This window comes from Dipodomys spectabilis, unplaced genomic scaffold (genome assembly GCF_019054845.1).
Source record: "Dipodomys spectabilis isolate Male_0828 unplaced genomic scaffold, ASM1905484v1 ptg000054l, whole genome shotgun sequence".
Taxonomy (NCBI): domain Eukaryota; kingdom Metazoa; phylum Chordata; class Mammalia; order Rodentia; family Heteromyidae; genus Dipodomys; species Dipodomys spectabilis.
The window spans coordinates 16,717,252-16,854,560 of record NW_024870731.1 but is presented as its reverse complement, the minus strand read 5'-3'; the positions used below and the strand labels follow the sequence as shown (position 1 = coordinate 16,854,560).

Below are 137,309 nucleotides of genomic sequence, written 5' to 3'. Positions count from 1 at the left end.
AAAATTATTGAAGACCAGCAGCTGGTCTCCTGTGGCTCACGCCCATAATCATAGCTACTCAGGAGGCTGAGATCTGAGGATCACGGTTCAAAGCGAGCCGGAAAATCCATGAGACTCTTATCTCCAATAAACCACTAGGAAACCGGAAGTGGCGCTGTAGCTCAAGTGGTAGAGCGCTCGCCTTGAGCTGAAAAGCTGAGGGACAGCGCCCAGGCCCAGAGTTCAAGCCCCACGACCGACCCCCCCAAAAAAATTATTGAAGACCATAAAGTGCTGCTTCTGTAGGCTCTATCATTTCCTACCTATTAGAAACAAAAACAGGAATGTTGAAGACACATGCACAAACATGTTTTAACAAGAGTGATGTCATTAAAGGTCAACGGTTTTGACAGATTGTTCTGCCACATGAAATAGCAGCTGCTATCATAACATTTGTGACTTTATTGTATCTTCTTTGCCCTTTACATTATGGGGCAGAGACATTATGCAAAACATGGAACTAAAATTAGTTACTGCAGATTCCTTTAGTGTACAAAATTTTTTCATAGGGGCCGCTGATGAGAAGTTTGCTCATGTAATATCATGGAAAAATGATCAGCCTGTGTGGGTTGATCAGTGGTCCCTAACTCAAGAGAAGATACAGGCTGTAAAACAATTGGTAAATGAGCAATTACAGAAAGGATATTTAGAGGAATCCAATGGCCCTTGGAATACTCCAGTTTTTGTAATTAAAAAGAAATCTGGGAAATGGAGGTTGTTACAAGACCTCAGAGCCATTAATAACACCATACATGACATGGGGGCTCTTCAGCCAGGACTTCCATCTCCTGTGGCTATTCCTAAAGGCTATTATATAATAGTCATTGATTTGCAGGATTGCTTTTTTTACAATAAAATTGGATCTAACGATTCTCAAAGATCTGCATTTAGTGTGCCCTCATGTAATTTGAAAAGGTCCTGGCAGAGATATCAGTGGAAGGTCTTGCCACAAGGCATGAAAAATTCTCCTACAATGTGTAAAAATTTTGTGGATAAAGCTTTACAAAAAACTCATTTTATGGACGATATTTTAATAGCTGCTGAAAGTAAACATTTAACAGAACAATTTTTTTTTTTGGTTCCGGTCGTGGGGCCTGAACTCTGGGGCTGGGCCCTGTCCCTTAGCTCTTCAGCTCAAGGCTAGCGCTCTACCACTTGAGCCACAGTGCCACTTCTGGCTTTTTTCTTTTTGCTTATATGGTGCTGAGGAATCGAACCCAGGGCCTCATGCATGGAAGGCAAGCACTCTACCACTGAGCCACCTTCCCAGCCCCTTAACAGAACAAATTTTAAAACATATTATTGAACAATTAACCAACTTTGGTTCACTTATTGCTCCAGATAAAATTCAACATAATAAACTTTTAAATTATTTAGGAAAAATAATACATGATGATTACATCATGTCACAAAAAATGAATATTAGGCTAGATAAAATAAAAACATTAAATGATTTTCAAAAATTACTAGGAAATATAAATTGGGTTAGACCCTACTTAAAAATTACCACAGGAGAATTACACCCGTTGTTTGAAGCCCTAAAAGGGGATTCTAATCCTAAATCTAAGAGACAATTGACTCCAATAATGTTAGAAAAAATTTCATTGGTGGAAGAAAAGTTTCCACAAGCAAAAGTGGTCCAATTGGACTATAACAAAGAATGGGATTTTGTAATATTAAAGACATCTTATACTCCTACTGGATGTTTGTGGCAAGATGGAGTTCTGGAATGGCTTCACTTGCCTCACACTCAAACAAGGATGGTAGCTTCTTATGTATATTTGTGCAGTCAACTCATTGTCAAGGCAAGGAGTAGGTCCCGAGAGTTATTTGGGAAAGAAATGCATAATATAATTATACCTTATAATAAACAACAATTAAAAATATTATTACAGAATGATCAAGCCTCAGAAGGAATACACCATCAAGTTGTTGTATTATTGGCTACAAGGAAGCCACACACAGCCACAACCAGATTTAAGAGTAAAGAATATAGATCTCCTTTTTCATGAAAGGAAGGTCAAGGCCGTATTTTTAATACCATGTGAGACAGAATATATTGCTGATGCTATGGTTGTTTGGGGACAGTGTTAAAGACTCATGCACATCTGCAGTCCACCCTAATTTGAGGACCACATTGTGGTGTTAAAGCTTTAGAGGATGTACTTCTCAAAGTGAACATTTTCACTTCCTTCACCTGGCAGCCTTGCCTAAGCATTACTATAAGGAGAAAGAAAGGAAGGAGAGCCAGGTAAGAAATGGGTGCTCAAAAAAGCCTCTACTTCGTACTTTATACAGTGATTCTACTCTTTTTTGCTTGTTTCCAGTGTTAGACATGAAACCAGTAAAGCACTCAGCCATTCATCTGATCTATAACCTCGTCTCTCCCTCCCTCTCTCCCTCCCTCCCTCCCTCTCTCCCTCCCTCCCTCCCTCTCTCTTTCTTTCTTTTCTTTCTTTCCTTTTCTTTTTTTCTTTTCTTTCTTTCTCTCTCTTTCCTTTCTTTCTTTTCCTTTCTTTCTTTCTTTCTTTCTTTCCTTCCTTCCTTCCTTCCTTCATTTCTTTCTTTCTTTCTTTCTTTCTTTCTTTCTTTCTTTCTTTCTTTCTTTCTTTCTTTCTTTCTTTCTTTCTTTCTTTCTTTCATGCTGGGGATTGAACTGAGACCTTCAGCATGCTAACAGTACCAGTACCAGTACCAGTGAGGTACCTCCCCAGCTCTTGTTTTGTGTTTTGTTTTTGTTTTGAGATGGCTTCTTCCTATGCAGTTCATACTGGCCCGGAATTCAAGATCCTTCTGCTTTGGCCTCCTGAGTGCTGTGACTGTAGACATGAACCACTATACCAGGCTTTTATTCTGTTTTGTAGTTTATTTATTTATTTGTACAGCTGAAGGTCAGTAAAATGGCATCTCAGATACAAACTCAATCTTTTTTTTTCTATTCTAAGTCTTTCACTGTCCATTTTCAGTAATATCTCTCCCTTTTTTTTTTGGTCAGTCGTGGGGTTTGAACTCTGGCCTGGGCTCTCAGTGTCCCTCAGCTCTTCAACTCAAGGCTAGTGATTTACCACTTGAGCCACAGCACCACTTCCAGCTTTTTCTGCTTATGTGGTGCTGAGGAATCAAACCAAGGGCCTTATGCATGCAAGGCAAGCACTCTACCACTGAGCCACCTTCCCAGCCCTCTCAGTAATATCTTATGCTTTGGAATAGGACTGCTCATTCAGAGATGACTTGAAAAGGAAAAGGGGTTATGTCCACATGTAATTAGTGCATAAAAATCCAAGACACAGTCAAAACCATAGCACTAGATGTCCCATTAAATAGAGTAAAAAATATAACAGGGCTAGGAATGTGGCTTAGTGGTAAAGTACTTAGCTAGCTGAGGTTTAAAGATCGTGGTTCCAAGCCAGTCTCACCAGACAGATCTGATAGACCCTTCAGTCAATCATAAAAAAAAACAAAAAACAAACAAACAAAGAAACAGTAATGCAGGTATGGCTCAAGTGGTAGGGAACTAGCCTAGAACAGAAAAAGCCAGACAAGAATTAAGGTTGCAGGTGGAATTAAGGTTGTTAATCAAGTGATGTTAAAGAGGTCCATGTAATCTCACAACTCCTCCAAATTCGGAAGAGGGAGGAAAAGGTCAATGTCAGCAGAAACCAGCCTGAGAAAGGCAGAATCAGCTGTTGCAGGCCTTGAAACAGAAGGAGACCAGGAGCCTAGGAGTTCCAGCTCCTCTAAGATACTATAAAAGTTAGCTGGGTACCAGTGGCTAACACCTGCAATCCTAGCTATTTAGAAGGCTGAGAACTGAGGATCACAGTTTAAAGCCAGCCCAGGCAGGGAAGTCCATGAGACACTTATCCCCAATAAACTAACAAAATGTTGGAAGTAGGGCTCAAATGGTAGAGCTCTAGCCTTGAGCACAAAAGCCCAGGGACATCACCTATGTCCTGAGGTCAAGTCCAGCACCAGCACACACACACACAAAAAAATAAGTAAAAAGTAAATGAATAAATAAATAAACCTAAAATCTCAAGAAGGCACACAACCATGTCCATGCCATGATTTTAACTCAGTAAGACTCCATTCAGACATTTAACCACCTACATTTAGCTAATGTTGGTTATAGCAGCAATAGAGAATGTATAGAGACACAACAAAGTCACACAAATAAACTAGAGAAGAAGCAAAGCTCACAGCTCAGTTTATAGAAAACATTAAGCAGAAGAGAATTCCAACCTGAGTACTGACTTCACATAGGCCATTGTTGTTTGTTTACTACATTAAAAACAAATCCAAGGCTCACCCCTAAAATCCTAGCTACAGAAGGCTGAATCTGAGGATCAGGGTTCAATCACCCCAGGCAGGAAAGTCTGTTGGACTCCAATTAACCTCCAGAAAACAGGAAGTAGAGCTGAGGTTCAAAATGATAGATCCCTAACCTTGAGCAAAAATTGCTGAAGGACAGGACCAAGGCTCTTAGTTGAAGCCCCAGGACTGAAAAAAACAACAAAAACAAAAACCTAGAGAACTAAGAAATCTTTAAGGTCACCATCAAGATACCAAGGAAAAGGAGGGGGGGGGGGAGTAGAATGGCAGGGGACGGGGGGGGGGGGGGGGGGGGGGGGGGGGCGGGGGGGAAGAGATCCTGTTAAGCCATACCCACAGCTTTACCTTGTCATCCTGTTAGAATTTAAAAATATTTTACTGCATGGATCCTTTCTACACATTTTTAGGGAAAACAATCTACTAGATAATAATAAGTCTGTGATTTTATCTAAAAATTATTTTCTTTTTGTACAAGAGAGCTAAAAGAATAGATGCTTTTGATTAGAGGAGGGGGCGCTTTTTCTAAAGATGGACAATAGGCCCAGCTGTGAACAATCACCGTTGTAGTTTCCGTTAATTCTGGCAGAATCTGTCTGTGTAGGTCAACCTGATTCCTTTCTTTTGCTTTATAAATTGAGCTAAAATAGTTCCTGCTGACCTAGGAGTGCTGGCTGCATGCCCAGAAGTGCCACCCCTGCAGGCACTGTATAATGAGACAATCCAAAGGGCTGAGCTCAGCATAAATACAAGTTCAAGCTGGGACTTCCATTTTTGACACATTTGCAGTATGAAAGCAAAATCGCCAAGGGAACTGCAATAGATATTATTCAAAAGAACTGAAAAATCACTTTAATCATTCAAAGATACAAGGCACATACATCAGGACAACCTGTCCCAACTTGCCTGAAATATAAGCCTCGTAAACGCATGACAATACATACTGATACAATTCAGTTGTTTGGCTTTGGTTTATTGCCATGATTTCTTTGAGGATGAAGAAAGGTAAGATGTCCAGGTTTTCTTTGCAAGGAAAAAAACCCCAAAGTTTCTACATATAAGGGATGAAAGAATGGGCAAGTGATAAACCTAACCCCATTTCTTTCAGACAAGTATGAAGTCTAAGTCATTACCATGTCATTCTTTGTGTCATTATTTTTGTGCAGGTAATGGGGCTTGAACTCAGGGCCCGAATACTGTTGTCCCTTAGCTTTTTCACTCAAGGTTAGAGTGCTCCCACTTGAGCTTCAGCTCTATTTCCAGCTTCTTGCTAGTTAATTAGAGATAAGTGTCAGACTTTCTTGCCTGCGCTAGCTTTGAACCAAGATCTTCAGAGTATCTAGGATTACAGACATGAGCCACAGGTGCCCAGCTCATGTCATTCTTGGATTTCTAATTTTTGAGATTTCTAATTTTTGCAATTTCTCTTAAGCGTCTATAAGCTTTACATAATAAGCTTTATATAATATTTAGATTAAAGTACATGTATTTGGGTTCTGGAGTTATATTTCAGTGGTGTAGCATGTGCTTGGCATGTCTGAGATTTTTGATTCATGCCTCATAAGTAAATAATGTAAATTTTATTTATTTATCTATTGGCAGTGCTTGGGCTCAAAGCCAGGGCCTCATGCGTGCTAAATAAATGCTCTGCCACTGAATTGCAACTCTTGAAAATACTCAAGTTATCAAAACTTAAAACTTTTATGCTCATAGAAATATTTGTTATAAAAAAAAAGAAATATTTGTTATACAATTTGTAAACAATGTAAATAAGCCCCACCCCTTTTTGTCTGTCATGGGGCTTGAATTTTGGGCCTGGGTGCTGTCCCTCAGATCTTCAGCTCAAGGCAAGTGCTCTACACACCACAGCCACAGCACCACCTCCGGTTTTCTGGTGGTTTATTAAAGAGTCTCACAGACTTTCCTGCCAGGGCTGGCTTTGAACCATGATCCTGATTTCAGCCTCCTGAGTAGCTAGGAGTACAGGTGTGAGCCACTGGTGCCCGGTTAAATAAGCTCTTTTGTAATATTGTTTAACAAAAACATTATTTGAGTAAAGTTAAATACATGCTATTTTGGAGTTTCTTTTTTTCAGATTAATGGGGTGGGTAGTGTGGAATCAAAAAATGAAGAGTTAAAGAGAGGACAAAAAATCCTAAAGTAAATGGTAACTGAACAGTAAATGTGTAAGGCTGCCTTTGTGTAGACACATTTTAAAAATTCATAAGCATTCAAACTTAAAAATGAGGGCTGGGAAGGTTGCTCGGTGGTACAGTACTTATCTCGCATGCATGAGGCCCTGGGTTTGATTCCTCAGCACTACATAAACAGAAAAGGCCGGAAGTGGCTCTGTGGCTCAAGTGGTAGAGTGCTAACCTTGAGCTGAAGAGCTGAGGGACAGCAACCCAGGCCCAGAGTTTCGGCCCCATGACCAGCAAATAAATAAATAAATAAAATAAAAATGAATCTATCTTTCAGAAATATATATATATATATATGGGCTGGGAAGGTGGCTCAGTGGTAGAGTGCTTGCCTTGCATGCATGAGGCCCTAGGTTCGATTCCTCAGCACCACATAAGCAGAAAAAGCCAGAAGTGGCACTGTGGCTCAAGTGGTAGAGTGCTAGCCTTGAGCTGAAGAGCTGAGGGACAGCGCCCAGGCCCAGAGCTCAGGCCCCATGACTGGCAGAAACAAAAACAAAAACAGAAATATATATATATATATATATATATATATATATATATATATATATATATATATATATATATATATATTAATGCTATGTTTGGCTTGTCATTGGACTAAAGTTCTCTAACAGCTTATGGGTGAATTCCCCTAAAAATCTAACAACAACAAAACAGGTCAGAAGCAAGTGCCAGTAGCTCACGCCTGTAATCCTAGCTGCTCAGGAGGCTGAGATCTGAGGACCATGGTTCAAAGCCAGTCTGGGCAGGAAAGTCCACGAGACTCTTTTTTTTTTTTTTTTGTCTGTCATGGGGCTTGAACTCTAGGCTTGGGCACTGTCCCTGAGCTCTTCAGCTCAAAGTGAGAGCTCTACCACTTGAGCCACAGAGCCACTTCCGGCTTTCTGGTGGTTTATTGGAGATAAGAGTCTCACGGACTTTTCTGCCCAAGCTGACTTTGAACCATGATCCTCAGATCTCAACCTCCTGAGTAGCTAGGATTACAGGCGTGAGCCGTGGGCACCCGGCTCCATGAGACTCTAATCTCCAGTTATCCACCAGAAAATCAGAAGAGCTGCTGTGGCTCAAGCAGTAGCGTGCTTGCCTTGAGCTGAAAAGCAAAGGGATAGCACCCAAGCCCAGAGTTCAAGCCAATGACAAAAAAAAAAGGTCACAGATCCCTTTTAGAAAGGATTAATGACACTCTTTGGTGAAAAGTAGTATTTCTCAATCTTTTTCTTTTCATTATTATGTACCTAAGAAAAAATAAAATACAATTAAAAATCTCCCTATAATTACAGAATAAGAATTTGTCAGATGATATCAAATTTTGGAGGTTACAAATCGCTGCAATATCTGATGCTTTCTGCTCTTTCCCATGGACTGAATTTGTGTATTCCCCTCCCCCAAATGCATATATTAAAACCCTCACTCCCTCAAGATTGGGATTGGGGCATTTGGAGATTAATTTGTGCTGGAGGATGGAAGTCTCATCAATAGAATTCCTGCTCTTCTAGAAAGAGACATAGCCGGGCACCAGTGGCTATGCCTGTAATCCTAGCAACTCAGGAGGCTAAGATCTAGGATCATAATTCAAAGCCAGCTCGGGCAAGAAAGTCCATAAGACTCATCCACAACTAATCACAGAAAAAGCCCAGAGATATAACTGTGGCTTGCTTAAGTGGTAGAGCATTAACATTGAGCAAAAGGAAACAGAAGTCACTGGCAAACAACTTCTCATTTGCAACAACTGAAAATATCTCCAAACATTGTCAAATGCCCATAAGAGGTAACCATAGGCATAGGATGATTGAGGAGAAACTGGCCACAGTGAGAAGAGTTCTGGGGAAGTAGCTGGGGAGTAACTTCTACATGTGTGATTAAATGAAGAGACAGATAGCAAAACAATAAAGATTTCCTTTTCTTGTGTGTGTGTGTGTGTGTGTGTGTGTGTGTGTGTGTGTGTGTGTGTGTGTGTGTACAGGGCTTGAACTGAAGGCCTGAGCACTATTCTTAGCTTTTTTTGCTCAAGACTGGTGCTCTACAACTTGAACCACAACTCCACTTTCAGCTTTTTGGTAGTTAATTGGACATAAGGGTCTCATACCAACTTTCCTCTCTGTGCTGACTTCAAACCTTGATCCTCAGATCTCAGCCCCCTGAGTATATAGGATTATAGCGCCCAACTGAAATTTCTTTGTTCAGTGCCCAGCTGAAATTTCTTTGTTGAGTCCCTCTTATTGGGCTTCATTTCCTAGACAAATTCACACCTGTGACAGTTGTTTAAAAGCCCTTGAACACTCTGCTGTGTCTACAATCCCTTATTTCTGACTGCTGTGTGGTTATGTAGAATCCGGAACTCTAAGACACACTCCTTCTAACCATTTACAGTCTTTGGAGTAACATAATTTATAGAGGTTCTTACCTATATTTTCCTAAAAAATAAACCCAGAAAGGTAAAAATCTCTGGGCAGCTCTTAATGACCAATTAAAATAATCAGATTCCCAGGAAAAGACTTGACAGAACACCTTGTCTCTACTCAGTTCCTATTAGAAAGAATAAAGGGGATGTGGGAAGTTTTGGGGGTTAAGGAACTGATTTTTCTGTGCTAGTACTGTAACTTTAAATCAGGGCCTGGACACTATCCCTTAGCTTTTTCACTAAAGGCTGGTACTCTACCTCTTGATCCACAGCTCCACTTCCAGCTTTTTGGCAATTAACTGTTAGAGATAAGAATCCAATGGATTTCCCTATTTGGGCTGGTTTCAAACCATCATCCTCAGATCTTGACTTCCTGACTGATTATTTAGGATTACAGGCATGAGCTACCAGCTGCAAGCTCAATTTAGAGTTCCTAAATTCACTAGTTGGTTGAGAGTCAAAGAGATGAATTTGGGTCTCAAGACCCTCTGCTACTTCCTGACACTCATCTTTCTTTTCCCTCCATCTCTGCCCTCTTCCTCCCTTGTTCCCTCTCTCCTCCCCTTTTCTTCCTTCCCTTCCTTTGCTCTTTTTCTCATTCCCTTCCCTTCCTTGGGGGGCGGGGGGAGGGAGACTTAGAGAAAATGAGGGCTGGGTAATCTGAGCCAGGAATTCAGAGAACACACTGCATTTGAGCATAGATTCATTCAAAGCACATAGGCACTGCTTGCTTTCTTCAATTAATTTACTTTATTGTTATTATAGAGGTGATGTACAGACAGATTACAATTGGCACTGCTTTCTTAGCTTTAAGTGTCACACTCTTACACTAAGCTGTTAAAAAGAAGCTCTCTCCCTCTGACCTTGACTGCTTGCCAAATGATTAGTACATTCTGGGAACAGGGTTATCTTTAAGACACTTATCCTGGGAACAAAATATTGGTTAAAATGACTCCTCTGGGGTGACATTGATCAAGAGGCATTGTATTCATAAACTGCTTTGTTGAATGGCAACTCCTTTGTACAACCACTTAAAGAAAATAAAAATATATTTTAAAAGTGAATCCTTTGATCTTGTAAAGTGTTTGTAAGAGAAGAAAAAATATATATCTTAAGGAAGGATACTGCCTTAAAAAGAGATTGTATTAAAAGGAGATTTCATTTAAGGGTTACTCATAGAAAATGCATATCTATGTCATAAGGACATTTGTAATGAGTTAAGCAGATGGGAGATCTCTGGACCAATTGATAATGTGCAAACAGTGTAACAAGCATGATGAACTGTAGCAGGAGTCAGAACAAAGAGAAACACTCATCTTAGGGCAACTTGTCAAACCCCAGCCCACCTTAGTTCCCTGACGTTACAACAGATGTGACCAAGCCCATATCTGGGTATGGACTGACCTTCCCTTTGTTTTACTTTACTGACTTTTTTTTGGGTCTATACCTCAATATGTCCTAAAGTCCTTCTCCCTGCCACCCCGCAGTACTCAAGATCCTGATGGAGCTTCACAGTTTCTATTTTTATTGAGTCTATCATTAGACAAAACAGATAGGAAATCTAAGTGTATTACACTGGAAACTTCTGGACATGGAAGTGGCTAGGAAAATAATAAACAAGAAAACAGAGAGAATGTCAGAGGAGATGTTGTAGAATACAATAAAGCAGGGAAAGAGGGTTGAGAAAAGGCCACTGGTGTACATCATGCCCATGAGGGAGTGAGATTATAAAGAAAGAGCCTGAGAGGGTCTCACTGAAAAGGTGATATTGGGCCAGCACCCATGGCTCATGCCTGTAATCCTAGCTACTCAGGAGGCTAAGATCTGAAGGTTGTTGGGCCAAGAGTCACGGCCCAACCTGGGAAGAAAAGTCTATGAGACTCTTATTTGTAATTAACCACTAAAAAGCTAGAAGTGTCTCAAGTGATATAGTCCAGCCTTGAGTTAAATACTAAGGGACACTGCTCAGGCCCTGAATTCAAGCCCTGCTACCAGCACACAAAAAAAAAAAAGTGATGTGGGAGCAAAGGCCTGAGGGAGGGAGAAGAAGGGAGACTCCTCTGTATTTGGGAGCATGGCAGATGGAACAGTCATAGTGTCCTTGGAAAGATCATGAAGCTGGGGGCTGGGAAGGTGGCTCAGTGGTAGAGTGCTTGCCTTGCATGCCTGAGGCCCTGGGTTCGATTCCTCAGCACCACATAAGAAAAAAGAAAAAAGCCAGAAGTGGTGCTGTGGCTCAAGTGGTAGAGTGCTAGCCTTGAGCTGAAGAGCTGAGGGACAGCGCCTAGGCCCAGAGTTCAGGCCCTACGACCGGACCCCAAAAAAAAAATCATGAAGCTGTAGCAGGCTTGATCAGAGTAGAGGGAGAGGAGAGAGAGAGGAGAGGAGAGAGAGAGAGAGAGGAGAGAGACAGACAGAGAGAGAGAGAGAGAGAGAGAGCAGATATACAGAAGCCAGGAGAAATGCAGTAGTAATGAGGTCAGCCCCAAAATCTCTAAATGAGTAACCTGCAGGGGAGTGATGGCTCTATCTCAGGTATATTTGGCAACTCTCTCTCTCATTCTCAACTCTCTATCTCTATTTATCATCTGTCTATTTATTTTTGTGTGCTGGTACCAGGTCCTTATGGGTTTCTTATTTGTTTGTTTTTTTCACCCACTGGGCCTGAACTCTGGGCCTGGGCACTGCCCCTGAGCTCCTTTTGCTCAAGGCTAGTGCTCTACCACTTAAGCCACAGCTCCACTTCTGGCTTTTTCTGTGATTTAATTGGAGATAAGAGTCTCACAGGGCTGGGAAGTTGGCTCAGTGGTAGAGCGCTTGCCTTGCATGCCTGAGGCCCTGAGTTCGATTCCTCAGCACCACATAAGCAAAAAGAAAAAAAGCCGGAAGTGGCGCTGTGGTTCAAGTGGTAGAGTGCTAGCCTTGAGCTGAAGAGCTGAGGGACAGCGCGCAGGCCCAGAGTTCAGGCCCCACGACCGGACCCCCCCCCCAAAAAAAAAGAGTCTCACAGACTTTCCTGCCTGGCCTGGCTTTGAACCACGACCCTCAGATCTCAGCCTCCTAAAGTAGCTAAGATTATAGGCATGAGCTCCCAGCTCCCAGTGGCCTTAATTTTGATTCTGACAATGATGAGGACAGTGTCACTTAGTGGGGAATTGTCCTGTGTTTGGCATGGCTTCCAACTGTCTTGCCAGATATTTATAGAGAAGAAAATATTTTTTTATTATTGGAGCTTCAAATTTAAGCCCATTGCACATATAAACACAACATACTTGTTGCACAGTTATATTACAGACTGTCTTTTCTAAGAATGTAACTGCCAGAGATTGAAAGAAGGTATTTGTTTTGCTTGTAAAATTTTTTCAAAATACTTCAGAAATAAGTCATGGTTGGAAATATTGCTTAGGGCATTGACTTGCTGGCTGAGCACAGCTGGCTGAGACTGAAATCATGGTGATTCTGCAGATAGGTATAAATAAAATACTCTGTCCTCTGACTTCGAGCTGACCTCTGATATAATTGCTTCCAGAAATGCACATGTTGAAATACATAATATATTTTATTAGAGATTTTTTTTCTTTTTTTTTTTTCTTGTCATAGGGCTTGAACTCGGGGCCTGGGCACTGTCTCTGAGCTCTTTTACTCAGGAATGCTAGCGCTTCCCTGCCCAGGCTGGTTTTGAAACGTAATGCTCAGACCTCAGTCTCCTGAATGGTTAGGATTACGACCATGAGTCACTAGTACTTGGCCTACAGATTTCTTTTTTCTTTAGGTTACACTTTGAACAGTCTGGTTTTTCTGAAATTATGCTATAGATCATTTGTCTATAAATTTTGTTTCAAAATAGCAAAGAGGACATTTTCCAATACTATTATAAAAAGGGGAAGTTGGGACCTTTGACCCCGCTCCCAAATAAGGTTGAGAGTAGCAATGTAGGAGATTTCTAGGTCTCTTGCCTTTTTAAAGTCACTAGAGGGTTTTAAGCAAAAGGGTGATATGATCTGCTACTTCCAGAAATCTTGCTGCTTTGTGAACAGATCTTATGGAACCTGTCCCAAAGTGCAGAGGGCTTGTCAGACCTTCCCTGCTCTCCTGTGACTGGTGACTCACTGGTACCCTGTGTTTTATCCTTCTAGTCACCAAAGGTGGTAGAGTTCACTGAGCCTGGGTCTCTTTGGTTCCCGGATGCTCTTCTGCAACCAGCAAGTACTGACCAAGGTGAGCAACCCTGAATGCTACCTTGTTCCTAAGATCTGGGTTCTGTAATTCTTGTTAGCTCTCGTATGCTTTTCATTAGTCTTGATATATATGATACACACATATGTAAACACATATGTAAACACACACACATATATATACACATCTATACACTACACATACAGACTCATAGGGACAGAAACACTCATATGTACATAGATATAGCTAATATACACATGTGTAAATACACATACAAACAAATACACTGACATATGTCCACACATGCACATATATACACATAGAGACATACGTACAAGTGTACATATAAATTCATACATAAACACACATATACACATGTCTGAGTACCCACATAATTTGATGCTTTTATAGTTGTTTTCCAAGGGTTGGTTCTTTACCTATTTGACTACTCACTCTACCATTATGAAGATCAGATCTTTCCTATACTTTTTTTTTTTGCCAGTCCTGGGACTTGAACTCAGGGCCTGGGCACTGTCCCTGAGCTTCTTTTGTTCAAGGTTAGCACTCTGCCTCTTGAGCCACAGAGCCACTTCTGGCTTTTTCTGTTTACGTGATGCTGAGGAATCCAACCCAGGGCTTCATGCATGCTAGGCAAGCACTCTACTACTAAGCTACATTCCCAGCCCCTCCTATACGTTTTCCTAAGTATAGAAAAAAAAAAGCCAGGCACTGTGGTTCATGCCTATGATTGATCCTAGCTACTCAGGAGGCTGAGACCAGAGGCCCGTGGTTAGAAGCCAGTCTGGACATGAAAGTCTGTGAGACTTATCTCCAATTAACCACCAAAAGGCTGGTCCTGAGGCTTGAACTCAAGGTTTGGGCACTGTCCCAGAAATTTTTTGCTCAGAGCTAGCACACTACTACTACTCTACTACAGTTTCACTTCTGGCTCTTCGGTGGTTAATTGGAGATAAGAGACTCATGGACTTTGCTTGGGGCTGGTTTCAAACCATGGTACTCAGATCTCAACCTCCTGAGAGGATTACATGCATAAACTCCCAGCACTAGGCTCAAATGATTTTTCTTTGTGTTTTTCCAAGTTTCAGTACTGGTGTTTGAAGTCAAGGCTTTCCCTGGGCACTGTTCCTGAGCTTTATCACTCAGGGTTAGTTCTCTACCACTTTGAGCCACGGCTCTACTTCGGGTATTCTGGTGATTAATTGGAGATACGAGTTACATGAACTTTCCTGCCAGGCTGCCTTTGAACCATTTCCTCACATCTCAGCCTCTTGAGTAGCTAGGATTACAGGTGTGAACCACTGCACCCCACCAGGGCCTTGTTATTGTCAGGCAAGTGCTTCTCTATTTAAGGCATGCTTGCAGCCTTTTTGCTGTAATTGTTTTCTAGGCAAAGTCTCATATATTTGGCTTGAACTGGCTTAAAACCTCAATCCTTCCCAATTTCTGCCTCCAAAGTGTCTGGGACAAGCCACTGTGCCTGACACCAGAGCAGTCTTACTTATTTGTGAACAACTCTCACATAAGCGCATTTAAAAACAAATAATTTTATGGGCAATCTATGACATGGCTTTAATTTTAATTTTTCATTTTAAGCATTTCCCTTAGTGTTATGACAAATTTTGAACAACTTACTATTTCTTGAAATGCTCTCCATATTTAGCTAGCTAGTAAAGCAAGCATATGTTTATTACTCATTCAAAATTAAAACTGATTTAGAGCAAGCTTGAAAAGAACAATTTCATATTAAGAGAGTTGAGAAAACTTTCATGGAACATCTATGGCCTAGAAATTACAGTACTTATTTGATTGTGAGAAAAATCATAACAGATAATTGAACAACTAGGCCTCCACTGGAGGCACAAACCTATTTTGAAATGCTACATTTACATATTTACCTAAAAGTGATTGAGCTTTAAGAGCAGATCCAGAACAAGCAAAATCATTCACTGGCTTTATTATATTTGAAATAGTGGCCAAAGGAAGTATAGATAATGGCAATGCTTTTAGAAGAGACACCTGGGTGGAGAGAGGAAAATGCAGTAACCAAGTTCTTTGGAGACATGTTATTTAGATCTGTAACTGCTTCTCTGTGGTCCTGCTCAGTTCCTGCGTGCTTTTGTTCCTAATGGCCTGTTTGACACTTCCACCCTCACCCCCATAGGACAGCCTTGAGCCACCAGAGCACTTTGCCTGCACCTAGACAGGCCTAGGGAATATGCAATGTCCTGGGGCAGGTTTGCCCATGGGTGAATGACTCCTAAGATGATACATGAGCCCACAGTTTTCTTGCCACATCAGAAGCACAATTTCCACCCCAGTTTCCCTGGAGGCTGAGGTTGAACAACTCTGGGTAAGACTTGGATGGAGATTGTACTCTGTCTTGGCTTCTCTTCCCTGTCCCCAAGCCTTGATGGTTCCCCAGACTTTGGTGACAAACCACTATCAGAAAATCCTTGAGGGACTGGGAAGGTGGCTCAGTGGTAGAGTGCTTGCCTTGCATGCCTGAGGCCCTGGGTTCGATTCCTCAGCACCACATAAGAAAAAAGAAAAAAGCCGGAAGTGGCGCTGTGGCTCAAGCGGTAGAGTGCTAGCCTTGAGCTGAACAGCTTAGGGACAGCGCCCAGGCCAGAGTTCAAGCCCCACGACCGGACCCCCCCCCCCCAAAAAAAAGAGCTGAGGGACAGCGACCAGGCCCAGAGTTCAGGCCCCATGACCGGACCCCCAACCCCCCCCCCCAAAAAAGAAAATTCTTGAAGGGCTGGGAAGGTGGCCCAGGCCCAGAGTTCAGGCCCCATGACTGGACCCTCCCAAAAAAAAGAAAAGAAAAGAAAAAAAAAAGCAAAGAAAGAAAGAAAGAAAGAAGGAAAATCCTTGACTTGCAGTCTTCTTCTACATCTAGCATTTCTCACTTTACCACTTTCCTAGGGGAAAATATTAGTATTAATACCCTACTCCAGATCATGTTCAAGATGCCATAGGCTTTATTTGTTCATTCAGGTCAAATATAACAAAGCATCAGAATCAAACACATTTTATGCATTTAGAAACTATCAGTTCACTAATTAGGAGTAGGAGGTTAATAACCATTTTATTTCAGTAATATATAAACAGATAGCTTAGATCTATTCCTGGACAATTTGGAAGCATTGATTGTCAAGCAGTTGCTTGGGGAAGTCCAGGGTTACAGGAAAATGAACTGGTTTTTGTTGATTGGTTGGTTGGGTTTTAAGCAGGGTCTTGCTATGTAGTGGAGGCTAGCCTGGAACCTGTGATCCTCCTGAATTTGCCTCCTGAGTGCTGGAATTATAGAGGTGTACCATCACCTGAGCTCAGAAATTGGCTAAGTGAAATTTCATTTATTATATCAAAGAAATGTTTCTTTCTAAAAAAAAAATTCTGATCTGGACATCCAGTATTGAGCATATTAAAACCCTAATTTGTTTTACCCATTATAGGAATAACACATCTGCAAGTCTTACTTTTCTCGTAAAACTAGATGATCTAACAGGATATATACCTAGTTCTTTCTTGTTATCCTCTAGATTTGACTAGGATTCTACTTATCCTCTTCAAATTATCTCTCCTAGTCACTTAGCTGCACTAGAATATAAGGATGATTGTGGTGGTGGTAATGGTGACCAATGCCAGCCCAATTGGTCAGAAAAGTCTTGACTGTCCCAGCCCACTTAGAGACCAGCCACTTTTACAGATCTTGTAGTGAAAGATTTATTTTAGTTTCTTTTTTTTTGGGGGGGGGGTCCAGTCGTGGGGCCCGAACTCTGGCCTGGGCGCTGTTCCTCAGGTCCCTCAGCTCTTCAGCTCAAGGCTAGCGCTCTACCACTTGTGAGCCACATTGCCACTTCCGGCTTTTTTTTCCTGCTTATATGGTGCTGAGGAATCAAACTCAGGGCCTCATGCATGCAAGGCAAGCGCTCTACCACTGAGCCACCTTCCCAGCCCATTTATTTTAGTTTCTAACACCTGGTGAGATTTATGATGTATATTTAGTGGAAGAGTATTATTTTGAAATGATAGTAACGCTATTGCTCAAAATGTTAAAAAAAAAAAATCCATAACAAAAACTTCAGAAGGGCTGGGAATGTGGCTTAGTGGTAGAGTGCTTGCCTAACATGTATGAAGCCCTGGGTTCAATTCATCAGTATCACATACACAGAAAAAGCCGGAAGTGGTGCTGTGGCTCAAGTGGCAGAGTGGTATCCTTGAGCAAAAAGAAGCTCAGGGACAATGCTCAGGACCTGAATTCAAGATCCAGAACTGGGGAAAAACAAACAAACAAACAAACAAAAAACCCTACTTATATTAAAACAATGACATTCTACTTTGCATAAGGGTTTATATTAGGAAAACTGTTCAGTAGCAGGTGGTGGTTTGCGTCTTTGGGACTGGCATTTTTTTTTTTTTTTGGTTGGTCATGGGTGCTGAACTCAGGGTCTTAGCGCTGTCTCAGCTCTTCAGCTCAAGGCTAGCGCCCTACCACTTGAGCCACAGGGCCACCACTTCCGGCTTTTTTTTTTTTCCTGCTTATGTGGTGCTGAAGAATTGAATCCAGGGCCTCATGCATGTGAGGCAAGCGCTCCACCACTGAGCCAACTTCCCAGCCCAGGTCTTGGTCTTTCTAGGTGTTTTTGTTTTTTCCAGTCCTAAGGCTTGAACTCAGGGCCTGGGCACTGTCCCTGAGCTTCTTTTGCGTGAGGCTGGTGCTTTACCACTTGAGCCACAGTTGCCACTTCCAGCCTTTTCTTTCTTTTTTTTTTTTTGGGTCCGGTCGTGGGGCCTGAACTTGGAGCCTGGGCGCTGTCCCTCAGCTCTTCAGCTCAAGGCTAGCACTCTACCACTTGAGCCACAGCGCCACTTCCGGCTTTTTTCTTTTTGCTTATGTGGTGCTGAGGAATCGAACCCAAGGCCTCTGGCTTGCAAGGCAAGCACTCTACCACTGAGCCACCTTCCCAGCCCTTCCAGCCTTTTCTGTTTATGTGGTACTGAGGAATCAAACCCAGGGCTTCATGCATGCTAGGCAAGCACTCTACCACTAAGCCACATTCACAGCCCTCCCCTAGGTTTTGTTACTGATTTTACTTAGGGTGATAGGAGGTAGACACCAATTCTCTTCTCATAGACTGACTAGAAGAGGGGAGAAGAGCTGGAGTTTGGCTTAGTGGTACAGCTCTTAACTAACACACGAGGTCCTGGGTTTGATTCCTAGCAGGGCAAAAATAAAAAAAAAAAAAATTGAGAAAAAAATTGATTGAGAATTGAAGAGAAAAATCTACTAAGCAGCCATTGTACAAAATAATATACAAAAACTGAGCACTAACAAGCTGGGATGGTAGGATGTTCCTGTAATTCCAGCATTCAGGGGGCTGACACAGGAAGATCTGAAGTTGGAGACCTTGCCTTACAAAGAAAAAGGAAAAGCCTTAGGCCTTAATGAATTAATGAGGATTGCTATATTAAAAGGTGGTGGGGCATTAAAAATGTTTTCATTAAAACTGGTGAGTGCTGGATTTTCGGTCAGTAATTGAGTCCAATATACCCTACCCAGAATCCAACTGGGGACAATGCAGTGATGTTCAATGGAGATAAAACATTTTCCAAATTCTGCTATCCAAGAAATGAAACTTTCTAGCAGTCAATAACCTCTAGAAACTCTTAACAAACTCTTTAGAAAGTGTAGTTATTAGATAACTTATGATTACATTACTCAATCCATTATTCTGAAGTAGCACTGTCAAGTAATGAACCTCTCTCTGAATACCTCCCTGAATTCACAAGCAAGTAAATTGAGATGTTTTTAGGTGTCCAGTTAAAAGATTTAGCCAGGGTGGGCACCCATGGCTTACTCATATAACCCTACCTACTTAGGAGGCTGAGATCCGAGAACTGTGGTTCAAAGCCAGCCTGAGCAGTAAAGTGAGACTCTTACCACCAGAAAATGGGAATGGGGGTGGGGGGGTGGGTGAAGGAAATTGGAGCTGTGGCTGAGTGGTATCAAAAAAAAGCTCAGGGATAGTGCCCAGGCCTTGAGTTCAAGCCACAGGATAAACATTAAAAATTTTTTTTCTGTCAGGCACTGGTGGCTTACTCCTATAAATCCTAGCTACTGGAGGCTGACCTGAGGATCTTTATTTGAAGACGGCCTGGGAAGGAAAGTCCATGAGAGGAGATTCATCCCCAATTAATATGCAAAAAGTAAAAATATAGTGTGGCTCAAGTGGTAGAGCAAAAGCTGAGTTCAAGGCCTAGTACCCACACAAAAAAATACAGGCTGGGGAGACACTCACTTTGAATGACAGGACACAAGTCTACTGGACCTTGGTTTCCAAAACAGTGCCTGGTAAGTTCCTTTAGTTGCTATGGAGATAAAGATGTAGGCAGAGCTGGGCACTGGTGGCTCAAGCCTGTAATCCTAGATACTCAGGAGGGTGAGGGTCATGGGTTCAAATCCAGCCAAAGGAAACTTGCTTTTTTGGGTCCGGTCATGGGGCCTGAACTCTGGGCCTGGGCGCTGTCCCTCAGCTCTTCAGCTCAAAGCTAGCACTCTACCACTTGAGCCACAGCGCCACTTCCGGCTTTTTTCTTTTTGATTATGTGGAGCTGAGGAATTGAACCCAGGGCCTCAGGCATGCAAGGCACGCGTTCTACCACTGAGCCACCTTCCCAGCCCAGGAAACTTGCTTTTGTTTATTCGTATCTCTCATAAAAAAAATCCAGAAGTCACAGTTCAAATGGTTTAGAGTGCCAGCCTTGAGCAAAACAATCTCCAAACAGCAGGTTCTGAGTTTAAGCTCCAGAACTGGCAAAAATAAAAACTGTAGTCAGCAAGCCTTTTTTTGGCCAATGCTTTCCTCTTAGGGAGGAAACATCTGAATAGTTGAACAAAACCGTCAAGTTTCTAATTCTTGTCCTAACAAAAGAACAAAGGGAATCCTGAGTAGTTAATTTTCCCTAATTTTTCTTTTTTTTTGCTGGTTTCGTCTTAAAGCACATTTAGGACTAGATGACAAAAGATAACAAGGTCCACTTGTTCAGTACACATTTATTCCTTTAGTTGAACAACCTCTATACACAGTTAGGTCTCAAAGGAGCCTGCTATGAATATCTTCTGGAAAATCAGTAGGCCCTTTTAAAACCCCAGAGGAAAATCAGTTCAGAGAAGACAGCAATTTGACTTGGAAATTGAACTACCCATTACTGACAAGAAACCCAAAATTTCTAATAAAGGAAAATTCTTCCTGCACTTATTCCATATCAAAACCCATTGGGAAACAGCACAGTCTACTAGAAGACATGACACAAGCAAAAATACAATGTGGTGGCGTTTAATGGATGACCTAATTTTGTGGAATGCCCAATTTTGAGGGTAATTTGAACAAGAGAGAAACACACAAAGCTAGATTGGAAACTACATATAGTTTCCTTAGTAGCCTTAATGGTATAGATCTGAGTTGTTCCATGAGTTTGACTACATCAAGCATAGCCTAAGCCCCTCCTCCCACTGTCAAACTATTATAGGAATTTTAAATGTAGATCAGAATTTCATTGTAAGCTCACACTCAAAAATGTCAGTACTGGCTTACCAACCTCATCCCCCATTTACTGCTAATCTTACAAATTTTTAAGGTAAATAATTCCTATCCACTTCTTATTCAGATTCTATCAGCTTCAAAATACCAGTATCATCATTTTAGATGACCGTATTAACAACCTCTCATGAATTTCTGATAATAGGTACTCAGGCAATTTTATTCAGATTAAGCTGTATTTTCTTAAAGGAAGCATGTAACAGGTTGATCTAATTTTGAAAATGGCATTTGGAAAGCTTTCAGATGCAGCAATTGCATCACTTAAAAAAAAAAACATGGGCTGGCTTTAGTGCTTTACTACATGATCAAAGCTGGCTAGTATGTTCACACTACTAATTTCAGAGCAAAATCCAATCTTGTTTGTGCTTGTCATCTCCAAAAACCAACACCTTGCCAAGCCAGCTGCAGGTTCCAGAACATGCACTAAACAAATCTACAGGGCTAGCCTCAGTGCTCCTCCTTTCGAGAATTTCACACCTATTTTACCACACAGCATGTTTTAAATACTGACATAATTCCCTAGTAAGACAAAGCAAAGACAGAGTAAGTTTATCTTAGTAGAAACAACACACCATCACTTTAGATTTCAAACATTATTGCACTTCCATAATTTGACAAAGCAGTCATGAAATAATCTGCAGACTAGTTCTAACAGACAAATAACACCTTTAAGCAGACATGACTGTCCTAAATTGTTTATTAGGTATGAATTGTACAAACATTACTTTTATTATTAGCGGTAACGGTGGAGCTGGAGAGTATTGCGCCTTCTCCATGCTGCTCGGCGAGAACCGCCGATAGTGTGGTGGAACTTGTGGCCCTTTCCAAGGCCACGACTCTTGCGGCCTGCAGAGGTCAGCCCACGCATTTCTCTGTGCTTGTGGACTGGTTTGGTGATCCACTGGGTGTCAGGATTTCTTCTGATGGCCTTATGGAATGGATCAATGAGTATAACCTCAAAGAATTTGTATGTAGAATCTTCACCAACCCAGTAAGAATTCAGGACTCTCAGAGCCCCACAGTGACGCCCAGCCCGCTCCTGGAATAGGAAAAAAGACCCAAGATCAGCCTCCTTCCTGGCTTACACCGGTAAATCTTGTTAACCATGTATCTTTCCTAGGTAAGAGATTTAAGCTATTAACTTAATTTAAAAAAAATGCAAAGCACTCTACCCTCTAAACTGTATTCCCAGCCTCAACACTTTCAATCACAACAGAAGCCAACAAAACTTTCTGCCCATGTCTTAAGATAAAAAAAACCTCCAAATAAAGGAGCACATTGGCAAAGTAAATAAACCATGTGAAGACAACTTTACTGCCCTTTGAAAGCTTAGGCCCCTCTCAAGTTTATTAATCACAAAATACCTTTTCCATGTATCATATACAAACTCAGATTAGAACACTAATGATTTTGATAGCAACTACAATGTCTAGATAAATGTCACCCCCCCACAAACCCATCACACACACTAGGTACAGACAAGGTGCTCAGTCTTTGTTAACTACCATTAATAGGTAGTTACAACAGTCAGTCAAAACCATTTACCTCAGCAACAGACTGAAGGCTGCGAGCAAACTTGAGCTGGTTAACACCATGATGGACAGGCTTGCCATAAGTTGCACCCTTAGGAACCGGGCGTTTGCGGCCACCACGGCGCACACGAATCCTGTATATGACATAACCTATACATTTAAAAAACAGGGAGACTCATTGTTACACTGGAAGGAACTTTTGTGTTAGCCTAGGCTCAAACCTGAGACGTGCTGTTGGCATTTCTGACAGTAGTGTATGTGTAACTTACTAATTACAGGAACTGTTCTACCAAAGCACTAAGAGATGACAACGGAGCAGAACATCCCAGCATCCGTAGAGAAACCACACACCTTGCTTGGCCTTGTATCCCAGGCGGCGTGCCTTATCTGGCCGGGTGGGGCGGGGCGCCCGGTGCAGCGCGGAGAGCTGGCGGTACTGCCAGCAGCGGACTCTCAGAAGAAAGCGCATCACATCCGACTGCTTCTTCCTCCATAGCTCCTGGATGTACTTGTAGGCACCCATCTTGGCTTACCTTGGAGATAAAGGCGGGTATTCAATTATAGCAATGGCAGGAGTTAAAAAACATGGGAATCGCCCGCGGCCTGCGCCCGTCCATCTTGGTTGTTTTTCCACCATCCACAAGGAAACCGCAGGGAGTGAAAATGGCTCTGCACCAACTGCAGGCGACAGTGAACCCAACACCCACCTCGGAACCCTGGAAAGCCGCGTCGTCACCTCTGCTACCCCGGCGCAGGGCAGCCCCGGGAAGCGCTCGGCTGGCGTGCGGACGGGTGATCGGAGCTGGATTTGGGCACCGAGGGGACGGGTGGCGGCGGGCGGCGGCGTGTCACCGAGATGTCGCCGCCATAGGAAAAGGTGCTGATGCTGCCGCCGCCGCGGGCAATCAGCTCTCCAGGAAAAGGCACCGACCCCACCCAACCAGGCGGCCTCACTTTGGGTCACTTCAGGCCAAACCTCCCACCCCTCAGCCCAGGCCTGCTTCAGGCTCGGGGCCCAGCACCAGTTCCCGCCGCCATCACGTCTTTCCCCGACCCCAGGGCGATGCCTCGCCACACTGTCGCCGCTCCTCATCCTCACTAGACTCCCGCCGCAGGGGATGCGGGAAGAGCTATCAGAACACAGGGTCTTCAGGCACGGATGGCTGAGAAGAAGGGAGATTAACGATGGATAGATTAGCGAGAAAAAACCCCTGCCTACCTGATGGCTGCCGCCAGACGGAAAGGAAGAGACCTTTCTCCCACAATTCCTTTTGGGCCCCTCCTCTTCTTTCCGGTGGAACGATGCGGTTTCCCAAAGCCTCATGGGACTTGTAGTTCCCGCAGCGAGTCTGGTGGGCGGAGCTAAGCCAGGATTGGGCGCAGCCTCCGGTTGTCCCACCCCGTCCTGCGCTGCAGGACTGAGCTTGAGCGTCCCGGGCGCGCAGAGGGCGGTGAGCGGTGGTGGTGATGCCTTCAACCCTGCTAGTGATTCCCGGCTAACTTGGCTGTCGCCCTCACTCCGCTGCCGGGCGGAGGCGAGTGGGAGGAGGGATCTGGAACTGGGGACTGCGGAGCTCGGTGGAGCCGCCGTTTTGTAGGTTGCGGAAGCGATAGGTTTGTTTCTGGACCCGCGGGCTCCTCCGGCGGAACTGGCCGCCTCTGCCTCCCCCAGGACGGGCGCCCACGTCCCGGCCCCCGGGAAGGCGTTCGCGGGGAGGGCGCCGCGCGAGGGGGGGGGTGCGTGAGAGGAGGAGGGGAGCCCCGTCCGGGGGTGGGGGGCTGAGCCTTCCAAAGGGGCGCAGGACCGCTGGGTGCCGGCTGCTGGGCCTCTGTCCTCCCCGGGCTTTTCCTGCAGGTGCACGCGATGTGCCAGCGTCAGAACTGCAGGTGATGGATCTGCCAGGACGAAGGTATTGGGAAGAAAGGCGGAGGAAAATGCTGGCATTGGGCATTACCTTGTTTAACTCAGAAATCGTCTGCTGGCGTGTTTCTCTTTTTCATGTCTGATATGTTGGTATCTCTATATAATACATAGCCGTGAGGTTTTAATTCCCTTCCAATTTCTACTCTTAGGTATTACCAAGGCTTGAAAATCATTTTTACATTGGAAATCAGTGCATTTCCATCTTTCCTCTTTTAAGTTTTTATTTATTAAAAAAACACACAGGTTTTCCACTTTAAGAGTCCTCACCTGCTCTTTGAATCAACAAATATTTATAACATGCCTAATACGCCCCAGACACTGACCCATAACGATTTAGGAGTGCAGCAGCGAACAAGGCAGAAATTCTAGCCTTCTTGGAAGCAAACCTTAAACAGTAAGTAGGTAATGTTTGTGTTAAGCGATAAATGCTAAGAACAACAAAGATGGGTTGAAGGGGAAGGGATTGTTGGGGGGGGGTGAAGTTCTCATCATCAACATTAGCCTGAAATGACCGCCCTTGACTTCAGCAGCGCTACCTCCCGCCTCTGCTGCTGAGCCTGGGTAGGCAGAAACAGACCTCGGGCTCTGTGGGGGCTTTTCCAGGACCGAAGGGGGTTGGAGGGTGCTGCTTCCCAATTCACTGCCATCCTGGTTACCCTTTGAGCACGCCTGATGGAAGTTGCAGTTTTGGATGGAATGTTCTGGGTTAGTTTCCATAAGGAGGTAACATGTAAGAGTAGACTTCAGGCCCTGGAATGTAGTGCAGTTCTAGAGCTTGTGCTTAGCAGCTAGGAGGCTAGAAGGTTTGCTCCTCAGGAGCAAACAAACAACAACAACAAAAGCCCTCAAACCTCTCGACTGGCAACTGGGGAGCTGATCTGGCAGAGGGAAAAGAGAAACAACAGGAAGCAGAGAGACTAATCAACCATAAGAGAAAGAAGGGATGGATGAATGGCCTCAAAGAGGAGAGGGACTTTAGATTTCAAACTGCCTGACACTGGAAACCTGGATGACTCTGAGCACCTGCCTTATGTTTTACAAGGCTATATATCTGCTTTGAGGCTAAATGGAGAAAAGGTGGAAGCCAGCTGTATTGATTTCCTATTGTCACTAACAAATCGTAGCAAGTTTCCTGGCATCACACAGCACACATTATTGACTTGTAGTCTGTAGATCAGAAATTTCACTAAGTTAAAATCAAGATCTTCATGTATTGACACCTGCAAAAACCCCTTGTGTGGTAAAATAGATTCCTCACAGTTTAATGGGATTAGTATAGGGACATCTTTGAACAATAGATGCAGCCACTTGAGTTGTGCCAGAGAGGGTCAATCAGTGCACATAGATGCATTTCAAAGGTTTATTGGTGGATTGGATATGGGGTGTAAGAGAAATGAATTGAGGGTGATTGACTACCAAGTGTGATAAAGGGGGGGATGACTCAGCAATGTGAATAATCATTGCTGACATAGTTTTCTTGGTTTTATGTCTCAGCAGTTTACCAGAAGTTGTATTTGTTTCTAATTGGTTCCAAGATTTCCTAAGGATAGGAAGCATTTCTGATTTTGTCCCTTAGTTTGTTCCTAATGCCTAGTAAATGTTTATTAAATGAATAAAAGACTAGAATTACATTTTACAATGTGAAATAGTTGCAAAAACCCATGGTTTACATACACAAAATATGTCTATATGGGGTGAAAAAGTGTTAAGTACCACATGTAGTACATTATTATGTAATGTAACACAGCATTACATAATATCTATGCAGATAGACACACATTGTAGAAGTTCTACCCACATGATGTTTATTTTTATTTTTTATTTTTAACTTTCCATGTGGCAACCCTGATGTTTGAAAGCAAGACTTGGATCTTGCTACTCGGGTGCTCCACCATGTCCCCAGCCCTTTTTGCTTTAATTTTGTTACAGATACGGTGTTTTGGTTTTTCACCTAGGCCAACCAACAGCATTAATCATCAGTCCTCCTGATCTCTGCCTCTGTAGCTGGGATTGCAAGCAGGTCCCTGATGCTATTTCTTTATATAAGGTTTATAACATCTTCCCCTGATGTTAACAGGGTTTCAGTATTTTTCTGGTTGCATAAAAATTTGTGTTTTGCTTATAAAAATAGAATAAGGGCTGGGAATGTGGCTTAGTGGTAGAGTGCTTGCCTAGCATGCGTGAAGCCCTGGGTTTGGTTCCTCAGTACCACATAAATAGAAAAAGCTCGAAGTGGTGCTGTGGTTCAAGGTTCAAGTGGTAGAGCTCTATCCTTGAGTAAAAGAAGCTCAGGGACAGTACCCAGGTCCTGAGTTCAAGGACTGGCCAAAACAAACACCCCCCCCCCCAACAACAACAACAAAAAAGGAGTCAGTCCCTAATGCAGAAGAAATGGCTCTTCAAAGAGGTTGAATAAGCTTAATGTTTTCCATAGAAGTGAACCAAACTGGGTGTGTATTCTTCAGCAACATTTTGATAAGCCTGGGAAGCAAAGCAGATAGCATTTAAGACTGCATTGGATTTTGCCTATGAAACATGTTTTTTTTTTTTGTTTTATTTTGGTTGGTTGTGGGGCTTGAACTCTGGGCCTGAGAGCTGTCCCTCAGCTCTTCAGCCCAAGGCTAGTGCTCTACCACTTGAGCCACAGCACCACTTCTGTTTTTTTGGAGATAAGAGTCTCACAGACTTTCCTTCTCGGGCTGGCTTTGAATGTAGTCGTCAGATCTCAGCCTCCTGAGTAGCTAGGATTATAGGCGTGAGCCATCGGGGCCTGGCGCTCGCGCGCGCGCGCGCGTGTGTGTGTGTGTGTGTGTGTGTGTGTGTGTGTTGTGGGGCCTGAACTCTGGGTGCTGTTCCTCAGCACTTCAGCTCAAGGCTAGCAGTGTGTGTGTGTGTGTGTGTGTGTGTGTGTGTGTGTGTGTATGTGTGTGTGTGTGTGTGTGTGTGTGTGTGTGTGTGTGTTGTGGGGCCTGAACTCTGGGCGCTGTTCCTCAGCACTTCAGCTCAAGGCTAGCAGTGTGTGTGTGTGTGTGTGTGTGTGTGTGTGTGTGTGTGTGTGTGTGTGTGTGTGTGTGTGTGTGTGTGTGTGTGTGTGTGTGTGTGTGTGTGTGTGGGGCCTGAACTCTGGGCGCTGTTCCTCAGCACTTCAGCTCAAGGCTAGCAGTGTGTGTGTGTGTGTGTGTGTGTGTGTGTGTGTGTGTGTGTTGTGGGGCCTGAACTCTGGGCGCTGTTCCTCAGCACTTCAGCTCAAGGCTAGCAGTGTGTGTGTGTGTGTGTGTGTGTGTATGTGTTGTGGGGCCTGAACTCTGGGCGCTGTTCCTCAGCACTTCAGCTCAAGGCTAGCATTCTACCATTTGAGCCACAGTACCACTTCCAGCCTTTTCTGCTTATGTGGTTCTGAGGAATCGAACCCAGGGCCTCATGCATGTTAGGCAAGCATTCTACCACTAAGCAACCTTCCCAGCCCTAACAAATAGCTTTAATAAATGATTTTCAGATTATCCTCAGTGTTTATGCATGTTCTGGATAAGCAGTTTTCACTATCAGAGCATCAGTGTTGCAAGAAACCTAAGTTATGTCATTATCTACTCTGAAGTCTTTCCAAATTCTTGAAACTAGATTCAGTAATGAAGTATAGCCACTCCAGAATCTGTTCATGTGATTCATTGCCAGTATTTGGAAGAAAATGATTGTACATTCATTGTGATTATGAAATATAACCATGCTGTGAAATATGTTCTAGAACTAAATATTTAGTAGTTTTGTGTGCAAATTTGAGTATATCTAAGCCTAAGAACCACTTAGGTATAATGTGTATTATAATATTCAGGGTATAACTTTAGATACATTTATTCCCATATAGGCAAATATATGTAATTTTTTTGTGGGTGGGGGGCCTTGAACTCTGGGCCTGGGCACTGTCCTTGAGTTCCTTTATGCTCATGGCTAGTGTTCTACCACTTGAGCCACAATGCCACTTCTAGTTTTTCTGTGATTAATCGGAGATAAGAGTCTCCTGGACTTTCCTGCTTGGGCTGGCTTTGAACCACAATCCTCAGATCTCAGCCTCTTGAATAGTGAGCTAGGATTATAGGCATGAGCCACTGGTGCCTGTCCCAACTCCTATTTCTGTAGTTGTTCTTACTGCAAGGAGTAATATGAACTGTCCCTGTAGCCAGGGTGACTTGATGGTGTTCAACTGAAGCTAAGAAGAGAGCTGGGAGAAAGGAGGTAGTAGAAAATGGCAAAAATCAGTGAGGACATTGGAAGCTATTTATCTATTTATTTTTGTCCAAGACTAGGACTTGAACTTAGTATCTGATGATTGCACTTTTTGGCTGGTGCTTTACTGCCTGAGCCATGCCTCCAACCCCATTGGAATGTTTTATTGGGCTATTTTATTGTAGTTAATGAATGAGCCTTTTTTTTCTTCTGCTTTGACACTTTTCCTTTTGAAAACCAAACACTTTGAGGAAAGTTGAAGAAAGCATCACTGAATTTTATTCTTCCTTGGATTATTTGGGAAGCTTAGGGAGATGACTCCCTTTTTTTAGTTTGAAGTGTCTCGAGAGTCATCCTGTATTACCTATTCTTCCTGAAAAAGAGCAACGACTAAGAGCTCATAGGACTACCAAATCCAGTCTTTCATTCCCTTGGGAAAAGACTGATGGAGGTGTTAATAGCATTAATGTTTCTTTTAAACAATCAGATCCAACTCTGATCGATGCTAATGACTCACACCTGTAATCCTAGCTGCTCAGGGTGCTTAGATCCATCTCAGGATCCAGATTTAAAACCAGCCTGGTTAGGAAATCCTGTGATTCTTTTCTCCAATTAGTAAAATGCCAGAACTGTGGAAGTGTATGTAGCTCAAGTGGAAGAGCACTAGTCTTGAGTGAAAAAGCTAAGCTTTGACTTCAAGTACCAGTACTGCCTCCCCCCCCCCAAAAAAAATCAGGTTTATCCTCTACTCCCAAAGTCTTAAAAATCTTACCTTAATGCCTCCTCAAGGTTTTACTTAAGAGAATGATAACAAGAGGTGAGTTTGTATGCGCATATGGAAATTGTCACAACATTCACCTCTTACAATTAACGTATACTAATACAATTTTTTTTTACTTAAATGTTTATTCCCTCCCCCCCCCCCCCCCCGGAAATATTGCTGAGTAGGCAGTTTCTTTCATGTTAGTTAAGATTTAATTAGGTTCCTGCCCCCCCACCCCCCCTCCCTTGCTGGTTCTGAGGCTTGAATTTAGGGCCTCTCATTGTTATGTGGCTTTTTCCACTCAAGGCTGATGCTCTACTGTTTTGAGCCACAACTCCACTTTTCATTAATTTGAAATAAAAGTCTCATGGACTTTTCTGAATGGGCTAGCTTTGAACTGCAGTCCTCAGATCTCAGCCTCCTGAGTAGCTAGAATTACAGACATGAGCAACCAGCACCTTGCCCTTTTAGGTTCTTATAGACTCAATCATTAAACTCTTCTTACCAAGGATATATTTTTTTTAATGGTCAGGTGAACATATCTATGTGCTTTTAAATCTAGATAATCTCTGAAGATATACAAACTCTTAATCCTAAAGGTGTGAATGGGGAACTGTCAATGGGGTTTGGAAAGACATAGCATATTTGAGGAGTTTTTTGGTTTTGGTTTTGTTTTTGGCTAGTCCCAGGGTTTGAACTGTGGGCTTAGGCATTGTCCCTGAGCTTCTTTTGTTCAAGGCTAGCACTCTACCACTTGAGCCACAGTGCCACTTCTGGCTATTTCTGTGTATGTGGTACTGAGGAATTGAACCCAGGGCTTCATGCATGTGAGGCAAGTACTCTACCACTAAGCCACATTCCCAGTCCGTGTTGTTTTTATGTAATATTTAAACATTGATTAAATTTCATCTTTTTTTAAAAAAAGGCTGTTTTGGCAGTGTAGAATTTGAGTCTTTTATTCTGTTCACAGTGATATTTGAGAGAAGATGGGAAAGGGCTGCAAGGTTGTGGTTTGTGGATTGTTATCTGTGGGGAAAACAGCGATTTTGGAGCAGCTCCTTTATGGAAATCACACCATTGGTAAGGTTATTTTTGAGTTTCTCTCTAACTCTGGTTTTGTTGGTCATGAGATGAAGTCAAGCAGGGTGATTGTTCAAAAATGAGGTGTAGGGGCTGGGAAGGTGGCTCAGTGGTAGAGCGCTTGCCTTGCATGCCTGAGGCCCTGGGTTCGATTCCTCAGCACCACATAAGCAAAAAGAAAAAAGCCGGAAGTGGCACTGTGGCTCAGGTGGTAGAGCGCTAGCCTTGAGCTGAAGAGCTGAGGGACAGCACCCAGGCTCCAAGTTCAGGCCCCACGACTGGACCCCCCCCAAAAAAAATGAGGTGTAAGAGAGAAGATAAGAACAAGGAAACATTTCTTTGTAAGTTCTTGTAAGTTTGTATTAATAGAATAACCTTTAATTTCTTTAAGGCCTACTTAAAGGATGCCACAGATTCATCAAGTTCATGAGTAATTTTCCTTTCCAAATATGCAAACTTAGGATGATCAAAGCAAAATTTCTCATTATGAAATCTATATGTCATCATTCCTTTTAACTTAATATTTATGGAAGTTTTAATACTTGTGGACATTTCTTATGTGTGTGTGCGTGAGCACGCGCACATGTGTAAGCACTGGGGCTTGAACTCAGGGCTCCTCAGTCCTGCTCATTTTAGTTTTCTGCTTACAGCTGGTGCTCTACCACTTGAGCCATATCTCCAGTTTTTTTGTTGTTGTTGTTAGTCATAGGGCTTGAACTAAGGGCTTGGGTGCTGTCTTTGAGCTCTTTTGCTCAGGGCTATCGCACTCTACTACTTGAACCACGGCTCCACTTACAGTTTTCTGGTGGTTAATGGGAGATAAGAGTCTCATGGACTTTGCTTGCCCAGGCTGTCTCCTGAACTGCAGTCCTCAGATCTCAGTCTCCTAAGTAGCTAGGAATAGGTGTGAGCCATCAGTGCCCTATAGGTTATCAGGACAGTTCACTGTTTAGAATTATAACCAAAGTTTTCAAAAAAGTATAATGTCACATGTATGATATATATTATATATACTATTTACAATATATTATACGCATGTTATATATTATATAGTTTTATATAATATATTGCATATTTATGTATATATTATAAATGTGTAATACAGTATATAGTATATACATATTATATAATTATGTATAACATCTGTTTTTTGAGTGTGATGTTAATCCATTGAATTTTACTTCTGTATGTACCTCATTTAAAACATAATTCTTTTTTTGTATGATTGAGCCTCAGACCCTGTGCAGGATATGTAGTCAATTGCTCTACTACTTGAACCATGCTCCTAGGTCTTAATATGAAATTTAAATATAAAACTGTTTATGGGAGTGATATCATGCCTCTGCTGTATTCATTAAAAATTAAGCGTATTTTCCTCTTATTTCTTGATCAGTGAAGGATTGTTGAATATTTGCTCTGATTCTTTTCTGTGATCTCAGTACTTGGAAGTTGAGGCAGGAAGATTAAGGTTCAAGGGCAGTCTTGGCTGCAATAGCAAGACTGCCTCAAAAAAAAAAAAAATGAACTCCCACTCCCCCAGAAAGGTTCTTTTCACTCAAGGGATTTACAGACCTGTTGGAGACAAACCCTGCACAAATGGAACAAATAGGTAAAATGCATTTTTTAAAAAGATCTTAGGCAAGAAGGGAACTGAAATTGGCATGTTATGAGATCATTCACTCATCAGATATTATGAAGAGCTTCCTATGTATACCTATCTGTCCTCAAAACTACAAAGGTAGAAACCCATCTGAGCTCTCAAGGTATTTACACTCCCGTTGGAGATAGATATGGAAAGATTAAACGATAAAACACGACATTACCTGGACAGAGCCCAGAAGGGACTGAAAGAGAAGCGGGTAATCATTAGCAGCGTCTTCCAAGGGTAAGCAGAGTTTTCCGGGTGCTTGCTGTACTGTAGCAGTAGCTCAGGTGAAGACAGCGGGCCCGGGGCACTGGAAGGAGGCTGCGCTGGAGCGGTGTTTAACTTGTACAGTGACAATTTGTGTTAACTTTCTCACTTTTTTGTGGTTGTTCAAGAACTCTGCAGACTGCCCAGTGGATTGCAATGAAGGGAGGAAGCAAAATGGAGGGAAGAGAACTATGAGTAGTTTGAGAGGGACTTTCACAGGAAATTGACGAAATTGCCTGGTGGGTACTTGGGATTGAAGGCTTAAAGCTCCAGCGTGGACAGGACATGTGCAGGGTCTCTTAAACAGATCCTGGGGTTTTACAGAAGACAGCAGAATTCATATTCTGGCTTGATGGCAAAACAAAGGAGGCTATTTTATTATTGAAGCAACTTTTTTTTGTTTTTTTTTGCGTCCAGTTGTGGGGCCTGAACTCTGGGCCTGGGCGCTGTCCCTCAGCTCTTCAGCTCAAGGCTAGCACTCTACCACTTGAGCCACAGCACCACTTGCGGCTTTTTTTCTTTTTGCTTATGTTGTGCTGGGGAATCGAACCCAGGGCCTCATGCATGCAAGGTAAGCGCTCTACCACTGAGCCACCTTCCCAGACCCTGAAGCAACTTTTTTTTTTTTTGTCAATTGTGGGGCTTGAATTTGGGTTGGGCCTGGGCACTGTCCCAGAGCTCTCAAGGCTAGTGCTCTAACACTTTGAGCCCAGAGCACCACTTGTGGTTTTCTGGTAGTTAATTGGCAATAAGAGTCTCATGGACTTGCTTCCCCAGGCTGGCGTGGAACCGAGATCCTCAGATCTCTGCTTTCTGAGTAGCCAGGATTACACGAGATTACAAACTAGGATTACAAGCCACCAGCGCTCAGTTTGAAGCTACTTTTAATATCAGCCTTTTAACTGTTCAATATAGTATTGAGTCCTTTGATTCTTGAACTTGTAAAAAAAAATAATTCTCACTGCTTTTTGTTTTATAGTTTTTTTTTCTTCAAATGAACCAAGGGCTAAGTGCTGAGTGCTCTACCACTTATCTACATCCCTAACCCCAGAAGAAAAATTTTTAGAAAGCACTTTGTGAATTTCCTATAAACAAACATCTTTCATTTCCAAGTAGAAATAGGGCTGACTGTATATATGATAGATAGGAAAGCTAGAGAGCTAGTGTCTAAAGGACAAGTGGGTAGTGCGCTATTTGCTGGTTTATCTGAAAGGAGTAAATTGTTCTTAAATCTGAGGAATGGAAGATTGTGAGACAATGGAGGATGTATACATGGCTTCTGTGGAGACTGATCGGGGCGTAAAGGAGCAGTTGCACCTCTATGACACCAGAGGACTGCAGGATGGGGTGGAGCTTCCAAAGCATTACTTTTCACTCGCTGATGGCTTTGTCCTCGTGTACAGCGTGAATAACCTTGAATCCTTTCAAAGAGTAGAGCTTCTGAAGAAAGAAATCGATAAGTTCAAGGACAAAAAAGAGGTAAGTGGTTAAGTTCAACATACCGTGTGAATTAGAACACTGTAATGTGGGCTGTGGTGGTTTACACACTTAAAAACTTGTAAATTGTATTCTCAATTCCTGCAATGTTGTCTTAGCCCAGTGTGTACAGGACCTACCAAGTTCTCTCAGGACCAGAACTGACTTTCTAACTTTTCTTGTTGGATTTGATTTCATTTTATGTTGTTTGAGGCCACTATTATTTTTATAATCTCCTTGATAAACAAGATTCTGGTCTTCAGCCTCACCAAAGAAAACCAGAAAGCAAACTAGCAAGTAATTAAGGGCTTCTGTTTAATAGACCACCTATGAATGCTTTGCCATGGTCTGTAATGGCTTCTATGACTTAGCTAGTGCCTGTCTTTTTCATCTTGTTTTATCACTGGGCCCCTCTCTCACTTAATGGGTGTTTTCTGTTTGTTTGCTTGTTTTTTCTGCAAAGAATTTTGTCCTGTAAGGCCCATCTGGAATTCTTTGCTTCAAGGGTTACGTGTCTGATTTGCTACCTATGTAGCCATAAAGGGCAGTGGCTAACAATCTGGTATTTTTAATTGGATTGTGAAGTTTTCTTTATTTTTGTATTAAACATCTAGAGATTATTATAGACTTTATTCACAACCTTTTAATCTTCTCATCTACTTGGCTTATTTTTGGCAGTACTGGGGATTGAACTCAGGGTTTCATCCTTGCTATGGCAGGTGTTCTATTACTTGAGTCATGTCTCTAGACTTTTATTTTTCAGGTAAGGTCTTGTGTTTTTGCCCAGGTCAGCCTTGAACCATGATTCTCCTACATATGCTTCCAGTATAGCTGGGATTACAAGTACGTGCCACCATGTCTGTCTAGTGGTTCATTTCATTTAGAGGCTAGGCTTTACTGTGTGGTCCAGGCTGGTCTGAAATTCTGAGCCCATCATTTTCCTGCCTTAAGCTTTTAAGACGCTGGGACCACAGGTGTAAACCACCACACTTTCAAATCTCTTTTTTTTTTTTTTTGGTGCCAGACCTGGGGCTTAACTGAGGACCTGGGCACTGTCCTTCAGCTTCTGTGCTCAAGGCTAGCATTCTACTACTTGAGCCTTGCTCTACTTCCACCTTTTTGGTAGGTAATTGGAGATAAGAGTCAAACTTCCCTGCTTGGGCTGGCATTGAACTGTGATCCTGAGAGCTCAGCCTCGTGAGAAGCTAGGATGAGAGGTATGAGCCATTGGTGTCCAGCTCATGTCATTTTCAGAAATAAAAGAGATCCTTTACACGTTTTCTCCCCAGTGCCACCATCTTATAGTATATATCTTATAGTATATTATAATCAGGATATTTTCAAGGACACAGTCAAGATACAGAACTTTCCAAGATCCTTCATGTTAACTTTTTATAGCCACCCATTTCCCTCCTATCCCCTTCCTTCCTTAATCCCCAGAAATACTAGTCTGCTGCTTCAAGAGTATTTTATCAGCTGACTATGGCAGTTTACACCTGTAATCTCAGCACCTGAGAGGCCAAGATTGGAGGATCTTGAATTTAAGGCCAGCCTGTGTAACACAGGTCTAAAAAAAGGAGTCGTACAGTATTTTCATTCAGCCTAATTCTCAGGAGAGTCACTGAAATTATTGCACGTACCAGTAGTTTACTCCTATTTTGCTGCTGAGTGGTGCTGGTCCTCCAAGATAATGTATGTCCAAACTAACCACTGGCCTGTTGAAGCACATTTGAGTCATCAAACACTTATACTTTTTGAATAGATTATTAACAAGGTCTAAACTTAAAATGATTAAAATGACAAGGAATGAAAGCTGTCCAGTTTTGTGTTTGCCACTTTAAACATAGATGTATGTGTGTATACATATACATAGATAGATATTATCTATATGATTTTTTTTTGGTTGGTTGGTTGTAGGGCTTGAACTCAGGGCCTGGGCACTGTCCCTCAGCTCTTCAGCTCAAGGTAAGGGCTCTGCCACTTGAGCCACTGCACCACTTCCCATTTTCTGGTGGTTAACTAGAGATAAGAGTCTTTCCTGCCCAGGCTGGCTTTGAACCATGATCATCAGATCTCAGCCTCCTGAGTAGTTAGGATTACAGGTGTGAGCCCTTGGCACCTGGCTATGCTTTTTAATTTTTTTTTTTAGGCAGGTTCTCATGAATCTTAAGCTGGCCTCAAGCTTATTATGATCCTCCTGTCTCAGACTCCTCAATGTTGGGATTATGGGTATATTACATACCTGGCTACTGTAATTATTTTCTTGAAAATGATTCCTTTGTCCCCCAAATTGAAATAGTTTAGCAAAAGCTTATGTACTTGGTATATTGTCTTGGCTTTCTCAGATTTTGTCAGTTACCTTATCTGCTGTAAGATCAAGATAGTGATACCTTTCCCCAGTGGTTACTGTAGCGATTTAAGAAGCCTATTTAGCTGGCACTGGTGATTTCAGCCTTTAATTAACAGCTACTTAGAAGGCTGAGATCTAAGTGCTTATAAAGCAACTACTGTGTGCTAGGCATAGTTGTTGATGCAGAGGATGCCACAGGGAACTATCAGCCCCAGTTCCCACAGTTTTTTTTTTTTTTTTGGATGGGGGTAGGAATTGCCTGTTTATTTAGTCTTGACAAAAGTGGTTTTATGGAAACTCTGCAGAGGCACCTTCTTCGACAAGTTTGGCCCTATGTTCCTGTTGAGACTGTATCATATGAAAATCTGGGTACACCCTCCTCCCCGCCCCAGGCTTCCACACTTGTGCCTGTTGGGTTCAGGTCACCTCAGGTGTTGGGCTGAGTAGTAAGCATACCAAATAGGAATGGATGCTTGACTTGTTCTTCATGTATTTCCTGTTGGCCTGTAATTCAACAGTAGATATTTATTAAAGATCAGCAATGACACAGAACTTAAGATTCTAGGGATACAGAACTCAGCTCTAAATTGTCTTACTTTATTTTGGTTATCTTTTTTTTTTTTGTCTGTGTGAGGCTTGAACTCTGGGCCTGGGCACTGTCCCTTAGCTCTTCAGCTCAAGGCTAGTGCTCTACCACTTGAGCTAGAGCGCCACTTCTGCCTTTTTCTGCTTATGTGGTGCTGAGGAATCAAATCCAGGGCTTCATGCATGCAAGGCAAGCATTCTACCACTGAGCCACCTTCCCAGCTGTCTTACTTTATTTTGAATCATTGCATTGCAAATCTCCCAAATATCCAGCATAGCCAAACTGCCATCACTAGCTTAAACTGCTATCCTAGACATCAGTTTCCAAGTCTGTCTTCCATTTGTGCTTGAGTGACTTTCCCTGTTAACTTAAACCTTAATAGTTAGCAACTGGCAGTTCACTAGGGAAAAGGAGTGAGGTGAAACCTTCCTACCATCCCAGTCACACCTGAAGATCCTACTAACGAAGCAGGTAGTTATATGGAAATGTTCCTTCCTCAACTGTTTGGCCTGGACACCTATGCTGGCAGAGTGTAATCTTTCAACCTGTTTTCTTCCAGGTAGCCATTGTTGTATTAGGAAACAAACTCGACCTTTCTGAGCAGAGGCAAGTGGATGCTGAAGTGGCACAACAGTGGGCAAGAAGCGAGAAAGTGAGACTGTGGGAGGTGACTGTGACAGACCGGAAAACTCTGATTGAGCCGTTCACTTTATTAGCCAGTAAGCTCTCCCAGCCCCAGAGCAAGACCAGCTTCCCTTTGCCTGGGAGAAAAAACAAAGGCAACTCCAGCTCTGAGAACTAAAAGTCAGACTCCACAACGGCATGTGAACAGTGATCCCCAGTAAGTGCATAAACATGGTACATAAGATGAATTCATAAAATAGGTCCTTCATGCCTACCTTTGGTCCTTAGGGAACCCTACAGAACCCTAATAATGCACTGTAGGTTGTAATTAAACTATTGGTATGTTTATTTCTATTGCCTGATATAAAATATATTCTCATTCTTGTTCAAAGCCTTTTATTACTGATGTTGCACTTGTCAAAATAGTAAAATAAGTTTGGAAAGCACCCAAGTAGCACCTACGTAAGCCCCAACCTGTCCAGAAGTTACACTAACTGTATGTAGCTGTATGCATGTAAGCCATGCAATATTTAGGATTTTAAAACTTGACAGTATACTTATATTGGAGCAATGACACTACAAACTTCGGATAAGCTAGTTTCTTACCTTGTGGATATTTTGTTATACAAAAGTCGTTTTAGTTTTGCTCCAATCATATTTAATGACTTGAAGGTAGTAGTTGTCTAGTCACATGCAGTAAAATATACCAGAAAAATACCGGGCTACCCAGGGTAAGGGTTTGTATTCAGGCTCTCACTTGGCATCTTGCTCAAAGCTAAGAGTTCTTCCACTTGAACCACACCTCTACTTCGGTTTTTGTTTTTGCCAGTTAATTAGAGATCAGAGTCTAAAAGACTTTTCCATTTGAGCTGTGATCCTCACACCTCAGCCTACCAAATAGCTAGGATTACAGGCATGAGCCACCGTTGCAGAGCTTGTACTGTGGTTTTATGATTTTGGCAAGATGTGAGCAGTGGGGTTAATTATATTTAGCAGTTTGACAGCTTTACAACTTATTTAAGAAGCAGTAGCCAGGCATGGTGATCTAAATGTATGACTTGAGTACCTAAGAGGCCAAGGCAAGAGGATCTGCAGTTCAAGATCAGCCTTTGCTATGTGAAACCCAATTAAAAAAAAATAAAGTAGGAAGTGTTTGGTTACAGCTGTGAATCAGTGAGTTAACTAGTAAACTTCAAGGTAAAAAAAACTGGAAAAAAAAAGCCATTATCAAAGCGTATTGACATCAAGTCAATTGTAACATCTTAAATGGATTTTTTGTGTGTGGGGGGGTTTGAACTTAGGGCCTGGTATTTGCTAGGCAGGCACTCTACTGCTAGAAGGCACAGCCTTAACTGGAGTACTTGGATGATTAGTTGAGTTCAAACCAAGAATTGCTACATATAAAAGATAATACAGGGCTGGGAAAGTGGCTCAGTGGTAGAGTGTTTGCCTCACATGCATGAGGCCCTGGGTTTGATTCCTCAGCACCATGTAAACAGAAAAAGCTGGAAGTGGTGCTGTTGCTCAAGTGGTAGAGCGCTCACCTTGAACTGAAGAGCTCAGGGACAGTACCCAGGCCCAAAGTTCAAGCCCCACAACCGACCAAAAAAAAATACAATTGCTGATACTGTTTTAACTCTTTTGTATTTCTCATCACAAGTACATTTTTAGGCCAAAATGTTACCAGATATTGTCATTCATTTATTTTTTCCTACATATTTTACCCCTGCAGTTTGCTTTTTTCCCCACTATGTTAATACCCATATATTACCAGGTTCTTTAAAATACTATAATGAATGTATGTACACTCGGGTGAGTTTTTCTGAAGAAAATGGACAGAAGAACTGCCCTAAGGTGGTTCTCCAACTTACCTGTGGGAACTTACTTCTTAAGTGCTTCTACCACAGCATCTGCAAATTAGAAAATCCTTTTAAGAAGATGCAGGAAGGTGATTAGACCACAGGGGTGTCCTCTCATTAATTGGATTAGTGTCCCAAGAGGGCTGTTTTGCCTTCTCCACCATGTAAAGACAGCCAGGGAGCTGGAAGCATGTTACTATAGTAGAGAATCTGCCTTGCAAGCAGGAAGACCTCAGTTCTCCATACTGCTAAACACACTGGTAGAGCCAGGCACGGATGGCTCACACCTGTAATTCTAGTTACTCAGGAAGCTGAGATCTGAGGATCATAGTTCAAAGCCAGCCTAGGCAGGAAAGTCCATGAGACTATTATCTCCAGTTAACCACCAGAAAAGTGGAAGTGGCACTATGGCTCAAGTGGTAGAGTGTTCGCCTTGAGATGAAGAGCTCAGGGACAGACCCCAGGCCCAGCATTCAAGTCCTATAACCAACACAAACCACACACTGAACTTTTCTGCCCCCCACATTAGAAGTAATACATTTGTAATTTAAAAGAAAGTAAAGACCACAGGAGTTTGTCTTTGAAACCCAGAAAAGGCTACATGGGTCTAAACCATCTAAGACATCTCCAGTTCTTGAATAGGTAAAGATACCTACTCATTAATTAAAACAGCAAGCTGTAAGGAACAGGCAGAAGAAAACAAGTGAACAACAGCAGAATCAAGTTTTTTTTTAATGTTGTTTATTAGCACAGTAACAAATGCAGACGTAAGAAGTCTACAACATAGAACCAATCCACTGAGCGACTCCTATTCCACGCCTTACAGTTAACAGCTTAAGGTATTTCACTACAGGATTTCCAAGTTGATTTAAACCTCTAAAGTAGATTTGCATATAAAATAAAATACATTAACTATTCATTTCCTACATGGTGTCTTATAGCCATGTATCCATTATATATATATAATATATATATAATGAGATGACAGTCTCTAAAAACTCTGTTAAATATCAATGTTCCCTTCCAAGAAGGGAAAGCAGATTTTACATAAATGGCTGTGTATAACCTGTACAAAATTATGTTGTTTTAAAATTAAGACTACAAGCAATTGAGCCCAAATATCTAAATGTACATTCTTTTCTGTACTGTGTATCAGCTAATATTGCGGAACTAGTGACAGTTTTTAAAAGTTGCTATTACCAATTTTTCCCACTGTAGCAAGATACCTTAAGTTACAACAAAATCTTAGGAAATAAGACTGAATAATATCTGTTATAGAAATATCCTACTCTTTACCAACTCCCACCCTCCCCCATCCCTTCAAAATCATAAGCAGCTCTCTTCTGTGACAGACAAATAATGTAGGAACTGTGAAAACCCAGTTTATGTAGCGTATCTCTTGGTCCATTGTCTGGCCATTCTGTCATGTTCTGCTCTGTTGGTCATATACTGAGTGGCAATACTTCCTACCAAAGGGTCGGCTGCAAGAAAAAAATGTAGATTACTTTGGAGAAAGGAAAAGAACATTTTAAAACTACAGCAAACTGGACTGCTTAAGTAGAAATGTACAATAAAGCAACTGTGATTAAACCAATCTTTGCAACTGAAATGTCACATGAAGTGTAGCAAGGGGGTGGTAAGATTATCCTAGCAAAACAGGAAGTGCATGTGGCTTGCTTCTTTTACTCTAATGTTTCTCCTAACTGTTTAGGCCAAGTTGGGTATGGCCTGGAATGGTCAAGGTGGGCACTCCACTAACATGTACTCTGTTCACATGGAACATGGGAAATGTTAACAAGTACTCAGCTGCTGCAATGGAACATTATTTTCTTCTACAAAAACTAATTTATAAAGTAAAAATCTGGGCCCACAGTTGGTGTTTCTCTGAAAGTACAATCTCAAACATTGTGGTTTGGGGAAGAAAAATAAATTTTTTTTACTGAGTCAAAAACAATCACAATTCAGTACTAAGTATTTAGTAAAAGAAAAATATGTACAAAATTGAGCACATCGGCCAACAGATATGGAGCAAGTGCTCTGTGAGCCCACAGGCACCCAGAAGGGAAATACTACAACAAGGAGAAGGATCTAACGTAAAAAACTCAAGTAAACAGCCGCAGCTAAGTTTTCAGTTCAAAATATGTGTTCCCTACCATGTAAGGGTAGAGTTGCTACATTTTTCACCTACTAGATTGAACTTCTCAAAAATGTAAAAAACTGGTAGAAAAATAAAACAAGAATAATCAATCTTACCGGGATTACAGTCTGTAAGAAGTGAGCAGATAGAAAGAAGGACTTTAGAAATGGTTAGTGCTGGACTCCAGTTATCTTTGAGTATGTCCAAGCAAATAACTCCTTGACTGTTAATATTACAGTGATAGATTCTTGTCCGAAATGTAACCTACAAGAATAAGGCAATGTCAACACTATTCAAACAACAAACTTCCTACTAAATTTTCCACTGAGTGATTCTGATAGAAAACAATCTCCCAGGTAGTTTAAGGTAGTCTGACAAGACTGGTAAGATAGAGGTTAGAGGGTATTCCCTGATACCACTTCTCAGGGATTGTCATTCTCATTTTCAAGTACTATCCACTGACAGAAGCAAAGGAAGTTCCATACTTAAAGTCATTTTTAGCAATTTTAATACCTTTAAAAATAGTAACATTTCCAAGTTTCAATAGTTGTTTGCTGACCTCTTGTGTTAGCTGGTAGTAATGCACTGTTTCAAAGTAAGTAAGCTTCAGAATCAAATACTGAGAACCTTAAATCATCCTACTCATTAAAAAATATAGCAAACTCTAGGCACTGGTGGCTTGTGCCTGAAATTCTAGCTACTTGGGTAGTTGAGATTCGGAATACTGAGGTTCAAGGCTAGCCTAGGCCAAAAACTCCTGAGATTCCATTTCAGCCAATAATTGGGCAAAGGTGACATGTGCCTATCATCCCAGCTACAGGGGAGGCTGAGATGGGAGAGCACATTGGTACTAGACAAGGCTGGGGGGGGGGGGGGGGGTAATTCTCAAGATGCCACTGCAACAGAAAAGGATATAGGCCTGCCATCAGCGCTATAGTGGGAAGCATAAACAGGTCTAAGAACAGATCCTACTAAAAATAGCAAAAGCAGGGGCTGGGAAGGTGGCTCAGTGGTAGAGCGCTTGCCTTGCATGCATGAGGCCCTGGGTTCGATTCCCCAGCACCACATAAGCAAAAAGAAAAAAGCCGGAAGTGGCGCTGTGGCTCAAGTGGTAGAGTGCTAGCCTTGAGCTGAAGAGCTGAGGGACAGCGCCCAGGCCCAGAGTTCAGGCCCCACGACCGGACCCAAAAAAAAAGCAAAAGAGAGATCAAGTGGTAGAGTACCTGCCTAACAGCAGGAGGCCACAAGATTCAAACCTCCTCAGTGTTGCCTCTCCCAAAAGCAAATGATTTTATATACTGTACAAAATTAAGAGATGTCTTTTCGACCACACATTAGGTCCAGACATTACGTCTACGCGAATGACAGACTTACCAAGATGGGAGTTGTCCATGGGCGAGGAGTCAGTAATAGACATGTCAATACAAGTGGCAGGACCTACTTTGACTCCCACATTTTAATTTGTGAAACATACTAGAATACACCAAAGTCCACAAATCCCCTGTAACTTTACCTTTTTGTTAAAAAAAAAGAGATATGTGTGTGTGGGGGTGTAATTCTTATGCCATGATGGTACCCACGCCTCTCAGGCTACTGGTGGGTGGTAAGAGGTGGTGGTCTGGGTGCTCCCTGTCTATCCTAGTGATGGAAGGAATGGAACGTAAGAAAAAAGATAACAGCAAGGAGATTCTGATGATCTAGTGTTTTAGTACATAGATATTTGAGCTGTTAAAAAGCTTTTTTTTCCAGCAGGATGAAAATAATGGATTAATTCTCATCTGCTAACAAGGTTACTTCTAAGTAGTACAATTTTAAGCATTCACTCCTAGAGATGGTCTTTGTCAATGAGGCAAAAGCAAGCCAAGGACCCAGCTTGGAATGCTCCTATAGATGAATACCTAACACAGGAGTTAAGAAGTTTTAAAAACTTCCATAGGTATTTGTAAGCTTGAGCATAAGCGGCTTCCTCACCTTTGGAGGCTTGAAGGGGTACTCTGGTGTGAAAGTGATGTCCAGGAAGAAGACACCGCCTTCATACACAGACCCGGGAGGCCCTAAAATGGTCGACCTCCACTCATAGATGTTGTCGCCTTTGGGACCAGCACTGTAAAACAAAGCAATAGGTAAGTCAGTCATGGCACTTTTTAGAAAAGGGAATATCACCTCTTTCCATCCCCTTCTTGATGCTGAAGTGAACAAAACCCACCAGCCTTCAGATGATGAAAAGAATGTTAAATTCATTGTAAACTCTTCAACTCTCAAACCTCTCCTTGATGCATAAAAAAATGCAATAATTAAAAAAAATATCTTAGCACACAGAAGCTACATTAGCGGCAAATTACAGTCCCCTCTCTCCCCCAAATAGCTACATCACTTGTGATCATTTTAAGTACCCAAATGTTCCATTCGGAACTACAGACTAGCTCTTCCTCATCCTCCCTACTACTGGGGATTGAACCAGCATGGTAGCAAGGTTCCCCAGGGTCTTCCTCGCACGTTATCTCCACAATCTTACCTAAACACAGTCTAACAGACTGATACAGCATGTTGCATTATAAACTGAAGGGTGGGAGCAGGGCAGTGGTGCAAGTTATTATTATTACTCTTACCCTAGGTTTTTTAGGTATCCAGGGAGTAGTAATTTCCTCTATTGAGACTATAAGATAGGCCTAAGAAGAGTTAATATTTAATCAAGTGGTCAAATACATGCCACTGTTAAGAAACACACACAAGTTTTTTTGTTCTTATGGAGCTTGAACTGGGGGTCTGGGTGCTGTCCCTGAGTTCTTTAGTTCAAGACTAGCTTGCTATACCACTTTGAGCTACAACTCCACTTCTGGTTTTCTGGTGGTTAATTAGAGGTATGGACTTTCCTTCCTGGGTTGGCCTTGAACCAGCATCCTCAGATCTCAGCCTCCTGAGTAGCTATGGTTACAGGTGTGAGCTACCAGCGCCCTACCACACACAATTGTAAATTAGGCAAAATAATTAAGCCACTATCCCAGTGACTTTGGTCACATACTCAGAGTATGTGAATCTATGATTAGATTCTTGTATGGTAAACCTTTATTCAGCAATAATGAAGTACATGGCTCAAGTGGTAGAGCCTCTACTTTGCGTGAAAAAGCCCAGTGAGAGCATGAGCCCCTCAGTTTGTACCCCAGTACTGATACACACAAAAGGCATTCTATAATCCTAGCTACTTGGGAGGCTGAGATCTAAGGATCATGGTTCAAAGCCAGCCTGGACAGGAAAGTGCATAAAACTCTATCTCCAATTAAGCTGGAACTCTCAGAGATGGCACCCAAGCCTTGAGTTCAAGCCTTTGACCTGCATGCACACACACACAGGGTATTCTAATTTGGATGCTACAAGATTATGAGGGGAATCAGGATGCTTTCCTGTACCATCTGATCAGCCATCTTACCTCCCTCCGTTTTGGCAACCTGTTGCTGCACAGATGTGATGTGCAAAAGACTGAGTGCAGAAGCAGATATGCAAGCCCAGCTGTTTTCTATTAAGCCAGACAGTAAAGCAATTTGCAAGTACATAAAACAGTGCTACTCTTTGAAGTTTTTTTTTTATTTAGAAAGTAGCTACTTTCATTAAAATGATATTTATATTAATGTTTTTATTTTAAAATCACCGCTATTTAATGCTTAATCTTAAGCATTTACTTAAAATACAGTAAAAATCCAATTGTTAACCATATAATCAAAAGCTCCGATTTGAAATAGTGTATCCAGTGGAAGAGCTGATCAAGATGCACTGTACACATAAACTGACAGGCCAAATTGAAACCCCTTTGTATAACTACTTTGAAATAATAAAAGTAAAGGGGGAAAATTTGGACACTGGTGATTATTCCTGGAATCCTAGCTATTCAGGAGGCTGAGCTCTGAGGATCAATAGCTCAGGCAATTATCTAAAAAGCTGGAATAAGAGGTATTTGTTAGGCAGCAATAAATAACTGCTCCACCCTGGGAGTGTAGACTCAATCATAATTTGATACACAGATTATCCCTTAACCAAAAATGTCTGGAACCAGAAATGTTTTGGATTTCAGATTTGGGGGGATTTGGGAATATTTGCATATACCTAATGAACTATCTTGAGGACAGAACCAAGTCTAAACACAAGTTACTTAGGTTTCCTATATACCTTCTACACATAGCCTGAATTTTTAATGCTCCTGCCTTTGACAGCAGTTTCACATGAGTTCAGGTGTGGGATTTCCACTTAAGGTGTCATCTCTGTGAATAAAACTCAAATTTTTAGATTAGAGACACTCAACCTACCACCTACCACATCTTGGGTGAAAATGTAAAATACATGTAGATTACGTTTGTATTTGTTCCCACTCCCAATTAAACTCTTGTAAACCACCATTGACTATGAATGGTTTGATACCCTGTAGCCCTTGTCACATCAGATGAAACTGGGAGGCTGAGGGAGATTGCACAAACCTGCATCCTAGCTACCTAGGAGGTGGAGATTGGGAGATTGTGGCCCAAGACCAGCCAGAGCATCTAAGTTCTCGAGACCCCCTTCTCAGCCAATGACTGGGGTTGGTGATGTGTGCATGCTAACCAGGCTATGAGGGAAGTACATGGCTGGGTACAGTGGCTTGTGCCTGTCATCCTCAGTGACCTGGGAAGCACAAATTGGAATGTTGCGGCTCAGGCTGATCTGGGCATAAAGCAAGGTCCTACTTTGCAAATAACCAATGTGGAAAAGCGCTGGAGGCATGGCTCAGGAGAAAAAAGTACTTGCCTAGAAAGGGCAAGGCCTAGCCAGGCACCGGTGGCTCACGCCTGTAATCCTAGCTACTCAGGAGGCTGAGATCTGAGGATCACAGTTCAAAGCCAGCCCGGGCAGGAAAGTCCTTAAGAATGTTATCTCCAATAAACCACCCAGAAAACCAGAAGTGGTCTGTGGCTCAAGTGGTAGAGTACTAGACTTGACCTGAAAAGCTGAGGGACAGCACCCAGGCCCAGAGTTCAAGCCCCATCACTGACCAAAAAAAAAGTAAAAGGTCCCACTCTCCAGTTTACTCCCCAGTACTTGAAAAAGAAACGAAGCCAGATATGGGACCTGTGATAAAAGCTTCTACTGATATTTAATTTGAACACTGGGAAATATCTAGCATGAATGGACACGATCTCACTGTCTTGCCTTCCCCCTTCCTCTTAGCTTAGATGTTCTTTCTTTTCTTAACCTCTTTCTAATACACTCTCAGACAGGAGCAGAGATAACTTGGCAGAGATGCAAACCTTGCCAGAGTGTAAATCAAAGGGCTCAAGGTTACTCCAGCAGCAGGATGCAAATCTACTTTCAAAAGGCAAGTGACCAGACTGCCCAACCAGGAGGCCTTTCTACCAAAAGGGGGAGCTCTTCCTCTCCTTTCAAATGCAGAAATTCCTACTGTCAAAAGCTACTCACCTAAAAAAGACATTTCCACAAAAGTGAAGCTAAAAATCAGTTATCCAAATACAAGCAAAATTAAATTGGAATTCAATTCTCCATATGTTTGTTCTGATCTCATAACTGCATGTCTAAATACCATTCCAAGAATATAAAGCAGACAGAAAAACACCAAACTTTGGTAGTAGAAATATATATAATTTTCTAAGTTTTTTTTCCATAAACTTCGACTTCCTCCAATCTTTCCCATAAACAGACCCAAGAAGTTCAGCAATGTGTTTGTGTAAAGTCATAAAGCTTGCAAGTCAGTTCTGGCCAAGCCAATTCTGGTCTTCAGCCTATTCCTTCCACTATACCCACAAGGCTTATAAAGAAAAGCTTGTGATGTGCTAAAAGATGTTTATTTGTTTTGTATTTCTGGCTTCAGAGTTTCACTAGAAACCCTAGGCCAGGTTGGTCTCTCACTCACAATCCTGTCTCAGCCTCCTGAGCACTGGCATTAAAGCTGTTTACCACCATGCCTGGCTTTAAAACTTCTGAAACAAAAAATTGACTTTTATTTGTAGAAATGAGTAAGTTGAAAACCACACACATAGTACTATGGTACTTAGTGGAGATTTCAGTAAAAACATGACAAGGCCCAAATCTTCCAAATCCCTGCCTTAATAAAAGACAAAGACTGCTTTGTGGAAAACAAGCATCAGTTCAATTCAACTAACTGATATGGCCCTAAACTGCAAAGAAACAACTTGGTCTCCTCTAGAGCTAATAGGCAGGTAACAGAACCTGGCAACCACTTTTCCTAGCTCAGAGGTTAGGTTGTCCCCAGATGTACTTCAGGAACTTGGATCCATTCTACTCTATTCTAGGTTGCAGTGGCACTGCAACCGGCAGTCATTGGACCTTGGGCCAATGATAGTGAGGACTCACTATCACCCCCTGCTGGGTGCTGGGTGACGGGCAGGCTGCTGCACTCTGCTCCTTCCCTCTCCACTCCTCTGTAGGACTCACAGAGCTGGCTACTCATGCACTTGTGGAGTCACCAGTTTGTCTCTGGACCCAGGACTGTCTGCGATTGTACAGGGCTGAAGGACGGGATGAGTGAAGCTGGGCCCAGTATACAAAATGTGGAGATGAGCTGGGAAGGGAGTCACCAACTCTAGCTTTAAGTGACTCTCCACTCTGCTGTGTGCACCCACACAACACACCCTTCTAGCTGAGCAACAGAGCACACACTTCACAAAGCTAGGCCCAGAGCAGCTGCTGAGAGGAACCCTGACACAGGACATTCCATCACTGGCCTTGTACTGGGGCCGGCAAGCCAGCACAAGATTTTCAACTGACTTGTAAATCAACCCTGAGCAGGCATCTGCACTCCATGTTGGCATCATGTGCTTCCAAAAATGACACTAGGAGTTATTTAATATTTAATACCAAAGGATTGCAAAGCAGTATCCTCAAATAGAGATGGCTCCTAACAAAAATGTTATCTTCTAAGCATATCCAAATTACCTACAAAACATACTTTCAAAGAACTAATTTCTAAGGTATGTGCTATGGAAAAAGCCAAAAGGCAAGTCGTAAAGTTCTGAAAGGAGGGGCTAGCATGTAGCTCAACAGTAAAGCACTTGCCTAGCAAGTGCAATACCCTGGGGTTGATCCCTACTACAAAAAAAAGGCAATAATAATAATAATAATAAAACAAGAAGCAGTTGCTCCAAGCCTAAGGTAATCCGTGACTGCAAAACACAAACACTAAAGGATCAAAAATGAGGCAAGTGGAGATATTTTAACCTTGTGTTTCTTTCCTTCTGACCAAGATTGAGCCACATATTCCACATAACCCTCCAGGCTCAGGAATCTGTGGTAGCTCTAAATGTTGGCAGTATGGCAGGAAAAGGTTTGGCCAAGTATTTATAAGAAGCCCTCTGTGACAGGCAGAATTCTGAGGGGCTGCTCTATTGCATCTCAAATGTGGGCAAAGCGGTGACACTCCCTAAACCAGGTGGTCTCAGATCTACCTTAGACTCAGACTTTACTGACTTTTGCTAGCTTTGCAGAAGCAAGCCGCTATGACAAGCTGCCCACAGAAAGGCTAGAGAACCACCATGAGGCTGCCAGGGGCCCAGAGCAATAGACAATGAATTCAGCCAACAGTGTGAGCTTGGAAGACTTCCCACGGAGGACACAGGCCAGCCCTGACCGCAAGTTTGAGAGACCTTAAGCAGAGGACACAGCTAAACTCTGCTGGGTTTCTTGACACTCGTTAACTGTGCCCACTGTTTTGAACTGATAAATTTGCACTATTGTTAAGCAGCAATAAAAATCTTGCTAGCGTGTGCTTCATTTTCTGGAGAAGGTTAAATAGAGGGTCTCTGCACCAGGTCATTATCTGGATGCCAGCAGAAATGGTGTGCTAAATATGAGCCCTTTGCAAGCTGGAAAGTAAGATCCCCCCCCCCCCTCCCTGCTGCCTTCCTCCACTGAGCTCCCAGAAAACAGTCTGACCCTCACTCTCCAGGAAGCCTCTTGGGGAATCTGAGCGGCCCAGAAAAAAGGTCTTGATAAACTGACATTAAAATTTCCTGAATTAAGTAAAAGATAAACCAAGTACAAATAATTGTTAGGTTCCTAACATGCAAAACAAACTAGAAAATGGCCAGCAACGAAAGCCATAAATTATAAAGAAAAGTAAACTTCAGAATAGATTTATCATTAATAGCCAAAGATAGAAAACAAAAACTAAATTGATGAAACAAGAATAGGCCAAAACAAGCCGGGCGCCGGTTGCCGGTTGCCGGTTGCCCTGTAATCCTAGCTACTCAGGAGGCTGAGATCTGAGGATTGCAGTTCAAAGCCAGCCCCGGCAGGAAAGTCAGTGAGACCCTTATCTCCAATAAACCACTCAGAAAACGGGAAGTGGCACTGTGGCTCAAGTGGTAGAGTGCTAGCCTTAAGGTGAAGAGCTGAGGGACAGTGTCCAGGCCCAGAGTTCAAGTCCCATAACTGGGGGAGAAGGAGGAAGTGTTGGGGGGGTGGGGTGGAGGGGAAGGGGGGGGGGAGGGAGGAAGCATAGGCCAAAACAAGATTCAGAGAAAAAAATGTAGCTTTTGGAAATTAAAAATGAAGACAAAAAAAAAATCTCAGTAAAGTTGATGAAAGAAAGATGGAAAAGAAAAAAAAAGCCCACAAAAATTAAAGGACTATCAGAAGGTCCAAAATGTGAATAAGTGATTCACAAAGAGGTAATAAAAGATAATAAAACCTGAGAAAATTTCCAGATTGAAAGGGCACAGATCTGGGCACTGGTGGCTCACACTTATAATCCTAGCTACTCAAAAGGCTAAGAGTTGAGAGGATCAGAGTTTGAAGCCAGCCCAGTAAGGAAAATCTGTGAGACTCTAATCTCTAATTAGCTACAAACAAAAACAAAAACAGAAAGGGAGTTGTGGCTCAGTGGAAGAGCACTAACTAGCCTGGAGCACAAGAGCTCAGGAACTGTGCCCAGGCCCTGAGTCCAAACCCCAGGACTGGCACATACAGAAAGAGCACAAAACCAGAGGAAAATAGCTCAGTAAAAGGGACATGCAGTTTCCAGTGTCAAAGAATAACCGATGGGATAATGTACATGGGCCCAGAAGCAGCTGGGTTTGGATTTCAGCACAGCAGCAGGATAAGATAGCTCTGCAGCAATGTCTTCAAAACGATTTCCAGCACAAATTCTATACCCAGACAGACCATCAATCAAGTTGAAGTAGAGAATAGAAATCTTTTCAGACATCTGAGGTATCTAAAAATTCATCTCCCAAGAATCCTTTCTCTGGAAGCTAATGGAGGATGTATTCTATAAAAACAAGGGTGTAAGCAAGAAAAAGATAAAGGAAACAAAAAATTCAATGGATATTAGTAAAAATCAAACCCCCAAAAGACAGTGGTAGGGAGCCCAGCAAAACAGCCGTATACACACTTAGCAGGGAGCTGTCCAAACTGGAGCAGGTCACAAAGCTCCAGGAGAGACTACTTCAAAACACATAAAATTCTCATAAAACCCGGTGCTTCTGGGGTTTAACTAGTGACAAGTAGGTAGAAAAAATGATGGGTGGAGTCTGAAGCCAAAAGGAAAATGGAAAAAAAAAAACATAATCAACTTCATTGAAAAAAACTTACACAGAGAAGGAAAGTAATGAGTAATGTTGTATTGAGTAATGTTCATACTGTATAAACAGTGAATGTGGTGTGAAACAGAACAGGACCATGTAGTAGGGTTGATGGGGAAGCACATAATTCATCACCCACTATTGTGAATCCAGCATTATTAACAGAACCAAAACCTCCAAGTGATGAGTAAGTCCAATACCTAAACGCATGGGGGAAATGCAAACTAACCAGCTCAAAAAGTACAAGTAATAGCCACTAAACAGCCAGAGCACGCAAGGCTGCTGGAACAACTTTCTGTAATATGTCATTGAACTATGTTAGTACATTATTTTAATACAAATGAAAAGGAGAAAAAAAAAGGAGATCTCTTACAATCTCTAATCATGTGATAGACATAGTTCTTTTTGCTTGTTGGAGCGTCTCTATGATGTGAAGTGGTGTACATTTTAGCTAGCAATTTTTCCAAATGACCATTCAGAAGTTCCCAGAGGTGGAGCATGGAATCTTAGCAATGTAGTTACAGTGTTCAATGCACACTGTACTGTGTATAATATAATGCAAACTAAAGAGTATAAAAAAGGAATAACAATGTTTGACTAGAAATGTACTCATTACTTACTCATGTAACTGTAACCCTCCTGTACAGCATCTTTATAATAAAATAAAATTTAAAAAGGAATAGCCAGGTATGATGGCACATGTCTATAATCTTAGCTACTCAGAAGGCAGATAACAATTTGAATTTGAGGACAGTTAGGGAGTCTCGGCATCAACAATACAACCAAAAGGGCTAAGGATGTGGCTCAAATTTGTAAGGCTAGCTTAGAACATACAAGGCCCTGGGTACTGGGTTCAATTCTCCAGTACCACTAGGTATCTATACATATAAAAAGAACAGGTAGGGTAGGGAAATTTATTCTAAGGAGAACTGGGAAGGTTTGCAAGTCTAGGGGCCTAAGCTATGCTAAGATTGGAGCGTAACAGATGGGTAAAATGGAGATAGAGCAGACATGAACTGGAAAGATTCAACAAGGACTGATCACACATGGCTTTCAATGCCTATGGAGCGATTTAGGTTATAATAGAGTTTCATTGCTAAGAGCATAGTCACTATGGGAAGAAATGAAAACCCTCAATTATGGAACACCAACCTACTCAGAAGTCTAAGAACCAAAAAGAGTGCCTAGTTACTTAAGAGGCTGGAAGGTCCAGGTCTGGACTACAGTAGTGCAGAAAGAACAGGAGTCTGGGAAAACCAAATACTTCCTGTAACAATCCTAAAGGATTTAACTTGTATACCACAGATCCTGTATGCACATTAAGAAATACACAAATGAGAGAACTTCATGTAGTCTAACAGAAAAGAACCCAAATTGTGTCATGTGGGGTTGTCCAATCCCCAGCAGTCTTGTTAATCACACAAAACAGGCATCATTTCAAGCATACTTAAGAAGCAATTAATTAAGACAGCATCTGGGACAAACTGGGTTACAGAGCAAGACCTGTCTGTAAAAACCAAACAACAACCACCAAAACAAGCCCGGCTTCATGATGCACCTTTATAATTTCAGTACTTAGGAGGCTTTATAATTTCAGTACTTTGACGCCAGACTGGGCTACATAGAGAGACATTGTCTCAAAACATGTAAACTAAACTGAACCAAACCAAAAAAAAAAAGACATTATTTGAAGCTGGGTGTGGTGGCCTATACCTCGTAACTTCCGTGCTTGGGTGATATAGGGGTTTGAGGTAGAAAGATGATAAGTTTCACTCCAACCTGGACAACATAGCAAATTCCCCTGACTGGCTAGTTGGGGGTAGGGGCATTATCTGCTAATAAAAAGTGACTTCCTGTATATAACCTTGTCTAGTTAGTAAGTATATGATTAGTTATATGTTCATTTGCTACCATATGCAGCAGTTTCAAAATTACATAAATGGACCAGGTATGGTGGTGCATACCTAGAATTCCACCTACTCAGGAACCTCAGGAAGACCTCTAGGCCAGCCTGGGTAAAAGTTACTGAGATCTCATTTCAACAAACAAGCTAAGTGTGGTGGTTTGTTCATGCCTATAATCCCAGCTGTATGGGAGATCTTAGGTAGAAGGATCACAGTCAAGACCCTGAAAAATAGCTTAAACAAACCAACACACAAAAAGGCCTGTGTGTGTGTCTCAGCATTTGTCTAGCAAGCACAGGCCAAGTTCAAACTCTAGTACTTCCCTGAATAAAAGCACTAGACTTATAGCTCACAATAAAGTTATATATACTTGAAGAAAACACATTTGAGTAAAACAAATGCTTTTACAGTCAGTTCATCTGGCACTCTGGTCGCAAGTTGGCCTGTTCCTTGAAGATGCACAGCTGACAAGTGTGAAGCTTACAAATGCACAGTCAACACCAATAGGCACAAAGATAAACACGATGTAAACTCATAGGCTGGCCACTAAAATGCAGTGCATCGCTCACTACTAACTATACTCCTCTCAGAATTAAGTTTGCCAAAGAAATTGGAGATCTTGTCCCTGGTGGTACTGGCTAATGGGTATTTCCACTGGCAATGAGTACTACACAAAGAAGGCATCCTCGCCTGAGACACTGCTAAGAAGATAAAATTAGTAGACTCCAGTTTGGCTAAACACCAAAGTTAGAGAGCAGCAGCCAGCAGTACTGGAGGTGCAGCAGCTGTGGTACTAGGCCCCAGCCTGTGGAAACCTGATCAGGGGACAGAATGTTCATCTTCAGCCAGCCAAGGTGAGAGCACCCTGGCAAAGGCAGGCACCTCTGTACTTCAGGCTGCTGGGGAAAGGACTTCTCCATGCCCAGGCCCTGCCCTGCGCAGCCACCTCACAGGCACTAAAGGGAAATTCTGTGGCTCTTAAGTTAGGACCGTTAGGCCTGTCTCAGTTAGGGTATGAGATGCACTAATAACACTGCAGACCTACTGTTTGTTCAGTACTATGGAGGGCATAAAAGAAGTCTGCCTCCTAGGTGGGCAGACTGAGGCCTTTAAAAACCAGGAAGTACATTAGATAAAGCAAAGCCACAGCAGCTTATTTAAAATATGATTTTGGAAAGAGCATTTCCTCCCATTTTGCATGGAAGAAACAAGCTCACAGTGTTTAAGTACTTAACCTCAGTTTAAGGTCACACAGCTACTAACTGGCATGTATGTATGTGTGTGTGTGCATGTACATGTATGTGTGAGTGCACACATGCATGTGTATCTTTCTAAAGCCTATACTTTGTACACCATGACTTCTCTTCTGTTGCTCAAGTGGGAGAAGTTTCACTTGGCCAATTTGCTTTTGGCAAGAAGCTTGGGGTCATGGCGTTCAAGTCAGAGGAGGCACAGGGAATTTTACAGACAAGAGACACATATAGCAAGGGGAATTTCCAAGCCTCTCCCTTCCCTTAAGCAAGCAAGCAAAAATTGAAGAAATGAAGGGCAGCAGTAGGCATACCACTACCTGGGAAAAGATGAAAATGAGGCCAAGAACTGATCATTTCTTCTAGACACCAACCAGGTTTCCTGGGTAGCACAGAAGCTCTACCTTGAGCCAGGTAGCATTAGGATGGAACTAACACAAGTGCTGGTGGCCAGGATTTTGGTGAGGTAACCAGGAAGAATGGACGAGGAACAGTTTCACCTACATTCAGCACCAATGGCAAATAGTTATAAAAGCTAATACCTACTCTCCTAAAACATCCAGTAAGAGGAGCTCTGAAAATAATGATCAAAATAGAAGGTAAAGTGCTAGTGAATGGGTCAAAGAAAGGCTTAGCAACATTTCAAATGGCTGCCCCATCCCCTGCACACACAGCCCACCAAGTGGCACACCAGTTTTCAACCAGAAGAAACGCTCTCTGACACTTGTAGAGAGAGGGAAGGAAAAGTATATAGAACAAGTTTCCCAAAAAGAACAGCCCCAGTGCTGTAGGCCAGTGAGTGGTTCCAACAAAGAGAAAAGGATTAAAGCATTACATTTTTCCATAAAATTTAACTGATAAAATATAAAGGTGGGGCGCTGGTGGCTCACGCCTGTAATCTAGCTACTCAGGAGGCTGAGATCTGAAGATTGCGCTTCAAAGCCGGCCTGGGCAGGAAAGTCTGTGAGACTCTTAACTCTAATTAATCACCAGAAAACCGGAAGTGGTGCTGTGGCTCAAGTGGTAGAGTGCTCGCCTTGAGCTAAAGAACTGAGGGACAGTGCCCAGGCCCAGAATTCAAGCCCTACGACCGACCAAAAAAAAAAAGTTTTCTTTTGTTATGAGGCACATACCTCTATAAAGTACCAATGTGGTAAATCACCCACGATCTGTGCAAGACAAACAAAGCTGGCAGTTCTTATCAGCCTGCCATGTGGAAATGTAGACTTCAGAGGTGACACCATATGCAGCCTTGAGTGGTGTCTGCCACAGAGAAAGGGCCTGTGGCTTGAGTGGCCTAGAATCTCTCAACAATGTCTTCAGTGTGCAGAGCTGAGACAAGGCCCCTACTACTCTCTCCTACCCAGACTAGCTCCCAAGAGAAGCCCACACTGCACGTTTTCATCTGTGTCTAAAGTTCACAGACAGGAAGCAGAGCGCCACCCCTCTCAGAGTTGCCCAGAGCTTCCTAACCACAAGCAAGTCCTGTCTCCCTTACAGGGTGAATGCATGCCCCAGGACAAGTCTCTCACAATCTGCAGGGGAAGTGAAACCTCTGGTGCCAAATTATTTCCTAAAGAAATTCAGTGTAACTTGCCTTGGCAGGCACATCACATCTCTATTCTGATAGGCAACCCTGAAGTGCTGCTTATGAGAACTTACTGTGATGGCACTCAGTCAAATTTTGTCTACACACACCACTTCTATCTTTACTCAGAAGTGTGTGCTCTTCTCTCCAATAAACGTGATATTTACCAAAATTCTTACTTTATCAAGGGAACACTTGGTTACAAGTTTCCCCTTGAGGGGAATGGAAAAAAGAAGAACCCCAACATAAACACCTCCATCCTCCTCCCTTTGGGCTACTGGCCTATTTTCCTCTTGCCCTTCATGCCAACTTTCTGGGGGTACCACTCCATGGGATCAATTCTATTTCACCTCCATGTTCTGTAGTGAATGAGTCTCCTAAAGCTCATCTGTAACCTCACCTCAGAATTAAATGGCAATTCCCACTTTGCATAACCTGGAACTTTCCTCACACTATGACATTAATTTCCAGGGTTGTCCCCTGGCTTGAACTGTGGCCCCACCTCCCTTTCTGCAGCCTTTCCCTACTCAACAAATCCAATGGGAGCTTCCACCAAGAGGAATGTGGGGAGAAGTATTGGAGGAAGAGACCTTACCAGGCATTCAGGCAAAGAGAAAAGGAGAAGAAGGCAAAGTTAGGACTGGATACAGATTAGTTGGAAACAGCTGGTTGGTTTAACCTTGCTGGGCCTTGACCACACATTAGGAAATAATGCCATACTAAGACACAGTAAATGCTTTCCAAACCAAATTCTACTGCTGTAAATGCCTGGCTTCAAGAGAGTTTCAGACTTTTCCTGCCCAGGCTGGCTTTGAAGCGAGATCCTCAGATCTCAGCCTCCTGAGTAGCTAGATTACAGGGATGAACTACCGGCACGATGCCTTCCCTTCCCTTTTAAAACTTTAAAAGTGTATTTCATTGGTATAACTAACCACACTGAGCACTTGAAAGTCAGAGCAGTGTGCAAATTCTAATTCAGCCCTACATCTGTTTCTTCATCTGGAAAGCACAGCTAGTGATAGCCCTCAGACTATTTCACTCAACGGAACCTGTAAGGACCTAAAGAGAGAACTACATAAACTGCCTCTAACTTATGCATACCATATTTTTGTTTTTTGTTGTTTTAGTTAGTGTTTTGCTCAGCAGCTCAGGCTGGGTCAGGAACTTGTGATCCTCCTGATACAGTTACAGATATACACTGCCATGTCCTACTCCACAAAATTCATTTTAAAACTACTGCTAAATCTGCCATAGAAATAACAACTGCTCAACTGAGTATCATTAGCTGAGTATCAATAACTGTCACAAAAATGTAAAGCTACATTTTCACTTTCTAATATTCAATAGTTAATTTTTTCAGGCTAAAGGTAAAAAAAATTCATATCATTAATGAAAGTATGATGAGATGAAACAATACCCAAAATAATTTAATTATTTCAATGAAGTACTAATTTAATACAACTAAAAATGTAAGAATTAGTATGAATGGTAGATGGTTTCCATTAGCCAGGATAAGAAGGAAAGATACTTCCAAGATCCACATTATCTATGTTTTTTGTTTTTGTTTTTGAGTTAGTCACAGGGCTTGAATTCAGGGCTTGGGGGCTGTCCTTAAGCTCTTTTTTGCTTAAGGCTAGCGCTCTACCACTTGAGCCACAGCACCACTTCTGGTTTTCTGGTATTTAATTGGAGATAAAGAGTCTCATGAGCTTTCCTATCAGTGCTGGCTTTGAGCTGAGATCCTCCAATCTCAGCCTCCTGAGTAGCTAGGATTACAGGTGTGAACCACCATGCCCAGTGCTATAAGCACACTAACTTCACCACTATATAACAAATTCTGTTAGCCAGGCACTGGTGGATCATACCTGTAATCCTAGCTACTCAGGAGCCTGAGATCTGAGGATTGTGGTTCAAAGCCAGCCTAGGCAGGAAAGTCTACAAGACTTATCTCCAATTAACCACCAGAAAACCGGAAGTGGCACTGTGGCCCAAGTGGCAGAGCACTCACCTTGAGCTGAAGAGCTCAGGGACAGTGCCTAGCCGCCCCCCCCAAAAAAAATTCTGTTATACACCTGAGGTAATTTAAAGTGTGAAACTTTAAGTTGAAATAGTTCTCATTTTAGTTTCAAAGTTTTTTAAAGTCATTAAAGTAATAAAAATTACACTTGAAAATCCTCTTTTCAAAACCATCTGCCTTCTTAGAAGCAAAGCCTTGATATGTATTTCACTCTCCATAAAATACTAACAAGAAGTTGGCCAACATTACATGATGTATACAATTAACCTCTCTGTACATCTTTATAATAACAATTAAAATTAAAAAAAAAAAAAGAAGTTGGCTAAATGAATACTCTACTCACTGAAGGCAGACAGATGTTTAAGTCTCATTAAGCCTATAACTTAAATTTAGTCTTCCACAAAAGGAGTATCATGATCCTGGTATTTAACAGAATCTTTGAGCTTTTGTTCAAGCCATAAGGAACTAAATCTTCCAACACATGCACGTTACTATTCCTTTACTGTCTATCAATTAATAGAGTGGAATTTGAAACTCCTATATATCAACCCTTTATTTGACATTTATTTGACCAGCACAGATACTTAACAAGAAAAGCCTTAGCCCAAAAAGGAACTGGGTAGCACAGTAATTTAAAAGTCATGGAAGGCTTCAGGACTCAAAAAGGAGAAAGTCATGAAAGGTTCCTCACCAACCTTTCTTTTTGGGGGGTAGGAGGGACATACTAAAGTTTAAACTCAGGGCCTTTGAGTTCGTGTGTGTGTGTGTGTGTGTGTGTGTGTGTGTGTTGGGGGGTAGGAGGGACATACTAAAGTTTAAACTCAGGGCCTTTGAGTTCGTGTGTGTGTGTGTGTGTGTGTGTGTGTGTGTGTGTGTGTGTGTATAGGTGTGTGGTTCTAGGGTTTGATCTCAAAGCCTTACATCTAGTTAGGCAGGTACTCTATCTACCACTTGAACCATTCCTTATTTGAGATAAGGTCTTACTTTCAGCCTAGGATTTCAGTTACTATTTTGGGGGGTAGGAGGGATATACTAAGGTTTAAACTCAGGGCCTTTGAGTTCGTGTGTGGTGTATGTGTGTGTGTGTATGTGTGTGTGTGTATGTGTGTGTGTGTATAGGTGTGTGGTTCTAGGGTTTGAACTCAAAGCCTTACATCTAGTTAGGCAGGTACTCTATCTACCACTTGAACCATTCCTTATTTGAGATAAGGTCTTACTTTCTGCCTAGGATTTCAGTTACTATGGAGATGGCAGGTACTTGCCCCCAGATCCAGCTTCTTCAGTTGACTTTCTGTCTCGGCTAGCCTGGAACCTTCTGTTCCCAGCCCACAAAGCAAAGAGGACACATAGGCACAGGCTACCACTATTCAGCAGACTTCATTTCTGAGGCTTTCACACAAGATGATTTGGAAAAGGAGATAGCAGAAACGTAGGAATCATGCCCTCAAGTAACTGCTACCTTAGGAAAAGGTTCAGCCCTCAAAAACAGCATCCAATTCTTCTGCCATGGCTCTAGTCAGTTCCTATTAGGTCAAAGACCCTGCCCTGTACCAATCCAGTGTAGGTAGGATGAATTAACTCAGGTAGGATTAAGTTATGTACGCTTCTTGGGTATTTGGGGGGAGTGGGGCACAGGGAAGAGAAGATACCTTTGATACCTTTGAACCACATAGATGGAAAGGATTACTGTAAACATTGGTTCCAATAACACATTAGGTAGAAAATAATACATGACCACTACAGATGGTCAAAACTATGCATGTAAGGTTACAGGCTTACATGTCATTGTTTTCATCAATACAAGAAACAAGTTGGCCACAAGTGCCTCTTCTCTCTACCAACTCTACTACATGCCTTTAAACTTAAAATTTCAATTGTGAATAGCATTACCTTTAAGAATACTATAAAACTTGTGAGAATAACAGGAGGAAAAATTTTTTATAATCCTTGGGATGCAAAGATCTCTTAGGTCACAAAAAGCATGAGCCAGCTGGGTGCTGGTGGCTCACTGCCTGTAATCCTAGCTATTCAGAAGGCTGAGATATGTGGTTCAAAGCCAGCCCAGGCAGGAAAGTATGAAATTTCTCCAATTAACCACCAGAAATGAATGTTCTGTCTCAAAGAACACAACAAACATGTCCATCCTAACTACTTCTGTTCAATAGTATATGGAAATTCCAGGAGGGCAATTAGGCAGGACAAAGAAATAAAACCATCCAGATTGCAAAAGAGTAAAACCATCCGTCAACTGTCACGCCTGTTATCTTAGCTACATAGGAGGATAAGATAGGAAGATTGTGGTTCAAAGCCAGCCTGCGCAGGAAAGTGGATGTAACGCTTATCTCAAATTAACCACCAAAAAAACCCGGAAATGGAGCTGTATCTCATCACTAGCCTAAAGTGAAAATGGTAAGGGACAGTGCCCAGGTCCTAAGTTCAAACCCTATTACCAGCACAAATCAACCAACTATCAAAAACCCAAACTGGAAGTGTGGTTCCTGGGGTAGAGCATCAGCTGAATTCAATGTCTGAATTAGCAAAAAGAAAAACAACAAAACAAAACAAAAACCATATGAATACTCATGAGTTTCACTATTCATTAAGTCCCTTAAGCTTATAACTCCTCATTATGGCTCCCTCCATTTGGACCTTCAAGCTTTTACTACCCTCACATTTTTAGATGTCCTCCCTTTGGACCTTCTGTTTAAAACCCAGTCTCTCTACAGTCTTTAAAATTTTCTTGGATTACAGCAAACCACTTTAATTTGTCCTTTGTTTGATCTGCTGAGGCAGTTATTAACTGAATCTTACTATACAGTTTAATTTCATTGTCATATGAATTTCTTCTGAAGGTAGTGACCATTGTCTTCTATGGTCTTAATGATTAGGACATATTTGAGGAAAAAGAAAATGATGGAAACTAACAATAAAAGTGCTTGATTAGCATAATATTTAATTTACATTACCTTAAAATGGCAACCTTGGAAGCCAAGCTTTGGACTTTTTTTTTGTTTCCCCCAGTTCTGGAGCTTGAACTCAGAACCTGGGCACTGTCCCTGAGCCTCTTTGTGCTCAAGGCTAGTGCTCTACCACTTTGAGCCACAGAGCCACTTCTGGCTTTTTCTGCTTATGTGGTGCTGAGGAATCGAACCTAGGGCCTCATGCATGCAAGGCAAGCACTCTACCACTGAGCCACCTCCCCAGCCCTATTTTATTTTTTAATTTTATTTTACTGTAAAGGTTATGTACCAGAAGGTATAGTTACATAGAGTAAGGTAATAAGTGCATTTCTGTGACTAAAAATACAGGTTGTGGCTCAAGTTGGTAGAGTGCTTGGCTAGCAAGCACAAGGTCCCAAATTCAAATCCTAGTACTTCTAAAAAACCGGATAGGGGTTAAATATCTCTTATCCAAAATGCTTGGAACCAACTTTGAATTTTAGAATATTTGCACAGACATGAGCTATCGTTTTGCTTCATATGCACACAAAGCCTGAAGCTGGTTTCACATCATATTTTAATGCACCAGTGTTTCAACTAGGATGAGTGACATGGGACTAGGTGAGGTCCGTTCCACCTGTTGTATCCTGTTTTCACTCTAACAGTTGAGACACTGAAGTGTTTGGATTCTCAAATTCTAAGGCTTCGTGTGAATTAGTGGAGAAAGTCTAAGCTAGCTTCAGTTTAAAAAACAAGCTAAGGAAGTGCATAACAAAGTACTGTGTTCACAAAAATGGAAGGGGGCTGGGAGTGTGGGTCAGTGGTGACGCATTTCACCCTGGGGGTGGGGGGAGAATGAAACATTTAAAATGGAGTTGAGACCCCTTCGCAGTCCTGCTTTGGGGTGCTATATTCCTATGGGCTTGCATACCTAAAGCTACTCATACAGGATGGCTAGGAAGCCTTTGCATCTGGAAATGAGAGAATATACTCAGGGCCTGGGCATGGTCCCTGAACTTTTGTGCTCAAGGCTAACCATTGTACCACTTGAGCCACAGCTCCATTTCCAGCTTTTTGCCGGTTAACTGGTGATACAAGTCTCACAGACTTTTCTGCCCAGACTGGCTTCAAATCACAAGCCTCAGATCTCAGACTCCTGAGTAGCTAGGGTGACAAAGCATGAGCCTCTAGTGCCCAGCTCCTACTTTTTCCATATGTAATTTTGTAATGTGTCAGCTGTGAGTGTCATTAACTCCAAAATAAAAATTGTACACAAATGTAATACAGAGACTGAAAAGTATACACCATATTTTCATATACCATATTTTAATATGACTACTAGAGTGTTTCTACTCTTGAATGTTCAACTTCATTTCAGTTATAGTTATCTTAATAACATTTACCATTTTCTCTTTGAAATTGAATCACTGTGTTCTACTGACATAATAATCAATGAGTATATTTTTTAACCTAGGAAAGTTATTTCATTTTTATTTCTCATTTCTAACAATTCCACCTTAAATGGCAAACTCTCTATGACTTTAAAACACAGCTTAAACATTCCAGTATCCGATCCACTATCTTTTTTTCTTTTCTTTTCTTTTTTTTTTTTTTGGGGGGGGGGGGGGGTCCAGTCGTGGGGCCTGAACTCTGGGTCCTGTCCTTCAGCTCTTCAGCTCAAGGCTAGTGCTCTACCACTTGAGCCACAGCGCCACTTCTGGCTTTTTTTCTTTTTGCTTATGTGGTGCTGGGGAATCGAACCCAGGGCCTCATGCATGCAAGGCAAGCACTCTACCACTGAGCCACCTTCCCAGCCCCACTATTTTTTTTTCTAAAAAACATCTTGTATGTACTTTTGCAGGGCCTCACATCTGCCAGGTAAAGCACTTGACCAGTGAGCTATACCTCTAGCCTCTCTGCTACCTATTTTATGTATGTTTAAGAAACAATTTAAAAAGAAAAAAAAAATTAAGACAGGTACCAGTGGCTCAACCTGTAATCCTGGCTACTTAAGAGGCTGATGTCTGAGGATCACATTTGAAGCCAGCCTGGGCTGGATAGTCCACGAGACTCTGATCTCCAACTGAATACCAAAAAAGCTTAAAGTAGAGCAGTTGCTCAAGTGGCAGGGCCCTAGCCTTGATAAAAAAAAAAAAGCTCAGGGACAGTGCCTAGGCTCTAAGTTCAAGCCCAGGACCAGCATACACAAAACACCTTACAATCCCAGTGTCTCAGAATATAGAAACAGGAGGATCTGAGTTCAAGGCCAGTCAGGAAAAACTGGACAACACTCTGTCTCAAAAACAAACTATAGGAGTAGGTACACGGTTTGAGTGGTCGAAAGCTTACCTAGCAAGCATGAGGCCCTGAGTTCAAATCCTAATGCCACCAGAAAAAAAAAATGCAATCAAAAGGGCTGAGTGGTTGGGCACTGGTGGCTCATGCTTGTTAATACTAGCTACTCACAAAGCTGAGATTTAAGGATTACAGTCCAAAGCCAAACCAAGCAGGAAAGTCCAGGAGACTCTTATCTCCAATTAACCAGCAGAACATTGGAAGTGGTGCTGTGGCTCAAAGTGGTAAAGCACTAGACACCCCTGACCCCCCAAAAAAGGGCTGGGTGTGTGGCTCAAGTGGCCTGCCTGACAATAGCAAGGTTCTAGATTCAATTTCCAGTATTACCAAGAAAAAAATATAATGACTACATGGTAACAACTTTTTAAAATAAAAAAGCAATTAAAAAGCCTTAAAAAATGCTTCATATATATTACTTCTCAATTCATTTGATAATACATAACCTATGAGTGCTTCTAAAATGATTCCACATTCGTGGTTCACGTCTACAATCCCAACACCTGGGAGGCTGAGGCAGAAGGACTGAGAGTTGGAAGCCAGTATGCACTACATAGGGAGATCCTATCTCTAAAATAACAAAACAGGGCCTAGGAAGGTGGCTCTGTGGTAGAGTGCTTGCCTTGCATGCATGAGGCCCGGGGTTTGATTTCTCAGACCACATAAGCAGAAAAAAAAAGCCAGAAGTGGTGCTGTGGCTCAAGTGGTAGAGCGCTAGCCTTGAGCTGAAGAGCTGAGGGACAGCGCCCAGGCCCAGAGTTCAGGCTCCATGACAGACAAAAAAAAAAAAAGCATTTGTGATGTGTTTGTGACTCTAAGTATCAATATCCCAAAATGCTGTGTAATTTGTAAAATTTATGTAATCACTTAATCTCAAAAATTATTTTAAAACAGAACACATGCACAGTTTAAGATTAATAATAAAATGGACACAATTAGATGTTACTTTAAATCTGCATTAATAGATTTAGATATTAATTTAATAATTCCTTTCTGGCTACTGAGAACTACTTTCTTTTTTTGGAGGGGAGGAGGTCTGGTCGTGGGGCCTTAACTCTGGGCCTTTAGGCGCTGTCCCTCCGCTCTTCAGCTCAAGGCTAGTGCTCTACCACTTGAGCCACAGTGCCACTTCCGGCTTTTTTTCTTTTTGCTTATGTGGTGCTGAGGAATCGAACCCAGGGCCTCATGCATGCAAGGCAAGTGCTCTACCACTGAGCCACCTTCCCAGCCCCTGAGAACTACTTTCTCTCAAAGTAATGGAAATTCTCATCATTATGACACAGAATTTTGCTCCCAGAATACAAGGAACAACAGTTAATTATTCCAATAAGCTAAAGACTGGTTTTCAAACTACCGTTGGCTCAAGATCACTGTGAAGCAGATGATGAAGTGACTCACACGAGGTAAACTACAATGGCACCACCTGTTTCTGGTTGGTCTGCTAGTTACAAGCTTTCTTTTTTTCTTTTTTTTGGGTCCGGTCATGGGGCCCGAACTCTGGGCCTGGGCGCTGTCCCTTAGCTCTTCAACTCAAGGCTAGCGCTCTACCACTTGAGCCACAGCGCCACTTCTGGCTTTTTTTTTCTGCTTATGTGGTGCTGAGGAATCGAATCCAGGGCCTCAGGCATGCAAGGCAAGCGCTCTACCATTGAGCCACCTTCCCAGCTCCTTCTATTTTTTTTTTGTTTTGGTGCTGGTACTGGGGATTGAACTCAGGGTCTGAACGTTGTACCCTAGTTTTTTCACTCCAGGCTGGTGCTCTACCACTTGAGCCACAGCTCTACTTCCAGCATTTTGCTCATTAACTGAAGGTAAGTCTCACAGACTTTCCTGCCTCGGCTGGCTTTAAACAACAATCCTCAGATGTTGGCTTCCTAAGTAGCAAGGATCACAGGTATGAGACACCGGCACCTGGCTTCTATATCTTTTGAATGACAGGAGGGAACATCCTAAGAAATACCTTTTGTGACACAAGAAAATAAACTTATATTGAATTGTAAAACTGAAATATCAGTGTCCATAAGGTCTTATTGGAGTTGGGCGCTAGTGGCTCACGCCTATAATCCTAGCTACTCAGGAGGCTGAGATCTGATGATTGCAGCTCAAAGCCAGCCTGGGCAGGAAAGTCTCTGTGAAACTCTCATCTCCAATTAACCACCAGAAAGCCAGAAGTGGCGCTGTGGCTCAAGTGGTAGAGAGCTTGCCTTGAGCTGTGATCAGGCCGAGTTCAAGCCCCACGACTGACCCACCCCAACCCCAAAAAGTCTTATTGGATTGCTAACATAGTCTTTCATTTGTGTATTATGTATTATAAATGTGATTGCTTATGTGCTATCAGTAGAGTCAAATAGTTTAACAGAGATCACAAGGCCTGTAAAGTCTAACATATTTACCATTTAGGTGTATACTAAGTTGGTTGGTCCTTACTCTATAGCGTTCCCGCCCCCGCAACGCAGATCCCTTCTATCCTATGTACTAAAGGAGCAGGAGACAACCAACCCAAGTGACTCTGAAATGGGCAACACATTCAAATAAGATAGTTCACACCTGTAATCCTAGCTACTCAGGAGACTGAGACAGAGGATCGCAGCTGGGGCAGGAAAGTCCATGAGAATCTTATCCCCAATTAACCACCAAAAAAGCAGCACTGTCTCTCTAGCCTTGAGCAAAAGACCCCAGGACCAGCATAAACAAAACAAAACACTGATCTAGACTCTGTTCTTCCAGATGCTCAGAAAAGGCAGTACTTGACCCACGGAGGCTCCTAATTGCACTGCTGAGTGAAGTAGGAGTAACAGTCAACAGAGGCTTTCAGTCTTCTGCAAAGACGGTAAGTGCTCAGCAGTTGACTCCTTTCTAAGTGTATGAGTACTGCTACACATTTTAGATCCTAAGGTAGTTAGTAAAAAGGAGGAAATATTCCACATATTAAGCAGGAATATTTCATGTGATGAAATTAATTTCATTTACCTTAAAATTAGTACGTCCTTATAAGGTGAGTGCTGGTGGCTCACATCTGCAATCCTAGCTATTCAAGAGGCTGAGATGTGAAGATCACAGTTCAAAGCCAGCCTGGGCAGGAAAGTCATGAGATTTTTATCTCCAATTAATCACCAGAAAACCGGAAGTGGTGGTGCTGTGGCTCAAGTGGTAGAGTGCTTGACTTGAGCTGAAGAGCTCAGGGACAGAGCGCAGGCTGAGTTCAAGCCCCATGACCAACAAAAAAAGAAAAAAAAAGTCCCTTATAGCCAGGCAGGCTGCTGTGGCTCACGCTTATAATCTGAGCTCCTCAGAGGCTGAGATCCAAGTATTAATGTTTGAAAACTGCCCTGGTATACAAATCCACAAGACTCTAATCTCCATTAACCAGCAAAAAATTGGAACTAGAAGTATGACTCAATTGGCAGAGCACTAAGCCGTGCGTGAGTAAAAATGCTAAGAGTGTGAGTCCTAAAATTCCATCAAGTATCAACACCAATAAAACAAATAAATTAATTTTTAAAAAATTTAAAAAGCTCTTCTAGCCTGTGGTCACGTTTTCTTTACAGTTTTACTTTTCATCTACCCAGTCTACTTTTGTATATGTTATAAGGCAGTGATTCAGTTTTGTCTCTACAGCATGTCAGTTTCCCCTACACCATTGACTAAACATACCTAACCTTTTCCAGTACTTTTCTAGTGTCACCAAAACCATACATTAAAATCTTGTGAAATACTTGTGACAATCCGAACACTCCAGCTAGTGTGGTGGTTCTGTTTATCTTACCACCAGGGTAATAAAACCACTGTGGTTAGTACTGGAGGAGTACCCTACCACCACTGATGTATTCTGTTTCTAAGACTGACCCAGCTATTGCTAGATATAGTCTCCGTAAGTTTAGAGTGAAACTGGCAAAAATTAGAAAGTCAAGACATCAAAGAAAGATGGGATTTCTCATAACCAGTTTCTGTGGACATAAGATGAGAAAAGCCTCTGGAGAATTATTTATCACAGGACAATTCAGCAAGTTCTATGATCTGCAATTCGGCTCACTGTTCACAGAGATCCCACAAAAGGATATGTACCAGAATGTTCACTAGCTCTGCCAGTATTGAGAACAGAGAGCAAGTAAGATTTTGAAGAGAATGGTTATATGCCCATGTGGCCGCTCAAAGCAATGAAATGCACCTTTTCCACAGCAGCAAGAAAAGACTAAAAACACTGTGCTTATTAAAATGTGGAAAATAGAATGAGATCATACCACTCATATGAGTTTAAAACATTCTGCAAGAACAAAGACAACATATTGAAATGCATTAGAATGGATGTTGTAAAATGAGAACCGAAGCTGCCAGTGGCACAATCCTGTCTTTCTAGCTACTAAGGAAGCTGAGATCTGAGAATTGTAGTTTGAAGCCAGCTCAGGCAGTAAAGTTTGACTCTGCATCTCTAATTCACTAGCAAAATGCCAGACTAGAGGCATGGCTCAAATAAGAGCACTAGCCATTAGTAGCAAACAAACTGAGCAAAAGCACAAAGCTCTGAGTTCAAGCCTTAGTACCAATGCATGTGCGCGCATGTGGGCGCACGTACTCGCTCGCGCGCACACACACGCACACATACACACCACATACAGAGAATAAAACAGATCCAAAAGCATAGCAAATCAAAGAAAGACAATATATGAGATTTCATCAAACTAAAAAGTTTCCACCTGACAGAAACAGCTTATAGAATGGGAGAAGGTTTTTCCCAACTACAATGTGTAATCAGACAATTCTAATCCAGAATATACAGAAAACTTTAAAAAAGCAAATCCTTCAAATCTGCAAAAAACGAACAACCCAATTAATAAATGGACTAATGAGCTCAAAAGATTGTTGTAAGAAGTGAAAATGGCCAATAAGACCCATGAAAAGCTCAACATCTCCCGCCATAAAGGAAATGAAACTCAAAAGAACAGTGATATACCACCTTCCCTACTTAGAATGGCTATTATCAAGAAATTAAATGGCTATTATCAAAAAAGTAAACAATAACAGATGTTGGTGAGGATATGGCCAAAAGAGAATCTTAATACATGTTGGTGGAAATGTAAACTTCAATGATTTTGCAGGCTCCTCAAAAAATTAAACACAGCTGGGCACTGGTGGCTCACACTTGTAATCCCAGCTACTCAGGAGGCTGAGATTTGAGGATCGAAGTTCAAAGCCAGCCCAGGCAGGAAAGTCCCTGTGAGATTCTTATCTCCAATTAACCACCAGAAAGCCGGAAGTGGCTCTGTGGCTCCAGTGGTAGAGTGCTTGCCTTGAGCTAAAAAGCTCAAGGACAGTGCTCAGGCCCAGAGTTCAAGCCCCTCAACTGACAAAACAACAACAAAAACAAAAAGAACACAGAATTAACTTATGAGCCAGCAGCAATTCTGCTCCTAGGCATTTATCCAAAGGATTACAACCAGGATACAGTAAAGCCACCAGCACAACCATGTTTACTAATAGCCAAAGTATGGAATCAGCCCAGATGCCCCTCTATGGATGAATGGTTCAAGAAAATATGGTATATATACACAATGGAATTTTACTCATCCACTAGAAAGAAAGAAAGACCTGGAAAAAATTATGCTAAGTGAAGCAATCTGGCCTAGAGAGAAAAAAGATGCATGTTTTCCTGTATATGTGAAAGCTAGATTTAGCTTATAAACTTATAAATAAATATGTTGGGTGCTATGCAATACATACAAGCATATTAACTCAAATATGGTAGATTCAAGGGAGAACTGACATAGTATATTTCCTTAGAAAGGCAAAGTTCAGCAAAATGAGGGTAGGGCCAATGGAAAAAAAGTAGACCAATGACAAAAAGAGGGAGAGAATTTAGTCAAGAATCCAACGTATATCCTACAAAATTAAGAAGATTGAGGATGGGCTTGGCACTGGTGGTTCATGCCTGAAATACTAACTACTAAGAAGGCTGAGATCTAAGGATCATGATTTGAAGTTAGCTCAGGGAAGGTAAGTCCATGAGATAATTATCTTTAATCACTCAAAGCCAAGAGTGGACCTTTGGCTCAAGGTAGGACACTAGCCTTGAGCAAAAAAATGTCAGGGACAGGGCCTAGGCCCTGAGTTCAAGCCTCATGACAGTGAAGGGAAGGGGAGGGGAGGAGAGGGGAGGGAATAGGGAGAGGAAGGGAAGAGAAGGGGGAGAGGAAGGGAAGGGGAAAAGGAAGGGAAGGGAAGGGGGAGAGGAAGGGAAGGGGAAAAGGAAGGGAAGGGAAGGGGGAAGAGGAGGGGCAGAGGAAGGGAAGGGGGAGAGGGAGGGAAGGGGGAGAGGGAGGGGCAGAGGAAGGGAAGGGAAGGGGGAGGGGAAGGGAAGGGGGAGAGGGAGGGGCAGAGGAAGGGAAGGGAAGGGGGAAAAGAAGGGAAGGGAAGAAGAGGGAAGGGGAGGGGAGGGGAAGGGAAGGGGGAAAGGGAGGGATGGAGAGAGAGAGGGAGGGATGAAGGAAGGAAGGTAGGTGGGGGGTAGGGGATGGGTGAAGAATATTAAAAGGGGTGACATTGATCAAGATATGTTGTATTCATAAACTTTGTCAAATGGCAATTTCTTTGTACGATCAATTGAAGATGAAAAAGGTAGGAATGTAAGAAAAGCAATCAGTTTTACACCTTGGATAGACCATTTCTATCTCTAAAGACACACACATATATTAAGACATTCACATATATATGAACACACACAGAAATGAATGAAAAAAATATCAGTACTTGAAAAAGGAACAAAGGAAAAATATTCAGTTGAAAGAATGATAAAGTTTTACATATGGTTTAATTTCCACTGTCTGAAAATCTGAGTCCAGAGGGCACTGTAACAAATGACAGGAAGTAGATTTGAGAGTTAATTGTCCTAACTGCCAGAGTTATTTAAAAAAAAAAAAAGAAGAAGCAAATCCCAATTCCCAATTACCTGATACTTAAAAGAAACTCATTATCAATTATTTTTGGAGTTATGTATCAGCTATTACTTATTAGTTACTACTTATTACTTATTAGATACTCAGTATGGACTGCTAGCTGCTTTGTAAGGACTTTGAAGTGCTGAAGTACACGACACATGTAGAAAGGGAAATTTTCAACACTATGATCAAAGTTTCTGATTTTCAATTCTCTGTATTACCTAAGTCAGCCTTTTTAAGAGAAAAACACCAAATTGTAATACCCAGGCACCTCTTTATATGGATATAAAATAATATACATACTGAAAACTCCAAAGATAAGGATCTTGTGTTTAGATAAGTCTGTATTCTTTACCTCATACACGGTGTATACACGTGCACGTCTGGGGGAAGGCAGGGAGAGGACACACATTGGTGGAAAATGGGTGAAAATCTGCAGCAGTGGGGCCCACTGGCTGCACTGGACACTGATGCAAGTGAACCAAGCAACTTGTGGGCAGAGATGGAAGGGAGAGAATGAGAGAGAATGAGGGAACATGATACTAAGCAAAAGGAAAGCAATGTACTTGTTACCTGATCTATGTAAAAGTAATCCCACTGGATATCACCTCTAAAATAATAAAGTAATTTTTTTAAAGTGCCGCAAAAGACTGAAGATGATAAAATAAAAAATGCTCTAACTCCTCAAAGAGACGATTCTTACTCAGATTACATAAACTACCCCTCTAAAAAAATAGAAAACAAAAGCGAAAACCTAGACCAACTAACTGAACAACTGCTGTGTCCAATGCTTCAAAAACCTAGTCATTTTTAACATGCCACATCATAAATCCTTTGAATTTGCAGTTGAAATCAGCCAATGGCTAAAAACAAAATATATAGCAACTTGGACTTGGACAAATAGCGCAGTCAACATTCCCAAGCCTAGGCCCACTGCTCTTCAGAAGAAAGCAACCATAGTTCAAAGTAAACAAATCGCTATCTTCCAGGTCCTAATGGAAATCCTGGCATGCTTAGAATTTTGAAAATGTCTGTTGTATGGGTGGCAGGTTTGGAGCATGCTGACCCCAGTTCCAAACAGACACTGGCTTAGACTCTCTATTTTTAAATTTTGGCTCCCAAACGTTCTAGCTATGTAATCATGGGCAAATCACTTAAGTTCCTGCTTCAATTTCCTATATGTATAACCTTAGGAACTGCTTTTAAGACCACGATAGCGCCGGTGCTGGTGGCTCACGCCTGTAACCCTAGCTACTCAGGAGGCTGAGATCTGAGGATCATGGTTCAAAGCCAGCTGGGGCAGGAAAGTCCGTGAGACTGTTATCTCAAATTAACCACCAGAAAACCGGAAGTGGCACTGTGACTCAAGCGGTAGAGCACTTGCCTTGAGCTGAAGAGCTGAGGGACAGTGCCCAAGCCCAGAGTTCAAGCCCCATGATCAATACAAAGAAAAAAGGAAGGAAGGAAGGAAGGAAGGAAGGAAGGAAGGAAGGAAGGAAGGAAGGAAGGAAGGAAGGAAGGAAGGAAGGAAGGAAGGAAGAAAGGACCAAGATAATTAGTATATACTGAGTGCTTTTCATGAGCCAGATATTGCACCAAGTGTTTTATGTGTATTTTTAAACCCCAAAAATCCTGTAAGATAGAATTATTACTCCTTTTTTACAGATTAGAAAACTGAGATGTTACTTCCAAAATTACATTACCCATTACATGGGGACCTAGGATTTTAAATCAGTACTACTGTAATCACTATGCTACACAAGTAACTCCTTTAGACTTCTCAAATTGCCTGCCTGTCTTTTTGTACTAGACTGAACTATGAAGCAGTAAGAACTTTATCATTTTCGTTTTGTGCAATCCCAGCATCAATCCATGAAAGTTGCAGAATGAACAGATTCTGGGCATGATCCTGCCATGTCACTTTCTTTCACGTGCCCCTGAGGACTTACTTAACCACACCAGTCCTCAGAAAGTCACATCTCTTTCCTAGATCTGAGTGAAAGATCTGTAGAATGAAGAACTGAACTAGATCTAAGTTCTCTTCCAGATCTAAATTTTCCAAAAAAGAAAAAAAAAAAGCTGGTGCTGTTCTTCTGACGGTCAAAAGTTACCTAATTGAAGCACTTTGCTGTTTTCTAGAGGAACCATTTCAAGGTCTTATTTATTTAAAATTCCTCCTCTACAATAAGATCTCCAACAGGACCTGAATCTAGTCTCTCTTGTTTTTATGTTTCCAAACACAGCACATAGTATGTGGAAGGTTATCTGACATCCAATGAGTGAACACAGGCAAAAGCTTGTGAATTGAGAAACGACTTTTGTATTACACCTCTCTCCCCCAACAAGGTATTCCCTTAGCTTCATGGATGGGATGGCTAATTTTACTAGCTGGATATTCATTTTGGATATTCCTAGTTAGAAAAACTTGGATTGAAACATTTGTTCACAAGCCTCTGGAGAGTGCTTTAACTTCTTACTCTTCCAATGAATTCGATCTGTATCCTAAACAGTCTTCGTTCCAAACATCCCACTTAACCAAGAAAGTAATGAGGAGGAGGAGTGCTACATGGCAGAGTGCCATACACGTGCGCAAGGCCCTGGGTTCAGTCCCCTCAAGCGCCAGTCCTAGACCTTGAACTCTGGGCCTAGGCCCTGTCCCTGAGCTTTTTGTCTAGCTTCCTACCACTTGAACTACAGTTTTACTTCCTGCTTTTGGGTGCTTACCTGGATATAAGAGTCTTAGGGACTTTCCTGCCCAGGCTGGTTTTGAACCATGATTCTCAGATCACAGACTCTTGAGTAGGTGGGATTATAGGCATTAGCCACTGATGCCCAGGCCCAAAATATTACCAGCAGTAGAAGCTGAAATTTTTCTAAAATATTTGTCTTGTCTATGCTATAACTAGATTGTAAAAGCAGCAGCTGAAGTTATTAGAAAATAGTTTAAACCTCAAAGGAAACAGATGCTAACCTTCCCTCTCCCCTTTTCCTAATGCCTTTTAAGTATAAAGCTATTATGTTTGCAAATTAGCCTTTTACTTCGAGAATTATTTTGTGTGGATTATCCACAGAACACACAGATACTTAATACCTCTAAAATCACCAGTTCTTCAAATAATAATCTACAAACAGTTACATTTATCTTTACTCTGAGGTCTCCCTGTCTCTCTCCAACTCCCTTCTCCTTTCTCTCTTTCTTGGGTTTTTGAGACAGGGTATTGTTGTTATATAGCTGAGCATGGCCTCAAACTAATGATCCTCCTTGCCTCCTCCTGCTAAGTACTAGAATTACAGATCTGCTCTGCTATATACAGATCTGTGCTTTTCCTCCTGGTTGAAAAAAAGGTAGAGATGTTTCCTAAAACTGAATGACCATTTTTTTTTTTTTTTATTTTGAGTCCTGTCGTGGCCCTGGACTCTGAGCCTGGGCGCTGCCCCTCAGCTCTTCAGCTCAAGGCTAGCGCTCTACCACTTGAGCCGCATCACCACTTCCAGGTTGTTTTTTGTTTATGGGTGCTGAGGAATTGAACCCAGGGCCTCAAGCATGCAAGGCAAGCGCTTTACCACTGAGCCACCTTCCCAGCCCTGAATGACCATTTTGTTTTAAATAATCAGTTTAATAAGAGGCACACTATATGTAAAATATACATTATTTCCTTGGATTTGTATCTGGCTTCAGTTTTGTTTTAATGCTGATGGCTAAAGTTCTCCTGAAGAGATGATTTCAATGGGGTGCGGTCCTAGTATCCTGTAGTGGTTTTTTTTAAGCCAGTACTGGGGCTTGATCACAAGACCTTGTATTCTTTTTTTTTGGTCAGTCCTGGGGCTTTAATTCTGGACTTGGGTGCTGTCCCTGCGCTCTTCAACTCAAGGCCAGCACTCCACCGCTTCAGCTACCACGCCACTTCCGGTTTTCTAGTGGTTTACTGGAGAGTCTCACAGACTTTCCTGCCTGGGCTGGCTTTGAACTGTGATCCTCAGATCTCAGCCTTCTGAGTAGCTAGGATTACAGGTGTGAGCCACCAGTGCCCGGCCTGGACCTTGTGTTCTTACTTAATTTTGTTTGTTTGTTTTGGGGTCCAGTCGTGGGGCCTGAACTCTGGGCCTGGACGCTGTCCCTCAGCTCTTCAGCTCAAGGCTAGCGCTCTACCACTTGAGCCACAGCGCCACTTCTGGACCTTGTGTTCTCGCTTGGCTTTTTTTCTGGCTCAAGGCTTGGTGCTCTACCACTTGAGCCACACCCCCCACCTCAGGCATTTTGCTAATCTGTCTGCCCAGGCTGGCTTCAAATGTTGATTCTTAGAGACGTCACAGCCTCTGAGTAGCTAGATTACAAGAGAGCCACCAGTATTTGGCACCATCTATATTTATTCTTTTTAAATTTTAGGTACCAGTATTGGGGCTTGTATTTAGGACCTGGACACTGTCCCTTAGCTTTTTCACTCAAGGCTGTCATTCTACTATGTGAGCCATACGGCTCTTCTGGCATTCTACTGGTTATTATGTCCAGGCTGGCTGTGAACCATGAGCCTCTGGAGTAGCTAGGATTACAGGTGTGAGCCACCAATGCTGGCTGATATCTATATCTGCTATCTGTAAGCTGGATGCCAGTGGCTCAGACCTATAATTCTAGCTACTTAGGAGGCTGGGATCTGAGGATCATAGTTTGAAACCAGCCTAAGCATGAAAATCTATGAGACTCTAATCTCCAATTAACCTCCAAAACACCAGAAGTAGAGCTGTGGTTCAAGTTGGAACAGTGCTCAGGCCCTGAGTTCAAGCCCCAGGAGCAGCACACTCACATGAACGCACGCACGCACACAGGCACACACACACAGGCTGTATGTAACTGAGATAAGGAGAACCTCTGCACTAAACACAGAATACTTAATGCTAGATTGCTTCAAGTCAATGATCAATTTTATTCAGCATGTAAAACGTAGAAATGTTAAAATATTCTACAAGTGTATATTTGATGGAGGACAGTATTGGGGTTTAAACTTAAGGGCTTCTGCTAGGTAGGCAGGTACTCTACCACTCGAGCCCTATCTATAGTTCTTTGGCTTTCATAGAAGATCACACTTTTTGCCCAGGTAGCCTAGATCACAACCCTCTTATTTGCATTTTTCTGCATAGCTAGGATGACAGACTTATATTACCACATCCAGATTTTTATTGGTTGAGACAGAGGGTCTCAGTAACTGTTCACTGGCTTAACCTTTGGGCCTCCTGATCAGTGCCTCCTGATTAGATAGGATTACAACCATGTGTAGCCAGTTTTTAACTTTACTATGTTCTTTTTCTGAAATGCCAGTTTTGGCAGTGATTTCTTACACTGATTGTTTTGCATTCTAGGGAATACTACTAAGTCATAAGGAATAAAATTCGGTATAAATTTTTCTTTTTTCTTTTCTTCTTCTTTTTTTTTTTTGTGTGTGCTAGTCCTAGAGCTTGAACTCAGGAGCTGGGTGCTGTCCTTGAGCTTTTTTGCTCAAGGCTAGTGCTCTACCACTTGAGCGACAGCTCGGCTTTTAGCTTTTTGGTAATTAATTGAAGATAAGAGTCTCATGGATCTTCCTGTCTGGGATGGCTTCAAACCAAGACTCTCAGATCTCAGCCTCCTGAGTACCTATGATCACAGGCATGAGCTACTGGTAACTGGTTTAAATTTCTTTTTTCTTTTTTTGGTCCAGGCGTGGGGCCTGAACTCTGGGCCTGGGCACTGTCCCTCAGCTCTTCAGCTCAAGGCTAGCACTCTAGAACGTGAGCCACAGCACCACTTCCAGCTTTTTTTTCTTTTTGCTTATGTGGTGCTGAGGAATCAAACCCAGGGCCTCATGCATGCAAGGCAAGCGCATTACCACTGAGCCACCTTCCCAGCCCCTAAATTTATTTATAATAATACATTCTATGAATTAAGGGAAAGGAAAGAGGATTATTCATTTCTTTTTATGTTCTTTTTTTTGCGTCTTTTTTTAAGGTTTACAAAAGATGGGTATAAATCACACAAGTACCTACACCTGCCAATAGTTAACCCCCCACAAATCCTGAACTTTTGAAGTATGTCCTCCTCGTACAATACAAAGTTTGAAAAGAAATAGGAACATTTCCCGGTTTTTCTGCCTGAAAACTAGGATAAAGCATACTGGCTAGCACCTAAAAAGTTATGGACATTGTATTTAGAGAGCATCCAGGTAATATTTAAAAAATTCTAAGTCATTTCTATATTCGAAGCCAATAGAACAAAGTGTGACCCACAGGATTTAGCTATTACTGTTTTTATTCTATTATTACCACTACAAGGAAAGCTAGTACTTTGAGATACCAACTTACTGATGCTTCAATGTGACTACACATCTGGCCCTCATGACACATATAGAGCAATGGTTAAAGCTACTCTTCCCAGTGCAGTTTTACACCTAGGGGAGTGGAGAAGAGTAATACAGTAAGAAAGAGCAGCTGGGTTCTCCAACTATGGCAATCTTCCTTTATAAGAAGGTTCCTCTCAGCCCAAACGCAACATGCCCTAGGGCTATGTGTAGTAGACACTGTTCTTCCTTTCTGGGCTGTTGATTTTCTACAAGTAGGGACTTCTACATGCTTTTAGATTCAACAGATAACATCAGCATACAACTACACACACACACAAACACACACACACACACACACACACACACACCTCTCTCTATATATAGATATTTAGAAAGATATCTATCAATCCTGAGTATTATAATCTTCAAAATTCTCCACTGCTTGTGATTTTTACTTTTATGTAAATAGGAGTAGGAAGAGATTAAGTGAACCCTAATCGGTAACAGAACTGAGACTTCCTCTACTCATCCTATGGATTTGTCAGAGGACATCAGATGACTTCATGAAGACTCAATAAACCTGACCACCATCCTGAAAGGGCCCTTCCTTAACTAGGAGTAAGCATGGCCAGTGTTTCAGGGTGTGGCAAGCCAGATAATAGCAAGAGTGGGAGAGGACAGGAAACACGAAGCAGGCCTACAGGCTGACAGCGCTAGGGCCTTTACAGAAGTTCTGACTGAACAGCAAACCACAGGACCATTCTTCTAGTTACCCAGGCCCAACAGCCAATCCATCTACGTTTATTTGTTCACACCTCTCCGAAGCCTTTCAACTTCGCTTGTTACTGCTTCTCTTTCAGATATCTCTTATTTGTACCAAGTAGCACATTAAGTGTATGGATAAAAGCAATGAAACCCCATTTTCTAGCCCTCTCTGACTCCTTTACCTTCTCAGTCCTTTGCTTCATTTTCTCTCCCACTCCCGAATTTGTAAGCCTACAATGTTAGTGTCAGCATTCTCCATTTTCCTTTTGTAATGGTACTAGAATTTGAACTCAGGGTCTTGTGCGAGGTGTGAGCTAGTGTCCGACCTGCTTTCCCCTCATTTCTCCTCAAGGAATGAGTACATGAGGGAAGGACTACTCCTCCAGTTTCTACCACCCCTACTCCATTACTGGTCAGAGTTCCTGGAGGGCTATTATTTACCCCTGAATTTGACAACGTCTCCTACCACTACTCCATCAGTGATAGATTTTTTTCTCTTCTTCCTCAGCTGTGCTGGGACAGGAGCAACACCTTAAATCACTAGAGGGTGAGATATATCTAAGGAAGCACTACAATCACAAACAGGAATTATGATTTAGTGTCTTATTTATTAGCTATTATGTCCATCTTATTTGAAAACATCTGTAACACCGTTTATACATATATATATACATACATATGTACATATATACATATACACACACATACAAACATACTCAGAGACAGAGAGACATATAAATGCTCAGCTTGTAATTATGTGAGTCCAGTTAGAAATGTTCAAGTCTTTTTTTTTGATGATAGTTATTACTGTTTTACTGCAAACATAGCTCATCTCTATGTATGCATCAATTACAATGCCTTTATCATCAGCTGCTTCAGCTAGCATAGGTAAAAAGCCAAGAATGAACCATTTTCTCACATGTAAGAACTAATACACAGGGCTGGGAAGTTGGCTCAGTGGTACAATGGATGAGATCCTGCATTTGATTCCTCAGCACCACGTAAGCAGAAAAAGCCCAAAGTGGTGCTATGGCTCAAGTGGTAGGGTGTTAGCCTTGAGATGAAGAGGGGCAGCGCCCAGGCCCAGAATTTAGACCCCACGACCGACAGACCCCATGACCGACCAAAAAAAAAAAAGGAACTAATACACAACATTAATCACTGGGTATATTTTCTTAAAATTAAACCTACAAGCTGGGCACATCAGTTATGTGTCTCTAATCTCAAAACTTGGGCACAGCCAATCAAATAAACAAAAACATTTATTACCTGAAATTTCATATCCACTCCTAAGCTAGGCACCAGTGGCTCAAGCCTATAATCCTTGCTACACAGGAGGCTAAGATCTAAGGATCACAGTTCAACAAAGCCAGACTGGGCAAGAAAGTCTGTGAAACTTTTTTTTTTTTGGGTCCGGTCCTAGGGCCTGAACTCAGGGCCTGGGCGCTGTCCCTCAGCTCTTCAGCTCAAGGCTAGCGCGCTACCACTTGAGCCATAGTGCCACTTCCAGCTTTTTTCTTTTTGCTTATGTGGTGCTGAGGAATCGAACCCAGGGCCTCAGGCAGGCAAGGCAAGTGCTCTACCACTGAGCCACCTTCCCAGCCCAGTCTGTGAACTTTTATCTCCAATAAACTACTTAGAAAAAGCATAAGTGACACTCTGGCTCAAGTGGTAGAGTGCTAGCCTTGAGCACAGAGAGGCTCAGGGGCAGCACCCAGGCCTTTAGTTCAAGTCCCAGGACCAGCAACAAAACAAATACTACACCAATCTATTTCTTAAGCCTTTTCATCTGGACATAGACCTCCCCTGTAATTCTAATGATTGTTAACTGAATACTATGGAAAAATTACTACTCCAAAAACCATCTATCAAATTAAGGAAGTCATTAAGCATTCTCTCTATAGTCATTACCATGTAGGTGTGCGGCTTCCTAATGTACAAATAAACCCTCTGGATCTGAGGAACCAAGTAGGGACTGGTAGGCATTCTGGTGGGCTGTCCCCAGGACTGCTGAGGTTCCCTGACTGCTTCCAAGCTGCCCAGCTCTGCCTGTTTCTCCACCTGCCATCTTATTTGCTATCACTGCTCTGCCGAGGTAGAAGGCCAAGCTCTTGGTGCTTTCTACTGCCAGGACTCAGGCTGGAGCCCAAGCAAGCTGACTTGAAATGGTTTTTGTTATATCTCCATTACAAAGCACTCACATTTTCATCCGTTGTGTTTAGCAGTACTATCCTTCCTTTCACAGGTGGAGACACAAGTTTTTGCTAAGTTTTATAGAAAATATGACAACTGATATATGAAGAAATGTCAGTGAAATTTTTAAGGCAAAAAAGTACTTACAGCTGGGTGGCTCACACCTGTAATCTTAGCTACTCAGGAGGCTAACACCTAAGGATCACAGGTTCTAGCCAGGCAGGAAAGTCCTTGAGACTCTAATCTCCAATTAACTACCAAAAAGCCAGAAGTAGAGGTATGGCTCAAATGGTAGAGCACTAGACTTGAGGGAAACAAACCACACAAAAAACAAAAACAAAATTGAAAGCTCAGGAACAGCATCCAGGCCCTGAGTTCAAGCCCCAGTACTGGCACACATACACAAAAAAGTATTTAGAAAATCTGATGCCAGTGGCTCCTGCCTGTAATCCTACTTAGGAGGCTGATCTAAAGATTACCGTTAGGGTTCAAAGCCAGCCTAGGCAGAAAAGTCTCTTATCTATACTAAGTTAACAAAAAAGCCAGAAGTGGAGCTGTGACTCAAGTGGTTGAGCATTAGCCTTGAGCAAAAGCAGCTCAGGGGCAGTGCCCAGGCAGGACAGGGCGGGGGTGGGGGGTGGGGTGTCCAGGTATTGGTGGCTCACACCTAGCTACTAAACTATGCAGGGAGCTGGGAGCTCAGGGACAGTGGCCAGGCCCTGAGTTCAAGAACCACAACTAAATAAACAAACAAACAAACTACTCAGGAGGCTGGTATCTGAGGACTGAGGTTTGAAGCCAGCCCAGCAGACAACACTGAGAGACTTTTTTTTTCAGTCAGTCATGGGGCTTGAACTGTGGGTCTGGGCGCTGTCCCTCAGCTCTTCAGCTCAAGATGAGCCCTCTACCACTTGAGCCACAGTGCCACTTCTCAGAGAGACTTTTATCTCCAATTAGTTAAGCAAAGCTTGACATCTTGAGTCCAAACTTCAGTACTGGTTGTGGCACGTGCATGCATGCACACACACATCTACATACAAACATGTATCTCCATGATCTCTGTTTTCATAAATTGGAGATTTGTAGTATTCAACTACAGGCCAACCTGGTTGGTGTATCACTCCTCTGTTTAAAGCTCTCTGTTTGTAGCTTCCTACTGAACTCAAAGTAAAACCTGACCCATGCCTCTCACCTGCCATTCACTCTATGTCCAGCCACATTGGCCTTTCCTGTTCAGCATCTTCCTAGTTTACTTGTCATTTCGCTTAAGATGCCCTTTGCATAGTTGTGTCTTTTTCAACCAGTATCAGCCATCTTCCAAAACGTGGCGCCCACTAATGCCTCAGCTTGCCCAGTCACATGCTGTGTCATTACTCCCCATTTAATCTCTCAGTGCCATTATCTGAAATTACTTTTGCACACATGCCTTTCCTTGCATATGAATGAACACTCCATGAGAGCATGACACCACCTTTCCTACTATTGTATTTTTAGTACACTTCACACAATAGTAAATGCCAAATAAAAATGCTGGAGTTAATGAGTATGGTGAGGATCCACTGCTCACAGCTGTACCTTGAATCAAAGGGCCACAAGACAAAAGTGAGCCAGGACAGTAGAGGGACCAAAGCAGTGGCAGCGATGGCAGTGATTGGCATTGCTCAGCCTGGGACTCTGCAGCAGGCAGAGAAATACAGGTGGGGCAGGTAAGAGGAAGCCCTTCCCACCCCAGCTGAGTCACCAGTAACTACGCCAGGCTTCAGTGTACTTGCAAAACTAGTAATAAGACTTAACTGGAATAAACAAAAATCTGTTGTTAGTACAGATGATTCTCATGATGCAAACAATATGTATTTGGTATGCTACATATTTTTTTAAACTCACTCAAAGGAGAAAACTACTAATTCTACTGGGCTTGGTATGCATTTGTACCAAGTTTAGGCCCTTCAGAATTCATAAAGAAGGTATGGTGTCACACTCCTGTAATCCCAGCACTGAGGAGGCTTAAGCAAGAGGATCTTGAGTTTGAGGTTAGCCTGGGATATAGACCAAGACCAGAGGAGAGAGGAGAGGAAGGAGGGAGAGAGAGTTTAGGATGTGAGGGAAGGGGAGGGAAGAAGGGGGTAGGCAAGTTTTTTTTTTTTTTAACAGAGCAAGAAAGGAAGGAAGCACACCAGGCTTAGAGAAAGTCAGAATTTTACAAGTAAACTGACAAAACATATCAACCAGAGAGAAAGATGCAAATTAAGCCTGCACTAATGTTAGTAAACACATTGAGACTGAACTCTGTATATTACACAGCAAGATGGCATTTCTTTTTATGCATTTTGATCAAATGATGCTGAGTAAACATGATCATCCTCAAACCTAGTACTCCTTCATGGGGATTTGAAGGGAAACAGAGCTTCAGAACTCAAAGATCTCAGAGGGCTAACTACTAGGTGGGAAGTTCAAATCTTTGGAAAGTGGTGAAAACCACAGAACATAGAAAGCTTTTCAGTTAAAACACATCAGCTGGAGGCAGAAGGGATAAGACTACTGCGACTTTTCTTGGTACTAAGTCACTGCTATATTAAGAAACCTGATCCAGTAGAATGAATGCACAACAGGGAAACCAATTCAATTTCAGCTCCAAGAACTTCTACATATATCTTCAACAGGTGACTTATTTTTGGATTGGTCCCTATCAACGGACATTGTTTACTTTGGATGAGAGACCATCTCAGGATACTAAGCTACAAAGAAATATCCTCGGGGGGGGGAGGGGGGTGTCTACCAGTGTTTCTGAAGAGTGAAGTTATGCAACCAGAGGATTTTCACCCAGAAGCTATGAAGAAAAAAGATCAAGGCCCAAACAGTACCCATAAGCTAATAATAAGGAGTCTAAGTTACTAACTTCACTGTCAGTCTGTTTCTACAATACTACAATCACTGAGCATGCATTTATTTTGAAAGTTACTGTGGTTAAAGCTATATTTTATGGCTGGGCGCCAGAGGCACATACATGCCTGTCATCCTAGCTACTCAGGAGGCTGAGATCAGAGAGTCGTGGTTCAAAGCCAGCCCAGGCAGGAAAGTCTGTGAGACTCTTATCTCTAATAAACCACTCAGAAAACTGGAAGGGGCGCTGTAGCTCAACTGGTAGAGCACTTGTCTTGAGCTGAAGAGTTGGGGGACCACGCCTAGACCTAGAGCTCAAGGCCCACGACTGAAAAAAAAAAAAAAAAGCTTTATTTTATGTTTATAAGAAATCCTCCTGGTGGGGCTGGGAAAGTGGCTCAGTGGTAGAGCGCTTGCCTTGCATGCCTGAGGCCCTGGGTTCGATTCCTCAGCACCACATAAGCAAAAAGAAAAAAGCCGGAAGTGGCGCTGTGGCTCAAGTGGTAGAGCGCTAGCATTGAGCTGAAGAGCTGAGGGACAGCGCCCAGGCCCAGAGTTCAGGCCCCACAACTGGACCCCCCCCCCAAAAAAAAAAGAAATCCTCCTGGGGCTGGGAAGGTGGCTCAGTGGTAGAGTGCTTGCCTTGCATGCCTGAGGCCCTGGGTTCGATTCCTCAGCACCACATAAGCAAAAAGAAAAAAGCTGGAAGTGGCGCTGTGGCTCAAGTGGTAGAGCGCTCGCCTTGAGCTGAAGAGCTGAGGGACAGAGCCCAGGCCTAGAGTTCAGGCCCCATGACTGGACCAAAAAAAAAAAAAATCCTCCTGAGGTGTACAATAAAAAACAAATGCTTTCTTTTAGGGTTTTATGTGTAACAATTCAATCATCTTCTTTTATTTAGACTAAATGTGCTAGGAAATAAATTTTGATAATGATGAGTCCAGTGATTACTACTAACAGAGGATCAAAGGTTGTGAGTGGTAGGAGGAGAAAGTTAACCTACCTGCACAGCAAAATTCCTAGGTAGCCAAAACACTTGTGGTTCCCTCTGTTATCTCTGGCTTTCCTCTGGCAGCATCTAATGCTTTTGCAACCCAAATTACTGCTCTTTGAACTAGAATGACTCCTAAGCCTAAAAATTTCTAAATTCAACCCTCTACTATTCAAATTAAGCCGAGCCATAAGCACCTGGAGTAACCTGAAATGACCAGTAGATGACTAGAAAGATGATGCTTATAAGGTATTTTAAAGAGTTCTAATGTAAAGCAGTCTTAAAAAGGATGAAAAAAATAAATATGATGAGTAACTTCTATTGTGTTCAAAGTAAACATATGGGTATATGAGTCAGTTGTAAAGCACTTCCCTAACATGCAAGAAAGAGACTGGGTTCCATCCCTAACAATGAAAAGCAAGCATACAGTCTCACTCATTCTAATGCACTCTTGAGTTTAAGCAAATACACAAGGTTGATGTAAACCAAAGCATAAAACAATTTTAAGAATGAAACTGGGAGACAGTGAAGAATGGCTGGCATGGTTCCAAAAGAAATGTACTCATTACCTGACTTACGAAACTGTAACTCCTCTGTATATCACTTTTATAATAATAAAAATAATGACAGCAGCAAGTGGATGATTTTCCAATTTACATACTTCCCAGTATTTTCAAACTTTGTCCTGGCAAAAGGAATTCATCAAGATGTAATATATAAATCCAGTACTATTTATTTACAATAGCATACTACAATGTTATAAAATCACACACAAAAAAATTGAGAATTCACTAAAAATGACATACCTTCCCTCCCTGAAAAATAATATATACAATATTAAGAAAGTCTGTCCTGAAAAAGAAAAGAGAGATGGTAACCAATCTCTTCTGGATAAATTTATCTCCTCTCTTTCAATCTTTCTCTCTCTTTTTTTTAATCATGTTATCTTAATTGGGTCTAGCTGTCATGTGAAATCATTGAACTTAAAGTTGTACTCAATGGTCATTAACATTTGAGGCTTGATGGCTGATCATTCTACCTCCAAACACTTTCTCCTCCCTGCTTTCTTACACCACGTATTCATTTTCCTTCTGTCTCATTGATGGGTTCCCCTAACATAAACTTAAATGCTAGCGTCCACACTCCATCCTGGGCCTCTTCTCACTAAACCTTTGCTTTCTAGGTGCACTTACCACTGAGCTATACCCCTCAGTTAATACCTTCCTTGAGCACACACTACACAAGGCTTCTACTTCTCTGTAAACTATTATCATCTAACCAATAGCAAAACCGCAACAGGTCCAGGTATTCTAACCTCATCTCCACTGCCAGCACCTAAAGCCTTACTACCAACAAGAAAATACTCTCCCCCCACCACTAGTGCCTTCCTCACAGCTATTTTCCTTACAACAGGAAGGGTGAGAAAAGCCTTTAAAATCACTGAGTCACCACTAGCTTAGCTCTTCACTTCTACCTAAATGGCTTACTGTTGACTGTTGTTAGAATTTCTGTACAGTGGTTTACATGTCACTTCTACCTAAATGGCTTACTGTTGACTGTTGTTAGAATGTCTGTACAGTGGGCTGGGAAGGTGGCTCAGTGGTAGAGCGCTTGCCTTGCATGCCTGAGGCCCTGGGTTTGATTCCTCAGCACCACATAAGAAAAAAGCCGGAAGTGGCGCTGTGGCTCAAGTGGTAGAGCGCTAGCCTTGAGCTGAAGAGCTGAGAGACAGCGCCCAGGCCCAGAGTTCAGGCCCCACAACCGGACCCAAAAAAAAAGAATGTCTGTACAGTGGTTTACATGATCCATGTCACCCAGTTCCCCACCTCCCTCCATCTACTAATTATTCACCATCACCATACTCCATTATTTTCTTGCCAACTAGCCATCAAAACTTGTACTGCTCCTTTTATCTGCTGTCTGTACTGCCTACTATCACTCAAGTTTCACAAGACAGAGGCTAGCTTTGTTGCCCTCACCTATAGGGTACCTCATTCACAGCACACAATACTATTTCAAATGACTAGGATCTGATTTACTCATGCTGCTGTTACTATGCACAACACTGCTTCCTGATCATCATTCCGATTTTTCTCCAGGTAAGATCATCCTTCCTCAGCTACAATTACTGTTTGAAAATGTGCTTCACTGACTTCTCTGTAGAATTTACTAGGGGGACCCATCCCACATCAATTTGCCATCAATTAAAATAAATACAAATGCCTCAGGTCCTGACAGTGCATATAATGACCATCATTTCAATGCTAGCAGAAACTCTTTGACACCTCTTCATTGATTATTACTATTTTAAAACTTAGAACTGACATAGGTCAATCTGAACAAGTCCAGATGTGACACCTCTGGCAAATCTCTGGATGTTATGAAGAGCTAAATAATACCAGCTCCTTTTCTTTGCCCTGCTATTTCATTGTCACATTCAGGTCAGCATGTTCTTTGACAAGCAGACAGAATTCAGTTGTTAACGACTCTATTAAAAAAAGTATTAGTGAATAGTATGCTGCTTCAGTAGCAAAACCTGGTAACAGCTCTATAGTCTCCATATGAACCTGTGTAGTGATAAAAGCAATCCACCACCTGCATACATGCTTCAAGAAAAGACCAATTAGTATGGGCAGTTCTGGATTATGGTCCTCAAAGACTTTAATGAGCTTTCAGTCCATGGAACAGGTTGCCAGAGGACCTGTAGCATAGTTTGACCCCTGATACTAGGTCTTGTGCTCCTCTTGAAAGCATGGCTAAGAATGGGCCTATGAAAACTTGTCCCATTTCACTGGTGACAAGGAATGTGTCAGATATCTCAAGCAGGTGCCAACATTTCTAATACAACCAACTATTTGGAATAGCTTCAGGATTTGAGAAAGCATCTTTGGAAGCCCAATCACTAAATACATTTAGTACCCTTAGAACCAGGCCCACTTGTTGGCACATGGTAACTTCATAAAGCCTTAACCTGTGAGGCAGAGCTATAACTTCTTTGCTATCTCATTTCAGGTTAGCCTTTGGCACTGCTCACATCTTCTGTATTACTCTGACTCCAGCTTCTGTGTAATTCCCGGAGGGTCCAGATTGCCAAACTGTTTGGGTGCCAATTCAGAAAGACTGTCAGCCATGTTCCCAGGCATTTCCCAATTATATTCTGAAGAGGGTAATGAAGAGGTTTCATTAAACCATCACACCTAAATTACATTTTCATATATGTGTTTTAATTTGACAAATCTGTATTGCTTATCCTTTCTTGGGCATTACAGGAATGAAAAGATATTAATCCCTGTTTTTATGGAGCTTAGTCTACTGAGAGAGTATAAACGGGAGACAGATGCTGCTTCTTTGAATTCTACGGAATGAACTAGTGTTTCTCAAGCACCAAAAAATATTTCTAAGTCAGATGTAGTGGTGCATACCTGTAATCCCAGTATTTGGGAGGCTGAAGGATTTTCGTTTCTGACCAGACTCTGGCTACATAAGTTCAAGACCAGTCTGGGCTACACAGCAAATTGTCTCAATATCCTGCCCAAGACAACTTCTGATCTTGCAGAAAACTATCACTCCATCAAAACTTCAGGCTACCAGCCTTTCTAAATACTATGGTGGAAGTGGTGCTGTGGCTGAAAGTGGTGGAGTGCTAACCCTGAGTGGAAAAAGCTCAGGGACAGTGCCCTGGCCCCGAGTTCAAGCCCATGGTCGAAAAAAAAAAAAACAAGACTGCACTTGGGGCCTCAGTTTCACCTGCTCCACAACTGTGTTTAAAAACACTACATCTGGGTGACATTGTCCAAAAGGAAATGCACTCAATATATGACTTATGAAATGGCAACCCCTCTGTACATCACCTTTACATTTTTCATTTTTTATTTTATTTATTTATTTTGGGTCCAGTCGTGGAGCCTGAACTCTGGGCCTGGGCGCTGTCCCTCAGCTCTTCAGCTCAAGGCTAGTGCTCTACCACCTGAGCCACAGCGCCACTTCTGGCTTTTTTCTTTTTGCTTATGTGGTGCTGAGGAATCGAACCCAGGGCCTCAGGCATGCAAGGCAAGCGCTCTACCACTGAGCCACTTTCCCAGCCCACCTTTACATTTTTTAAAGAAAAATAATACCGCTATATCTCTCCCTCCCTTGCTTTTTCATCCTCTTCCTCTGTTCACTTTTCCTCTAGTGTACAGGCTTATTCCTCTGTTTTCACACTGTAGCCTTCTAAGAAATTTCCTTAATTTCCCTGCTAGTGCTTTTACAAGCTGTGCTTACTCAATTTCTACTTCTTTTTCTGTGTCCCTTTCCCTTACCCATTGTTCATTTGTGACAGCTCTCAATTCTTCTTCCTCCTTTTCCTCTTATTGTCGTTTTGGAGACAAGGTTTCACTGAGTAGAGCTTTGTGAGTGCTGAGGCTGTCAGGTGGACTACCATACACAATTCCCTTGGGCAATCTCAAGCATTTTATATCACAAACACTTGCAAATCTAACATGGACTTCCATGGCCAATCCCAGGCCCAACCCTGCTCAGATTCAATGCCTACAAACACATGGAAGCATAATGATGCCTACAGCCACAGCCACAGGGTCCTACAAAATAAGCACATAAACAAAGCAACACCAATGGCGAAATGTTAAGTTGAAGAAACAAGGGTAAGGAGTGCTCACTGTTTCAAACTAAAAAGCTGGGAAAACATAGAGAGCCAGACAAAAATCTGAATTCTGAGTAACATTACATCACTACATGAGAGGTTGATTCATAAAGGTATCCATTAAGTAAAATCAGTCCCCTTGCCTTTTAGGGAATTTAGGGTTGACTTAATTTGTCTAATCTTACTTAAAAGCAGGCAGATGTGAGAGTTCACTGATTTGGTGAATAATGAACTCAATACAGGATCAAACTGCAAGTATTTGCTGAGGGCCTACCCAAGTGGCAGCAACATACTAAGCACTGCATATGGTCAACGAAGCACATGCTCCTGGGGGAAAGGATCCCTGCCTCCCCCATGCATGTTCATTTTCCTGAAGCACCCACTTCTCCGATGGCAGCTTACCTTCCCCCAAACCCAGAAGAACCTCTGGTCCCTTCCCAAGCTCTCCTCACTAATTCAGCAGCCAAGTGCCCTGGGTCTACTGCCTCTGCTCCCTTCTCTCCCACTTGCATGAGGACTACCTGCATACTGCAGCCATCTCCAAGCTTTCCACTTTCTACCCAGCTCTGCTCAATCCTTACTTAGACTCGATCCAGGGATGCAGTCCTGGGTGAACGAACTTTAGCTTAAGCTCAAAAAAGTTTCAGTGATTCTCCGGTGTCCACAGAATGAAAGTAGCCTGAGATAGGAATACCACGTTTTATCTCTTACTGTCATCCTTATTATATTCTCCCATTTGTTTCTTCCTGGTCAGCCAAAGGTTTATTGATTGTCCAACTGTCAGCCCTATGTTCTGTCTTTGCTGACCTGGTTTCCTCTACTTAACTTCTCGCCTCCTCTGTGGAGCCTGATTAACTAAGTGCTCCCACACGACCCTTCATACCCAGGTCAAAGTAATCTCTCAACCTTTCTGTCACTCACATTTGTTATTTTCCGAAAATACTGGTATTTCCAAGTATAATCCCATTACTCAAAAGACTGAGGCAGGAGGATCACAAGTATAAGGCCACACTGAGCTACAAAGCATGACCTATCTCAAAAAAGCTCTTATGGCTCATGCCTGTAATCTCTGCTACTCAAGAAGCTCAGATCTGAGGATCACAGTTCAAAGCCAGGAGGGCAGGAAAATGCACGAGAGTCTTATCACCAATTAACTACCAGAAAACTGAAAGAAGGCTATGGCTCAAGTGGTAGAGCGCTTGCCTTAAGCTGAAAAACTCAGAGACAGTGCCCAGGCCCAGAGTTCAAGCCCCATGGTTGGCAAAAAACAACAACAACAACAACCACCAAACCCTGAGAAGTTTACTCTTATTACAAATGCATCCACTAAATAAAATCTGAAGTTTAAATTATTTACTTGGGCAAAATATGCCAACTGTGATAAACATACAATTCTACACACATTTATGTCTAGTTATATAGCTGGAACTAGTCAGCTCAGCAAAGCTTGAGCTGTGGCCCATAGTTCACCAGCTATAATTTGACAATTCATGATAGAAGAAGCTTTAGGAAATCAGTACAGCAGTTAAGATGGTATTATTTTCCAAAAGAAGAAAGCCAAATGGTAGAAAAAAAGCCCAACTAAATATATAGAGTTGCAAGACTATTTCATTCATTCATATGTATATACACAGAGATAATATATACATATACCTAAAAGTTCAGATACTAAACATTTTTTTTTTACTTATATAGCAATATAAAGTAATATAAAAATATCTGAGCCAGGTGATGCAGACTCATGGCTATAATCCTACCTGTTTAGGAAGCAGCTAAGAAAAGGAGGATCAAGGTTCAAGACCACTATGGGCAGGAAAGTTCAAGAGATCCCTTCTTAACCCACAGCTGGATGCAACAGCACAGGACTGTCATCTTCAGTTCCAAGGAAAGCTGAGATCTAGGAGATCTCAGCCAACCTAAGCAAGAAAGTCCTCAAGACTCCATTCAACAGAGGGAAGATGGATGTGGGGGCATGCACCTGTCATCTCAGCTACAGTAAGGAAATCAAAGATAGGAGGATTGGGGTCCAGGCATGTGTCCAGGCAGAAAGTGAACTCCCATTTCAAAATTTACCAGTGCAAAAATGGCTGGAGGTATGGCTCAGTGATAACAGCACCTGCCTCGCAAGCTTGAATCCCTGAGTTTGAACTCCAGTACATCAAAATAAAACAAAACATAAACATAAACAAACAAAAAACAACCTGACAATACTTTTGTCCTGGTCATTAAGTATAATCTGCATACATTTGACCTAACAAAAATCTACTCAATATAATACAACCTGATGAATAATGTAAGTTTTGAAGTTCAATAACTTCAAATTTAAGTACTTTTTGTCATTTGTTAACATTAGTGAACACAAGCAATGTATCATCCTTCAAGAGCAGTAATTCTGCTAGGCACTGGTGGCTCACACCTGTAATCCTAGCTACTCAGGAGGCTGAGAACTGAGGATCATGGTTCAAAGCCAGGCCAGGCAGGAAAGTCCATGAGACTCTTATCTCCAATTAACTACCAGAAAACTGGAAGTGGTGCTATGGCTCAAGTGGTAGACCACTAGCTTTGAGCTGAAGACCTCAGGGACAGCTTCCAGGCCCAGAGTTTAAGCCTCACAACCAACAACAACAACAAGTAGTAATTCTCCTGATTTACAATAACTGAGTACTAGAAAGATACTATGTGCCACAGGCTATGTTTTAAGTAATGTGCTTAAATTTAAAACTATACAATGAATACTGATTGGCTATCAGCAATCACTGGATAGAAGGAACAGTGTTCACTAACTGAAGAAAGTTCTGGGAACAGTAAAAAAACATATTCTAAGATACACTGAGTAGAAAACCAATTCTTTTGTCTCATTCAAAATATAATAATATTAGCAGGGCACTGGCTGTTCACATCTGTAATCCTAGCTACTCAGGAGGCTGAGATATGAGAATCACAGTTCAAAGCCAGCCCAGACAGGAAAGTCCCTGACACTCTTATCGCCAATTAACCATGAGAAAACTGGAAGTGGTGCTGTGGCTGAAGTGGTAGAGCGCTTGCCTTGAGCTGAAAGCTGAGGGACAGTGCCCATACCCAGAGTTCAAGCCTCACGAATGACAAAATAGCAATAGTAATAGTAATAATAATAATAATAATACTGGTGGGATTACAATTTCAACAGGAACCAAACTTCTGAGTTCTCATGTTGAGGCTAACTTATGAAAAACTTTTTGAAAACACAAGGACTTAAATATATCATTTAATTCACATATTTTAATTGAGGCTAACGTCAGAAAGTATGACTAAGGAAAATTATCCTTTTCCATCTCCAACAATAAAGTACATTAACATGTTAAATAGTTAAATCCTGTAAGTGTACTAGCAGAAAACATAAAACCAAGTTCAAGTAAGAGAGCTAAATATCAGGACACCAAGATAACACAAGTAAGGTACTCAAAAGTAGAAAATTTAGTTTATATTACTGAAAAGACCCCTATGGACAGAAAATAGAGCAGTCATTATTTATGAAGAACAATGCCACATATATTCTCTTACAAAATAAATATGCCTGATATCTGCTCTGAAATCACAGTTTCCCGAAACCGTTAAGTATGAGGGGGAATGGGGGGGGGGTCTTCCCACCACCAACCACCCAAGAGCCATCCAATGGAAACTTCCCAGACCACAGGTATTGGTTTCACCTTGAAGAATTAATTAATTAGAAGGGCTTTCCAAAGATTGAAAATTCCACAAGCATCAGAAACAAAAATCTCTCAGATATGAATTTAGCTAAAATGATGGGAAACTCAAGTGTACTCATCCTGTTGTTACAAAATGATTAATCCCATGAAAATCTTCCAATTGTTTATATTTTTAAATTTGACAGTACTTATTCACAAGAAAGCCATCTATGTGTTTTAATAAATGATTCATTTTCAAACTATGCATTATCACTTGAGCAGCCAAAGCTGCTCACAAGAGATACGCAGGACAGCCAGGAACGCGACAGGAGTAGTAACTCCACAGCACAGATCTGTCATGGGGATTCCACACAAACAACCAGGGAGCTGTTAATATTTCTCCACTTTTTCCACCATCTGAGAAGATTCTGATAAGCTATGAAGAAACTCCTCCAGAGTGATTAAATGGTTCAGTTACAAACTACACCTTTAAGAGCATTTCAAACTCAAAATGACTTTCATCACAGAAACAGGGCAAAACTGTCACCAAAGAGCATTTCACAACTGATCAACACCAAGAACAGATGTGTCCAAAACAAACACAAAAGCTTGCATTTAATCCATTCATCACAGTAGAAAACTGAGTGGCGATAAGCAAAACATTTTATTAGCTTCCAATCTGAACATGTCCACTATCCACCTTAAATTTTGCATAGGGTCACTAGGTACTTTCTGTTAATTTCTATTCCTACTTATAAATTCACCAACACTGATGAAATCTCACGTGCAACTCATATACCAATCCTGAGAGGCTTAGTTAATTATGTTTGTGTGTGTTTATCTGGTAACCCTGTGGAGCCAGGACTCTCACTACTTGATCCATGCTCCTTGTACTTTTTTGCCTCATTTTTTGAATAGTCATTCATTTTTGCCTGAATGTGGTACGCCCACTCAGGTATGCGTAGGGGATGGGATGACAGGCATACACCACCTCCACCAGCTATTGAGATGATGTTTCCTGAAACTTCTGTGCTGGCTTGCCTGCAACCTCGATCCTCCCCATCTCCACCTCCCAGGCAGCTGGGGTTATAGGCATGAGCCATGGTGCCAACTCTGTATTTAATTATGAAACTATAAGAGTTAATAGAACTGAACAGTGAGTCTCCCTTAAACGGTTCCATGTCTTAAGTCCTTTGTCTCATTATTGCTATTTCATATAAGATAGTAAAGTCATCAAGTTTTCTTTCCACCTTGACTCAATAGTAGCAAAATGCTATTTTAAATGAAGTTCAATGACCAACAAACGCTTTAAAAGCTGGTTTCCAATTGTGTTGCAAGTGAAACACACACCTATATTTACAGTCTGAATGAGGCAATATCAAGGAAAAATACCACCATGTAAGATTTTAAATCTATAATTTAAAACAAAATCCTTTTTTATCAAGCCACAAATTATTTCCTGAATCACTGTGCCAAAAGTCCAATACAAAATTACACACATGGAATAAGTTGGGGGATCCAATGTTTGATTTATCTAATTCTATGTTCTACAAGCTTAATGGGGCTTGAATAAGAGATTACTACAGCAAAGCATTTCTCTAAACCAAGATGTATCTGAGTACCAAACAGGTTTTACATTGCCTTTAGATAACGTATCAATGGTCCACTGGACAATGGTGCTCCTTTAAATTGACTTTGCCGTTTTGTTTCACGTACATGGGTCCACTCCAAACAAATATTCTCTGTGACATACTTATTTGTTTTTATGCCAGACCTGGGGCTTGAACTCAGGGCCTGGATGCTGTCCCTGAGTGTCTGCTCAAGGTTAGCACTCCACCACCATTTGAGCCACACAGCTCCACTTCAGGCATTTTGGTGATTAACTGGAAGTAAGAGTGTCAGGGCCTTTCCTACCAGGCCTGCCTTCCAGCCTTGAGCTGCAGACCTCAGCCTCCTGAGTAGGCATGAGCCAGGAAAGCACAGTTCAACACTTGTCAAAGGTTCAGCAAACCATCCCACAAAAACTCGAATCATCAGAAATTCTAGCTGCAACTCGAGGTCAGGACCACCGAAAAAAGCATTGACCAGAGAAGCACAATGCCAGGAAGAAAACTCAGGGGAGGAGGGGGGAAAGAGGGTAAAGAATTCAAAAGAAAAGGCTCTGACACAGGGCGCTCACCTGCAGTTGGGCGGCGGGTCTAAAGTGATGTCTGCCAGTTCCTTCTGAATCCTGGAGGGGGGAGACAAGCACAGGGGCATTAGTGGGTGAGGACTGTGGCCTCCCACCTGCAGGGGCGGGGCACAGGCCTGGGCGTGCCTGCGAGGCCTCCTCCCACCCCTGCTCCCCCCTCCGGGCCTGGCAGCCTGCGGGGCTGGGGATGGGGGGAGGCATAGGCCAGGGGCCCTGTGCATGCTGAAGTTGCGGGTGGAGGGGGCAGGGATGCCCACTGGGCCTCAGCCTCTGCACGCAGCTCAGCCCTGCACCAGCCCCTGAGCCTTCGGCGCCCTCTCCCCTGTCCCCCCCACCCCAGCTTCCACCTGCTGCCCCTTCCCGCCCCACTGTGGGTCACAGCCACCCCCACTTCACAAAGAGCCCATCCCCCGCCCCTGGGCCGAGGCCAGAGGCCATTGGCCACCAGTTCACACCAGGCCTTAGTCTTCTGCTTACCTAGGCGCTCAGAGCATCAATTATTGGGCAAACTCCACCTTCTACTTTTAAAAACCTGTTCTCCCATCATAGCCCTACGGGGTTACAACTTTAAAACCTCACCGAAGTGGCACAGTGTAGTAAAACCCAGAACAATGTGGGTGACAAGATGTGTTTTTCTCTTTGCAAATGTTTTCCCAGGGTAGGTCACTTATATGTAAAGAAGTTAAAAGCCCTTATCTTCTAAGTAAAAAGAAATGAAGTGTGATGGGTGGGGAAGTTCTTTAAACTTTCCTATTGAAAGACATTTCTTGGGGTCTACAAATCTGGGCAGCTTTCAGATAGGGTATGTTCCATCTCTACTGACAGTGATTGACAGCAGTGTCCAGCTCAGTTCTACTGCTAACCAATAAGCATTTCTGTTCTGAGACTCCTAGGATGTTAGACTACGAGTTTAGAACCCTGGTTTCCTGATTCATTAAGAATCTCTTGGATGTTTTTGTACTGTGTCTTAGGATCTATGCACATGCAAACATTTCCTCCCGAGGCATTATTACTTCTTTAATGCCTAAAAATTGTATTACCACAGTGCTTTACCTACTGCAGTTGCACCATTTCCAAAAAATTGGCTAAGGAGTTGCAAGAGGACCTCCCAGGTAGGTGTGTGTGTGTGTGTGTGTGTGCAAGAGGACCTCCCAGGTAGGTGTGTGTGTGTGTGTGTGTGTGTGTGTGTGTGTGTGTGTGTGTGTAGAGTGGGGAGAGTTCTTCAACTTCAGCCCACTCTCCCTGGGGGCTCTCCCTCTGCTTTCCAATGTACACTGAGAATCAGACAGTCTGCCAACTCAGGTTTACTTCCTTTTCCTTCCATCTCCTGGTAGATGTGTCCCCTCCAGTACTATGGGCAATAGCACTGGAATCAGTAGCCTTCACAGATCCACCTCTACAGGATCCCACTAACATCAATTTAGCCTTACACTTTCCTGGCTACACTAGCCTCTACTTTGTGCCTTTTGAATATTAACCTTATTCCTTTATCACAAACAGCTGCCCTTTAAGCAGGACATTCAGGGATCAAAATTCACTGCACCAAAAAGCAGAAGCAACAACAACAACCAAAAAAACCCATGATGTTAATTTTATAGGTAAAATTACTATTCATGGCCTCCTACCGTTCATTTTCTACACCTACCATCTCTTTCCCAGGCATTTCCAAGTAAGTTTTTAATTTCCTTAGGATAAATGGACAAATTGTATCTAAGGAAAAAAAAATCAGTAATTTACTGATGAAAAGCAAATTACTTTTGACTTGATCCCTTTCTCCTGAGATGCATTTGGGCATACCAGGGAGATAGCCAGCAAAATATAGAAATACGAATGACTTAATGCAAAGAGCCTGCAGTGGGGCAGAGCAGGCCAACAGCTGAGTAAGGACCGGGAGCTTCTAAGTTTGGGGGAGGGCAGACTGTTAAGGAAGAGCCCATCCAGAGTGGACAGGGTAAATGCCAGCTTTTGGGGGAGCCACATAGGGCTATATCCAAGAACAGTTAAGACTCTTGAGAGGCTCATACGTAATCAAACCGACTCTCTGCTATTTGTCTCAAGACCTCCACACTATTTAAAACAAGCTAAAATCAGCTGAGTGAGTGATGATGGTTGAGGCCTGAAGATCACAGTTCGAAGCTAGCTGGGCAGATACATCCAAGAGATTTGATCTCCAATTAACTAGCAAAAAGCTGAAAGTGGAGGTGTGGCTCAAGTGATAGAATACCAGTATAGAGTGGAAAAACCAAGCAAGAATGCAAGGTCTTAAGTTCAAGCCCCAGTATAAACATTTATTTTTTTTAAAAAAGGCCAGGCACTGGTGGCTCACGCCTGTAATCCTAGCTATACAGGAGGTTGAGATCTGAGGATTGCAATTCAAAGCCAGCCCAGGCAGAAAAGTCCATGAGACTCTTACCTCTAGAAAAAGCCAGAAGTGGCACAGAGGCTCAAATGGTAGAGCACTAACCTTGAGCCCAAAGAGGCTCAGGGACAGCTCCCAGGCCCAGAATTCAAGCAGCAGGAGGGGGGGGGGGGGAGCTACAGTCACTATTATGAACCAAGGTTCTATCACCAAAACAGTTTGCCAACCTTTCCAATTTCAAATCAAAGTGTGGACTTTGATAGCTGACAGTCTCAAACTCCTAACTCCAAAGCAGAGAGATCTAAAGCCTACTGTTTCATTTTCTTTTAAATTCTTTTCAGAATGGAACCCTACATATCCCACCATTTGGGTGCTTTACTATCTTCCTGGCTGGTCTGTTTAAGGTTTAACAACTCTCTGACTGAGAACAGAATTTATGCAAAGGTGGTTAGGGTTCCCCAGGAATCTAATATGGATTATTTGAAGGGTCATGGGGCTAAGACAATGAAAAAGGTAAGAAGTAGCTCCCTCCTGAGAAGAGGAAAAGAAAAAAGGAAAAGCTACTGCTTGAATTTAGTTGGGGGAAAAAAAAACCAACAGTGAAGTAACATTTTACCTCAGAGCAAACAACAGTGGCATCTGTGGGTAATCCTAGATGAGTAGGGTTGTGGTTCTGGTAAAGGCCACCAAATCAAAAAGTTGGCAGTGGCACCATTTCTAGTCACCCCAGATACAGGAAGTATAAATAACAGGATCATGGTCCAAGTCAGCTGGGGCAAAAAAGACAAGGCCTTATTTTTTTTTTTAATAACTGGAATAAAAAGGTGTGGGGGCATCAAGCAAAAGGTGACAGATAAAGCAAATAACAAGGCCCTAAGTTCAAACTCAAAAAGGAAGAAGACGAAGATGAAGAAGGAGGAGGAAGAGGAGAAGAAAAACAAAATGGAAGAAAAAAAATCTGAACACAGGCAAGCACAAGTTCTTAAACAGAACAAGAGACCCCATAACACACACACACAACAACAACAACTGTAATAACCATTTTGCAATTATTCATTTGCCTTCACTCTCCAAATCAGAAACAGCTCTTTAAATCCCATCAGAAAATGCCTCCTACTAAATATTTGACTCACTGGTGTGAATTACTTATTCCTTATGCAGTTGGTGAAGAGAGCTCTATTCAAAAGAGATCATCCGGCAACAGGTGAAAAGCAAGAAAGATGGTCACAGAATTCATTTCGCCAGAGCTGTCTAGGAAGGTATCTCTGATTATTTAGGGGGATGTCAGCCTTGGGGAGGGTCATAGATTCCTGATTCCTAGGAATCAACCTTGAATCTGTAATCTGATGGGGCGAGGGGAGATGGGGGGGGGGGTGTATCACTAAATAAGGATTCGCACAAACTTCAGCAAGACCTGGACCAGACAAGTCACAACTACAGCCAAGTGGACGAAGACTAAACTATAAAACAAAAGCAGCAATCGAGAAAATAGGATTCCCACGGCTCCCTTTTCGTTCTTGGGAGCAAAGTATGAGGAGCATGTCAGCCACCCTCAGTGGGGTGGGGGTGGGGGTGGGTGGCTGGCCAGGCCGAAGGCATGCAGGGGGGAGGTGGGAAGAAGAATGGGGTACCTCTTGGCGCTGGTGGAGAGGAGCTTGGAGTTTTTGCTCATGCTGACTTTACTCTCCTTCTTCTTGGGGGTGTTTGTTTCTTTCTCGGTTTGCTGGTTGGAGGACGAAGATGAGGAGGAGCTGGTGCTGGCCCTCGAATCGTCATCCGACATAGCGAACCCCCCACCCCACCCCGCAAACGGCCCCTGCAGGGGGAGATGGGGGGAAACAAAACAGAAAGCCAGCCCATGCGGGCGCTGTCAGGCGGCCCTCCGCGCGGGCTCCGCGCCCCGGGCCCGCCGCCGGCTTGTTTATTCAGGGGCCCGGGGCGGGGGGGGGGGGGGGATCCGTGGGGACCGGGGTCCCTGCCGGCCCGGAGGGAGCCCCGAGGAGGCGGGACAGGGCCGGGCGCCCCGCGGGGGGGGGGACGGGAGTCCCGGCGGCCTGGGGCTGGGTTTTGTCTGCCACCGTGGGGGGGGGGGGGTCGCGGGGCCCGGAGTCCTGGCGAGGCTGGGGGGGAGGAGGGCGGGCGAGCGGAGTTTGGCGGGGTCGGGGAGAGCGGAGGGGCGGGGAGGGGTGAGAGAGGAAGCCGAGGCGGGGGGCCGGAGGCGGGGAGCGGGGCCCGGTGGGGGCGGGGAGGGCGGCGGGGGCCCGGGCGTCCAGGCCCAGGCCCGCCCGCGGCCCCTCGGGGACGGCCGGCCGGGGACGCGGGGTCCCAGCACCCGCCGGGCGCCACCGCGGACGGCTGGGATGCGGGCTGGGGGGGGGGGGGAGGCTCGGCCTCCGCCGCCGAGGAACAACAATGCGCCCGGCGGGCCCCGAGGGGTGAACCCCGCGGGCCCCCGCCCCGGGTGTGTGGGGGGAGAAACCGGGGCTCCCCGCTCCCCCCGCACCCCGCGCAGGCCCGGCAGGAGGACCCGAGGGGGCTCCCGGGCGGTGCTGACAGTTCGGGCCCCGGCGCCCCCCCCCCCGCAGGCGGCCACGCACCCCACGCGGCCCGGGGTCCCGCCCATCCCCCCCGCGGGCCCCGCACCCCCGGGGCGCCCCGGCCCCCCCCCCCCGCCGCCGTCGCCGGCCCCGGGGCCCGCGGCCCGGCGGCACAGGTCGCGGAGGCGGCGGGGGTGTCCCCGGGCCCGGCGGCGCGGCCGGGGGGCGGCGGGCGGCGGGGGGATCCCCGTACCTCTCTTTGTGTCTGGCTCCTCCGGGCCGCCGCGGCGGCTGCTGCTGCGGCTGCGGCTGGGCCTGGCCACTCGTGTCTCTCTTTCTCTCTCTCCCCTCTCCTCTCCTCTCTCTCTCTCTCTCTCTCTCACTGGGAGAGAGAGGCGGAAGTGCAGCAACAGCAACTATTAAACAGGCAATGGCTTCCCCCAGCCACACACGCTCCGCACTCCTCCTCCTCCCCCTCCGCCTCCCTCCTCTTCCTCGCTCCCCTCCCCCACGCGGCCCGCTCCCTGCCCCCACCTGCCCTCCCCCTCCGCCGCCGCACCTGGGGAGGGGGGCCCCGCCGGCAGGACCGGGGAAAGCCCGGTCCCCCCGCCCGCACCCCCAGCCCCGCGCCTCCCCCTGCGCTCGGGAGCGGGCCCGGGGTGAGAATTTTCCCTTTAGTGGTTTGAGGATCTGGGTTTCAGGGCTCCCCAAAGGAAGCGGGGGCTGGGGAGGGGACACGATCCTAACTACGTGGAATTGGGGGTCACCCAAAGGAGGGGACGCAGAGGGATGGTCATCTGGTGACCAGGACTTTGTACTGGAGAATGCTTCTAAAAGGTGTGTGTGTGAGAGAGAGAGAGAGAGAGAGACAGACAGAGAGAGACTGAGAGGGGGGGGGAGAATCTCCCATAACTGGGGTGCCTTCGGACTGACACTTACTCCCCCCCCCCCCCCCCCCCCGACAACTCACCTGCTAGGGGCAGAGGTCATACCCCTAACCTTTCTATTCAGGGCCGAGACACGTGCAGTTTTACAATATGGGATTGTCTATTCACTTCAAAAAAAAAAATCCAAAGTGATGTTTTATAACAAGTGATAGAAAGGATCTGGTGACAGGTAAAGCTGTCGTGTCGGGAGACTTGCAAATGTGAAGAAATCACTGGGACTAACCCATCTACTGCTCAATTACAGAAGATTGGGAATTTGGGGTGTCCGCGTGTATTATATCGAAAGTTGGATTTTTAGAAATTGATGGGAAGTTTTAGGGACTGCTGTACCTACTTTTGCTACAAATATAAATGCTCTTCAAATAATACATTTAGAAAAAAATCACACAGTAATACTACCTAATTATTTAGCATTGTATCAAAATGGATTGTTAAAAATACTAAGCCTTCAAATTATGACTAATTTTCATGCCAATTTGTCCTTCAACTTGAAAGGAAGAAACATGTACTATCCTGCTACAACAGCTGGGCCACACATATAAGATCTTGTACATTGAGGACATAACCTTGATTGCTATGGTCCATTTCAAATTATCTCATTCAAATTGCTGTCATTTTCCATGGCTACGGTGGCTTTAGTTACCGTAAGACAAGACAAACTATAAAACCCATGGCACATCCAATAACCAGGAAAACAGGCATTCTTATTACCTCTCCTAGCCCTTAATCTGAAAGTTTGTCTTTATTAATATTCATGAAATAATTATATCCACTTCTTGCTCAATTCTTATAAGGAAACCTATATTTACCAGGAGCTGCCATAGAATCAGAAAATAAAACCTGGAATAATCCTTATAAAGCATCATTTCGGCCTCCTACCTCCAGATTCTGAACATTTGAAGATTCTGAACATAACCTCTCTCAGGGCTTGGTTTCAGGGGTTCTGTTACCACGTTTCAAAATGAAGCCATTTGTTAATGTAGTGGTACACACCTGTAATCTCAGCATTAAAAAAAAAAAAAATTAAGTGAAGACAAGAGCTGGCAGAAGTTGTAGAAAAATAAAAGGGCTGATTTGCTGAAACAAAGCATAGTGGATAGATTTTCCCCTTTATATTGGTTGACATAAATTGTACAGGTGGAAGCTATATAATTTTTTTTAAAGAAAAAAATATGAGACTTTGTTTTATAGTTGATGCTAGGCTGGAGAATAAATTGTGAACTCCAAGGGCTCTTCCAGTACAGAGAATGTGTCTTCAATTCTCTGTCCAGCAGACTGGTAACCCTCTTCTGTGAACTGTGACCTCTAACCTTTAATATGCAATAGTGTAAATTATTGCTTTTTGTTTTTAGAATGACCTACTGCAGGGGAATAAAGACCTTGAAGTGTTTAGAAAAGAATCTGCTTTCAGCTGGGCGCTGGTGGCTAGTGCCTATAATCCTAGCTACTCAGGAAGCTGAGCTCTGAGGATCACGGTTCAAAGCCAGCCAAGGAAGAAAGTCTGTGACACTCTTATCCCCAATAAACTACCAGAAAACCAGAAGTGGCACTGTGGCTCAATTGGTAGAGCGCTTGCCTTGAGCTAAAGAACTGAAGGACAGTGCCCAAGCCCAGTGTTCAAGCCCCACGACCGACAAAAACAAACAACAAAAAAGAATCTGCTTTCAGAAGACTTGTTTGTTTGAGACAGGATCTTACTATGTAGCCCAAGCTGGTCTAGCTACTCTCCATTCTCCAACCTCAGCCTCCCAAGTGCTAGGATTACAGCTGATTTAGCTAAGACTCATCTTTACATCAGAGTATTATTATTATTAGGTTCATTGTGGGGCTTGAACTCAGGGCCTGGGCACTGTCCCTGAGCTTTTTCTGCTCAAAGCTACCACTTTGAGCCACAGTGCCCTTCCAGTTAACTGGTAGTTTTCTGGTAGTTAATTGGAGATGAGTCTTACAGACTTTGCTACCTGGTTTGGCTTTGACCCAAGATCCTCATATCTCCACCTCCTGAGTAGCTAGGAATATAGGTGTGAGCCCCCAGTGCCTGGCCAGAGTATTTTAAGTACAGGAAAAAAAAGTAATTTACACTTCTGACTCTTCTAATTATTAACTACAAAGTCTAAGAAATTAAATTGACCTCTCTGAGTTTAGTTTCCTCTCTACCTGTAGTATACTGAATGACAGAATGAAATGTGTATTATAATAAACATGGTTTCTTTTTTTTGGGGTCCGGTCATGGGGCCTGAACTCTGGGCCTGGGCACTGTCCCCCAGCTCTTCAGCTCAAGGCTAGTGCTCTACCACCTGAGCCACAGCGCCACTTCTGGCTTTTTTCTTTTTGCTTATGTGGTGCTGAGGAATCGAACCCAGGGCCTCATGCATTGCAAGGCAAGCGCTCTACCACTGAGCCACCTTCCCAGCCCTAAACATGGTTTCTTAACTGTTGTACAAAGTAAATTATTAATAATTCCACTCTGGTCTTCTTGCATTTGAATTTTTATCATTTACAATTGAAGACAAGTAGTACATAAGAAATCTTCTAGAACTTGCCTTGCATGCCTGAGACCCTGAGGCCCTGGGTTCAATTCCTCAGCACCACATAAGAAAAAAGCCAGAAGTGGCGCTATGGCTCAAGTGGTAGAACGCTAGTCTTGAGCTGAAGAGCTGAGGGACAGTGCCCAGGCCCAGAGTTCAGGCCCAACGACAGGACCAAAAAAAAAAAAAAAAAAAAAGAAATCTTCTAGAAGGGAGTCAGATCAAGAAATTAGTATTTTACCATTCATGTTACAATGACGAAAGTAAGGTAAAGAAATCTAATTGATGTGTGTGTGTGTGTGTGTGTGTGTGTGTCTGTCTGTCTGTACTGGGGCTTGAACTCAGAGCCTGGGCACTCACTGTCCCTTAGCTTTTTCACTCAAGGCTGGTGTGATATCTACCACTTGAGTCACAACTCCTCTTGTGGCATTTTGCTGGTTAATTGGAGATAGGCTCACAGGCTTTCCTGGGCTAGTTGGCTGTGAATCTCAACCCTCAGATCTCAGCCTCCTGAGTAGCTAGGACTGACTACAGGCCTGAGCCACCAGTGCCTGGTAAGAAAGCCAGTTTATCTAACCCAAGGTCAAACAGTAAATTGGTGGCAAAATAACAATTATGACCTTTGCTGTCCTTAGATAATCTTGTCAGTTCTGGCAATATTGGGGAGGTGGAAGAGCCTCAATTACACTGGGAGGTTGTGGGGGCGGGGGAGGAGGAAGAATATCTATCTATCTATATCATAAAAAAAAAAAAACAACTTGATAGTGCTTTCAAGAATGCATTAACAATCAAAACAGTTGGGAAAGTGGGAAAACTGAGTAAGCTAAGGAAATCACTGCATTTGTAACATTTCCTTGAATAAACTAATGACCTCCTCAACCTGTAAATAATCCTCACTGTTTATTTTACATGTATGGATATATTTTTAAACATATCATACATTTTAATGCTATTTTTTCCTAAAGAAAATGACCTTTTGCTCCTCCCCCCCCCACTCCCAATTTCCTGGAGGAAACAGATTCCTATTGAAGTCTATGCACACACAAGCCAATGCCAGACTTTAGAAATGTTTTGATTAGAGTACTCAATTTACATTTTAAAGATGTAAGCCCAGTGATGCTGTTTGAGACACTACTTGGGCTTGAAGAAAATGGGCTCCCATTCTTCTTCTTCCTGGCACCTATTTTTTTCTTTCTTTTTTTTTTTTTTTTTTTTGCGGGGGGTAGGGTGGGTAGGGGGTGGGGGAAGTTGGGGGTGGAGGGAGGGGGCTCTCCTGGGCCTTGCACTCAGGTCCTGAGTGCTATTTCTAAGCTTTTTTGCTCAAGGCTAGTAGTACTGTACCACTTGAGCCGCAGCACCACTTCTAGTTTTTTTGATAGTTAATTGTAGATAAGTGTCTCAGGCTTTCCTGCTCAGGCTGGCTTCGAACTGAGACCCTCAGATCTCAACCCTCTGAGCTGAGATTACAGGCATGGAGCCACCAGTGCCCTGCTCTCGTACCTACCTTTTGCTTTTCAAAGTCATCTTGAGAGAATCAAGTACTTTTAAGTAGAAGCACTTGAAAATCAAGACCCCAAGAGGCGAAACGAAGCCATTAATCCCAAAGAAAGAGACCTAGTATAACTTTTTGAGTGCTCCTATTTTTGGCTTCCTGCTGACACTGAAATTCTACTACTTCATAAAGAGAATCAATCTCCTTGGGCAAAAAAAAATCAAATTGGCATTTGTTGATATGTTTTTTAAAATTTACCTATGACTAAAAATAAAAGGTGTTTCCTTTTTTTTTTTTTTCTGTGAAATAAATGAAGTAGCTGGTTTGGGAACTTTAAAAGAATGTCTTCAGTCAGGTTCTGTTGGCTCACACCTGTAATCCAAGCTATTCAGGAGACTGAGATCTCTGAGGATTCCTTCCCCACCTAACCCCCCCCCACCCAGTTTGAAGCCATTTTGGGCAAACAAATCCACGAAACTCCTATCTCCAGTTTTCCAGCAAAAAGTTGGAAGTGGAGGTGTGGCTCAAGTGACAGAATGGCAGCTTTGAGTGAAAAAGCCAAGCCCCCAAATTCAAGCCCCAGCAACACCCCCCTCCCAAACCCCTCCCAAAGAATTTCTCCAAAGCCTTCCTAGGAAAGATAGACTCTGAATTTCAGTCCACTTGTTTCCCTTTGCAATGCTACTTAGTGGAAAGACATCCATTCTTTACACAGATAAGGAAGGTTCATGAGGGGAAAGCGGGGCGGGGGGGGGGGGGGGGGGGGGAGGAGAATCAGTTCCTTACCCATAGGCCAATAATTAATCAAATCAAATAAATGAAAGTTGATCCCATGGAAAGGCTCTGATGCTGTCAGACACTATTGGCCCTGAATGTCACTGTCCAAGGCAGTTAGGATAGAACTAAATTCTTTCCTTCTACCACACGGAGGCATTGAACACCATGTGATTTTCTAAATTCACCACAGTCTGATAAAAGTCTAATGCTCTTTCATATAAGCACAAAAGAGCTTATCTGAAGACCAAGAATGAATATTACTGAAGATGAGAGCTCTTTTCTCAGTTTATGATTTAACATCCCCTCTGTATAATATTTCCTAAATAAATTAGCCTTCTTCAACCTTCATACATTGATCATGTGTAAGAACAGTATACTGATATTTACAAGGTTGGGATTTGAGCAGTTTGGCTCATTCATTAATCAATGAAACCTTTTTTTTAACTTTAAGACTTTTTTTCAGTTTGCCGGAGTTTGGAGGAAGAAAAAGTAGGGGGAAATTATTTTTATTTTACATATAATTATTGTGAATCTTTTTTTTAAAAAAATAATAACTTCTGTGGGGGCACTGGTGTTTCACACCTGTAATCCTAGCTACTCAGGAAGCTGAGATCTGAAGATCTTAGTTTGAGGCCAGCCCAGGAAGGAAAGCCTATGAGAGTCTTTTTTTTGTTAGTGGTGACTTGAACTCAGGGCCTGGACCCTGTCCCTGAACTCTTTTGCTCAAGGCTAGCACTCTACCACTTTGGGCCACAGCTCCACTTCCAGCTTTCTAGTGGTTAATTGGACTTTCCTGCCCAATCTGGCTTTGAACTGTGATCTTTAGATCTCAGCCTCCTGAGTAGCTAGGATTACAGGTGTGAAACACCAGTGCCCAACGGCTACCTAAGAGACTCTTATCTCTAATTAACTACCAAAAGAGCTGGAAGTGGAGCTGTGGCTCAAGTGGTAGAGCACTAGCCTTGAGCAAAAATGCTCAGGGAGCCGGGCGCTGGTGGCTCATGCCTGTAATCCTAGCTACTCAGGAGGCTGAGATCTGAGGATCGCGGTTCAAAGCCAGCCCGGGCAGGAGAGACCGTGAGACTCCTATCTCCAATAAACCACCAGAAAACCGGAAGTGGCGCTGTAGCTCAAGTGGTAGAGCGCTCACCTTGAGCTGAAGAGCTGAGGGACAGCGCCCAGGCCCAGAGTTCAAGCCCCACAACTGACAGAAAAAAAAAAATGCTCAGGGACAACATCCAAGTTCTGAGTTCAAACCCCAGGTCCAGGTACACACAAACACACACACACACACACACACACACACACACACACACACACACACAGAACAAGTCAACTTCCTCACAGTTCTATGGTGTGACAAATCTGTAGTCAGGGGTCTAGTTTTTTGTTGTTGTTGTTGTTGTTGGTCGTGAGGCTTGAACTCTGTCTGGGCTTGGGCACTGTCCCTGTGCTCTTCAGCTTAAGGCGAGTGCTCTACTGCTTGAACCACAGCGCCACTTCCGGTTTTCTAGTGGTTTATTGGAGATAAGAGTCTCACGGACTTTCTTGCTCGGGCTGGCTTTGAACTGTGATCCTCAGATCTCAGCCTCCTGAGTAGCTAGGATTACAGGCGTGAGCCACCAGCGCCCAGTAAGGGGTCTAGTTTTAAATCCAGAATTTACCTGAATAATTGCAAAGCCCAGAAGCCATCAACAGCAAAGATGTCAATCTTCACTTGTTCAGCTGCTGGGATAAATACTGTCTTCACAACAGATAGTACTCATGTTTGAGCTTGAAGACAATTAATCAACAAATATTTATTAAGTAGCTCATGTGGGGTAAGCCTCGTCTAAGTGCTTAGGCCGAAGGAAAGGATCCTAAGAGGGCTTCCAGCAAAAGCCAAGAACCTAAATATGGTGGTGCATGCCTGTGATCCCAGCAACTTGGGAGCCAGAGGTAGGAGGTGTGCTGTATCAGGCTGGCTCAGGCAAAGCAAGATGGAGACTGCAAGGGAAAAACTGAAAACCAAAAGGCATGGGATGGGGGGAATGATGAAAGGGGTGACACTGATCAAAACATATTGTGTTCATAAGCTGCTTTGTTAAGTGGCAGCGCCTTTGTTCAACGACTTAAAGACAATAATATATTTAGAAAAATAAATAAAAAGGGATGGGAATACAAGAGACCCTGAATTCAATCCCTAGTACTGCCAAGAGAGGGAGAGACTCAGACAGGGGGAGAGAGAGAAAGAGAGCAGAGAGGGAGAGCCAGAGCAGGCACAGGCCTAGAAAGACAAGCAGAATTGGAAGCTTGAGAGGCATTCTCAAAAATTGAATGGCATGGGGAAAAAATAGCAGCCAGTAAGTGGCAGTAGTGCTTGACTGTAGTCTGAGCTGCTCAGGAGGCTGAGACAGAAGGATCTGTTGAGCCTAGGAATTCAAGCTTAGCCTAGGCAACATAGCAAAACCTGTAACTTTTAAAATAGGGATAATATATGTATGTATATATGCATATACATACATAAAAACTATACAATACTAACTAATTTTGTGTGTGTACTAGTACTGGGACTTGAACTTTATTCATTCAAGGTTGGTGCTCTACCACCTGAGCCATAACTCTACTTCAGGCCTTTCAGTGGTTAATTAGAGAGAAGACTCTCACTGACTTTATTACCTGGACCTTGATCCTCAGATCTCAGCTTCCTGAGTGGCATAAGCCATTGGCACCTGGCTAAAATATGGAATATGTTGAAAACAAATACAGAAAGAAACTGGCCCTTATTCTTCAAAAATATCACTGGCATGAAAGAGAGAGAGAGAGAGAAGGTTCTAGATTGAAGGAGACTAAAGAGACAAAGGAACTAAATGTAACAGGTGATCCAAGACCTGGTCCTGTACTGTGTGGGGAAAAAAATTATAAAGGACAGAACTAGGTCAATTGAAAAAAATTAGAGGATGGAAGTTAGATTAGATAACAGTATTGTATCAATGTTTAATTTCCTGAAGTAGATAATTATACTGAGGATATTTTTGTAAGGAAATATACTCTGAAATATTAAAGGGCAAAGGGGCATGATGTCTGCAAACTATTTCAAATAGTTAAGCAAAGAAAATAACAGTGGGTATGGGGAGAGAAAGAGGAGAAGAAAGAAGAGGAGAGGAGAGGGGAGGAGAGGAGAGAAGAAGATGGAGGAGGAGACAGACAGACAGACAGATAGAACGTACCCAAATGGTAGAAATTGGTGAATCTTGGCACAGGGTATATGAATGTTCTGTATAAAGTTCTTGTGACTTTCTTGTGACCTGAGGGAATGAAATGAAGGACTGATTATCTAAATTCCTGTATTGTTTCTTAAAAGAAAAGTGGATGACTTTAGCATTACTCTAGTATTCTCTGAAAAACCCAAGCCTTAAATCTTTAAACAACAACAACATAAGAAGCAGAAAAACAGAAAATGATTGGGGAGACCACGAATAGACTCATCTGGTTGAGGGACTCAGAAACCTTAGTGAATGGGTAGAAAGAGGAATGATATAAAACAGGCAGTGAGCACTTGCGGAGGGTAAAAAAGCCTGGCTTTCATTACAGGATAAAAAGTACAAAGAGCAGACCTCAATGGTATATTAGCTTAGGAGTGTTTAAAGAAGATTAGTTGGATAGAAAAGGCAGAAAGAAGTCAAGGAAACCTGGGAGGAAGCCGTTGAAGAAGTCTGGGCTTAGGGAAGCAATTACAAATACTTAATTCTCCAGCCTTATTTTAATTGATCACCTTTCAATGCCGAAGTTCTGGGAATTTTAAATTCCATGATAACAGAGAATTTGTCTGTTTAGTGTGGTCTTGGACAACAGTGTTTGGCACCCAATAGATGTAATAAAAAGATTAGGCCTGGGGTGCATGTCTGTAATCCCAGCACTTGAAAGGCTGAGGAAGATCGAGTTTTGGAAGCTGGTCTAGGTTATATAGTGAAATCTTGTTGTTGATGATGATGATGATGATGATGATGATGATGATGATTATGATATCTGGTCACTAGTGGCTCACACATATAATCCTAGCTTCTCAGAAGGCTGAGATCTAAAGATCACAGTTCAAAGCCAGCCCTGGCAGAAAAGTCCCTGTGAAACTTTTATCTCCAATAAACTATTCAAAAAAGCTGAAGTGGCGCTTATGGCTCAAGTGTTAGAGTATAAACCTTGAGCAAAAAGAGACTCAGGGACAGAGCCCAGGCCCTGAGTTCAAGCTCTACAACTTACAACAACAATAATAATAATAATAGGAAATGAAAACCATCTCTGCCTTCAGCAGTACTCTTTTTCCCCTTAAAAAAAATGCCTGTTATTCACACAATTATTACACCATCAAATAGTTATCAAGGAACATGTAGAGTTTTTGTGTGTTCATGTTGTTGGTCCCTAGGGGAGAGTGAGTTACCTCAGGGTAAGACCAAGTGACCCCCAGTATGGAAAGGAACTCCCAGACTTGTCATCAGTTACAGAATTCCAAATTGAAAGACCCTTAGACCTCATCCAGGTCAGCCTGTTCTATTGACAGAAGGAAGCTGAGGAGCAGAGAAAAGAGATTTTGTGTGTGTGTGTGTGTGTGTGTGTGTGTGTGTGTGTGTGTTGGGACTTTAACTCAGGGCTTCACATTCTCACTCGTGCTTTTGCTCAAGGTTGGCACTCTGTCACTTGAGCCACCTCTCCACTTCTAGCTTTATGGAGATAAAACTTTCTCTGATTTGTCTACCCAAGCTAATTTCCACCCTTGGTCTTCAGATTTCAGCCTCTTGAGGAGCTAGAATTACAGGTGTGAGCCACCAGCACCTGGTGACTTTGGGCTTCGTTAGGCCATTTCAGAGTTAAATTAGAAGGGCACAGGCAGGCAAGCCTTATTCTGTGGGTTGAGAAATTGTAAGGAAAAGAGGAGGAGGACCCTGTACTTTTCTAGCTCAAGCCATTGCCAAGCTCATACTTGGAGTTGAGTAACCACCTGTTCATAGATTGTTAGAGCAATAGGAGTCTCTGAAAGCATGAACACACAGGTAAATGAGAAAACTTCTGGCCCATGTTCAGAAATGCTTCTTTCTAAACAGAATGAGCCAGAATGGTCCAAGTATCACTTTTTCTGCTTAAGTTGTTGGGAAAACTGTCAGGTAAAGGATCTTTGCCGATGTCTGGTCATTACCTGGAATTAATTTCTTTCTCTTGAGATGAAAGGTAGTACTTTGGCTCCTTAGGAGGGTTATGTGAAGAGTTGAGGTTGTAGTTCTTGTCCTGACCATACGCTTCCTGGCTTCCATCCCCAGTCCAGTACTGGTGGTAAATCAAGAGATCTAACAACTTGGAATTTTCAAAGAAATTACATTACATTTATTAGCTGGGTGCTGGTGGCTTATGCCTGTAATCTTAGCTACTCAGGAGGCTGAGATCTAAGGATTGTGATTTCAAGCCAGCCCTGGCAGGAAAGTCTGTGAGACTCTTACCTCTAATTAACCACTAGAAAACTGAAAGTGGCGCTGTGGCTCAAAGTGGTAGAGTGCTAGCCTTTGTGAAAAAACTTAGGGGCTAGGCACTGACCCTTTTCACGCAAGCATAGCACTTTTCCACTTGAGCCATAGCTTCACTTTTATGTGTTTGGTGGTTAATTGGAGATAAGACTCACAGATTTTCCTGCCTATGCTGGCTTTGAACAGTGATCCTCAGATCTCAGCCTCCTGAATAGCTAGGACTGTAGGTGTAAGCCATAGGTACCTGCCCCTCATTCCCCTCCTCCACCCCCGCAAAGAAGAAAAAAGAAAAGAAAAAATGTTAAAGACAAAGAACATTCATGGGAAGCTTGTCAATCATCTTATTGGAAAATGTAGAACTGTTCAGGCTTCTTATCATGCTGCTTCTCCTTCAGAAAATTTACATACTGGATTCTTAGAAACAATAAACCTATTATAATCAACACTTTTTGTTTTGAAAAGACTATTTCCTGCCACCTCTATGAGCTATTCAAGTTCTTACATATAAAAGAGAGAACTGGAGAATCTAGAGAAATATTTATCTTAATATTTTTATATTTTTATTACTTTTTTGTTCTCATACTGGGGCTTGAACTCAAGGCCCTATCTACTACTTGATACACATCTCCACTTTGGGCTTTTTTGCTGGTTAATTGGAGATAATCTCTCTGATTTATCTGCCCAGGGCTGGCTTTGAACTTCAATCCTTAGAGCTTAGTCTTCTGAGTAGCTAAGATTATAGGCATGTGCCACAGGCACCAGACTTTGTCTTAGCATTTAAAATTTTTAACTGCATTAAGGGACTGATAGCCATTAGTTATGGCTTTCAATGTTCTTTGAAAACAGATTTCCCCCTATAATTGTAAGAAATAAAATTCATATTCAGAAACCACCGAACAGTGAAAAAGCCAGTGTAGGTCAGCCTGTGGCATCACTGTGTTCTTAGCTGCTCTAGGTGGATAAACCAGAAGGTCCTTCCTATACTCTGATTTATGTTCCAATTCTGAGAGTTTATTTGGTTCCATTTGTGTCTTTGCTTAAAATAAATCCTTAGGGTGATGGGTTGGTCTAAGTAATATATATTTAAGATGTTATTTTTGGAAACTGTTAGAGAATGAAATGGAAGCCTGTGATTTTCCTTGAACTTGGCTTGGAAGTAAAATAAAGATTTTATGAACTTGGAGGTGAATACATTTACTCTCTGCAAATATTGTCACTCCTAAGTGATAGGGTCAGTGAAGATCCCAGAGTTGAGAAATCAAATTCTATAGATTTTAGCTCTGTTCCTGCTTGTCGATCAGTCTTCACACAAATCATCAACTGTCCTCTTATTTGTCAGAAAGAAAGTACAGTCCCAATGTGTTTGCATTACAAACACTTACTTACATTAGTTACTAAGAAGTTTCAGTGTGATATTTATATTAATGTAAATACATTTTTATATGTATATATAAATTTATATATATGCACACATGTGTATAAATATATATGTATATGTCTTAATAAGCACAACACATGCATTTATTTATACATATGTATTTATATACATATATGTCTTTAAGTGCATGCATACATGTACTTATCGTATGTATTTATATACACATATGTATTTATGTGCACCTATAGACATATATGTATTTATATGTGTATTTATATATATAATGCATATTAATCCCCATCAACCTCTCCTTTCTTCCTCCTCCCTTCTCTGCCCCCCCAACAGTCTTTCTTTTACAATTATCTCATTTTATGATTTTATTAGCAAACACCTACTGTTAATCATTGCATTCTGTCACGTATTTCTTACACATCTAATACTGTATAGCCCTCAAACTGGATGACTTAGGTTGGTCCTTCACAAAAATGGCTAAAGATGTTTTCCCAGGAGCTCTGAGGTTTTGTTTCAGTATACAACTTCTGTATCCTCTGCTCATGAAAAATACATGAAATTCCCAATTGTGTATAAGATGCAAACACAGGCTGTGTGTTCCTGAACAGACATGTGCACATGGCATCTGGCTAGGCCCTGGCCTCGCACACCACTTATTTGTTTGGCAGTACTAGGATCTGAACTTAGAGATCAGTTCCCTAATAGCTCCCTCCTTCCCTCCCTTCCTCCCTCCCTCCTTCCCTCCCTCCCTCTTTCCCTTCCCTTCCCTTCCCTTCCCTTCCTTCCTTCCTTCCTTCCTTCCTTCCTTCCTTCCTTCCTTCCTTCCTTCCTTCCTTCCTTCCTTCCTTCCTTCCTTCCTTCCTTCCTTCCTTCCTTCCTTCCTTCCTTCCTTCCTTCCTTCCTTCCTTCCTCCCTCCCTTCCTTCCTTCCTTCTTTATCTTTCGCCAGTCCTGGGGCTTGAACCCAAGGCCTGGGAACTGTCCCGGAGCTTCTTTTGCTCAAGGCTAGTGCTCTACCACATGAGCTACAATATCACTTCTGGCTCTGTTTATGTGGTACTGAGGAATCAAACCCAAGGCTTCATGCATGCTGCCAAGCACTCAACCATTAAGCCACGTTCCCAGCCCCCTGATTTTCTTTTTCTTTTTCTTTTTGTCGGTCATGGGGCTTGAACTCTGGGCTTAGGCGCTGTCCCTGTGCTCTTCAGCTCAAGGTGAGCGTTCTACCGCTTGAGCCACAGCACCACTTCTGGTTTTCTATTGGTTAATTGGAGATAAGAATCTCACAGACTTTTTTGCCCAGGCTGGCTTTGAACCATGATCCTGAGATCTCAGCCTCCTCAGTAGCTGGGATTACAGGCGTGAGCCACTGGGGCCGGCTCCCCCTGATTTTCTTTTAGGTACAAGTCAGTATCCTACTAAGAGCCAAGCACCTCTTTTATCTAGGACAGTCTCCTAACTCTCCCAGCTGCTTGCCTGCCTCCCTGCAGCCCTCCCCTACCTTTCTGGGGGACTAGCTGTCTCTTCAAAGGCATCAGTGGAGAAGCAGAAATATCTGCCATTTCACATTGGTCTTAAACAGCAACAACAATGAACGAAACTACCTCTGGACCCATGCCACCACTTACCCTTCCCCATCCTCAGTTGTTTTGTGAGAAACAAAAGAAATCTCAGCCTCTCTAACAGCACAGGGCTGTAAGGGTGGCTGGAAAAATGAGCCATATCACCAGTAGCCATCACCTACTGAGGAATCACTATACACATCCTTTGCAAAAAGCCTTCCCTTCACCACTTAGTTAATCCTTACAATACCCTCAAGAGATGGGCACATTACACAGGGGAGGAAACAGCACAGAGAGGTTAAGCAACTTGACCCAGATCAAACAGGTGGTAAGAGGCAAAGTGGAAGATTAGTTATTACAGCCAGTCAGCTTGGCTACAAGCCTATGTAGGAAGTTAATGTGTCATACCAACTTGAAGCAGTGGTTGTTTGTTCTGCAGACCTTCACCAACGTTATTCTATTGTTGTAATAATCTTAAAATGAATAGGTACTTCCAGGGTGAGACACAGAATGTGAATATGAAATATCAATTTGAATCATGTAGTAAGTACCTGCTCTAGTGGTACTGTCATCCAACTGACAGTGAGTTGACAATGAGGAACTTTGCCTGGAGGGAAATCAGACTAGGAACTGATGGCACCAACAAATAGTCTGTATTTTCCTCTTCACAATTTTACTCCTTTGTCTTGCTTTATTTGACATATGGCTCACTTCATTAAATATTTCAATATTGACTTTCAAATAGCCATAATTGGTCCTAAAACAATCTTAACAGACCATGTGGTAGCTGGAAAGATCTGCTCTGTTGTTTCTGTTTTGAAAATTCCTCTTGTTTTCCTTTTTCTCTTTCAGGCTTTTGAATCAAGAAAGTCAGTTGGTCAATTGCACCCAAACATGATGCCATGCACTTTCTTTGTATAGGTTATGGTTAAGGTGTCTAAGAGCACTCAGTGTTAGCACATTATCTCAGTATCTGTTCTCTCCAAGATGCAAAAATCACACTCAGCAAACAGCACCTGAGTCACACAGTCCTTATCCAGTCCTTATGCCTACACAGTATAGATTGCGTTTCTCAAAAGACCTTTGTAGCCAGGTACAACAGCTCCTACCTATAATCCCAGCAACTCAGGAGGCAGAGACAAGGAGGATTGTGGTTTTAGGACAGCCTAGGAAAAAGGTTTGTGAGATCTCATCTCAACACAAGCTGGGTGTGGTGATGAGCACCTGCGATCCCAGTTATATGGGATAGAGGCGTGGGAAGGAGACTGGCACTCTGACAACGACCTTAAGCAAAAAAAAAAAAAAAAAAAGCAAGACATTACCTGAAAAATAACTAAAGCAAAAGGAGTTAGAAGTGTGGCTTTAGTGGTAGAGTGTGTACTTAGCAAGTACAAAAGTTCATGTTCAAACCCCAGTGCTGACAAAAAAAGAAAGACTTTTGAAAATAAAATCACCAAGTTTTTGTTTTTCCATCTTTCCATTCTGCTTCACACAATACATAATGTTTAATTTGGTAGCAGTCCTACCTCTGGAAATATTTATTATAGCTTTATAAAAAGGTCAGTAAGATCTTTGAAATAGATTTGAAAACAAATGTATCCTTCATTGGGGGAAAAATAAAACAAGAATATTAGCAATTTGTGAAAAGATAACTATATCATAGATTTTTTTTTCCAGGCCTGGGACTTGAATTCAGGCACTAGGTGCTGTCCCTGAGCCTCTTTGTGCTCAAGGCCAGCATACTACAGAGCCACAGTGCCACTTCAGGCTTTTTCTGAGTGGTTTATTGGAGATAAGAGTCTCACAGACTTTATTGCCCAAGCTGGCTTCAAACTATCATGCTCAGGTCTCAGCTTCCTGATTAGCTAGGATTTTAGGTATGAGCCACTTATGCCAGGCTTATCAGAGTTTTAAAAAATTATATTTATCTTTCATTATGTCTTAGTGGTAATAAAAATTAGTTCTGCTAGGCACTGGTGACTCATGCCTGAAATTCTAGCAACAGGAGTCTGAGGATTGTGGTTCAAAAGCCACCCTGGGCAGTAAAGTACATGGTACTGTGGCTCAAAGTGGTAGAGCATTATCCTTGAGCAAAAGAACTCAGGGACAGTGTCTAGCCACTGAGTTCAAGTCCCCCTGCTGACAAAAAAAAAATTCTGTGGAAATTTCACATATCTTTTTCTACTGGATGGATTTTTACCTTTTGGAAGGGTTATAAATAATGGCAGATATGTTTTGGCTCCCTAAAGACTTACCTTCATTATTTTCTTTAATCTTTACACCATTCCTTTAAAGTACTACCTTCATTAGCCTAACTCACAGACGGGAAAACAGGCTTAGAGAGGTTGAGTAGTAGAATAGTCACAGGGTTGTTCAGTTATAGAGCCAGAGTACAAATTCGGGCTCTCATTCCAGAAGCCAATCTTCCTATCTAGTCCCAAACAATTAATAATGATTACAATGTCCATCATGTAAATCCTAACACCTAAGCCTATGCAAACTCTGCACCAAGTAGAAGTCTCCTACGGAACCCACTATCCAGGAAAGTGGGGGAAAATTAAAGTTTGGGAAGCTGTACTCAAGATTCACATTTCCTGAATTAGTAGAGAAGAAGTTTAGGCTGAACCAGGAATCTCTTCTCCTATTCTGCATAGCTGTCTGTGTGTGCATTCTTGGCTGCCTTTGTGTGTGTGTGTGTGTGTGTGTGTGTGTGTGTGTGTGTGTGTGTGTGTGTGTGTGCCAGTCCTGGGGTTTGAACTCAGGGCCTGGGCTTGTTTTGCTCAAGGCTAGTGCTCTACCATTTGAACCACAGCTTCATTACTTTTCTTTAAAAAAAAAAAAAAACTTTTTTAAGATAAGCATTTCATAGTTTTCTGTCCAGGCTGGCTTTGAACTGTGATCCTTAGATCTCAGCCTCCTGAGTAGCTGGGATTACAGATGTGAGTCTACAGACCCCACTGCCTACCTAGGTACATTCTTTTTGAAGACCTTCAAAGCCAGCCTGTGCTTCCTGACCCAAGCCCCAGCTGACCAAATGTCTTCTTCCCATTCTCTCCATTCCATTCAGCAGTCGATCAAGAAATATTTGTTGAATGATTTTTTCCAAGTCTTTACATTTCCTTATGAATGAGGCGATGCCATTCTGATGGAAGCATAGAATTCCATTGTGTATATGTACCACATTTTCTTGACCCATTCATGCACTGAAATGAAGTAAGCCAGACCCAAAGAGATAGGATGCCTGGTTTTACTCATTTGTAATAATTAGTATATGTCTAGGAAGTCCTAGCAGAAGATCACAATAGCTCAATAGCTATGCACATATGACCTTATAAAATGATGCTAATTGAAATGAACTACAAGGTATGGAAACAAGAGGGTTGTTTTTTGTTTTTCTTAGTGTGTTGTATGCAGTTATTTCTTTTCTCTTTCTCGCTCCCCTGTTGTAACTGTTTTTGATTTTAGTACCCTTTGTATTGTATATATGTTTATCTGATTTGAAGACAGGAAAGGGAATCACAGAAATGATACAAAGGACAAAGGGTGAACCATTGCAACAGTAATACTCACAAGACAGTATGTTGGAAATGAACTTTACAACTATGGAGGGAAGAGAGTTTGGGGGGAGGGGAAGCAGGAGAAAATGAGGGAGGGGTAACACTGTTTGAAAAGAAATATACTTATTTATATACTGTAACCCCTCTATACATCACCTTTACAATGAAAAAAATAAAAGGAAATATTTGTTGAATGAAACCCTGATTCAGTGGCTCACACCTGTAATCCTAGCTACTCAGAAGGTTAAGACCTGAGGATCAAGATTCAAAGCCAGCTAGGACGTGAAAGTCTATAAGACTATAATCTCTAATTAGGGCTAAAAGCCAGAAGTGTGGGTGTGTTCCAGTGACAGACCACCAGGCTGGAGCAAAAAAGGCTAAAGGGATAGCACCTAGGCCCTGAGTTCAAGCTCCAGTACTAGCACAGAAAGAAAGGGGGGTGATGGGGAAAGAATTCAGGAATCCAGGCCATTACTTCCTGGAACAAAACAGATTGTAACTCAAGAGGTCTTCCATGAAGCCCAGCTGTTCCAAGGAGACCCTGGGAGCAAGGATGGCTGTGGTCTCATCCTGAGGAAGGCCCTGAAAGCCTCTGGACCAGGTGTGCTCGTTCTAGACTTCATCTAAGCTATAACTACCCTGCAGTCAGAGCTCTGTGGCTGTCAGCCCTCTGCCAGATTCCATACTTCCATTATGGCATTGCCCTTAGGACAGTCAGCAGGTCTGAGAAGAGGCAGCCGGGCTGGAGCAGTACCTCCAGTGCTACTCACTGTGCACTTACCTTCCTTCCATCTATTGCACGAGAAATGGGCAGGACAAAACTCAGGCCTATTTTCTTGATCCAGGCTAACTCACTCCTTTCCTTTGTTAGGATTCACCTGAATAACTGAAACCATTGCCACTGGCTTTCCCTCAACAAGTGATCTTAGACCGATGACACACAAAGCCAGAATATGTGGGCCTCTCTTCTAAGTCTTGTGTATGTGTGTTACTGGCGATTGAACTCTGTGAGGGTCTTGCGCATAACTAGATAAGCACTGTACCACTTGAAGTATGGCCGAAGGCTTGCTGTTACCTTCCCAAACTCATCATGTTCCTGTTCCCATCTCCCAAGTAGCGAGGAATACAGGCATGTACCACCACACTCAGTTTAGGTATTTTTTTTTTTAATAGTTCTGGAATTTGGGACCTTCTGCTTGCTAGCCTGGCTCTTCTACCACTTGAGTCGCATTACCCTATGCTGTTTTTTTACTGGTTAATTTTTTTTTTTGGGGTCCGGTCATGGGCCCTGAACTCTAGGCCTGGGCACTGTCCCTCAGCATTTCAGCTCAAGGCTAGTGCTCTACCACTTGAGCCACAGCGCCACTTCCGGCTTTTTCTTTTTGCTTATGTGGTGCTGAGGAATCGAACCCAGGGCCTCTGGCATGCAAGGCAAGCACTCTACCACTGAGCCACCTTCCCAGCCCCTTACTGGTTAATTTTTATCTAGTCTTCTTTCCTCCCCCAAGTGAGTACCTGAGACACAATCTGCCAATCTGATGCTTTCCACAGTTGATGGATGACACACATTCCCAGCTTCCCTTCTTGGATCTGGAGTCGTGTGGACTTTTCTCTCCTGGGCTGGCTTAGAATCACAATCCTCTCATTCTCAGCTTTTCACATAGTTTAGGATGCCAGATGCATGCCACGGTACCCAGCGAAAGGTTGAGAAGGGGTTTCAAAAATTTTCTGCCCAGGCTGGCCTCAAACTGCAGTTCTCCTGAACCCAGTCTCCCATGTAAGTAGGATTGCAGCCATGAGTTACTGATGCCCAACCCTGGCTTGTTCTTGGAAATAAGGTGTTGCTAACTTCAATTGCTTATCTTGCTCTTGAACCACAATCCTCCCACCTCTTTCCTAAGTAGTTGGGATTATAGGCATGATTTATCACACTCAGCTCTGATGAATCTTCTTTACCTTTTCTTTTTATTCCTGAATTCCCTCATTGCCACCCTCTCCCTTCATCCATGGTCTTTTGCGTTCATTTTCAAACTTTAGAATTCCCCAGAAACTTGTTTTTTGGGGGAGTTCAGGAACATCAACTTTTAATTCTCAGCCCCCAAATGAACCTTTCATCTAAAGATCCTCCCTTAAATTTAAAAAAAAAAAAAAGAAGGTATGCAGTCAGTTGCTCCAGGAAAGAAAGACCTAGTATTTTCTTGGGCCTTCTTGCAAACAGAGGCCCTTTCGACAATATTTATGTCTCAGCGTGGGTGAGTTGGGGCTGTGCTCAGGGCTCCTACAATAAGAGAGTCATTGATGGATTCCAGTAAGGCTGGCTGGTAGGGGAAGTGTACGTGTGGCGTAACTCAGGAGCAGCCACAGAGTCTATGAAAATGGCTACTGTCTGTTATGGAACTCTCTGCTGCTCGCTCTACAGATTGCTTCTTCATTTACAGGTGAAAAAACAGGACACAGACAAGGAGGGAGTTAAAGTCCCATGGCTTGCTAGACACTGATGGCTCATGCCATTAATTCAAGCTGCTCAGGAAACTAAGATCTGGAGGATCACAGTTCAAAGTCAAGCTGGAAGAAAAACTTAGAGATTCCATTTCCAAAATGACCAGCAAAAAAAGCCAGGCTTGAGGCTTTGCTCAAGTGGTAGAGTACAGCCAAACAAGTAAGTGAAGTGAGCATGAGGCCCTGAATTCAAACCCTGATACTGGAAAAATTAAATTGTTTCCTGGCTTATTTGTCTTAGAATTGGTATTCTAATTCCTGACTCTGGACCTTGCTACTGTGTGTGGTCCACCTTTCTGAGATTCAGCCAAGATAAAAATAGATAAAATGGGGCTGGGAAGGTGGCTCAGTGGTAGAGCGCTTGCCTTGCGAGCCTGAGGCCCTGGGTTCGATACCTCAGCACCACATAAGCAAAAAGAAAAAAGCCGAGAGTGGTGCTATGGCTCAAGTGGTAGAGCTCTAGCCTTGAGCTGAAGAGCTGAGGGACAGCGCCAAGGCCCAGAGTTCAGGCCCCACGACCAGACCCCACCCCCCCCCCCCCAAAAAAAAAAAAAGATAAAATGAAGACGGGTTTTGGCAGAATTTGCAGTTTATGTTTATAATCCCAGTACTCAGGAGTCTGAGTCACGAAGATTGTTAGTTAAGGACAACCTGGGATACATAGTGAGATCTGGTCTTAGCAAACAAACAAACAAACAACAAGAGTTGTTTGAGAACAATTCTATTGAGAATTCAATAAGATTAAATGTGTTAGGTGTTTGGGATTTTGCAACTGTTTTCTAAATGTCTTTATAGGCCATTTTTGAAAGTTGAATAAACCTTGTCTGCATAAAAGATCACAAAAACTAAAAATGAGATTTCACAAAAATTAAAATATAAAGCGAATATAAAATGAAAACCCACTATCCTGAGATAACCTTAGAAATATTGAGTTGCATTTCCTTCCAGGATTTTTTCGCTACACATATGTGCTTATGCATTACATACATATATTTTTACCAAAGTGGGACCATTCTGTATATACATTTACATCCTGAATTTTTTCTTTTCCTCTTCACATTTAGAAGATAAGCATTTTTGCAATAGTTTAAACCAGTGAATACACAAGCTGCTTCTTTGGGCTCAAAAACTGATCAGAAGCATTTTTCTAGCTAGCTGTTTTTGTGGTCCTAGGGATTGGACCCAGAATTGCAAGCATCTTCTCCACTTAGTTTCAATTCCTTCGGCTTCAGATTCAGAGGTAAAGGGAAGAACTTCCTGTTACTAGAGGTTAGAAGTGGTATCTCCTGGGATTACAGAGAATGAGAAACATCAGGAAAGGATTTATTTTGGCTCATGGCTCATTTGGGTCTGTTGCTTCTAGGCCAAGGATGTGGCAGAGGAAAGTGGCTCACCTCACTGAGGTCAGGAAGCAGAGAGAGCCAGAGAAAAGAATTCAGAGACAATGTGTACCCATCAAAGGCCACCCTGGTGGGTTACCTACACTCTCTACCAGATCCCACCTCTCACAGTCCATGCAGCTAAGTCACAGGCTTTGGGAGCCAACCACATTTCAAAAGTCCCACATCTGGTAACCAAGCCCATAATGCATACATCTTCCAGGGGACAGTGTTAGATTCAAACTGTAACAATGGGAATGGTCCCTTGGCCTGAACCAACCCCCTCTTCTCTGTCTTCGGTCCCCCTGTCCCCATGTTTCTTTTCCTTTCGCTCTCCACTTCTTTCGGCACACTGCAGCCTTCCCAAGGGCCCTTGTAGAATAGCAACGCCCCTCCTGCCATAAAAGTTCCCAGTTTCCATTCCCTAATTCTATCTTATTTTTTTCTTCATCTCTCAGTACATAATAATATTCTACAATCTGCGTTTCTCTTTTCCAACAAAAATAAAAGCTCCCAAAGAACAAAGATGCTCTCATGTTTTATTCATGACAGTTGTCAAATGCCTAAACTGGTTGGGAATTGGTGGCGCCTATCTACTCTGGAGGCTGAGATCTGAGGATCGAGGTTCAAAGCCAGCCTGGGCAGGAAAGTCTGTAAGACTCTTATCTCCAATTAACCCCCAAAAATCCAGAAATGGCTCTGAGACTCAAGTGGTAGAGTGCTAGCCTTGAACACAAAAGCTCAGGGACAGTGCCTAGGCCTTGAGTTCAAGATTCATGACTGGTGCACACGCACACACGCACGGCCTAAACTGTTGCCTGGACCCTACTTTTTTTTTTTTTTAAGTGAATATTGAGTAAATCATAAAGAACAATGATATCATTGATCATCTTTTCTTTTTTAAAGAACATTTTCTTTTATAGTTTCATTATCTATCTTCCCATACAATATCCTCTCTATTAGATTTTATTACAGGGCTTTTCATTTCAGAGTGAACCCCAAAGTCAGAAGAACTAGTGAGCTGTAAATAGATTCTGAAGGGTAATAAAGCCTGTAATGATTTTTCATTTGCTCCACAAACAGGGCTCCAAACAGCTGGGTCTCATTCTGCCTTTTGTGCCCAGGTTTCCTGGTTTGGTTTAAGTGTGTGGCTGGGGACACCTTGCATTATCTGCTCAGGTTTAGCCACTGCACTTAGGGGCAGAGTACAAGGTCTATAGGTGAGAACACCAGAGCTGAGAGCTTTTGGTTTTTCTTTTTTCCTTTATTTTTTTCTTTTCTTTTTCTTCCTTTTTTTTCCCCTTTTGGTGCCAGTAGTGGCACCAACTCAGGCCTCATATTCCTGATTAGCTTTTTGCTTAAGGCTGGTGGTCTCCCACTTTGATCGCACTTCTACTTCTGGGGTTTTTGCTAGTTAACTGTAGATAAGAGTTTCACAGATTTGACTTTCCGGGCTGGCTTTGAACCTCAGTCTTTAGATCTTGGTGTTCTGAGTGGCTTGGTGTGAGTCACTGGCACTGGAGCCATTCCTGGGCAGACCTTTTGGGTTTTAGTGGTTTTGGTGATTTTCAGATAGGGTCTCAAGTATGTTGCGTAGGACTGGCCTAAGACCTTGATCCTCTTACTTTCGCCTCTCCAAGAACTGAAATTGTCGGTGGGAGCCCCTGAGCCTGACCTTCTACCTCTTTTATTTATTCAGCCAATGTGCTGACCACTGGGGTAAGGGGTAGACCCTGGGCCACACTGGGGCTGCAGTGGTGAAGGAACCATCCATACCGATGACAAGACCGCAGGCTTTGATCAGCTCTAATGGAAGATGATAGGGTCAGTAAGAGATACGGTGGAAACTGCTCTGGGATGGCTTCTCTGAAGAGACCCTGGAGGATGAGAGTAATCAGCTAAGTGGGCATTCTTAAAAAGACTCTCATGGGCAGAAGGAAAGTAGAACGGAGGCCTGGAAGAAGGAAAGGATTTAAGTGAGTTCAAGCAAGAGAAAGCAGCCCCATGGCTGGGGTGTGGCTCAGTGGTAGAGGGCTTGCTTAGCACGCACCAGGCCTTGGATACCATCTCCAACACAAAGATTGGGAGGAGAGACTGCATAGAGCCAGAGGCTGCTGTCCAGCTGGAGATCTGAAAGAAGGCGGCTAGTGCAGCCAGGCGGCCTTTCCTGTCAGTGTCTTCTAGTGTCTTCTAGGGCCTTGGCCCTGCCTGGTCCCCCAGGTGTAAAGTTTTCTTTGGGCATTGCCCACGGAATGGCAGGTGGTACAGTACCTTCTTGGGGAAGTTCCTGAGGGGAATGTCCCTCCTATTTACCAGGCTCTCACCATTTTCCACAAGGCAAAATTCCAGCATCAGCCTGTGGAGTGGCCATTCATTTTGCTGCCTTTTAGCCAAGTATCTAGTCAAGTACCTACTACTGGGTCCTCCCTGCTTCTTCCTTCCTTCCTTCCTTCCTTCCTTCCTTCCTTCCTTCCTTCCTTCCTTCCTTCCTTCCTTCCTTCCTTCCTCCCTCCCTTCTTTCTTCCTTTCTTTCTTCCTTTCTAGGGGGTTTTCCATAATTCTGCTGGGAAGTTCACTTTAGGAGAAACACGTTTTCCTCCTCCTGCTCCTCTTTTTCCTCCTCATTTTTTTGTGCTCAAACTAGGGCTTCTACAAAGACCTGGGCACTGTCTCTGAGCCTTTTGCTCAAGGCTAATGTTCTACCACTTGAGCCACAGTTCCACTTATGGATTTCTAGTGGTTAATTAAAGAATCTCACAGACTTTTTCTGCCCAGGCTGGCTTTGAACTATGATCCTCAGATCTTAGTCTCCTGAATAATTAGGATTATAGGCATGAGCCACCAGCACCTGGCCATCCTCTTCCTTTTTAATCTGCTTCTCTTGAGGATTTTTAGAGGCAGAGGGTCTCCCTACAATGTACAGGCTGGCCTTAAACTCATCATGTAAACCAGGCTGGCCTCAATTTGTGATTCTCCTGCCTTGGTGCTGACTTGCTCCACTATGCCTGTTAGAGAGAAAACCCTTTCTCTTGCTTATGTGGGGCAGAGTCTTCCAGTTTCAGGAGATCTGACTGTTCATCTTATATCACAATTTTTTTTTTTTCCGGGTCTAGAAGAGGGCCTGAACTCTGGGCCTGGGCGCTATCCCTCAGCTCTTCAGCTCAAGGATAGTGCTCTATCACTTGAGCCACAGAGCCACTTCCGGCTTTTTTCTTTTTGCTTATGTGGTGCTGAGGAATCGAACCCAGGGCCTCAGGCATGCAAGGCAAGCACTCTACCACTGAGCCACCTTCCCAGCCCTTATATCACAATTCTTACTGCTAGGCTTGGCAGTGTGGCTCAGATGGTAGAGTGCTAGCCAATGAGTGAAAGTATCTGGTGCTGAGTTCTAATTCCCCTCTTGGGTCAAAACAAAAACAAACAAACAAACAAAAAACAATAAAAACCTTACTGGCATAGGCCCAGCCTAAGGTTTTCAGGTTTTTGATGATTAGATTTCCTCTCCATCTCAGTGGGATCAGTGGGAGAAGGGAACAACCCCAAAGCCCCTAAAGAATGTTAAAAATGGAAAATTACTTTTTTTTTGCGGGGGGGAGGGTCTGGTCATGGGGCTTGAACTCTGGGCCTGGGCGCTGTCCCTCAGCTCTTCAGCTCAAGGCGAGCACTCCACCACTTGACCTACAGCGCCACTTCCGGTTTTCTAGTGGTTTATTGGAGATAGGAGTCTCACGGTCTCTCCTGCCCGGGCTGGCTTTGAACCGCCATCCTCAGATCTCAGCCTCCTGAGTAGCTAGGATTACAGGCGTGAGCCACCAGCGCCCGGCTTACTTTACTCCTTTTAAAGATGTTTATTTCATACATGGTTCACATTGTATTTCTCTTGGACAGCATTGGGGTGTGAACATTAAGAGATAGCCATAAATACTCAGACAGCTCAGCTAGCTAGGATTATCCCTTATCAAGATTTTGTTTTGCAATTCTACTTCTTTTGCTGTTGTTGGTAGTGGTGGTGTGGGGCTTAAACTCAGGGTCTGGGTGCTGTTTTCCCTGAGCTTTTTCACTCAAAGCTAGAGGTCTACCACTTTGAACACTACTTCTGGTGTTCTGATGGTTAATTGGAGATAAGAGTCTCATGGACTTTCCTGCATGGGTTGGCTTTGAACCATGATCCTCAGATCTTAGCCTCCTGAGTATCTAGGATTACAGGTGTGAACCACTGGCACCTGGTTCTACCAGCTCTTATTTTCTTGGGTTGTGTACTTTTTCTATATGGCCTCATTTAATTCTTACAATCAGCATTTTGCAATTTCATGACTTTCTGAACAAAAATCTGCTTCCCACCCTTGTTGAACTTCTTTTCCTTAGTCTGTTTCCATGCAGTTTGAGGCTCTTCTGCAAGGATTACACAGAGAGTGAACCAGTTGTGGGTGATTGTGCCAGGCTTAAGGGGAATGGAGCAGAGGACAGTGCTGGGGTAGAGGGAAGAAAATCCATTACAGTAGCTGGGCCCTGGGGCAATGCAAAGGGGAGATAGCCTTTTCTGGACAGCAAGCCTGGCACTCTTCAGCTAAAAGTTAACCTAAACACACGTGGTTTCATAATATCCTGGGGTGGGGTGGGAGTGGGGGGGGGGGTGGGAGGGTACATCCTGGCCTCTGAGGCCTGCTGCCCTAGCTGCTCTGACTCCATACTGGGGGGTGGGGGTGGGGGTGGGGAAAGGGGTGTGGGATGTGGGGGGGTGTCGGAGGTGGGAAGAATGTAGCCACCTTCCACTCTTTGGCTCACAGAGCACAAGTTTCAGGTAATGATTATCAAGATCAAGATAAGGCTAACATAAACTTTAAAATAGGCCTCATGGTACTTCCCACAGTCCACTGTGAAACAGCGAAAGACCTGGTATGGTAGTGCATGCCTATGATTCTAGCAGTCAAGTTTAAAATCAGCTTCGGCTATGAAGCAACACCTTGTATCAAACAAAAATAAGAGCCGAGGATAGGTCAATGTTGTATTTTTAAGATTCTGGGTTCAAATCTCAGCACCACACCGGGAATTAAATAAATAAATACATGAAGAGGCCCTGCAGGAGAATCTCAATTTTGGAACCAGCCTGGGGTATATAGTAAGACCCTGTCTCAAAACAGTAACAACAAGCCGGGTTACAGTGGCTCACACCTGTAATCCTAGCTCAGGAGGCTGAGATCTAAGGATTGCAGTTCAAAATCAGACTGGGCAGAAAGTCCATGAAACTCTTACCTCCAATTAACCACCAAAAAGTAGGAAGTGAAACTGAGGTTAAAGTGGTAGCTAACGTTGGGCAAAAAAAAAGCTCAGGGACAATGCCCAGATCCTGAGTTCAAGCCCCAGGACCAGCACAAAAACAAACAAAAACCCAAGAGAATGCCAATAACAACAACAACACGAACTCAAAACCCAAACGGCACTGCATTGCTTCTTTAGAATGAATACATGACTTTCAAGCATCAAGCTATATTAGGTAAGGCAGTAGCAACATATTGAAACTAGTCAGTGTCTGAACACTGGGGACAGGGTGTTCCTTCCTGTCATGATGTTTTACAGGCGTGGAGCTCTGTTGTTCTGTGTGCATAGAGGACGAGGCTCTGATTTGAACTCTGAGATGTTCATTCGAATTCCCTAACTGCAGAAGAACCAAGTAGACATTCCTGCCATGGACTGCTCCTGACCGAAGCCAGTCACATGCTGCAGCCTTTCACTCAGTCCCAGAGGGACGAAGGACAATGATTGCATGACTATGGACTCCCTAGTGGTTCTGAAACATAGGTTTGCCTTTGAAGCCAAAGCTGCCTTGTCCTTCTGAAAGGACATCACATGGCTCTCAGTGACAGGGCTCAGCCCTGGCATTCTCCACAAAGACATCTGTGTGTCCTTCCGGGGCTTGGAGCCAGGCATGCAGACTGCCCAAACTTTCTGCCCATCTGCCACTCGGAAGGCAAAGCCTTGGCTTCTGCTAGGCCATGGCGAAAGGAAGACATTTGGGAAACAAAGGCAGCAGCCGCTGCTCTTATCTGAGCCCCAGCAGCTGCCTAGGTAGGAGCCTGAGGCCACTGCCATATTGGCCCTAGCCTGAGCATTTGTGTCCAGTGGGCAAGGTGAGAAAGGCCAGGACAGCCAGCTTGGTTTGACAGACAAAAGGACAATGGGGGGGGGCCTATCAAGTATGTGACAAGGAGTTGGTCCTTTGCTAGGGTGGCCATGACAGGTGGGGAATTGCATGTGCAGAGGAGCAGGAGGGCCTGGGGAGCAGCTCGGGAAAACCTCCCTCCTCATTCCCCACCTTTTTAAATCACGCTAGGCCGGAAGCCCAGTAACACCACAGAAGCCCCCACATCAGGGAGGCAGTTTCTCTGAGAGGTTAGGATGCTGGCCCTGGTGAAAAAGACTTGACAGTTCCCAACCTTGGCTCCATTATTCACCTGTGTGGCTAAGCTGCTAGCTTCTTGACGTTTCTGTTCACCAGAATCCCCTCACAGATGCCTACCCAAAGCTGAGGACTCAGTGTGTGGTGTGTGGTCAATTAGCCAATGGGAAGTGGAGGGGCAGGTCGGAGGGAGGGGAGGGAGGCAAGGCCGCCAGGCAGGTGCTGCAGTGAGCATGGAACCAAGGCAGGCCACTGAAGCTTGCTTATTCATGCCTGCAGGAAAGTCCAGCTGTACCAGCGCAGCACCAGCCCAGCTGGGGGAATTTTATTCACCCCATCCGTCAGGCATGTGTGAAGACCTCAGACAGGCAGGTAACCCCCAGGCTTTCCTGGCCTGTCATGCTCCTGGGTAAGGTGGTCCCAAAGGCAGCTTTTATAATGATTTGGGGACTGGCAGTTGGAGCCAATGAAATGGTAGCAGGCAGAACCTTTTCCTCAGCATAATGAACTGTCTGTAGCAGCCCTGCTTAAAAGTTGAGCATTAAGCCAGGCACAGGTGGCTCGTGCCTATAATCCTAGCTACTCAGGAGGCTGAGATCTGAGGATCGCCCAGGGTGGGAAAGTCTGTGAGACGCTTATCTCCCATTAACTGCCAGAAAACCGGGAATGGTGCTGAGGCTCAAGTGGTAGAGTGCCTGCCTTGAGCTGAAGAGCTGAGGGTGCCAGTCTTGAGTGAAAAACTAAAGGGCAATGAGCAGGCCTTGAGTTTAAACTCCAGTACTGGCACACAGACACACACACAGACACACACACACAGACACAGACACACAGACACACACACACTACCTTATTGATTTGAGCTGAGTAAAAGGCCAGCAAGGGATGGCCCGGCCACCTCCCTTAGGCCCAGCAGGTGAGATGGGGCTGCTTATTGGCCAGCAGAAACATTGAACAAAGATGGGAGAAGCTGTTCTTGCTTCCAAACAGCAGAGGGCATTACTAGTGGGGCCTCAAAGAACTTGCTAGAAGATCTGGCCAGGGGAGGGAAGGAGGGCTTTGTAATTGCTCTGGGTATTGCTGTTTTTCCCACAGTACAGCTTATAAAGCCTTAGCTTAAATAGTGTGTGTGTGTGTGTGTGTGTGTGTGTGTAAGAGAGGAAGAGAGAGAGAGGAAGAGAAAGAGAGAGAGAGAGAGAGAGAGAGAGAGGAGTTCACCATTTGAAAGGATTCATATCATGTGTTAAAACTTCCATATTGGCTGGGCACAGGTGGCTCATGTTTGCATTCCTACCTATTCAGGAGGCTGAGATGTTAAGACCGTGGTTCAAAGCTAGCCTGGGCAGGAAAATCTGTGAGACTCTTATTTCTAATTAACCACCAGAAAACCAGAAATGGTGCTGTGGCTCAAAGTAGTAGAACACTAGCTTTGAGCAAAAAAGCTTAGGGACAGCACCTAGGCCCTGAATCCAAGCCCTATGACTCATAATAGAAATTAATTTTTTTTCACATCCACAATTATTTATTTATTTCCAATTATGGGGCTTGAATGCAGGGCCTAAGCACTGTCCCTGAGCTCTTTTGCTCAAGGCCAGCTCTCTACCACTTTGAGCCACAGTGCCATTTCCAGTTTTGTTTTGATTTGTTTGGTCTGGTCGTGGGGCCTGAACTCTGGGCCTGGGCACTGTCCCTCAGCTCTTCAGCTCAAGGCTAGTGCTCTACCACTTGAGCCACAGTGTCACTTCTGGCTTTTTTCTTTTTGCTTATGTGGTGCTGAGGAATCGAACCCAGGGCCTCATGCATGCAAGGCAAGCGCTCTACCACTGAGCCACCTTCCCAGCCCCCATTTCCAGTTTTTGAGTGGTTAATTAGAGATGAGTCTCACAGGGACTTTTCTGCTCAGGCTGGCTTTGAACTGAGATCCTAAAATCTCAGCCTCCGAGTAGCTAGGATTACAGGCATAAGCCACTGGTGTCCAGCCACAATTGTTTATATTTAGTGAATCTTGGATGTAATTTATGAGTATAGTTTTTCTTCAAATGCAACAGATTTTCCTTTTCTCAAGGTGCTATGCTCTGATTCCTTTTGAATTTCAATTGGCATCCTGGAGAGGGGAAGCCTTTGAGAGGTAATTGTGCCATAGGGTGCTACCCTGGTGAATGGATTGACTGTGTTCTCATAAGAGTGGGTTACTTATGAAATGGGAGAGCTCAGTCTCTCTTTTTCCTTTTTTTTTAAACCATGTGGTGACATAGAAAGAAGGCCTCAGCAAATTTGATTGTTTACAGTACATCTAGAGAAGCAGAAAGTGGCCGATCACACGTGGAGGGCATGTACTATCGAAGTGACACAAAGTACTCACTGGTGGTAAAACTGTACCACAGGTGACAGATCTAGAAATAACACCACACCAGGGGAAAGGCAGGCTGAGAGCCAATAAGAAACTCTAATATTTTTATCTCATTTATTTGCTTAGCCTGCCTTAGGGCTTGAACTCAGGGCTTGAGTGCTGTCCCTAAGCTTCTTCTTGCTCAAGGCTAGTACTCTACCACTTGAGTCGCAGCACCACTTCTGGCTTTTTCTGAGTATTGTTTTAGAGATGTGACTTCTCTGCTCTGGCTGGCTTCAAACCATAATCCTTAGATTTTAGCTTCTGTAGTAGCTAGGATTATAGGTGTGACCACTGGTGCCTAGCTTTTTTTTTTTTTTTTTTTAAAGTTTAAAAAGCAATGAGTTGAAACCCCTACTAGCTCCAGGCCTCTGGGCTGTTTCTTTTTCTTTTCTTTTCTTGGACTCAGGGCCTCACACTCTTGCTTAGCTATTTGGCTCCAGGCTGGCACTCTACCACCTAAGCTATACCTCTACTTCCAGCTTTTTACTGGTTAATCAGAGAAAAGAATCTTTCGAATTTGTAGGGCTGGCTTTGAATCTTGATTCTCAGTCTCTGTCCTAACTAGTGGTAGCTAGGATTACAGATTTCAGCCACTAGAACCTAGCAAATGTGTGTGTGTGTGTGTGTGTGTGTGTGTGTGTGTGTGTGTCCACTAGGGCTTGAATTTAGGCCCTTGCATGCTCATGTGATACTTTTGCTCAAGCCTGCCACTCTACCATTTGAACCATAATTCTACTTCCTGTTTCTGGTATTGCTGACAGATACACAGGGGTTGTGATGTAGGTTTTAGAAACAGGCTGAAAATATGATCTGGTAATGCATTTATCCCAAACAGCTGTGCAATTTTTTTTTTTTTAAATTTAATTTAATTTTATTTGTGAACATACTGTACAGAGGAGTTACAGTTACATGGGCAGGATAATGCGTACATTTCTTACCAAGCATTGCAGCCTCCTCCTTTGTTTACCCTTCACCTCCCTTCCCAGCCTCCCCCCTCCCCCCCAAACAGCTGTGCAATTGTAAGAAACTGAGCCTATACTATATTAGGTGATTAAATTTGTTTTTGGAGTAAAATGGGTGATTTTAATAGTAAAATCACCTTGAAATGGTGCAAAGTAAGCATATCATGGAACATGACCTATCTTTCCAAACATATGAGCTATTTATGTATTAGTCTTACATTCTGTATTATAGTTTTAATCATTTTTTCCTAGCACTCAAAATCAAGAAAATGACATAGTATGGTAAATACGTAAAAGCTGCACATGAAATATATTTTATCAGCTTTGTTTCTTTCTCACCTTGACAACTGACACTGAGGACAATAAATATTAGCCACATACTGGAAAGTGAGTAAATAAAGTGCACGTTTACCTCCAGCTTGGGTGCTTACTTCTCATTTCTTGGGTTTTATTCCAACAATCCAAAGAATCAGCCCATTAAAAATATTAAACTAGCCAGCATTCTGGCTCATGTCTCGAATGCTAGCTCTCTAGGAGGGAGAGATTCCTAGGACTTTAGCTTGAGATAGCTCAGGTAAAAAGTTAGCAAGACCCCCACTTCAACACATATAAAAGCTGGATATGGTGGTGTGTACCTATCATCCTAGCTATGTAGGAGGTTGTACGTAGGGAGATAGAGGTCCAGGTTGGTCCCTGGAAAAAATGATGAGCCCTACTTACAAAACTGAAGCAAAAAGGGCTGTGTTGTGGCTCAAACAGTAGAGCACCTGCCTAGCAAGCACAAGGCCCTGAGTTCAAACTTCAATACCACCAAGAAAACCACCCAAACAAAACAACAACAAAAAAACCCCAAAACAAAAACAAAGAAAGGCTGAGACCAGAAGATTACAGTTTGAAGCCAGCTGGGCAAGAAGAGTCCTTGAGACTTTTATCTCCAATTAACAATCAAAAAAAAGAAGGAAAAAAGCCGTAAGAGGAGCTAAGGCTTAAGTGGTAGGGCACTAGCCTTGAGCAAAAAAGCTTAGGGTCAGCACACAGGACCTGAGTTCAAGTTCCAAGACTGGCTCTTGTGACTCTCAGGAAAGAGGAGATTCTCTCCCCCCCATTTTTTTTGTGGGGGGGAGGGGTGGGGGGGAAGGGAGTTGGTATTTAGGGCTTGAATTCAGATCCTAAGTACAATCTTTAGCTTTTTTGCTCAAGGTTAGTGCTCTACCACTGGAGCCTCTTCTGGCTCTTTGCTAGTAAATTGAAGATGAATCTCACGGACTTTCCTGCCAGAGGTGGCTTTGAACCTCGAACCTCAGCCTTCTGAGGCTGAGAACTGCCAGTGCTCACTGAGACAGTCGTTTCTGACTCCATCCTGCATGTTCTTCATTGGCAGGAAAACAAATTAATTTTGAAAATAATGAGGTAATCATGAAACAAACTGAATTTCCAGTGGGCAGCCAGCCATAGGTTGCTACAGAAACCTCAGGGCCACCCGACATCAGCATTTCTTTGAGTCTGCTTCCCCCCCCCCCCCCTCCCCTGCTTCAAATGCACCTCCAATAAAGATGTGAACCTGGGCGCACCATTAGGGCCACCGTGGGCCTGCTGGGCTCTGTGGCTAGCAGAGCTAAAAATAACTAGGTAGGTTGAAAAAAAAAATGTGGAAGCAGATTTAGGGGATCTTCTTGAAAATGAAGCACAGAAGCTGGGCCCAGGGTGGTTCTATTTAAAGATGATCATTATGTCATCCATCCCTGTGGATTTACATTGTGAGACTTTTACTTCCCAGCCAGCAGAGGAAGGAGGTATGATGTGGAAGGGGGGGGGGGTGGAGAAGGAGGACTCACCTGCTCCCATCTGCTCTGCAGAGAAGCAGCTGTCCAGAGAAAAAGGAGCGATTCGGGTCTGGCCAGCCACTTGGCTCTTGTTCACTTGTACCGTTGTCGGTTTGAATCAAGGAAAGCGAAAATAAAGTTTTCAAGGCCAGTTTCACAATTTCATCTGTGAAAAGTGAAATCAATGAGGCTCTGAAAATGTACAAGCAGTTAAAACACTTTTGTGCCATCTGAGAGCAAGAGAGCACAAATCAGGCCTCTTTGTTCCAAGCAACGGCCCATGCAAGCCCTTTTCCTAAAAAAAAACCAAAACAAAAACCCCAAACACATCTGGTCTCAATCTTTATACAACCAATGGACAAAGTCAATTAGACAGCTCTGCTTTCTATGTCATAATAATGAAAGTCATCTCTTTTCTGTGGTGCATTGGGCTGTTCCCTGTGCTGCAGGCAGAGCTGAAAGGGAATTTTCAAAAGCAGGTCTTGGCTTGACAATAGTTACAGGCGGAGGAATATGTATGCCAGCATCTTCTAGAACCTGAGAGATAGGGTGGACATTACAGGTGTGTGTTTGTATTGCCAGGCTTCACCTAGTTCATGGAGTCCTGCATTCCTACCTGCCACCTCCCCACCCCCCCCACCCCCGCCTCCGCTCTACCCCTACTGCCTGACTGTTTAAACCCCTGGGAGAAAAAGGTGTATCAGTAGAAGAGTTCTGATTTGGGATAGATGGACAAATCTGCTGAAAGAGCTTTGTGGTGGGTGAAACTTTGTCTTGTTCAACATGGTGGTCGGGCTCATGGCTGCAAGGCCTGGAAAGGAACCTAACCCAGCCTCAGTGATGACTTGGTTCATACTGCTGGGAATCGAAGGGGGCAAATCTGGTGGCGTTCACCTGACTCAAAGGTTGCAACAATAATTCTGCAGTTCTCATTGAGTCAGGCGCTCACCCTTAAACTGACTATGGGCTGGGGTCATTGGTCTCTTTGGGGAAAGCAACCTCTTGGCATCTCTATCAAACCATGAGACAGGTTGGATAGGGGTTGGTATCTCCCAAAAACATTGTGCTTCAGCTTCAGACAAAGGAGGATAGAGGCAGAATCCCAAAGCTAGCCCACATAAGACCCTGGTGAGTTGGAAATGGGCCCTCTCCAGGCTGATGTACGCCAACCACAGGGGAACAGACAGTTCCTTTGGTCCATCATCTTCTGGGCTCTTTATCCAGAACTCATGGCTTAGTAAACAGAGCTAGATATTAGCCCACTGGCCTTTTCTTTTCTTTTCTTTTTGTCTGTCATGGTGCTTGAACTCAGGTGTCTGGGTGCTATCCTGGACCTCTTTTGTTCAAGGCTAGCACTCTACCACTTTGAGCCACAGCACCACTTCTGGTTTTCTGGTGGTTAATTGGAGATAAGAGTCTCAGGGACTTTCATACCTGGTCTGGCTGTGAACTATTATCCTCACATTTCAGACTCCTGAGTCGCTAGGATTACAGGGGTGAGCCACCAGCCTCTGGCTCCCACTCCCCTTCTTTAGGATACTCTCATGCGGTGTGATTATCAGGTCAACTGTAAGGGGTAGCACCTGTGGGCAAACAGAACCAGCAGAGTCCCTGACCCTGAGCCCAAGCCATTTTTTAAAATTTATTTTTGTCAGTTATGGGGCCTGAACTCTGGGCCTGGGTTCTGTCCCTCAGCTCTTCAGTTCAAGGCCAGCGCTCTACAACTTGAGCCACAGCATCACTTCTGATTTTTTCTGCTTATGTGGTGCTGAGGAATCAAACCTAGGGCTTCATGCATGCAAGGCAAGCGCTCTACCTCTGAGCCACCTTCCCAGACGCTAAGCCATTTAAAAGCAGACAATTTCCCAGTGTGTTAATTTATTTATTTTTGTTTGATATGCTTAAGGGATAGCTTGTCCTTTAACTGTTTTTCATTTGATTTTTGGTGCTACTGGAATTTGAATTTTGGGCCTCATTCTTACTAAGCAGGTGTTTTACCACCTGAGCCACTCTGCCAGCCACTTTTTGTGTTGATTATTTTCAAGAGAGGGTTTCCCTATAGGTTCAAGATGGCCCTGGGTCAACATAAAGTCTTGTAAATTTTTTAAACTTATTTTTGCCTTGGTTGGTCTTGAACTGTGATCTCTCAATGTCTACCTCCCAAGAAGCTAGGATGATAGTCTTGAGCTAATACATCTGGCCTTAAGCTGTTTTATAACTGTGTTAAGACTTGGTGTGATGTGAAGTGAGAGAGAGAGAGAGAGAGAGAGAGGGAGGGAGGGAGGGAAGGAGGGAGGGAGGAAGGGAGAGGGGGAGGGAGAGAGACACAGACAAGGAGAGACACAGACAGAGAGAGAGTCAGAGAGAGATACAGAGAGCAGGAGCAAGCGAGAGAGCGTGCTCTGGGGAGGGGCGAGTCTGGAGACCTGGTTTTATGAATGGTATTTTGCCAGCGGGACACAGAGACCTTCTGGGTGTCAGCTTTGTTCTCTACAGGACTCTTCAAGGATTGCTCTCCCGCTACCCAAAGTCCAGATTAGGACAAGTCCTGTGATCTGGCCATCTCGGGTTTTCTTCCAGTCTCCTACTACAGTGGCAACTAAGACAAGCCTTCCTTCTACAACATTCCCCACTCCCTCCAGATGTGTGAAATTGGGGTTTTACTGAACTTAGTCAGATTCAAATAACCCCAGGGCATCCTTAAATTGAAATTTCCCTCTCATAAGACATTGCTGGGTGATACCTAAACTCCTTTATGCCTGTTAGGCAAATGAACACCCACACAGCAGCCTGGGCCCCTGCGGGGGGCTGGCTGGGGACCGAAACACAAAGGGTGTGAAGAAGTGAAACTGCCCAGCACAGCAGGGGGAGGGGGCTCCCCAGGATGCCAGGGGGGGAGGCTGCCACCCTAGCCCAGGCTGGTTGTCCCAAAGGGGACCCTGCTCAGGAAGCACAGCTTCCTCTGGAGCCCTGGGTAACCCCTGGAGCTCTGAGAATAGATGGAGTGCAAGAATTATTCTTTCTTCTTCTTTTTCTTCCTTATTTTCTTTCATCTTCTCCTTTTATTTTTATTTTATTTCTTATTTTTCGGTCATAGGGCTTGAACTTTGGGCCTGGGCGCTGTCCCTCAGCTCTTCAGCTCAAGGCTAGCGCTCTACCACTTGAGCCACAGAGCCACTTCCGGTTTTCTGGTGATTAATTAAAGATAAGAGTCTCACAGACTTTCCTGCCCAGGCTGGCTTTGAACCATGATCCTCAAATCTCAGCCTCCTGAGTAGCTAGGATTAAAGTCAGTAGCCACTGGTGCCTGGCTCCTTTTAAATTTTAATGCCAGTCTTGAGGTTTGAACCCAGGGCTTTGGCATAGTTTGCTCAAGGCTAGTGTTCTACTATTTGAGCCACAGCTCTACTTCTGGCTATTGGTGTTTTTTGTTTGTTTGTTTGTATCAGTTGTGGGGCTTGAACTCAGGGCCTGGACCCTGACCCTGAGTTCTTTTGCTCAAGGTTAACACTCTACTGCTTTAAGCCTAGCTCCACTTCTGGTTTTCTGGTAGTTGGTTGGAGATTAGAGTCTCATAGACTTTCCTGCCTGGTCTGGCTTCAAATCAAGATCCTCAGATCTCAGCCTCATGAGTAGCTAGAATTATAGATGTGAGCTAGAAGTCTTGTTCTGCACTTGTCACAAATATCCTAACTCCTCAGTCATCTATCAGAAACCAAACTGGATCTGGAACAGCTAAGGCAATGTGACTTCAGTCAGCCAGAACTGCCAGGGGAGGACTTGGGGGCTATATGGAATGTCCTTTGAGTGACTTAAATCTTCTCGTATTTTATTTTATTATTGGTTTTGGCAGTACTGAATTCAGGGCCTTGTACTTGCTAGGCAAGGTGCCATTACCCATTGGGCTGTGCCTTCACCCTATTTTTTGCTGGCTTTGCTGAGCAAGGGGGTCTCACTTCCTGACCTGGTGTGGGTGTGTGCACAATCCACCTGTTAGGCCTCCCAACATTGAGCTCGGATAATAGGCATATTCCACAGCATGGAACTCTTAGTTGAGAAAGTCTCATGAACTTCTCAAATGGGTCTCAAATTGAGATCCTTCCAAGTCAGCCTCCAAAATAGGATTACAGGTATGAGCCACTGGATACCTGGGTATTTTTAATTGTTTTATTTTGAGATAAGAGTCTTGTTATGTAGCTGACCTTAGCATTCATGATCCATCCTAGTCTGGACTTGAACTCAAGATTCTCTTTTTCTATGTCCCAAGTGCTTATATTACAGCATTTACTACTATAACCTACTAGTCAGCATCTGTATTAGTGCTCCTAAGGAGATTGGTCTTCAAAGGCTGAGAGTTTGGGTCCCTGGCCTGCGTGGGGTTAAGCAATGCCAATGGGTGCCACTGGGTGCCAGTAGTGGAGTACTTTGGGGTCCAAACAACCAGGCACACACAGGATGTTTCTTTTTAATAATTTCTTCTATTTGTTTATTATTCCCTGTCTTTGAGAGCTCAGAGACCACACGGGAAACATAGTAACAATAATAATGCCAGCTTTAGAGCACCATTCAGTACTTTTTACAGTTAAGACTGAGGAAACCTCAGCAAATGACTTCACTTCCAGGAGCCTGCTTCCTTCTCTACAATGCAAGATAATCATAGCCTTTATCTTAATAAGTTTGGGGAGAGTTAATTACAAAAATCATCCACAGTAACCTCTTAACACACATGGTCAGACAGGGAATAATAGGTCAGTCAGTACATGTTGGTGACTACTATTATGACTCGTGAACTCATTTGACTGTAAGAACTCACTGAGGTTGGGAGAGCTGAGATGCTCCCTTGTAATAAATGAGGAAAGTAAGATTGGAAAGTAAGCAGAGGAGGGGGGCGTGGCTCGTGGAGGTGTGGCCAAAGAGGCGGGGTTTGTGGGAAATGTGTCACCGCAGGACGCGTGGCTTTGTGGCAGAAGGTTACTTTAGCAAACCCAAAGCCCTTTTAATCCGGTAGAGGAGGGAGAGGGCCCTGTGTTTGGGGGAAGAGAGAGGAACTAAGGGGAGAAGGAATGAAGAGACAGCTTAAAGGACTGGAAGATGTAACACGTGCAAGGTGCACTGAAGGAGACAGAGGCTCATTCTTCTCATGGTGACTTTGAGACTTGTGTTATATGCATGAGAGGTCATGACTTGCAAATAGCTGGTGCCCAGATAAAGCCATTTTAAGGGAACACTCAGAAGAACCTGAAATTTTACAGTAAACAGAACAAAAATGGATTGGCATTTTATCCTGGCAAAAACAAGGAACCAAAAATTGAACATAATTTGACCCTCTCCATTTAGATGATCACTTTCAGCTATGGCTAACTCTGAGAACTAAGCATCTAAACTTGTTTCCTAATAAAATTGAGCGGATTCTACTAGGATCCGTGGTACATGCCTGTAATCCAAGCCTTGAAAGACTGAGGAGGGAGAATTGCAAATTCAAGGCCATTCTATATAACATATAGAGACCCTGTCTCAAAAAAGGTTTTTTTGTTTTGTTTTTTTGCCTTCCTTCTTTCAAAAAGTTTTTTTTTTTTTGTTTTTGTTTTGGTCATGGGGCTTGAATTCTGGGCCTGGGCACTGTCCCTCAGCTCTTTAGCTCAAGGCTAGCACTCTACCACTTGAGCCACAGCGCCACTTCTGGCTTTTTCTGCTTATATGGTGCTGAGAAATTGAACTCAGGGCCTCATGCATGCAAGGGAAGCATTATACCTCTGAGCCACCTTCCCAGTCCAGTTTTTGTTT

General features: G+C 43.1%; 3 protein-coding genes across 11 annotated transcripts; 1 reads left to right on the top strand and 2 right to left on the bottom strand.

The window, feature by feature from the left end:
- Positions 1-21,457: 21,457 nt before the first annotated feature.
- On the bottom strand, positions 21,458-23,593 carry Rpl15 (ribosomal protein L15). The gene is made up of 4 exons (XM_042679904.1): positions 23,526-23,593; positions 22,658-22,839; positions 22,320-22,456; positions 21,458-21,813 (listed from the first exon to the last, which is right to left on the bottom strand). Exons 2-4 carry the CDS (start codon positions 22,827-22,829, stop codon positions 21,508-21,510), a joined length of 615 nt encoding a protein of 204 aa, XP_042535838.1. The 5' UTR covers positions 22,830-22,839; positions 23,526-23,593; the 3' UTR covers positions 21,458-21,507.
- A 131-nt stretch (positions 23,594-23,724) lies between these two features.
- Positions 23,725-37,626, top strand: Nkiras1 (NFKB inhibitor interacting Ras like 1). 8 transcript variants are annotated; one of them, XM_042680279.1, is made up of 6 exons: positions 23,725-23,920; positions 24,162-24,216; positions 24,474-24,624; positions 30,185-30,294; positions 33,444-33,685; positions 37,178-37,626. In XM_042680279.1, exons 4-6 carry the CDS (start codon positions 30,201-30,203, stop codon positions 37,418-37,420), a joined length of 579 nt encoding a protein of 192 aa, XP_042536213.1. In that variant the 5' UTR covers positions 23,725-23,920; positions 24,162-24,216; positions 24,474-24,624; positions 30,185-30,200; the 3' UTR covers positions 37,421-37,626. The 8 variants fall into 8 exon arrangements, with proteins under 8 accessions (XP_042536213.1, XP_042536215.1, XP_042536211.1 ...); XM_042680281.1 differs by lacking the exon at positions 24,162-24,216; XM_042680277.1 differs by lacking the exon at positions 24,474-24,624.
- A 2,197-nt stretch (positions 37,627-39,823) lies between these two features.
- LOC122108131 (ubiquitin-conjugating enzyme E2 E1) lies at positions 39,824-98,807 on the bottom strand. 2 transcript variants are annotated; one of them, XM_042680105.1, is made up of 6 exons: positions 98,586-98,807; positions 97,427-97,611; positions 93,425-93,475; positions 43,210-43,342; positions 41,355-41,502; positions 39,824-40,582 (listed from the first exon to the last, which is right to left on the bottom strand). In XM_042680105.1, exons 2-6 carry the CDS (start codon positions 97,576-97,578, stop codon positions 40,485-40,487), a joined length of 582 nt encoding a protein of 193 aa, XP_042536039.1. In that variant the 5' UTR covers positions 97,579-97,611; positions 98,586-98,807; the 3' UTR covers positions 39,824-40,484. The 2 variants fall into 2 exon arrangements, with proteins under 2 accessions (XP_042536039.1, XP_042536040.1); XM_042680106.1 differs by having other exon boundaries at positions 97,427-97,518; positions 98,586-98,806.
- Positions 98,808-137,309: the final 38,502 nt, after the last annotated feature.

What these genes read in the sequence shown, in the direction of transcription:
- LOC122108131 (XM_042680105.1), bottom strand. Translation starts at nt 97,578, where the DNA reads ATGTCGGATGACGATTCGAGGGCCAGCACCAGCTCCTCCTCATCTTCG. An exon ending in GACCCGCCGCCCAACTGCAG is followed by an intron (nt 43,343 to 93,424) that starts GTGAGCGCCCTG and finishes TTTGTTTTACAG; the next exon opens with TGCTGGTCCCAAAGGCGACA. An exon ending in ACCCCTTCAAGCCTCCAAAG is followed by an intron (nt 41,503 to 43,209) that starts GTGAGGAAGCCG and finishes TTATTCTTGTAG; the next exon opens with GTTACATTTCGGACAAGAAT.
- Rpl15 (XM_042679904.1), bottom strand. Translation starts at nt 22,829, where the DNA reads ATGGGTGCCTACAAGTACATCCAGGAGCTATGGAGGAAGAAGCAGTCG. An exon ending in GGGATACAAGGCCAAGCAAG is followed by an intron (nt 22,457 to 22,657) that starts GTGTGTGGTTTC and finishes TTAAATGTATAG; the next exon opens with GTTATGTCATATACAGGATT. An exon ending in GCCTTCAGTCTGTTGCTGAG is followed by an intron (nt 21,814 to 22,319) that starts GTAAATGGTTTT and finishes TTCCTATTCCAG; the next exon opens with GAGCGGGCTGGGCGTCACTG.
- Nkiras1 (XM_042680282.1), top strand. Translation starts at nt 30,201, where the DNA reads ATGGGAAAGGGCTGCAAGGTTGTGGTTTGTGGATTGTTATCTGTGGGG. An exon ending in TTATGGAAATCACACCATTG is followed by an intron (nt 30,295 to 33,443) that starts GTAAGGTTATTT and finishes CTTAAATCTGAG; the next exon opens with GAATGGAAGATTGTGAGACA. An exon ending in AGTTCAAGGACAAAAAAGAG is followed by an intron (nt 33,686 to 37,177) that starts GTAAGTGGTTAA and finishes GTTTTCTTCCAG; the next exon opens with GTAGCCATTGTTGTATTAGG.